The sequence below is a fragment of the Anastrepha obliqua genome, chromosome 5 (genome assembly GCF_027943255.1).
Source record: "Anastrepha obliqua isolate idAnaObli1 chromosome 5, idAnaObli1_1.0, whole genome shotgun sequence".
NCBI classification, from domain to species: Eukaryota; Metazoa; Arthropoda; class Insecta; order Diptera; family Tephritidae; genus Anastrepha; species Anastrepha obliqua.
The window spans coordinates 39015020-39145065 of record NC_072896.1 but is presented as its reverse complement, the minus strand read 5'-3'; the positions used below and the strand labels follow the sequence as shown (position 1 = coordinate 39145065).

The 130046-nt window shown below is 38.8% G+C and overlaps 1 long non-coding RNA gene across 1 annotated transcript; it reads left to right on the top strand.

Moving 5' to 3' along the window:
• The first annotated feature begins 8694 nt into the window (after positions 1 to 8694).
• Positions 8695 to 113178, top strand: LOC129249438 (uncharacterized). Its single transcript, XR_008582653.1, has 3 exons — positions 8695 to 9693; positions 28367 to 29924; positions 113145 to 113178. It is a non-coding gene; the product is annotated as an uncharacterized LOC129249438 (long non-coding RNA).
• Positions 113179 to 130046: the final 16868 nt, after the last annotated feature.

Below are 130046 nucleotides of genomic sequence, written 5' to 3'. Positions count from 1 at the left end.
TGGACCCGCAACATTGGCTCAACTTACTTGTGTACTATGCGTATTCGGGTATATCTTGGCATGTTGTTGTTGTACAAGTTTACATTCCCATTGCAGCCGGTTCTAAAGGGTTGTTGAGTTTCAAGGGCCGGTGTTGATTTTGAATGAAATAAAAATTTTTTAAGGAATCATTTCTCTTAATTATGATCATATTGGTATGACTCAATTACGTATGGAATAAAATATCGGGCAAATGACCGCCGTGGCCTCGACGGCACACCCCCATCTGATGGTCCAAATTTTCGATGACGCTGAGGCATAATTGAGGTTCTATGCCGTGCCGAATTATCTCATCCTTTAGCTCTTGAATCGTTACCGGCTTATCGACGTACACCTTTTCTTTCAAATAACCCCAAAGAAAGAAGTCCAACGGTTGTCGTTGACGTTTAGGTGTGGTTCACATTCAACATCGGCCCTTGAAGTTTAAACACCCTCGTAACGTTACCGGAATGACTCGGGTTTTCCCGGCCAAGGGCTACCGCCCCAATAAACTAACCTTGTCTAGTGTACCATACCTATATCTTAGCTTCTCACAAAATGGTTAAAGCAGGAAGACCCCGACTCGGTCAAAACAGCTCGTTTCTTTGACCTTCTATTGACCGGCATTAACGCCGGTAACTGCTAGGTTAATCTTCCTAGGCCGAGTTTGTAAAGCTGTTACAACTCTCGACTCCTGAATGTCGTTATCGGAGTACAATCACCAAATATTTATGCTGTTACAACAACAACAACAATAACCCCGTACGAGACCAACTACGTAAGTTCACATGGCCCCTTGAACCCACTCACCTAACACACCTCTTCCTTATACCCAATCCGTCGAAACTGCATGTTTCCTGGGCCTGCCGTTAAATGAGATAGACATAGACGATGACGATAGGTGACTACACCGTACTGGCAGGACTTGATTAACTGCTTCAACAATTAATTGCGATCAGCTCAGTTTGAAGAGCTTTGGGGTAGCCGACAACTGAAAACTACGGTACATAAAGGAGATCCACTTCTTTCATTTTGATGTAGTTTTAAGCCCTCTTAGTGGAGTGTCTGGAGCGATAAAAACGTTAAAACCTAGGATGTCTCAGGGACTAGATGAAATTAAATTATCTTTGCGAAAATGTGTTGTGAATAACATAAATAATAATCTCTACCTATTTAAAAGTTGTGCATTTGATTTTTAAATAGCAAAAATTTATGATTGCAATAACTTATGTGCTATAATGCAAATAACGTTGTAGAATTTGTTGTTTTTGTAACAGAAGTGGAAGCAAATGAAAAAATAAATAGATTATGGATAAATAAATGTTAAAAAAAAAATATTATGTAAACTATTCGTTTATTTAAATAATTAGCATACAAAAAAAAAATAAATAATTGTTTTCTGTTATTATAGCATAAAAGTAAAATCGAATTAATTATTGAAAACAAAAAAATTATGACTATTTAAAAGAAAAAAATGAATTAACAAAAAAATTTGTCTATTGAAAAATTTACATTTTTTCAAATATCATCTTCAATTCCACTGATGTTAATCATAGGCGCTACATTTAGACAGCTGTCGTCGTTGCACTGTAGGCATGCTACACTGCAGTATAATCCACTTTTTCGGCATCCGCATGCAGCTCCACATCCTTTTTTGCAATTGCAAAATAACATTTATAATAATAAATTTTCCGGAGCAGGTAATTGATTCGTAAATATTGGATGATAGGTATTATTGGAATAGTTCCATCCCCAATTTTCGATGATGAAATCATTCCCTAACCACATCTGAATTTGTAGGTAAACCCTTTTAAAGTGTTCAAATGCTGCATCAGATGTGGGAGGTAACGAAGATAAAAGAACACTTGTGTCTTTGGCAGTTGCTTTGATGAAATAATTGAACCTGAATGTATTCAAATCTGTAATTTTTGCCGAACCACCATACAGTCCCAAAATACATGTAATACCAGCTTGAAATATATTATTTGCATCTTCATGTACATTTTTAAATACTGCTGCTGAGTCATGTAGATCATTCCGCTTCTCAAAATTTTTGATAAACTTAATTTTTCCTTTATTGTAAAACGCAGAAGTAGTATCACAGCCCGTGAAAGCATGTAAAAATAGAACATGTTCTTTAGATGCTGGTAGAGATTTTTCTAAACTTTTCAATGAAAATATTTGTTGGTTAACTTTGCCTCGGGATGGTTTTAAAAAATATATTTCACGATCAGTAGGCGCCAATAACGTTAACACAACCAAGACGTCAATGTCTTCAGAAATTACAACAATATTTTGAGATTCTAAACTAATTGCTGTATCAACATTTATTTTATCTGCATCGCTTTCCGCTTGGCATGTAAAAATATTGTTATCAGCTAATTTTATACTTAACATTTCGATTAAGCGAGATTTATGTTTTTTATTCGTTAGAAATTTATCTTGAGCGATTTTTAACGGCATATTTTCATCAAATTCAATATCTGTACTTATATTTTTTAGTGCGCGACGATTCCTTTCAGCAGATTTAATACCGTGCTTCTTATATCCATCAAATACTACGTATGCGTTATTATAATTATTCCTCAAATATCTTACGTAATGTTCGCATATCATTTTGAATGTTTCATTTAATTGCCATTTGCAACGATATAACAACATGCCTCCATCAATAACATAATGAACATTTTCTAAGCTTTTCAAATTAATCTGAATTTCTGGGAATAATTCGTAGAAAGTTGATTTTTTTGTTTTTCGCAGTTGGCCATCTTCAAACAGAGCAAGTGGATATGGTGCCAGTTCATAATTCATATAAGTTTTTAGTTCATAATCTGTTTTTTTCAACACACAAATACGTTGAAACAGCAACAATGGATCAACGGGAATAACATTGTAATGAATTTTTATTTTATTATTTTTAGCCAATAGAGAATTTATTTTATCTTTCCTTAATAACTTCAATTCGCGTACATTTTTCCCTTCGATTTTCTTCATAACTTTTAAACCTTCTTCAAAAGCATTGTAACAATTTATACTTTTATTACCGGTAATTCCAGTGGCAATTGACATAATTGCATCTGTATCAGGAAAAGGACTGTGTTCTTTGAAAAAGTCTACCAATCTTTTTACATCGATACCATCCCTTTCAATTCTAGCATCTGTAGAATCACTGCGTTGATGACTTTTATTGAAAGATATGTCACAAAAATTTACTATGCTTTCAATAATATCTTTTCTATAAATAACTCCTCTGATCCATTTATAAACTACACTTTCAGTGGCACCTCGTTCAAAAGGACCCCCTTCGACGCTTATTCCTTTCATTAAAGTCTGATCACTTGCAATACCAGAAAAAAAATATCTGATCGCCTAGATGTGAAATATCCTGTTGTATATTTTTCGAACTCTGCTGGATCCATTTTACACTGTCTTGCAGATAAATTTGTGCAGCCTTCGCATAGGGAAAATGTCCTGATGCGTCGAATAGTGGAATCATCAGCTCAGTACTATGTAGGTGTAAATTCCAATCCCCCATAAGGTCGGCAGCAATGAAGTCTTTCAATATTGTTACCATTCGAAAATACGTAATCCATAGTTTTGATGTTTTATCTTTATTTTCAAGCTCAACTAACTTATCTTCAAAAATTCTACTCAGCATTTGAAATCCTTGATTTTCTGTAATTTCATTGTAATTGAACATTTCAAAAATCATCGATATTTATTCGTCATTCAATACATTTAAAAAATCCGCATTATTTTCCTTAAGATCTTCAAAAATTAATTGTGATAAAGCCTGCTGCAATAAGGTATGAGCACGTATTGCTCTAGCATAGGCACGTCCTGACGTTATGTGATCAATCGTATTTTCTGCATAAATGGTAGAAAGAACTTCTTTTATCCCACTTCCAGCCATAATATAACCAATAATATATAACGTTGGGAAGATGTATTTCTTTATCTATTTAAGTAAAATTTAACGTAGAACTAAAAAAAAATTATTTCCAACTAAATATTATATTATGCTCCAATATATTAATTTTTCATATTTTTTTGTTTAAACAATGAAAAAATTAATTGCACAATATAATATTGGTAGAAGTTACAATTTAGAGCATACAAAAGAAAATCCTGATGGTTACATGGCAATTCATTCAGTCCCTCAGAGATCCGAGGTCAAAACCCCCGGGCACTCCACTATCTGTTTTTTCTTCCTTTCCTTTTCGGAGCAAGGCTTATTTGGCTGGAATATTTGGAGGGACGGAATCTTGTCAAATATAAATGTTCTTATTAAGAAAACAAGCTGTTACAACAACAACGATATAAACAATCGTTTTGCTCTCCGAGCATCCCATAACATTATTTTTACTCCAACATTTGTGTAATTAAGAGAGATTATATAAGTTTAGAGTTGTATCATTCATGTTAAGGGCAAAAGCTTGAGACCATGGAAACTACTTGAGAAATGGTAAAAAAAAATTTTGTTTTACAAAAGTGTTCTTTTATATTGTATTTTGCCCCATTAAGGAAAACACAGTAAAATAGTAGCGAAAATGATTTTATTTTTTTTTTTCAAAATATTCACCTTGCAAGACAATACACTTCTGCATTCACTTGAACGAATTTTCCAATCACTTTTGTCACACAGAAGTGGATACCTTCAAAACGAGCTGTTCGTACGTTTCAACAGCTTCGTGAGATGTTAAAAAACGTTGACCTGGCATTTTATTTTTGATGTTTGCGAACAAAAAGAAATCATTAGGTGCCAAATTAGGGCTGTAAGGTGGGTGATCCATTAATTCGATCTTTTGACTCTCTTGAATGAGTCGATACGAGAGCAATCGCATTGTTTTGGTGAAGTACGATTCATCTTCGGCCTGCGCACCACCCGTGAGTGGACAACTGACTACGTTGCCCCCTGCTGCAGAGCTCTGCACCCGCAACCGCTCCCTGCGGCGCGGCCGTAAGGGGAGGGGTGGACACCCATACTGTCGATTGCTGTTGTGTTTCCGGCTCGTATGCATAGTTTAAGGGGGAAGTCTACTGTGAATTTTTCAAAAAATCGATTTTTTTTTATTAGCTTAAAAAATACTTTGAACCCTCTTAAATAAGGTACAATATGTGTTACAGCTGGCTAAATTTTTCTTCGTTAAAATTTCGACCTTTTCCCGAAGCGCTCCAAAGCGCGTACCTGCGGCACATGAAACTTTAAACGCATTTTTCTCGAAACTAAGTTTTTGTATACGGTGTACACGATATCTCGAGTTCTGATAAATGAATCAGCTTAAAAATTTAATTATATATTCTCTGTAATAGTGTCTCTCGTCTGACATAGGATTTTTTTGATATCATTATTTGTTAAATTGTTATAAACAATAGTAATATCAATTTTAGGCAAAAAAAAAAGAAAAAAATTTCAAGAATTTTTTTTTCAACGCCAAAATTTTTTATCGACATAATCCTACGTCAGACGAGAGTCAATACTATGTATATGATAACAATATTTTGTTTTTTTGTTTTAGATCACCGAAACGTAAGATTTCATGTACACCGTTTAGGCACCTAAGAAAAGCGGACCTGCGCTTGCAGAAGTGCCACAGCGGCCATTTTGAATATTTTGACTTAAAATTTTTTTTTCAAAAACTTAAATATATAATAAAGATAAGAGTTTAAATAGATTTTATGTACGAGCAATATTTTGTTAGAAATAAAATCCGGAAAATAAGCCTGTTTTTTCCCTTGTCACAGTAGACTTCCCCCTTAAGGAATCGATATTACGATGTCATAAGTGTGGTTTGAACTACCACGGCTGCATTTCTGCACCATTTCTTTACACCAATCGACACGAGTCCTTTTTTGGGCAATTCTCAAAATATGCGGTATCCAACGAGACAAAATCTTGACGACCAAATGTTCATGCAATATTGATTGCATGCTGGTCGCACCAATATCCAATGATAATAATTCTATTATATGCACTGTGTCCAATGGCCAACATTTCGACCTAAAAGATCTTTTCTGTCTAATGCACAAGGATAACTCTATTTTGCGTTTTGTTATAAGACGATTTTGCATTATCAATTGACGCATAGTATCAATTGTTTCTAGAAAAAAAAACGTTTTTGGGCGGTCTTCACGAAATTCATCTTGGAGGGATCAACGGCCACATCAGAACTCGTTATACCAGCGCTTCCCCATCTTTTAGGATGATTTTTCCAATTCACTGAAAAAAAAACAAATGAAGCGCATAAGAAAAAATACTACAAGTAAGTTTATTATAAAAAATACCAAATTTTTCAATGAAAATATCGCCTTACAGCTGTTGTTGCAGCAGCATAAGCATTCCCCATACATATACGGGGAATGCTGCTTAAGTGACAGTCTTTCGCCGAACATAAATCCGGGCTTGTTTGTTTAACAGTAATAGAAGCCCCGTCAGTGTAGGGCATATCACCGGTCGTCTTCGTCTAGCTCATCTAAAGGTAGGTACAGGAAACATGCTGTTTCGACGGGTTGGGTCCAGAGGGAGAAGGGTGTTAGATGAGTCGGTTTTAGAGGGCATGTGAAAAGGTGGTTAGTGTCGTGCGGGGTGCCTTCACATGCCGGACATATATATGTTTGGTATGTCGGGGTCGATTCTGGATAAGTAGGAGTTTAACCTGCTACAGTATCCAGAACGTAAATGTGCCAAGGTTACGCGGGACTCTCGGGGAAAACAGAGCTCTTCGTCTGCAATAGGTGGTGGTTGGGCTCCGATTACGGCATTCACAGGGCGGTAGCTTCAGAAGTTGGTAACGGTCTCCCGGCGAATGTCGTTTATTGACTGTCTAAACACTGTCTGGTCCAGTAAATTTCTGTCAGTTTTGTCCTGGATTTCGTCGTTTAAGAGGTAGTTTAAGAGGTCTGTCCTGACGTGCCTAGGAGGCGGCTCTGGCTCAAGCAGGTGTCTGCAAGGGTGAAACCTACGATAGCACCCTAGCAGGAACTGCTTGCTGAGCAGTTTGTTATGCTCCATTACAGGGAGCATTTGTGCCTCACTGTGAAGATGTTGAATAGGGGACATCAGGGGGCAACCGGTCGCTGTCCGAATGGCAGTATTTTTGCATGTTTGTAGCTTTATCCACTGCGTGTCACTAGTTCCAGGCGACCAGACAGGCGCTGCATAGTTCAGAACCGGCCGACCAATTGCCTTAAATGTCGTTAGCAACAGTTCTTTGTCTTGGTCCAAGGGCTGCCGGTAAGCGACTTGAGGACCTTGTTGCGATTTTGAACTTTAGTGGCAATTGCGGTTGTGTGCGCTGAGAAGGAGGGCAAACTGACGAAGTTTACACCCAAAATTTTGGGATTGTTTACCGCCGGGTCATTCTGGTTACGCAGAACCGATCGTCGTGGGAACGAAGTCATACAGTTCGGCACATTTAGTGCTGGAAAGGCGCAAAATATAAAAGGAAATTCTCGTAATTCGACGGAAGATTAAAAAGAGTATAAGAATACTGAAATAATATTTTTAATACCTAGCCATTTAAACATATTTCAATTCTCTAATGGAGCGTTTTAATCTATGATTCTTTTGAAAAGTCTCAAAGTTTAAAAATCTCAAATTGAAAGCAATTGTTAATCCATCAGAAAATATTTTCCTTCAAATTTAAATACGTTTTGGCATTATAATACCTTACAATAGAGCTGCACAGAGTTGTTGTTGTTGTCATGTACACCCTATTTAATACACCTTGATTAGACCTAGTATTAAACACCTAATACCACAGTGGGACCGAGTTTCAGCCACAAAACTTCAGTTCGGTTCGGCTTCGGTCAAAAAAGACTCCAACATCTCATATTTTTGTTTAAAATTCTATGAAGTTTTAGTTTTTGCAACTATAATAATATAAAATAACGGTATGAAACTAATTTTTTTTTTGCTTTGAAATAGTATCTGCCCCTCCATCGAGTGTGGCTAGTGGCAATTATTCAGTGCCGCAGGTCAGCTCTCTACCTATAAACGGTGTGCTAGGAAGATGAAAATACCGATAAGCTTTGGCTTTTACATGAATCTATAAAATTATTGAATTATAAGTATTAAACCATTAATGCATGCATTTTTTTGTTATTTTTACACGCCTAAGTAAATGTTATGAGTTGAGATTGAGACATTTTTGTTAATAAAAATATGGGGTTTTTTTTTAATATTGATTCTTTATTGCTTGTGCTATTTAAAACGTTCGGTTCGGTTTCGATTCGGCTTCGGCTGATATTGGCTCGGTGTGGTTCTGTCTTAAAAATCGATTTCCGTCGTTTTCCACTTAATACTGTTATTTGATATTTATACATAAATATATTTATGGCACGTAAAGAAGTTTAATTTCTTCTCAATAACAACTATAGATATTTTGAATAAATTCCACTCTCGCACATTTGGCGCACAACGTGTTAACATATGTATCTCTCAGATACTTTACCAAAGCAATTCGAACAAGCACAACTGAGATAGCACTACAGAAAAAAATTGGCTAATTCCAGCACGCAGCAATAGCTATCTTTTTCACACCAACGCCATGGTTATGAGATTAATTCATTGTTATCTCATACTGGAGGACTGTCGTCGCCTTCCAGAAAGAAGAGTGTATCCACAAGTGTGCAAACTTTTGTTGATTGAAAAAGTTTTGTGAGCAGCAAGACGGTGGAAAACTGAACCGGAGTGCTACGAAGCCGTTCTGAACTGGCGCTGAACTGAGCAGAGGCAAGAAAATCTCAGTTGTATCGGGAAATTGAAAGCGTTCGCTTGTGTTCAGTCGCAAAGTGTGCGGTTTTTTGTGCGAAAGAAAGGTTTTGGTACGACGACGAAGCCGAGTTTTAACGGGGACGCAGACGAAGACGACGTCGACGGTGGTGGTAAACTGAGGGCAAACTGTGTACGCCAGTGTATGTGAGAAGCGAGATGTTAAAGGAGAATAAAAAATAACAATAAAAAAAGAAAAGAAAGCAAAGAAGTGGAGGAAGCAAGAGCTGTAGCGGACGGACGCAGCTTCTTTAAACGCACGCGTGTGTATGTGTTTTCTGACGGTCGCGACGCTTTGTGTGCGTCCAAACACTTTTCTTTAGTTTTGGTTTTTATGTTCAATATCGCTGCTTATACATACATATGTATGTGAATTTTTGTTGGAGATTTCTCTGCCGAGATAATAATTAAATGGAAATTGTCATTATTGGATTGGTATACGGACAGTTTGGAAAGAAAATAACATAATGTGTGTATGTAGTTCTTAGGATATACTTGTTGTTTTTGCACTCACTCGGTTGTGGGGCCAGAGCATCACACCAACTCCAACAGCTGGAGGAGCATTTTTTGTGTATAATTGAATGAGTGTGTTAAAGCAGGATTGTGTGAAAACCATAATTGTGCACAACAAAGAAACCAAAATAAGAATTTGTGTCAAAAGTGCAAGAAAAAAATATGAAAACGCAAGCAATTCATAGTAGTTGAAATGGCAAAAATGCGATAAGTGAAGTATGTCCGAAGTAAAGGTGCGCGTATAAGTTGAGAAGTGGAAATATCGCAAAAGATAAATTTTATTTCACAAGAAATGTTTTAGTTCAAAAAATACACAGAAAAAATATGGGTTTTATCATGAGGTTCTGACTATGAACAACACGAAAAAGTTCATGGCAGACTGTGAAAAAGTGAGTGCTCAACCGTTATAAATTTTCTCAACTGTCTTGCTTTTTATTTTTGTTGTGTTGTTTCTGTTCTATGCAGTTGAGTTGGTTGGTTTTAAAAGCATTGCTGAAACTTCCACTGAAATATTATACAAAAAAAAAAAAGTGAGGAAAATCATACAAACGCGGCGGTGAGCAATAATTAGCACAACAAAGTGTAGCGAAACAAATCTAAAAACGAGAAATTTTCGCATAAATTCGCGTTTATTTACAAACTTAATTTACCTGCTTCACATTTCATGCAAACAAATCACGCCTTTCATTTATTTTCGATGCCTAAATTCCTGAAACTTTTCGTTTATTTTCTCTCAAAATCAATTGCCACCGTGAATGTTTTTTCTGTTATTTATCATGTAAAACAGCTATTGCATGCGCTCATCGTCGTGTATACTTCGGGCTCACTCAACAGCAGCGGTTGTGTTGGAGTCAACATTGTTGCTCTGTGTATGCGCTATGCTGCGATGTGCTCTGCTCATGCAATTATGCACTTTCGCTCTGCATGCACTACCAGTGCGGCGCCGTCGACTACGAGTTTGACGCTGGCAGCGCTGGTACTGCAGTAGGATATGCCCAATTGTGATTAGTCATGAAAGAAGCAAAATACTTTAGAAATAGGCGGCTATTTTATGTAATGCGTGATTTAATATACGTGCACATTGTTTGTAATTCTCACAAAATTCAAATTGCAATTTTCTTCTTCATGTACATTGTTTTCCAATTTGCATTCGCATGCATAACTTCCTTTCTTCGTAGGTTGTATTTAGATTTTCTCAGCTCTGCTTAACTGCGCTGCTTTTCTGCATGTTGCGCTGCTGCTGCTATCAGCTTCGCTGCGTTTTGTAAATATTAGCTCTTATTATTAACAAATCTAATATGGCATTTGTGCTGTCAATAATGCCGCTCTCCATACCTTCCACTCGTACTCTATCTTTCTCCTTCTCACCTTCATTCCTTTACTTGTTTCCAGTGCATCTGAATGCGATAACTGTTGTCTCGTGTGTTTATATTTATTAAATGCTGTATTGTTGTGAATTAGCATGGAGAATTGGAAATAAAATATTTACGCTGAGTTTTTCAGTTCTGCTATTATTTATTTATTTTTCTCGCAATCGATTGGCAACTCTTTTCATTCAAATAAGTTGATTAGCCTCATACGGCAGTCTATCCGGAAGCATTAGCTGCTGATTAAACCAGATGTATACTATTTTGCATTTGTGAGGCACTGGATGGATAAATTGTTGAGTACAGTATTTCTCGCTTATAAGAACTAAAAAAACTAAGAAAGTTTCACCTATTTAAATATACACGAAAAAACCCACATAAGCGACCCGCTTACCAGCACCATAAAATTGGTTATCTGCTCGCATTTAGCATTGAAATTTTATTTTGCAGTTATTCCTACAAACTAACTTATGCTAGAGATTGTTGATGTTGAGCAATACTATTTTCGTTACAATGCAGTTGAAAATAACATACTTTTTTAAAACTACAAACAAACGAATTCGTTCATGGTATAAATTAGTGTTAATTTTTCACTTTACGATTTGCTATATATGTATGAAATGCTATAATTTAGGTCTTAAGGCCTTAAAAACAGTGATGTCAAATAATGCAATCAGCGCGACTTAAAATCCTTGTATATTATTTGAGTAAAAATTTTTAACTGCAGCCTTTAAGTCAATTTTTGATGAAAAGCTGCAGAATTATAGTCACTAGTACTTCTTTTGTTCACGATTAAGTCATTTTGCAGACATAGGTGATAAGTATCGAGTATCTTGCATTTTACACGGTACCTAAATCCGGGAAATACTGTATATCGGTTGTTTATATGTCAAAGGTTCTGTGTTCATCATCATCTTTTGGCTCTACAGCTCTTTGTGAGCTTTGGCCTGCTGCACGCGGGACCTCCATACGTCTCGAACGCTTGCGCCTTTTTTTCAGTTCGTTATCCTAAGTTTCTTAATGTCGTCCTCTAGTTCGTCGGTCCATCTTGTTCTCGGCCTTCCTCTTGCTCTAGTGTTGAACGCTCTGGCTTCTACAATTTTCTTCTGCGCCCTCGTACCGTCCATTTTTGTAATGTGACCCAGCCAACTTAACCGCTGATGAAACGTATAACATTTTCGCCCTTTATCAGTTGATCTAGCTCGTCGTTTCATCTTATCCGCCACTCGCCGTGATCTTTGATTGCTCCGAAAATTCTTTTGATTACTTTTCGTTCGAAGGCATTCAGTTTTGATTTATCTGCTTCAATTATCTGCTTGGAGTAGTGAAGCGATTATAAAGCCTCTCCTATTCAACAGTCAACCTCTCCTACACGCTGGTACATCCTGTCGATAACAGATGAGGCACTGACGACCGAATATGGGCGGTATAACCCTATAACCACTTGGCTGAACTTAGTTATTGTGAATGCTGCTATGCTACTTTTTTGGAGAATTTAGCATCTTATTTTCTCCAAGCGCTTCAACGAAGATTTTATACAAAGCCTTCAATCGTTCCCACGATAGTCGGATTTACGTAACTGGAACGACCCGGACTTTTATTATGGCAAAGAATTGCCACTTCAGCAGCTTTCCCCGTATATGTATGGGGAATCTTTATGCTGCTACAACAACAATAATATCTTCAACAAATTTTCACATTACATAAACCCGCGACTTCAAAAAGCCCCACAAAAAGAAGTCTGGAGCGGTCAAATCAGGCGATCTTGCTGGCCAGTGCAAATCGCCAAAACGGGAGATTAGGCGCCCGGGAAATGCATCCTTCAGCATATCGGTTGTGGCACGTGCAGTGTGTGACGTTGCACCGTCCTGTTGGAACCACATGTTTTCCAATCCCAATTCATAAAGTTGCGGCAAAAAGAACTGGTTGATCATTGCTCTGTAGCGCTCACCATTCACAGTAACCGTTTGGCTCCCGTCTTCTTCGAAGAAAAAAGGTCCGATGACTCCTCCAGCGAAAACAGCACACCATACAGTGACTTTGAGCGGGTGTAATGGCTCTTCGTGGGTTACACGCGGATTTTCAGTGCCCCAGAAGCGTAAATTTTGCTTATTTACGTATCCGCTAAGATGGAAATGGGCCTCATCACTCATGATTATTTTTGATGAAAAATCATCTTCCTCTTGGTGGTGATTAAGGATGGCTTGAGCGTATGTTAGACGCGATTGGCGATCAGCTGCTAACAGCTGATGCACCGTCTGGACTTTGTACGGAAACATCTTCAAATATTGTACCAAAATTCGCTGTTAAGACTGTCGACTGATACCCATTTGCGTGGCACGTCATCTGGTCGATGTCGGTGGCGCTTCCATGACATCCTCGGCTACAGCAGCAATATTCTCTGCAGAACGGCTACTCCGGGGTCTGCCACGCCTGGCAGTATCTCGTGTTGTGTCGAGGCGAGCGGCTAAACGTCGCAGTGTTTCACCAGTAGGCGTTGGAAAGCAAATCTGCGACGAAATTCACGTTGTGCCAAAGTCACCGACCGATTATTGGTCAAATAAATAATCAGCAATATTCCGCGTTCTGGAGCAGTGTAGCGTAACATTGTTTGCATGTGTTTACTACACAAATGTCAAAAAAGAACTGACATTAGGGGCCAATCGCAAAATTTATAGCATTTTCTGATAGGAGGATTACTTTAGCGCCACCTGTTACTATGGGAGTAATTTTACATTTATGGATTTCGATTTTATTTACAAAACTAATCAGCTGGCCTACTGATATCACCTTTAATAAAGATTTCCATCCCTCAAAATTAGTAAAAGAAGTTACTAAAAAAATTGTATGATAAATTTTGTGCCACCTTGTACAAAACTTCTTACATACTTCTTATTAAGACTAAGAGTAAGGAAGGCAACAATCGCCTTGTATGGATGCAAGGGCGCAATTGGCAAAAAAAGGGGGCTCTGGCCTAGAGTTGTATTTCGGCTCTGTAATACCATAATAAAGCCAATCCTGTTATATGGAGTCGTGGTCTAGTTGAACTCGCTGGAGAGGACGACATCAGTTAAAAAGCTATAGAGAGTTCAGAGGTCTGCACTCATTGGAATCAGTGGGGCGCTTTGAACTACACCTACCCTGGCGCTTAATGTAATGTTAAATGTGGTACCTATAGACATCGCAGGCAGAGTTGCCGCTGCACGTACCGCAATCGGACTGAGGGGTTTCGGCTATAAGCTCAATCTCACATATGGGCACTCAAGCATCCTCAGAAACTTTGAGTTCATCCCCTCGTCGACGGATCAGTGTGTGCCCTCTTAGTCCAAGCGGAACTTTTTCCACCAAGGGAGGAGGGAACCGGCAACACTTGGGGACAGGGCCTAGTTAACCTGTTCACGGATGGCTCGAAGCTAGATGGTAGGGTTGGAGGAGGAGTATTCTGCAAAGAGCTCCCTATCAAACTCAAATTCAGGCTACCGGATCACTGCAGTATGTTCCAAGCAGAGGTGCCCGCAATTAAAGAAACAGCTGACTGGCTACTTATTTGTGTAATAATTGTTAAGAAGGTAAATATTTACTCCGATAGCCAAGCGGCAATTAGGGCCTTTTATGGGCTCTATTATGGTGCATGCGAAACTGGTCAGGGAATGCCTGGTCTCTCTCTCGATTGCATCAGAATTCTTCGATATAAAGATAATTTGGGTACCTGGTCACAGTGACATTACTGGAAACTGCGAAGCCGACGAACTGGCCAGACAAGGGACCTGTGAGGTAGTGTTAGCGTGAAAGGAGAGGATCGGGATCCGCTTGACAACCTGCGCTCTACTCCTGGAAGGATGGGCTTTGCACCAACTCAGCAAGCGCTGGGCAAGTACACGAACGTGTAGGGTCGCGAAGTCCTTCTGGCCACGTTTGGATTGGAGGTGTTCGAGGGATATTCTGAGGATGACAAAATCTCATTTCCCAAATTTCGAGGGGCACTGTTCGCGGGGTATACATGCCGTGAGACTCGGAATTATTTCGAGTCCTTTTTGCGTCAGCTGTAAGGAGGACGAGGTGGAATAATCTCAGCACCTGCTCCTCAGCTGCTTCATCAGCAACATAAAGAGGTTAACACAACCGCAGACTAGTCACCGTTCGTAGTCCACAAACACTTAACCCTCCCCACCCCTTTCCCTTTCGTCCTCTTTCCTTCACCTCTTTTCCCCCTCTTGCAGTGGTATCACAAAGGATGAACCAAACTTCTTTCGTCCAAGTGGGCCCACTCTCTGGGCAACCATCACTACCTAAACTTATTAAGACTAATTGAGTCTATGCTTTGAAATCCCCTTAGTTCAATATTTTTATTATACTATTAATAAAATTAATCAAAAAATAAAAAAAAAACCTTTTTATTTATTATATCCCGAGTGCAATAAGCTAAAAATAGCATTTTACAATAAAAAATGTTTAAGAGGTAATTCCAAAAACAATAATTGACGCGAATGGCGATTGCAGTCAGTAACATTTTATAGGTTCACCTTAACTTTTCATTTTTTATATAAATTTATACACACCAACTATTCTATTCACTAATTTTTTTTGCATATTTTGCTTTGCATTGACGCTAATAAAAGATATGAAATTAGAAATTTATATAGGGAATCGTCTGCAGTGCAATTGTTGTTATTAAAGAAAATAAACTCAAGATAACGAAATTCATTTAGTTCGAAAAATACAGAGTGATACAAATGATTCTTTTTCTGTTTCATCATATTTTTTTAGTCTATGATATTTATGTTCAGGGTGTGGGGTGGTAGAGTTAGAAATTAAAAGCTAAATTAAAAAAAAAATTAATACTGATATACATAAGTTTATTTTAATACCTATTACAAAGAAGACATGTGAGGATTTAATTTTTTTTTTAATTATTTCCTCTAAATGTTGACTGTTATGTCAGATGCACTCTCGGAATCTGACCTCCGCACACCCTCCAATCACTGGGGAAGTAATGTCGGAATGCCATTAAATTTGTGAACGATATATTTTTTTAGTGCTGAAACGCTCGCTAGATTTCTTTCATAGGCTTTACTTTTGAGGTAACCGCACAGAAAACATCCATAGGGCTAAGATCGGGTGACCGGGTGGGACAGAATATGTCGCCGAAATAGTTTACAAGTTTGCTAGGGAAGCAAGCACGCAGTAGCACCTTGGTCTCTAGTTGTCTGCGGCGTGGCGTCATCTTTCTGGAACCATGTGTGGTGGAAGGCTGTTTTCTTTGCTATTGGCATAAAATAATAGTTCAGCATGCGCCGGTATGACACACCGTCCACAGAAATTGCTTGCCCTCGACAAGTGGATTTACCAAACCATCACTTTGGGATGACGTTGTTTAAATATATAGTAAGTTGTGTTCTTTGGCGGCCGCCGTAGCCGAATGGGTTGGTGCGTGATTACCATTCGGAATTCACAGAGAGGTCGTTGGTTCGAATCTCGGTGAAAGCAAAATTAATAAAAACATTTTTCTAATAGCGGTCGCCCCTCGGCAGGCAATGGCAAACCTCAGAGTGTATTTCTGTCATGAAAAAGCTCCTCATAAAAATATCTGCCGTTCGGAGTCGGCTTGAAACTGTAGGTCCCTCCATTTGTGGGACAACATCAAGACACAAATAAGAGGAGGAGCTCGGCCAAACACCTAACAGAAGTGTACGCGCCAATTATTATTATTATTTTTTTAAGTTGTGTTCTTTAGGTGGCCAATAACGGCACGTAAACGTCGAACATTGAAATGCGAACAAATTCTACGACGAGCACTTGCATACGAATCATTGGCCTTGAAATACGATTCGATTGCGTACGCACGTTGCTCACCGGTCCACTGCCAAACCACAAAAAAAAAATCAAGAAAAATCATCGACTGTATTGAAAACATACTAATTACCCATCGTAGTAGCATCAAAATTATGTGGATACCTGGGCACTCCGGCATCCAGGGTAACATATTGGCAGATACAATTGCCAACGACATTTCCATTACACGAACAGTCACATCAGAAGTCATCCTACCCAGCGACATGTACCGACTTATTCATGAACAGACTAAACTAAGTTACTTCGTGAATGTTCGTATTATAAACACCGTTATTCGAATACTAACCCCAAACGTACAAAACCTGCTTATCCATCATAGGTACCCACCAACCACATTACCCCATACACACGACTCCGTATTGGGCACACCATAATAACTAGCGTACACTTATTACAGGTTAATACATCCAACACCTGTCTCTTCTGCCAAGGCACAGTCAGTGTGCATCATCTACTGGTATCCTGCCCAGAACTTGCTTCTCAAAGGCATCACTACTTCAGCAACACAGATCATCTTCTACTTTTAAAAGATGCCACTTAGGATAACATTAAAAAAATTTAAAAATTTCTGAAGGACAACGACCTACTCCGTCGTATCTGATCCAATCAGCCAGCCGAAAGCCTCTGCTGCTGGCGCTGCGTTTGCTTGAGCTTACTTATAATTTTATTATCATGTAAGCTTTTAAAAATAAAATACAATAAAAAAATAAAAATAAAAAATAAAAAATAAAAAATAAGAAAACCTGTACCAGTAACGAAGTTAACACGGTCCACTTCCCGCTCACAGGGGTTAGAAAGAAGCTTTAAACCTGATTCTGACAATATTCGCTAAATGTCTACCACGACCCAACTGGCAATACATTTTCATGCGCTATGTGGCAAGTGGCACCGTCCTGTTGAAACCACATTTTCCTTTTTTTATTACGTAAACAGGCAATATTCGTTTTATTTCGCGCTTCCCTAAGTAATGTTTTTTAAAATAATTTCAATTTCTTCAGAACCTAGTGAAGATTTTCCACACATATTGCCCAAGTTCATGTAATCTAATTCAAGCCTTAAAAAATTTGTTATCATGTCACAATAACTGCGTTCATTGCAACAGCGTTACCGGTATCATTTTCAAAGAAGTACGGTCCGATGACCCCTCTAGTCTAAAAGTCACATCAAACAATGCCTCGTTGAGGATGTGTAGCTTTTTTCGTTAATGACATGTGGATTTTCAGTACCTCGGCAATTTTGCTCATGCGCAATTTGCGAAGTACACTTCTTGCACGACCATTTTCATAAAACTTTCGGATCACTTTTACTCGTTGTTCCACTGAGTATCGCTCTATTACTAAGTTTACATGTGAAGGCACCCCGCACGACACTAACCACCTTTTCACATGCCCTCTAAAACCGACTCATCTAACACCACTCTCCCTCTGGACCCAACCCGTCGAAGCAGCATCAGTTTCCTGGGCGTACCTTTAGATGAGCTAGACGAAGATGACCGGTGATATGCCCTACACTGGCGGGGCTTCTATTACTGTTAATAAACAAAACAAACAAACTAAGTTTACTAAAGTCTGTAGTACCAATTCGCGAAAAAAAATTGGCATTTCATAAATAAGTGCTGTCTAAGATCTCCATTGCTCTTGAATCACCCTATGTTACATTGATACTGATTGAAGTAGTTAGAGTAGGAAGCTTTGCCTTACGGAATAATTCGAAAAACTTTGCAGTCAATCAGACCTCTCAGAAAAATATACTGCCAGCTAATACAAAAACGCCATCTGCTACGTGATTTTTTGTCCTGAGAATAATGCATTACCTACACGATTTCCCACAATTTATACGAATTTGGCGCCAATTTATTTAATTTAATGAATCATTTCCAGCCACTTTTCGTGCAAAGTAAATAAATATTAACACGAAGTCACGTAGTGATATTTATTTCATAAATAAAATGTTTCTTAGTACCTATTTAGTATAATACTTAGGTAAACGCTCTGATTTGCGTTAAATTGTTCAAACAAATGTTTCAAACTGAATTGCAACGGTGAAATATACACGACAAATAGCTAACTTTTATGCGAGGGTTGCCTTTTATATTTTGCGCCTAATAATGCAACCAGAGTTCAATAATATTAGGTGCGCAATTAAGTTCCCGCTGTTTGTCAATAGATGCCGCCAGCAGTGTGTGCTAGTCGATTCTAATATAACCTAAACGTCATAAACCAAGCTTAGACATATCGTAAACAAACTGCTTCGACACATTAGTGATTTTGTTGTGGTATCTTAAACTTTTGGTTTTCTGAAAATGTCTGATTTTGTGCCGAATAATCGTCATTTGCGGGAAGTGTTGATTTTCCTCTTTCATTCGAAAAAAACGGCAGCTGCAGCGCATCGAGAGCTACAAAAAGTTTATGGAGATGCTTCTTTAAGCGAAACAACGTGCCGAGATTGGTTCCGTCGCTTCAAAGACGGTGATTTTAATGTTACCGTCCGCGTGAAGGAAGGCCAAAAACCTTCGAAGACGCTGAATTGGAGGCATTGCTCAATGAGGATCCGTGTCAAACGCAAGAACAATATTAGGAGTTACCCGTCAATCCATTTCCAAGCGATTGCATGCTTTGGGAATGATTCAGAAACAGAGGCCTTGGGTTCCTTATGAGTTAAAACCAAGGGATGTTGAACGTCGTTTTTTCGCCTGTGACAACTGGGTGATGAAAAATGGATTCATTACAGCAATCCAAAGAAAAGAAAGTCATGTCCGGGCAGTCCCGGCTATGCTTCTTCGTCGTCGCCTCGGCCGAATATTCACGCTGCGAAGGTTAAGCTATGTATTTGGTGGGACCAAGTTGGCGTTATTTATTATGAACTGTTAAAACCAAGCGAAACCATCACTGGGGATCGGTATCGACTTCAATTGATGCGATTGAGCCGAGCACTGCGCGAGAAACGGCCGCAATACGCGGAGAGGCATGAAAAAGTGATTCTACAGCATGACAACGCTCGGCCTCATGTTGCCAAACCCGCTAAAACGTACCTGGAAACACTGAAATGGGAAATCCTACCCCACCCGCCATATTCTCCAGATATTCCGCCGTCCGATTATCATCTGTTCCGATCGGTGGCACATGGTCTAGCTGATGAAGCGGATGGTGACTGGCGATAAAAAGTGGATCACGTACGACAACGCCAAGCAAAAAAGATAGTGGTCGAGAAGCGACGAGCCGGCCCAAACCATCGCCAAGCCCAGATTGACCGCCAGGAAGGTTTTGTTGTGTGTTTGGTGGAATTGGTAGGGAATTATCCACTATGAGCTGCTCAACTATGGTCAAACCCTTAATTCGGTCCTCTACTGTGAGCAACTTGACCGTTTGAAGCAGGCGATTGACCAGAAGCGGCCAGAATTGGTCAATAGGAATGGTGTTGTGTTCCACCAGGACAACGCTCGTCCTCATACATCTTTGATGACCCGCCAGAAGCAACGGGCGCTCGGATGGGATGTCCTATCGCACCCACCATATAGTCCGGACCTGGAACCAAGTGACTATCATTTCTTCCGGTCCATGCAAAACGCCCTTGGTGATACCAAGTTGGCCTCAAAAGAGGCTTGCGAAAACTGGTTGTCTGAGTTTTTTTGCAAATAAGGATGGGGGGTTTTATAAAGGGGGGATAATGAAGTTGCCTTCTAAATGGCAACAAGTTTGCGAACAAAACGGGGCATATTTGACCTGAATCGGATAATTCTAAGTACGTTAAATAAAGCGTGAAATTTCGATCACAAATACGACATTTCTTTTTCCCCAACCCAATATGAAGACATCAAAAAATGGCTTGATCCGTGGATAGGTATACGACGGTATACGAGATCTACCAGAAAGATGGGAAAAAGTATATTAGTAGGTAGCGATGGGTAATACTCTCAATGATTCACTTGTAATTAGTTGTGCATAAAAAGTATAATAGTTTAATTGTTTTGTAAAATATTCCCCTTGGTAGTGAATATATGTAACTACTACACTCGTTTGAACCAATTCTCAAAAAACTTTTACCACTAATAAGTCGATACCTACAAAACCAGCTGCAACTTCAACATCTTCTTCAGGCGTGGGTAAACGTTGAAGAAGTGGTCATTGCCGCATGCCATTATTGAACAATCGTCAGCGTAGGAGACCAGTGAAACTCTCTCTGGTGTTTAGAGGAGCTTCGAGATGTAGAAGTTGAAAAGCAAGGGTAAAAGGACCCCACCCTGCGGCACACCTTACTTTATCTTCTTCTGTTTTAAGTTTTGGTCTCGAAAAATGGCAGACGAATGCTGACGGCTTAGATAGTTCGCGAGAGAGTAGACAGTTGAATACCACATCTAGTAGCGTAGAGTGGCTGACTGTATCGAAAGCATTCGACAGGTCCAACGCTACTAGGACAGTCCTCTCGCAGGGGCGGTTTTGTTTAAGTCAGAGGTGAATCTAGGTTTTTATAGCGGCGAATACTGTGGTGGTACTATCCACTCTACGAAAGCCATACTGATGGGGAGCTGGAGTCGAGTGTTTCGTGTAGAGTGGTAGAAGGAGGACCTCAAGTGTCTTCAAAACTGAGAAAAAGAGAGTTATCGGACGATAAGACGCCACTTGGTTAGCGGGTTTCCCAGGTTTCAATAGTGAGACTACCCTACCTGCTTTCCACTTGTCAGGAACTATGATAGTGTCCATAGACAGAAGAAGGGGTGAGGTTCAGCATACTAGACAGGGCTAGGTTGTTATAGCTGCAGCCCTTGGTCGGGAAAACTCTAGCCATTCCGGCTGTTATGGGAATGGATGGAAAGGATGATTCGTCTGCGGCGGTTGGCTTTCTTTAATTCTCCGAAAACTTTTCGTTTCTTTTGAGACCATGTCATAGTAATTCTATTAATCACATCGAGCGTGCTCAGAAGGTTAGATTAGATTTGTGGGGGTTTGGACAAGTCCAAGCACTCAGTCAGTAGACCATTGTACTACACCCGTAAGAAGGTATTTCTTAAATTCTTTGAATTTTCCTGAGCCTACGCGTTCTTGTAATTGTAGCTTGCTTCTAATAAGCCTTAAGACCATAGAAGCTAGGAGAACTGTACTATCACTGTCCTTTTAATTTTGCGAGTGGCTCTTCAGATTGTACTTCTTTATTAGATCTTATCAATTTAAATATTCCCCATAAAAGTCTTGGGATGGACGTACTGCCAAGGACGAGGTTTCAAGGTTTGCTTGATAGGTATGGTGAAAAAAAAAATGTTGGGGAGAACTTTAGATTCCACGTCACTTGAGTTGTAAGTTTAGCTTGTGAAACTGAGGTACGATAAAAATCAACACAGCCGGTGCTCGTACGTTTACGGTCTTTGAAAATGAATTAAAATATCAATTTTAATTAAACAAAACCATTTGCAGCTTTGCACTTCTGTATTCACCGTATTCGTATTTTTCGCTTTCAGCATTCGCTGGGGACAAAAGAGTAAGTGCTCACTTGCTAGTTCGAACCGACGATTTCCGTGAATTTATATTTGGTCGCCTGCTCTCCACTTGTTCAACTGATAACATATGCCAACTTGATCAAAAAGTTCGCGGGATACATTTAGAAAATTCAAACTACAAGCTTATAGGTACTTTAAAAGTGATATTATCGCCTTCAAAGTACTTCTCGTTAACTGCAACGCTTTTATGCCAGCTTTTGATCTAGCTCCCGAAACGTTTCTGGAAATCTTTTTTCGACATATGAGATTTCAGAGATAAAGAGATTTTTCCATTACTTCCTTTTGGCTGTTAAATCTCGTTGTTGTTATTATTGTTGTTGTTGTAGCAGCATAAATAGCTCCTGGTGACGCTCAAGCATGCATGTTCTGCAGCTTATATGCGTGCGTGTCGCTAATATCTAAAATTTTTGATTTCCATCATGCAAAAGCCGACAACAACATGCATGCTTGAGCGTCACTAGGAGCTAAAACATTCCCCACAAATGTACGGGGAATGCTGCTGGAGTGACAGTCCTTGACAGTCCTATAAATCCGGATCGTTTCAGAAACGTAGAACCGACTGTCGTGGGAACGTGTTAAATCTCTTTACCGATAGTGGTTTTTTGATTCGATTAACCAGAACAAAATCGCAGGAAGCCATGTCAGATGAATTCGAAGACTGTTGGGTGGTATTGTTTTCGTTCTTCGCTAAGAATTTTTTCGGCGAATTGCTTCTCGTAAACGTCTCATAACGCCCAAATAATAGTCTTTATTAACAATCTGATTGGGACTTCTCCGAGCCGTTTGATACCAAACGAGGTTTCAGACAGGGTGACTCGCTGTCATGTGACTTCTTTGACCTGATGTTAATATGACTTCTTTAACCCTCAGGCACAGTATTTTATAAGAGCGTACAATTGTTGGAGGATGCCGATGATATTGACATCATCGGCCTTAACAATCGCGCTGTTAGTTCTGCCTGAAAACTGCTTCCAAACTGAATAAAGAGGCAAAGCGAATGAGTCTGGTGATGAACGACGACAAAACGAAGTACCTCCTGTCTTCAAACAAACAGTCGGCGCACTCGCGTATCGGCACCCACGTCACGTAGACAGTGATAATTTCGAGGTTGTAAAAGACTTCGTTTATTTAGGAACCAGCAACGTTTATTTAGGAAATCCAACGTAGAATCTCTCTTGTCAAGTAGTGCTACTTTGGACTAAGTAGGCAGCTGAGCAGTAAAGTCCTCTCTGGACGAACAAAACTAACACTCTACAAGACTCTCATCATGCCCGTCCTAACGTATGGCTGGACGATGACAACATCCGATGAAGCGACGCTTGGAGTGTATGAGAAAAAGATTCTGCGTAAGATTTTTGGACCTTTGCACGTTGGCAACGGCGAATATCGCAGGCGATGGAACGATGAGCTGTATGAGCTTTACGTCGACATAGACATAGCGCAGCGAATAAAGTTCCAGCGGCTACGTTGGCTGGGTCATGTCGTCCGAATGGATACAAACGCTCCGGCTTTGAAAGTATTCGATGCGGCACCAGCTGGTGGTAGCAGAGGAAGGTCTCCTCTGCGTTGGAAAGGTCAGGTGGAGAAGGACTTGGCTTCACTTGGTGTAACCAATTGGCACCGGTTAGCACGAAAAAGAAACCACTGGCGCGCTTTGCTAAACTCGGCCAAAATCGCGTAAGCGGTTATCGCGCCAATTAAGAAAAAGAGCAATCTGACCTTCTGTCATAAATTTTTACAACACTGGAATCCATGAAAACCGTGAGCATCGCTTTCTTGTTTGACTGAAAACGACGAGGTTTTGTTTGGTCTTGGTTCATTCGTAGCTCTCCACTCACTCGCCTGATGTCTGGATTGCGTGTCGCACTTATAAACCCACGTCTCGCCTGACGTAATGATGCATTTGATGAATGTTCGGTCGAATTCAGAATTAAAAAAATTTACAAATGCTAAGCAATGATGATACAATTTTGGTAGAAAATTTAATCACAGATGTGGCAACCTAACAAAAAATATTGAACTCAAATCAGGCAACTCTCGTAGATTGAGTAGCTTTCTATCTGAGTAATATGGATTCTCTAATAAAAAAATGTTTTTTTACCCTACCAAAAGTAATAAATTGATGTGGTGTGCAATGTTTTGCAACATTGAAGTATTTTCACATTTCATCCAACTTAAAATCGAAAGCTCAAATGATTATAATTCTTTGGCAAGGTACTGTATATTTACACAGTACTTATATACTATTGGAAACTGCCATGTGGTACACACTCTGCTTCTGCTGCACATTCTTTCTTATCCACTTTTTCAACATTGACAACATCGACGCTGTTGCTTTTTGTTTTCATCTACACACACATCCAACAAAGATACGCACACACATGCATACATAGAGGTACGTGAACTGCTTGCAATGATGGTTTGCTTTCTCATTAATTCTTTGACATTGCGCACTAATCAACATAGAATAGTCAATATATGCACTTATTTTGTTCTCTATGCGGCGCTCTGAGCGTGTCTTACATTTTAAAAACCCTCACAGTCGAATTGGACCTCGGTTGTCACAAATGATGAAAGATAATAGTAACATCGGAGAGTGAAACATAAGGACGGCAGGCAATATGGAGATAAAGAGTGCCTGTATAGAGTTAGAGCGAGAGAGCTGAGACGCACGAAATGCTGGAAAGGACATACGAGTTATTTTGACACGTATAAAATAGCGGATTTAATTTGTTTTTCTTTTTCGTTTTTGTCTTTCTAAATAAATTAATGAGGCTAATACTTTGAGGAAGCCTGGAATGATGAGCGTGACAAGGGAGTAAAAGCAACAATAAACAAGAACCAAGGGATACACACAGCTGCTGCAAGAAATAAGTACACAAAGTAAACTATTGTGTAAAAAAAGTTTTTAGATTTTTAAAATTATCACATTTCCGCCTATGGTTAATTAAAATTGATTTAAAAGTTCATAAATTGCGAACGTTCAAATAGGAGGAGGAGCTCGGCCAAACAGCCAAAAAGGGTGTACGCGCCAATTATATGTAAAGGTTTTTCCAATAACGAGTGTTACAGGTGAATGGATTGCGCTATCGAGAGATGATTAACGATTTTTTATGGCCGGAATTGGATGGTATTGATCTGGACAACGTTTATTTTCAACAAGACGGCGCTACGTGCCACACAAGCAACGAAACCATTGATCTTTTACGGAAAAAGTTTCCGGACCGTGTTATCTCTCGAAGAGGTGATCACAATTGGCCACCGAGATCTTTTGATTTAACGCCTTGTGACTTTTTTCTTTGAGGCCACGTGAAAGAAAAGGTCTACGCCAACATCCCAGGGTCAATTCAAGACCTCAAAGATGGAATTCGTGAGGCTATCGAGGACATAGGGCAGCCACTTTGCAATTCAGTTATGGAAAATTTCATGAAAAGGATATTGTCCTGTAAGCGTGGTCGTGGTGGTCATTTGCCTGATGTTATTTTCCACTATTAACGGCATACCTTCCATTTTATAATAAAATAAACATCCGATCATTTATATTAAAAAATTGCATTTTTTCTTTGAATATCGAAATAACACGTCTTATTAAAAAACGCTTTACCTATATAAAGACTATCCATTGCAAAAGTTCTGCTAGATGTTTTGGCAGTTTTGGCAGACCTGGCAGTTTCCGTATTATCTTCGAAGTAATTTTGCGTTGTCGTATTCTTTACTCCATTATATCTCATAGGTGCTCTATCGGGTTTAGGCCTGTGGACTGTGGCGGTGTTCGAAGCTGTTTGGGAATATCATAAAGCAACCAAAGCTTTACAATGTCAGCAGTATGGTTTACTAAACCCAATTCTCCAGCTCTTTGCTTCAAATTAGACTTTAAAATGGTAAGGTAAACATATTTGTCCATAATCGGTTCAATACATTCCATTCATGCCGTGCTTCACCGTAGGCATCAAATTCTTTCTATCGAGTGCCGTACTTTTCTTTCGATTCGCTGTTCAGATCAATACCATCTAATTCCGGCCATACAAAATCGTTATTCATCTCTCGATAGCGCAATCCATTCACCATAACTGTTGCTCCAGCTTCATTTTCGAAAAAGTAAGGTCCAATGACCTCCGCCCGACCATAAACCGCACCAAACAGTCACACGTTGAGGATAGAGAGGCTTCTCAACAATAACTCTTGGATTTTCTGAGCTCCAGATCCGACAATTTTGCTTTTTGACGAAGCCACCGAGGTGGAAATGGGCCTCATCACTCAATATGATTTTTCGACGGAATTCCGGATCATTTTCATGCATTTCAACGACCCAATCAGCAAAGACACGACGTTGTTGATGATCGACGGGCTTGAGTTCTTGTGTTAATTGGACTTTATAAGCCTTTCGAGCTATTCACCTTTTTATTGGAAAACCCTTTATGATTCTTTGCAAAAGCAATGCGCGTTTGCCTATTAATGAGATATGAACGGCTTACTATGCGCGATATGACCGCGTAAGCTTCTCTTTTCAAAATTATCCGAATGCAGCGTTAGTGCCGTTACTTATTACAATTCCCTCTTACATTTTTGGCTACCTTTTTCAGATTTTGATGAACAATCTGTAAAACGTTACGCATTTCCCCGACTTCTTAATATGGAGGGTCGTTCTGAACGCCGCCTGGAGACAAAATCACCTGAGGATTGGAAGTTCTTTACCACCCTTTGAATAGAAAAAAATAGCTTTACTTTACCTAAGCCACCACCTCGACTAGCGCTGTTTTTTAGAACTGGGCAGTTCACAAAAAACTCTTACTTTTCATGTCCCGGCATCAAAGCAAAGTTTACCTGTACGTCATGAGGGCTGCGCTCATGATGCGGGTTAGTTAGGCCGTGGCGCGTAACCGTTGCAATTTGAAAAAATCTGTTTAAGTGGCTTTAGTTTAAAAATTACATTCAAATCTATTGGTAGCGAGTGTGCTAAGCTCTACTTTATTTTATATTGTGGATTTGAAATTGAAATTTGAAAAGGTCGAGCCAAGAAGCACCAGGAGATTTGGTGGCTCCTAAAACACTCAGGCTAAAAAAGCCCATTGTATTTAAAACTCTGGAAAGGGGGTAGATAGTCAAGGAGGGAAGGAGAAAAGTATCAGAGAAAGAGATAGGAAAGAATAGAGACCGAGATAGAGATAGTAAGTCCTTTGAGAATTTTCCAGAGTCTTTGACAAATCTGTAAATATCCTCCAGTTTTAGAGATCGAATATTACTCGTACTCACGACATCGGAACGCAAAACTCGTAGCCGTGCTCTAGCAAAAGCAGGACACTCACAGAGAAAGTGCTCAGTGCTATCCGCCTGCTCCAAGCATTACAGGCACATTGGGTCCTCAATGATTCCAATGGTGGTCATATGCTGACCCCATAGGTTGTGTCCTGTAATGATACCGACCATTAACCGAACGTCTTTCCTTCTAAGTTTTAGTTGAAAGTTTGTCAGTTTTCTGTTTGGAGTTGTCACAAAATACTTTGCAGTTCTGCAGCGTTCTATGTAGACCGGATCATCGCTCTTTATGTAGATTGCCTACATAATCGCTGATCCAATTCATGATTCCTGCGGAACTGATTCCGATTATTGGCTCTGGCCCTTGTGGGGGCACCGCTGATCCACGGTTGGCCAATTCGTAGGCAATTTCGTTTCTTTGAACATCAGAGTGTCCCGGCACCCATATAAGTACAAGCCTGTTTTACCTTGCGATAGAATTAAGCCTCTTCTTACATTCTTAAACAATCTTTGAGCTTTGCTTCAAGTTCTCCAGGGCCTTCAGTGCAGCCTGATTGTCACTGAAAACTCAAATCTGTTTCCCCCTCCATCTCCTCTCGATTATCCATTCGGCTACTTTCAGGATGGCAAAAACTTCCGTTTGGAAAACAGTTGCCATTTCCCCCATAGCATAGTGATACTTATTACTATCGTTTAAGTACCATCCGGCTCCAGACCCTATTTCATTCTTGGACCCATCGGTAAAGAAAATATCCGTCAAACCTCCCTGCATGCATTCTGGATTGCTCCATTGCTCACGCAATGGAAATCTGACATCAAATTTACTTCCAAATATAACTGTGGGTATCAGTGGGTATCATCACAGTGGATACTGCTCATATAGCAACTTAAAGATTTTTTTGTGTCCCGAAGTTCCATCTTCGTGCCAGAAACCATATTTATTGTGGATTTACTTTTCGGTCAATAGTCTATGAAGTAAATGCCTCGATATGTAATATTTTGATAGAATTGCCTTCAAAGTTTTAGGGATAGTCATAACTATTTCCATTTAAATTTTCTGGTAATGACTTTTAATTCTGTGTTTTTTTTTTTCAGATCAAAAACAATAGTTTCATCACGCCATACCCATGTAAGTTGACTTTTTGGCTTGAAAATCGAGAATAGAAAGGATTAACAAAGAAATAACAACCAAAATATTGAAATCAAATGCAAATAGTGAATTCTACGAAAAAAAAATATAAAAGCAAACAAAAAATGTGGGAAAAATCCTGAATAAATCAGCGCCAATCAACGAGAAAAAATAAGGAATACATTGAAAAAATATCTAAATCGAAGCAATCTCCAACGGAAAATACGCAAATATAAAGTGAGAATCCGGTTAAAAGCATACAAATCATATTGAATTGAGTGAAGTTAAAGCAAAATGTGGAAAAAATAATTGGCAGTGAATAAAAAAGTGTCGGAGTCGAAGCCAAAAAAGAGTGTGTCGACAAAACGCCGCGCTACGATAAAGGCAAACTGAAGCGCCAAAACGAAAGTTACGCATTGAGGACGTTTTTGGTGGTGGACTTGTGTGTTGTGTCTGTTGACGGTTCATCGGGCTGATTCGGTGCGGAAAATCCTTTGTTTTCATTTAGGTTTTCCAGCTAAAGCTGAAATGTGCGGGTAAAAACAAAAAAAAAAAAACAAAGCATCATTTGAAGCGAAAAGCGTCAAATTTAAATACCGTTACACTTGCTCTACCGGTACCCGTTTGCAACGTACACGCAACGCGCACAAGGACTAAATCGAAATATTGACGTGCTTCTTGCAGAAATACCCACCGAATACTCTAAAAGCAACAAAACTAACGCAAACAACTACAATAGTAAGCTCGTGCTAGGAAAAGAGCGGAAATTTTGCTGCTTTCGTTTCTGTACACTGCCAAATAGCCAAATTAAAGGAAGAGGAGAAAAAACCCACTGAAAAGGCGGCCAACTACTGCCAGCACCGCCGCGCCAGTACCAATACCAAAGCGAAATTCGCCGTACAATCCTATTTCACGATATGCCGCAACCTGCTACGAATTAGGTTTTCCACGGCTAGTCCTTTGTAGAACGCCATAGTGTCATTGTGTTTGTGTGGTTTGGGGAATTTTTGGTGCGTAGTCGTTCCACGTTTGTTGTGGAAATTTGAAAATTTTTCAGTCACAACGATACGCTCTTTAGCCTTGAAACCGCAACATAGCATCCACACATCCACACATCTACACATCCTGGTGCTTGGTATTTCACATATAAACAACAGTTGAATTGAATTGAATTTGTGCAGTCGGTTACGGGTCGCTTAGCAGTTCTGTGGTCTAACGTGAGTTTACCTGCAAGCGAACATACATACATCGCTTGGGCCTGATCTCTCGGTAACCAACTGAAAGTCAACAATTCCTATCGGCATCAACCGTCAGCGCCAATCAATTTAAACCCTCGTCGAACTAAGTAAATACTAAAGTGTGTTTCTGTGTTTTTCGCTTTCTCGCGGTTAAAACGTGTTGATGAACTGCAATTTAGTATTATCGCGTGAATACTTTTTTGTTGTTGCTGTTGTTAAACAATGTCATCAAAATGTGGATTAAACCTGATTTTCGTGTCGATCATTTTCATTATCATCGTAAATGGTAAGTTGGAAATCACATTTTCACATTTTAAATAAAATGAAAATTAGTATTTATATTATTTAGTACAGTAGCGTGGAGCAAAATATTTGCAGCCGGAACATAGCGTTAGACATTTTTTCTTTTAGGCATAGTTCTAAGTTTGCGTTTCACTTGAAATGACTGTCAAAATCCATAAAAAAATGCATTGTCGTGGAATATGCGTGAAATTTCATATGTATCTCACGGCAAAGTAGTACTCAGTGCACGCTATGAAAACACCTCGCAAAATGACAGAAACGTTAGTCATTGGCTGCAAGTTCCACAGTTTACATAACTCATCGTTGCTGATGACGTTTGGCTACAAAACCTTGAGAATACGTCGGAGATATCTGTTTACAAAACTTTGATTTTTTTCGGTTAGATGGTCGGTTAGAAGCCAGGTCTCGCATTCATAGAGCAGTACTGAGGAGACGTTTGATTTAAATAGCCTCATTTTTGTATTTGTGATGAGTTCCGGATTTGGCGCAGATGAGCATATGCGCCAGTTGCTTTATTTATTCTGACCATCCTTTTCCGGACTATTCTCAGCAGATATTACACCGCTTAGGTAGGTAAAATCTTCGACTTGTTCAATTTCATTGCCACGAAGCGTACAATTGTCGTAATTTCTTCTCATCAACTTATTCTTTCTTGAAATAACTTTTTTATTAAATAACAAAAAATTAACTTGAGTGAGCAAATCTTTATTTTGACCTCCACGCGCTCCATTGCTTGTATGTTTTTATGCTGCAACTGTCTTATTCACAAGTGTCAAATTTGTTTGATGCCCGACGCTATTTGCAAAAATTATACATCTTTCGATGCGCTACCTTGTATAATATACAGAAGCCCTCTATTTAAGAATTATGTTCAAATGTATTTAAGTGGAAACCGACAAAACCAATAGTACATCCCAGAGGCCGAACAAAAATAAAAAATGCGAAAAAGTGGCCGTACGATTGGAAGAAATATAAGAAAATATCACTTTAAAAGTGATCCACAATTGGTAAAAGGGCTGACGTTGCGTTTCTGCTCAAGAAATGTCACCGATCGTCTGGCTACTGCTGATTTGCGTAGCTACCGACCTAAAAGGAAACCGCTGATAAGTAAGCGAAAAGGTCTTTCCGATGAAGTTAAATATCTAGGAGTAATCTTGGATAAGAAGCCGACTTGGGAGACACACGTTTCACTGAAGGTGAATCGCGCATTGAGGATTTTTCAGCAATGCCGCAGAGCCTTTGGTAAAACCTGGGGTCTGAAACCTGCTGTGGTCCTAGGGATATACCCAGCACACTTCTGTGATCTGGTGACGACGGAGCATGGTTAAGTCCACAATCCGGGAACTATACAGGATGCAAAGAAGTGTATGTATATGCATCACCGGTGCCATGAGTACAACCTCTGGTGATGCCCTAAATGCTATGCTTGATTTGCTCCCCCTGAATCTTAAGATACAACGGGAAGCAATAAAAGCAATGTGTAGACTCCATAAATATGGTTTCTGGAACGAAGACGGAACTTCGGGGCACAGAAAAATCTTTAAGTTGCTATCTTAGCAGTATCCACTGTTTTTGGCACCCAAAGACGACCTGACACCCACAGTTTCATTTGGAAGGAAATTTGTTGCTCCCGCAATGGAGCAATCCAGAATGCATTCAAGCAGGTTTGACTGATATTTTCTTTACCGATGAGTCCAAGAATGAAATAGGGTATGGAGCCGGATGGTACTTAAACGATAGTAATAAGTATCACTATGTTATGGGAGAAATGGCAAATGTTTTCCAAACAGAAGTTTTTGCCATCCTGAAAGTAGCCGAATGGATAATCGAGAGGAGATGGAGCGGGAAACAGATTGGAGTTTTCAGTGACAATCAGGCTGCACTGAAGGCCGTGGAGAACTTGAAGCAAACCTCAAAGAATGTTCAAGAATGTAAGAAGAGGCTTAATTCTGTCGCAAGACAAAACAGGCTTGTACTTATATGGGTTCCGGAGTGTCGGTGTTCAAGGAAACGAAATTGCCAACGAATTGGCCAACCGTGGATCAGCGGTGGGGGCAAGGGCCAGAGCCAATAATCGGAATCAGTTCCGCAGGAATCATGAATTGGATCAGCGATTATGTAGGCAATCTACATACAGAGCGATGGTCCGGTTTACATAGAACGCTGCAGAACTGCAAAGTGTTTTGTGACAACTCCGAACAGAAAACTGTCAAACTTACTACTAAAACTTAGAAGGAAAGACGTTCGGTTGATGGTTGGTATCATTACAGGACACAACCCATGGGGTCATCATATGAAATGGGGTCAACATTGGAATCATTGAGGACCCAATGTGCCTGTAATGCTTGGAGCAGGCGGATAGCACTGAGCACTTTCTCTGTGAGTGTCCTGCCTTTGCTAGAGCACGGCTACGAGTTTTGAGTTCCGATGTCATAAGAATGAGTAATATTCGTTCTCTAAAACTGGAGGATATTTACAGATTTGTCAAAGACTCTGGAAAATTCTCACAGAACTAACTATCTCTATCTCGGTCTCTATTCTTTCCTATATCTTTCTCTGATACTTTTCTCCTTCCCTCCTTGACTATCTACCCCCTTTCCAGAGTTTTAAATACAATGGACTTTTTAGCCTGAGTGTTTTAGGAGCCGTATATCCTGGCAAACGTATTCAAAAACCGTCCTGTTTTACGGCAGTCAAGTATAGACTCCATGCTATGGTCTGGGGATGTTCTTCCGCTGCTGGTCTGGGACCTGTTCATACTATCAATGACACAATGGATAAATAGTATGTTTACGAAAACTATAATAGAGTTCATAATGTTGCCATGTGTCCAGTGTGAAATTCCACTAAAAAGGGCCTTGGCTCCTACAATCTCCAGATTTTAACCCCATAAAAAACTTATGGCAAATTGGAAAACAGAGGATTGATCACAATGATTTAGCAACCTGAGCCCGCAGATTACTTTTCACAACAAGTCCAGTAAGCGTGCAGAAATATACCCCAGATTATCGTTGACAATTCATAGTGTCGATGTCGCGGCGGTGCAAGGCTTAGTACTGATCAGCTAAAATCAGGCATTTTTGATTGACAACCAATACGGCGACTCGTTAAGGACGCCACAAATTTTGAGTTATCAAAGACTCAAGTCGAAATTTCTTGTGACGCTTAATCAAAATTGCCATGGGCATAAGAAGACTAATAATTACGTGGATTTGGAGAATGAGCAATAAGATGCAGACGTACTAAGGATTTGAGTCACTCGATAATCTTGAAACGACTGAGTAGTCCACAACAACAAGCACACAATGTTTAATTGGAACATAACAATGAAGGGTAGACACATTTTTGTTTCTGACATTGGAGATTGTAGATTTTGCACCCAATAAGGAAAACACAGTAAGATAATAATGAAAATAGCTTTATTGTTTTTCAAATATTCTCCTTGGAGGATGTAAGGAGGAAGACGTATTAATTCGATCTTTTGAGTGTTAAAAACTCTTTTGTGTGAACCCCTATTTGAGATTACGCATTGTCTTGGTGAATAACTCGTGGCTGATTTGTCTTCGGCGGCTGGTTTTCATGGCAAGAAAATGGTTGTGTACCACTCAGAATTGAATGATTCAAGTTGATTTAGTGTACAGTTGCGAGATGATCAGATTTTCCGCAAAAGTAGATGACGATTTGCTTTGAGATGCTTTTCCACAAACAACTTTGGTTAGGTTAAGCTCATTTTGGAACATCCATACCGTCGATGGCTCTTTTGTTTCCGGCTCATATGCATAGGAGCAAGATTCGTCACTTATTACGATATTTTAGACTCCAGCGAGAACAAATCTTCTTGACGACCAAATATTCAAGCAATATTGAATGTATGCTGGTCCACTAATGCCCAACGATGTCGATTACTCTATCTCGCGATCGTTATGCGACATTTTTGTGCTTTCAATGACGCACAGCATTGATTATTTTGGACACATCAGCCGTTATCGGACCTTTACGGCCTTCACGATATTAATCGTGCAAAGGATGGATGACCGTGTCCGAACTCGTTATACCCAGTAAGTGTGGTGCTTCAACACCAAGAGCCCTGCCTCGATAATCTTCATTGAAATTCGCAATAAATCATTTCAAGAAAATTTCCACGAGTTAATTCCATCTTTTGGACAAGATTAATTTTTAAACTCATTGAAAAGAGAACAAATACAGTTCGTAAGCGGAAATATTATATGTAAGTGTATGCTAAAAATGACTAAATTTTTGAATAAAAATATCGCATTACAGCTCATCACGCGCAGTCTTGCAAAGGCGAATCTGTTAAAAGTCAACCTTGGGACTAATATGTGGAAATCGTGTGTTTTTCAAGCAGACTTATTCGATTTTAAAACAGCTAGCAGAGAGAAGTTCAGTTTCTGATCAATGCTTTCCCTCAGTGTAATGAATGCAGATTTGGATTGCCTGGTCACATGGCAATCAAATGCAGACAGCGTCGCGATAACTCCATATGTAATGTTCAATTACACAACAGCAATAAAAAGAAGATATTTTCGCTGCAATTGCAAGAGAGAGGTATAGACAGCTAATTGACGATTGGAAAATGTACAAACATCACTATTTTTATATCAATCTATCCAGAACAAAACTCAATCTTCCCGCTGACATCCATATTCCAAATATTTATAAAGCCTTTCATCCGCCTACGCCTCGGACACACCATTTCAACACATGGACATATTTTTCTACGTGCCCTCCTAGCAAATCCCCATTTTGCGATGAATATGCATCGATAATACAGTACCAAAAAACATTGACACATTTCCACAGGAATCCACTATAAACCTACTTTTAATTTAGAGGCAGGCGAAGGCCTTTGTTGCTAGCGCTGCTAAGCAATTATTTGTTAAATAATTCATTATTGTACAAAAGTTTAAAAAAAAAAAAACATGGAATGTTCAATATTACTGAAATCCAATTGTCCTATTCGTTTTTAGTTCCCATACATTTTAAATAATTTCTTTGATTAGCATAATTTCTGTTAACGCGCTTTGTTTCAATATTTACAGTACAGTCACTGTAATGTAAGGAAATGATTATACAGTTGGTTCTGTTTTTATGCGGTAGATACGTTCCGCAAGAAACAGCATAAAAAAACAGCATAAAAAAAGCTACTAGTTCTATAGTAAAACTATAGATACGTTTCAAAAGTGCTAAAACCGCATAAATCTGAAATAATTAAATAAAATCGCGCAAACAAAATATTGTATTTTTGAAAATTATATCTTTATTTAAGAAACGTCAGAATCGAAAAATAAATTTAAGTCAGAAATAAAATCAGACAATACCCACATGTTGCGCGTTCGTTTAGGATTTGGCGTAAAATCACTTTCGTCACTTGAGGAAATGTACACGTCTGATCTAGATAGTTATGCAGGCGGTTCCATACTTGTAGGGTTAGCATTTCTGATGTAATATGTGATGAGTTTTTGCTTAGCTGGCTTAGAATCTTGTTTATATGTATAATTCCCGATAGGTCGACATGCATTTTGTAATTTAAAAAAAAAACCGCACTATTTCAAAACCGCATAAAAAAAAGCCGCATAAAAACAGAACCTACTGTATTATAATACCCTACAAGACAGTGCTGAGCACTTTCGACAAAAATTCCAACACATTTACAAGTATTTTATTAGTCTCTAATACATGCGCATTATCAGAATAGCATATACAACATTTTTTAATGGAGAAATCAAATATTTCATTTCATATTCCTTTCCTATGTTCGGTGTGAATTCTATCTCTCTTTACCAATTTCATATAAGTGAAAAATATATCTACTTCACTTTAAACGCCAAGGCAACTCATTTGACTGCTTATAATGTGGCTAGTGTGAAATTTGGCTGTTGTTGTTTTAAGGTTGCCATAGCCGAATGAGTAGATGCTTGGCTAAAACTTGAAAATTCGTGAGTTCGAAGCTCCGTGGATGAAACACCGAATTGGTGAGTAAAAGTTTTTAATGAAAACAAAAAAATATAAATTTTATAATTTCTAAATAAAACATTTTAACGCAACTCCTCAGTCTGATTACTTTTTAACGAAAATGAGGAGTTTGTGCTGATTACTTTTTGATGACGAAAATGAGTAGTTTGGCCCATCAGTGCTGATTACTTGTTGAGAACAAAAATGAGAAGTTGCATTGCCTTTAGAACATAGTAGATATATTTTTCAGTTATAAGAAATCGCTATTGGTAAAAGAGCGATAGAATATCACACCGACAAGGCGAAACTACCAGAACTTTCCCATGGCTAGAACAAAAATGTGTAGTTCGATGAGGATAGTGATGATGACAATATGAGTGCTTATATGATAGTCAGATGTCTTGTAGGGTATGTACGGTGTGCATATGTTGATGAAAATATATATGCATGTATGAACAATCAACGGAAAGTTCTTATCTTTCAAGTTCCTGAGAAATACGTTTTGATTGTGATTTTTCCATGTTAATTTGCTTACTCATTACAAATGTGGTGAAATATTTAAGTAAGTATGTATGTTGATATGATAAAAATAAGCAGCATATTTCAAAAATAAAATTAAAACGAACAAATACAACTTTTTTATTGTAGAGTGCAGACATAGTTGACGTTATTTGACTTGATTTCTGCTTTTCAAGGCACCAAATAAAAGTCTTATCAATCATAAAAAGTCAAGTCGCAATGCAGAAGGTCGCCCAAGCTCATGATACCAATTTTTATAAACAAAGGACCGACACTGGCCTAGTGCTCATCGTTAGGTTAAATTTCCCATTACAGTTCGATTAAGGGGACAGTCCTTTCTAACGTTACATTCCCTGAAGTTCGAATAACTACTTATGGAAGTATCAGTGGCACATCTTTGCTATATCTGGGCGCTGACTGAAGTAGCGTACTACACACTCTACTACCTCCATATCACTGGTTGGAAAGTACTCGATAAAGATTCCCTGTCGGACCATCGCTATATAGAGTTCAGGCTCGCGGCCGAGACAACCTCGACCTCAGCAGGCCGGAATCTTCGAAAAGCGGACACGATATGAGGATCTCACTAAAGAGGAAATCCGTGATGTTCAAAAAATCCGGACAATAACTGCACAACTGAAGAAACCACAAACTCATTGGGACGATCTTTGATCGAGTGTTATAACAAGGTGTGCCCGGAGAAGAGAGGGTAAGACAGTCCATTGGTGGAACGCCGAACTCTCGAAACTCCGGAAAACTTCCAGGAGATTGGACTGCCTACCAAAAGCTGAGGAAGGAATATAAAAAGAAAATTAGATCATCTAAATTGGACTCTTATAGAACCTTCTGCAGCGAACTGGAGGAACAGAAGAGTTCAGCGAGGTTATGCAAAGCCCTCCAAAGAGATTGGATGGCTCGGCTATACTCACTGCTCAAACCAGATGGTACTTATACGGACTCAAAATCAGAAGTGTACGATGTTCTCTTTTCAACACATTTCCCTGTCTCCAGGAATGTTGTTGGTCACAGCTCTATCGTTCAATCTGATCATGTCAATATAATTACCAGCAGACGTGATTGATTTATTGCATCCAGGATAGTTCATACTCTTCCTCTTCCGGATTTCTTAAAATTCATCAATGAATCCAAGAGATTTGTAGAAGAGTGACCTCAAACTAATTTATCCGTTTTTACCATCCACCTTTTATCTTTTCTATCTCCATTCTTTCTACTGATATCTATCCGGGTGTAGTACAATGGTCTACTGACTGAGTGCTGGGACAATCACACCACGCTGCGGAGCATTTTTTGTGCTACTTCTTTTTGTCGGTTGAAATTTTATGAAACAAAGTAGCCCATATATCATTTTTCATATTTTGCAACGAGTTGGGATTCCGGCGTATGGCAAGTCCATAATAAATGGTTAATTTGTCAATCAACTTAGCCGTCAATTTTCCTTTGCCTCCTAAACCTTTCACCCCTTTTTTTAAATTCCGTAAACGTGTTCCCATTCTTTTTTGTACGTGGTCTATACATTCTTTTGTTTTACTTCGAAATTCCCATAGGGGTTACTGTCAATGACGCCTTTGAAAGTTTTACTATCTCCATCACCTATGTAGTTCACGTATTTGGTGTTGTGCAAGCTTTCAGAGCGACACTGTCCACTTTTACCGGATGAGCCTAAGTGATTTGCCTGGCATTCATCACCAGCACATCAACTATCTCGCCACTGATCCAAACGATGAGTGACGGAACTCCAAAAAGAGACGAAAATCCTCTTTTTCTCCATGACCCGTCTGCAGACACAGTGATGCCTTGTGATTCACCTTTTTCAGAACTGAATTTTGTTTCGTCTTCAGCAGCTTTGTTCATTGAAGCATTTCGTAGACTCGCGGCCGCATTCGATAACATTTCAATAATGCGGTCGTAGAAAGCGTGAAAAATAGACCGCGGTAATTCCATGATTGCGCAAAATTTGAAAATGCCACTCAGACCCACTCCTAATAATAGCATAGCTAGAACTATGCGGCGATTAATTTCGTAAGCATTGCCAATATATGAACTGTTCGGTATCTGAACTTCACGGCAGTTTTTGCAAGAAATCACTAGTTTGAAGCCTAAACCACGTGGACTTCTCTCGTGAAGGGTTATGTCCGACCCGCATGTTTTGCAACAGACGTACTGAGAAATAGCAGAGAAAACTAACAAAAAATTTAACATGCCGTAGCCGAACTGATAAAAATTATCATCGTCAATTTTTAAATCGGTTCGGCGGCTGTTTCGACGCTTGCTTTCGATGCCGCGTTGGATAATTTGATTTCGTGCCTTTTCTACCACTGTACACTTTCTTTCCACGCATATGACTATGAATAAGTTCGTGCGGTTTTACAACAGATGGCGTAACTTGATTATTATTCCATCGATTCACATTTCCAAACATTCATTGGAGAGCTACTGTCGTAAGGCACAAACGTCAGTATACGTTTTTTATTTGAAGCGTAAACAACAATATTTTTACCACACTTGAAAATGTCGAATTTCGTGCCAAATAATGTGTTTTTGCGGGGAATTCTTCTTCATTATTTTAATATGAAGAAAAAAGCAGCCGAAAGTCATCGTATCTTGGTGGAAGTTTATGGTGAGCATGCTCTAGCTGAGCGAACGTGCCAGAAGTGGTTTGCACGCTTTAAAAGTGGTGATTTTGGCTTGGAAGACGAAGAACGCGAGGGTGCGCCGCCAAAGTTCATGGATACCGAATTGGAGGAATTGCTCGATCAAGATCCGGCTCAAACGCAAGAAGAGGTTGCAAAAACTTTGGGAGTTGATCAATCAACCATTTCCAAACGTTTAAAAGCCATGGGAATGATCCGAAAGGTAGGCCATTGGGTGCCGTATGAATTGAAGCCAAGAGACGTTGAACGCCGTTTTATGGCATGCGAACAACTGCTTCAACGGCACAAAAGAAAGGGTTTTTTGCATCGAATTGTGACTGGCGATGAAAAGTGGGTCCATTACGACAATCCAAAACGTCGGACAACGTATGGATACCCTGGCCATGCTTCAACATCGACGTCGGCGCAGAATATTCATGGCCTGAAGGTTATGCTGTGTATCTGGTGGAACCAGCTGGGTGTTGTGTATTATGAGCTACTGAAACCGAATGAAACGATTACGGGGGATGTCTACCGACGACAATTGATGCGTTTGAGCCGAGCACTGCGAGAAAAACGGCCGCAATACGCCGATAGACACGACAAAGTTATTTTGCAACATGACAATGCTCGGCCACATGTTGCACAAGTGGTCAAAACATACTTAGAAACGCTCAAATGGGATGTCCTACCCCACCCGCCGTATAGTCCAGACCTTGCGCCATCCGATTACTATCTCTTCCGATCGATGCAACATGGCCTGGCTGACCAGCACTTCCGTAATTACGATGAAGTCAAAAAATGGATCGATTCGTGGATTGCGGCAAAACCGACCGAATTTTTCACAAAGGGAATCCGTGAATTGCCAGAAAGATGGGAAAAAGTAGTAGCAAGCGATGGACAATACTTTGAATATTAAATTTGTAACCATTTTACGTCAATAAAGTTTCAAATTTCGAAAAAAACCGCACGAACTTATTCATAGTCCTATTATTGATACTTTTACTTATTTTTATTCAGCGATCCAAAACAATTTCTTGAAAAACAAATATAATTTTTTCATAAACAAAACACGATCGTCAAAACAAAACTCTTGTTGACATTTTACGACATCTAGTGGGCAAAAAGTAAGGTGAACTTATTTGTCAAACTTCGCGGGATTAAAATTTCGCTCTAGTTATTTTTTTCATGAGTTGGCAGCACTGTTAATAACATCTGGGCCAACTTTCATGTGAATGTCATTATCAGTAATATATTTACGCTTGTGTTTACCAAACGACCAAGAGTGCACTTTTCGATTTTTACAATGTCTGATTTGATTGAGCAGAGAAGTGCCACCAAATTTTGTTTGCGGAATGAAATTTCGGCTGCGGAAAAGTTTAGCATGTTGCAGAAGCCATTTGGTGATTCGACCATGTCGCAGAAAAATGTTTATAAGTGGTACAAAGACTTCAAAGAGGGTCGAGAACGTGTTGATGACTTGGAGCACTCCAGACGACCATCGACGTCAACTTATGACCAACACGTCAATAAAGTGAAGGAGTTAGTGCTCAAAAATCGTCAGTTGACTGTTAAAGACCTTACTTATATGATTGGAATATCAGAAGGATCTGTGAAAACAATTTTGAAAGACCATTTGGGCCTACGAAAAGTCAAATCTCGTTTGGTACCGAAAACTCTCAATTTCTTGGAAAAAAGTCGTCGCGTTGATGTGTGTGAAACAATGCTTTCAGACTATCAGGACAAGCTCAAATGCATCATTACGGGAGATGAGACTTGGATTTATGCTTACGACCCTGAAACAACCGACCAATCAAGCGAATATCGTGCTAAAGGCGAGGCCAGACCGAAAAGAGCACGTCAAAGTCGTTCAAAAATAAAGGTCATGATAACAGTTTTTTTCGATTTTCGTGGTGTGGTGCACTATGAACTCCTTTCATCTGGCCAAACTGTTAATAAGGAATATTATTTGAGCGTTATGCGTCGTTTACGTGAAGCAATTCGTCTAAAAAGACCAGAATTATGGGCCAACAACTCTTGGTTTTTGCATCACGATAATGCACCGTCTCACACTGCACTCGTTCTTCGTAACCATTTCGCCAAAAATTCCACGCATATCGTTCCGCAACCACCGTATTCGCCTGATTTGGCTCCGTGTGACTTCTGGCTATTCCCAAAACTCAAGAGACCACTCCGGGGAACGCGTTTCGAGTCGATTGAGGAGATAAAAGCTGAATCGAAGAAGGTGCTGATGGCTATACCGGAAATGGACTATTTGGCATGTTTCGGGGATTGGAAAAATCGTTGGCATAAGTGTATTTCATCGAGAGGGGACTATTTTGAAGGGGATGAAATTGATTTACAAGAATAAATAAAGATTTTTCATTTTACAACCAAATTCACCTTACTTTTTGCCCACAGTACATTAGAAACGTGAAAAATCGATCGGTTAGCAGTTGGCGGCCGCCTTAGCCGAATGGGTTGGTGCGTGATTACCATTCGGTATTCACAGAGAGAACGTTGGTTGGAATCTCGGTGAAGCACCAAAATTAAGAAAAACATTTTTCTAATAGCGGTCGCCCCTCGGCAGGCAATGGCAAACCTCCGAGTGTATTTGTGCCATGAAAAAGCTCCTCATAAAAATATCTGCCGTTCGGAGTCGGCTTGAAACTGTAGGTCCCTCCATTTGTGGAACAACATCAAGACGCACACCACAAATAGGAGGAGGAGCTCGGCCAAACACCCAAAAAGGTTTAATTCTGTTTGTATCATATTCTAGAAGCTCCGACGTAACAATTTCAATAAAAAAAGATCGATTTTTTCGAAATTCTACAGCGACCTAACCCCTTAAATTTCCTAGAATACATTTTTATCATTTGCACATGTTGCTCAATCAATCCATCAACATAGCAACCGCAATAGCCTATCCAATCAACTGCGGTCCGCCCATATTAGGCAAGGCACCAAAAACTGTCTAAAATCTCAATCACTAACCGGTTTTTAAGCGGTAACTGGCGTAATGACAGTAATATACACATTGCAGTCTTCTCGTTCTCTTCCAAGCGAGCAAACTCCTCATAAAGAATAACAATGAATCATTCAAGTTTAGAAGAAGTGAAAATGAAAAAAAACCCCCCAAGAAAAAAATATTCAGAGAAAAGTCATGAGTAAAAGATTGTGCAAACAACACCGAAGAAGAAAGAAAGCGCACACAGATGACTGATGACATGGGCTCATGTTTACTATATATTAAATGTATATGCAGATGGATACATCCATTTATTGGTATGTACATGAGTGCAATGTGCTTGTATGTCTCATTAAAGTGTAAAGTGGAAAACAAAGAAACTTCGCAAAGCAAGAAAAAGCAAGAGTTTTTGAGGCTAACTTGAGTGCTATTCTTTATGTGAAAAATGGTAAGATATTGGTTTTATGTGTATGTGTTTGTTTATCTCTTTACTTGTTTCGACACATTGGCACAATTATTGGGAACACCAGAAACAGGCTAAGAGCGCTTCAGCAGTTGAGCGGAGGGAAGTGCTTTGCGGTGTTGTTGCTCGTAAGACGCTGCAGTTATATTAGTTTTGCCAATCAATAGTTGGCTCGATAGCAATTTCTTCACTCTAAGGCTCAAGTTAGATATAATGATGAAAAAAGTAATCTGAAATATATGCCAAGTATGCTGAGTCATGTAAAGCGGCAGATTTCTGCTTTTGGAAGTGCTAAAATTGTGCTTAGAGGTTTATTGTTTACATACATACTTACACAACTTTACTAAATGTTAAATAAATATTAATACAAGGTGGGGCAAAATTGATCACCCTATCGATTTATAATTTTTGCAAATGGCGTCGTACGTCAATCATATTTGACATCTGTGAACCAGACAGCTGCGGTATTGCATACAAGCAGGGCAGCGCTTAAAGGTCAAAATAAAGATTTCCATCGCTCAAAATATTTTTATTTAGTAAAAAAAGCAAAATTCGATAACTAATTTTGTGCCATCTTGTACGAAAGTAACTTTTCGAAAAAGACTTTCGGTATGCAAAACATAGCCTCTATTCAAAAAGAAAGTAAAATTTTCCAAATTGAAATGACCGGTGTATAAAAATATTTGTTATGCCTGCAAACGCAGAATAACTCTTGCCAACAGGTGTTACTTAGGGCTCCGTAGGCAATCGAGAAGTAGAGCTCTCTCTCTCTCGAAGGACCAAACTGACACTCTGGAAAAGTTCATCATTCCCGCCCAGTTATATGGCGCAGAACCATGGACGATGTCAGCTGCAGATGAGAAAGTTTTGGGAGTTTTCGAGAGAAAAATTCTACGTAAGATCTTTGGTCGCGTTATTAAGGAGTACCGTGTTCGGTGGAACAGCGAACTGTATGAGCTACTGACATGGACTTGGATAAGTGTGTAAAAATTCAGCGGCTTCGCTGGCTGGGCATGTCATCCGTATGAAAAAAACGCTGCAGCTAGGCGAATTTTCAACACGGTATCCCAAAAAGGAAAACGTGAAAGACCACATCTCAGCTGAAAGAACCAAGTGCTGCAGCACCTGTCATCCAACTGGCACTAACCAGCGGGCAGGACACAAACAGCTGAAGCGCTATTTTGGATTTGGCCAAAACCGACACACGGGACACACATAAGAAAAAGAATTATTCCTGCAGGCTCAGTAATCCACTTCTGAGTAAATTTCATTGGAATGGCCAGAAAATGTCAATTAAATTCACTCGAAAATAAATTGCTGATCTTTCAATATAATGGCCTTATGTTTCGATACACAATTTTGCACGCTTTTCCAAGTTATCAAACAAATTATGCCTTTTTTTGGGGAAAGTTCTTTGTGATGAGGGTTACAGCGGTTTGAATAGCTCCTTTCCTTTCATTGCCCAATGAAGTTTCGGGAATGGTGATAGACCCAAGTTTTATCCATAGTCGCAACGCAAAAATATGCCTAAGAAAGTAAGTACTATCGACAACGTATAGTCTGTTACATAAGAGCGTGGCCACTGTTAAATAATAATAACAATTGATTTTTCGAAAATTCGCAAATTTATTGATAATTTGGTCGTCAATACTCAATGGAAATACCTCAGTAGCAAGTCCAATCTCCAGCTTTGTCAATTATGGCCTGGCACCGTCGGGGCATACTTTCGACTATTTTGTCTGCATATTCCATTGGAGAATATCTCCAAATTTTTCGAATTTGTCGAGAAAGTTGATCTAAATTAGATGGCTTGCGTCTGCGAAGCTGCATTTTCATCAGATCCCACACAGTTTCTATGGAATTTGCATCCGATGACTGAGATGGCCAATCTAAAGTGAGATGACCACTCGCTACACGCTCGACTCCGATGTTTCGGATCGTTGTCCTCTTGAAGGATCCAGCTTTCATTTTTCTTGATATACCATTGCTTAGCAGATGGTTACAAAACCTTTCGATATATTTTATTAATTTTTTCGGTATTTAAATTCTCGGTAAATAAGAACAAAGTACCGAAACAAAGTACTGCGATATTTCAGTTTATTGGCAAGCAAGTGCCTGCGAATTGTTACTTAAGATATGTCAGCTTTTGCTTTCAATTTCACAGCAGCTCCACGTACAGTCAAAGTTGGATCTTTCGAGAACAATGCGAGAATCCTTTTTTCGTCTTTTTTTGAGACTTTGCTTGCACTTCTACGATCAGGAAAATCATCAACGTTATCGACCTTTTTTATAGCGATTTATCCATCTTCTGCAAACAGAAAAATTGCCTCAAAGCGAGAGGCGTAAACAGCACTAATTTCGAAAACCCACTCAATTGAAGACTAAATTTGACAGACAGCTGACTTTTTATCTACGTGTAAGAGTGGATACAAACGCTCCGGCTTTGAAAGTATTCGATGCGGTACCAGCCGGTGGTAGCAGAGGAAGAGGAAGGCCTCCTCTGCGTTGGAAAGATCAGGTGGAGAAGGACTTGGCGTCACTTGGTGTGTCCAACTGGCGCCGGTTAGCACGAGAAAGAAATGACTGGCGCGCTTTGTTAAGCTCGGCCAAAATCGCGTAAGCGGTTATCGCGCCAATTAAGAAGAAGAGAAGAGTGGCCACGTTCTTATGTAACAGACTGTATATCTTATCCATTAACTGTTTTTAAGCAAATTTGTTTTCAAAAAGCATGCAACTCTTCGCTCATACGAGGGGTGCCTTTTATATGTCGGGATTAGAGAATAACAAATTTTAATCATCGAAAATCACTTTATTGTTTTCCAAAATATTCTCCATGAAGATCTATACACTTTTGCATGCGTTTGAACCAATTGTCGAAGCACTTTTGCCACTCTGAATGAGGAACCTCCAAAACATGCATTCTGCATGCCGCAACCTCTTCTTCAGGTATCGAAAAACGTTGACCCCTCAGTTTGTGTTTTACGTACGGGAATAAAAAGAAGTCATTCGGTGCCAAGTCAGGACTATACGACGGATGACCCATTAATTCGATGTTTTGGGTGCTCAAAAATGCAGCTGTTTGAGCCGATGTGTGAGAGCTCGCATTGTCCTGGTGAAAAGTGATCCGTCTTTGGCGATTGGTTTTCCTAATTTCTTGGAAGACAACTGGCAAACAAATAATTGTGTACCACTCGGAATTTACTGTTCTGCGTTGTTCTAGTGGTACGGTTGCGACATGTCCAGTTTTTCCGAAAAAACAGGCGACCATTTGCTTGGAAGTGCTTCGTGCGCGAACAACTTTTGTTGGATTTGGCTCATCTTGAAACACCCATACAGTCGACTGCTGTTTACTTTCGGGCTCATACGTGTAAATCCATGATTCATCACCTGTCACGATGTCATAGACGTGTTTCGAAGCCCCGCGATCGTATTTTTTGAGCATTTCCTTCGACCAATCGACACGAGCCGTTTTTTGAGCGATTGACAAATTGTGTGGGATCCAACGCGAACAAATTTTTTTGACAGTCAAATGTTTATGCAATATTGAATGTATGCTGGCCCCACTAATCCCTAAGATTGTCTCAATCTCACGATAGGTCACATGACGATCTTGCAATATCAATTCGCGCACAGCATCAATGGTTTTCGGAACAACAACTGATTTTGGACGACCTTCACAAAATTCGTCTCGGAGTGAACTACGACCTCGATTGAATTCACCATACCATCGATAAACACTGGTCCTTGATGGAGCTTCATCGCAAAAAAATGAATTAAGTTCATCCATGCAATGTTGCTGAGTTAATCCACGTCGAAAGTTGTAAAAAATAATCGCACGAAAATGTTCACGATTTAATTCCATTTTTGGACCGAGATGAATCTTTTAAGTTACTGTAAACAACACAAATAGCGCTGGTATTTCAAAACGTTCTGAGTACGTAAAAGCCAAAAAATGTCAAACTTTGCGATGCAGTTGCCAGATTGCAACACCAAGGGTGCCAAATCCCGACATATAAAAGGCACCCCTCGTATTAACATATGTATTGTAAGCCGTTATTTGACTTCTTTGATGGTTTTTTTTCTGCTTTTGTTTTAACCATTCCAAAACTAAGCCGATTCTGCACAAATAAGCAACGTACATAATTAGCAGTTTCCCCATAACATTTCGCAACCCATTGTTTCCATTATGTCCGTCGTCACTTTTCCAAAAGTGCCAAATTTACATAAGACCTTTATTCATTTTGTTCAAGCTTCAGTTAATTGCTGCCGAGGTCACATAGTAAAAAACGCAATTTCTACAATATACCAAATTTTATACTCATACATTTAGCAGAATTTTGCGAACCAACTAAAATTTCATATAACCGGTTTTGAAGCGCTGCGTTCGCCCAGCTGTTTAACCTATCACTTTACGGCCAAGTGCTTTTTCGGCCAATAAATCGAGAACAGACATTTGCACCAGTACTTCAAATTACAAAACTAACAATTCATATCATGTTTACAAATGCACGTGCCTGTATGGGTATATAATTTGCACAGTTGTATGTACAAATGTCTATGTGTATGTATCTATGTATGTACGTGGCTGCTCAGAGAGCACCACAAGATCGAGACATTGACCTCGGTGTATTGTTTGCTGCCGAGTTGGGCTACTTGCCGGTTGTCGGTTGTGCAAATGAATCTGTTGCCGGCCAAGTGAACAGGCAACCAGGCAACCAGCCAAGCATACAAACACAAGCAACCTGTCTGACGCTTTGACAGTTCGCGGAATATCAACAAGCTTACAAATGTTTATATATCTATGCACATATATACATGCATACAAATACTTGTAATGTCTATAATTTGTCAGTGGTGGGGCTGTGTCTGCTCACTGGAGTGTATGAGATAGCCAACCACCAAGCTGATCTGATTACGAGTATTGCATATTCATACATACGATACATACCTACAAACATGTGTGTACACTTGTGTGAAGATATTTGCATATACTGTATATGGAAAAATAGAAAACGTGCATAATAATAGTAATAACATATAGAACCAGAGACAAGTTTGTTCATATGTGCGCTGTCATACATTTCTATTAGGCGCTTCCGCCGTTGGTCTGTTGCGATTTATTGTTGGAGATCAGTGGTCATGATTTTCTAGAAATTATTAATATATGTAAGTACGTAAATGATGTATACATGTCACTAGTCATAGAAATAATCAGTTAATAATTATTGTTTGGAAACTATCCCTAACTAGAGTTGCAGGCAGAAGTGCCGTTAAATTACAACACCTGTGTATATATGTACATAAAGGGTTTTCCAATAACGGATGTTACAAGTGAAAGGGATGAATTTTCACTATAAAAAACTTTAGGACCAGAACTGTGATAACTGTGATTGGGAGAGAGCATGTCCTTTGACAAATCGAAGCGTTTCAAATTAAAAGCTAAAAGAAGTTTTGATTTCCCCTAAAGTTCTCATGCACTGTCATTTATTAGTATCAGAGAAATTATTATATAGAGTATTTGAAAAGACGTGCGGCCGCTATGCCGAATGGGTTGGTGCGTGACTACCATTCGGAAGTGCGTAGTTTCGAGTCTTTGAGCACGAAACACCAAATTGATAGAAAAAGTTTTTTCAAATAGCTGCCGCTCCTTGGCAGGCAATTGCAAACCTCCGAGTGTATTTCTGCCATGAAAAAGCTCCTCATAAAAATATCTGCCGTTCGGAGTCGGTTTGAAACTGTCGGTTTGTGGCACAAAATCAAGACGCACCCACAAATATGAGGAGAAGATCGGCCAAACACCCAAAAACGGTGTAACTGCCCACTAAAAAAAAAACAAAGACGCGCTTAGATGTTGTTTCGAAATAAAACGTGCAACATTGTTTTGTGAATACTTAATTGTTGTTGTCGTCGAGATATCGATGTTGAAGGTTGTTCAACAACACTTTGCACTACAGCAGCAATACAACATCCTGGTTTTGGTCTTCCAGTCCTCTTTCTATCCTCGGCAGAACCACTTTCTTGACATTTTTGACCAACCCTTGATTTGTTGACTTATTCGTATGATTATTTCTATACAAAATATCACGAATTTTGCGATAAACTTCACTTAAAAAAACTACAACTAAAAAAAAAGTATATTTATATAAAGATAATAATAGAATGAACTGAAAACATAACAAAAATAATAATTCAAAAACACAAACTAACTACAACAATATAATAAAAGAATATAAAAAAATTTAAAAAATAATAATTGAAAAAGTATAATTTAAAAAAAAAAAATAAAAAATAAATAAATGAAATATTAAAACAAAAACTTGAAAAACTAATTAAACAAATATAAAAAAATAGCTACAAATAAGAATTTAAAAAAACAACTAAAAAGAATAGTTAAAAAAAAACAATAAGTAAAAATATAATAATTAATAAAATATTAAAAGCCAATAAATAACTACAATTAAAAATAAATAATTACAAAAAATAATTAAAAAATTAATAAAAAATTTATTAAAAAAATATAAAAAAGTTAAAAAATAATAATTAAAAAAAGGGTTTAATGCAATTTTTTTGCAAGTTAATAAAAAAAAATAAAAAATAACTAAACAGAATAATTAAAAAATTAAAAGATGTAATTAAAAACACAATAATTAAAAAAAAAAAATATTAAAAAATAAAATAATCTAAAAAATGTCAATAAACAACTAGAATTAAAAATAAAGATTTACAAAAAAATAATTAAAAAATTAATAAAAAATTAATTTAAAAAATTAAAAAAAAACCAGAATAAAATAATAAAAAAATAATAATTAAAAAAATAGATAAATTATGTAATACAAAAAAATTAGTTAAACCAATAACTGAAAATAATAATTAAAAAATAACTAATCAGACAAATTAAAAAAGCAGTTACTAAAAAAATAATTAAAAGTAATTAGTAAAACAATATTAAGAAAATAATATTAACAAAATTAACTTAAATTATCAAAAAAATGAATAAAAACATATTGTTAACAAAAAAAATTGTTTAAAAATAAAACTATTAAAAAAATTAAAATAATAATTGAAATAATAATAATTAATAAATAAAAATATTAAATAATTAAAAAAATGAAGAAATAATTCAAACAAAATAATTTAAAAATTGTGTAAAAACAATAACAAAAGATCTTGTTAAAAACCATTATTAAAATAAAAATAATAATGTAAAAAATGAAATAAAAAAAAAAGAAAAAAATGGTTGAAGAAAAAAAATAAAAAATAATAATTTAAAAACAAAATAAAAAATAAGTGTTAATAAAAAATTAAACTAAAAATATAATAATAATAGAAAAATAACTATATGTATATATGTATATATATATACATACATATTTTATATTTTAAATACTTAAAAAACCATAACAGAAGAACTTGTTAATAAAACATTATTAAAAAAAATATATTAAAAAAAATATATTAAAAAAAATATATTAAAAAAAAATATATTAAAAAAATTTAGTATAAAAAATTTAAAAAAATATATTAAAAAATGTATATTAAAAAATATATATTAAAAAAATGTATTAAAAAAAATATATTAAAAAAAATATAGTAAAAAAAATTAAAAAAAGATATTAAAAAAATATAATAAAAAAAATTAAAAAAAATATATTAAAAAATGTATATTAAAAAATATATATTAAAAAAATATATTAAAAAAGTATATTAAAAAAATATATATTAAAAAAAATATATTACAAAAATATATTAAAAAACAAAATATTAAAAAAATTTTTTTTTAAATATATAAAAAAATGTATATTAAAAAGAAATATATTAAAAACAATATATTAAAAAAATATATTAAAAAAAATTGATTAAAAAAAATTTATTAAAAAATATAGTAAAAAAAAATAAAAAAAAAAATATTTAAAAATAATTTAAAAAATATGTAAAAAGCAAACGAGCTTATGGTTTTGTAAGAAAATTAACAAAAAAGATAATTAAAAATAGTTTAAAAAATATCTAAAAGGCAATAAAAAATAGCTTATTAAAAAACATGAACAAAAACAAATATTTCAGAAAATAATGTAAAAAAATATTAAAAAAATGATTAAAAAGTAATAATTAAAAAAGAGCGTTTCCCAATCGCAAAAAGGCCAACTTGCATCGCAAAACGCTATTTTATATATTATAAAAACATAATGTTTGAAATGTTTTTGTTTTTCCCTTTGAATTCATGTATCATACATACATACATACATATGTATGAATGTATTTCCCGTTGACGAGCATGCATCCTGCAGCTTCTAGTTACCATAGAGTTTTCTGAATACTTGATTGCGTGTAGAAGAAATGATTGCGTGTCGTCATGCCCTTTAATCTCCTTGTTGAGCGACCATTTTGTAAGCTCCGCTATTGCAACAACTATTGTTTTGCCAATTTCCGCTGGCAAACTCGCCAAAGCGGAACTTTATATATAGAATGTACAAACATTTTTGCTCATCATGGCATCTAAATCGACTAACATTCTTTTTCCTGCTATTTTCTGCTTATTTCTCTTATCGCACACTTCCTCTCATTGTTATTCTCGCCATTGCCTGCTATGCTGCTGTATTTGCAAGTAAATAAATAAAATAAATTCAATTTCAATCAAGCGTGCGCGCAGTAAATATTGAAGTGTATAGTTTATTGGTATGTGTGTATCGAACACATACACACACACATACACATGCCTATGCATACATCAAAACAAATCAATCAGCAACACATGCGACATTCGTGCAACAATCCACCAACATCCAGCCATTCCTCGTTCAACAACTCTCCCACAAAATACGCATTCAATGCAATACTTTGGCTGCAATCGTTATAAAATACAAACACACATACTTACATACATGCATATGTATGTATTATATGTACAATATTATAACTTCACGCTTTTCTTCTTGCTACATATGCTGCCAGTGCCATTGATGTTTTTGTTGCGTGCAACATGCTAGCGAATGAGTGCGCATCTTTTGAGCATTATTCGCTGTACGTGACAAGTGCAGTCATTGCCACATTTCCTGTCCCTGACAGCCAACAGCTAACTAAAAGCGACGAGTATTCATTCAGCACAGACTATCAGCAATGACAGCATCAACAGAATTCTGTTGCCATGATGATGGACAGTTGCAGTAGATGAAGCATTAACTCACACATACACATGCATGTATTTGTTCCTTGTGGAATAGTAGTTGTGGCGCCGGAAATACAGAGAAGCAAATCCGTTGTAAAAATTGATATCATAACGATTTCCTTTAGCGCCAGATATGTATGTGAATGGTCTGCGGGATGGCATAGAAATTGTGGAAAATAGCTATTATAATAAGAGAGACAATGGTATCAGGCCACTATAGACGGGTAGGTTTGTGCGTGACTCCTATTCCTTGGTGCGATGCCTGCTGCACATTTAGAACGTACAAAGTTTTTTGACAAAGCCTTCGTCATCAACAAGTAAAGGCAAATCTTTAACTCCATCTATGGTAATGTGGCAACACAGCGGTCGATCGGCCGAAAATATCACAACTGTAAATACCACCGTAGCCAAATGGGTTGGTGCGTGACTACCAGGAGTGCGTGGGCACGAAAAAGCAAAACTATAGAAAATTTTTTCCAATAGCGGTCGCCTTCGGCAGGCAATACAAGCCTTCGAGTGTATTTCTGGCATGAAAAAGTTTCTAATAAAATCTAGTCCCCGTTCGGAGTCGGCTTAAAATTGTAGATCCCTCCACTTCCAAATAAGAGGAGGAGCTCGGCCAAACACCTAACAGCAGTGTATGCGCCAATTATTTATTGATTATGTTTTAAGTGCAAAAAATTAGTCAATTCCACATCGTTCACTGTAATTCGGATTCCCAATCTCAGTCCACATTTTTATATGAAGATGTTGGCTCTCATTGCTTGAATATCAAATTGACTCAAAAAGTGGAGTTTTTTGATCATTTGAACCGCCTGTAAAAGTTATGTTGTGCGCCTATTGAAAAATCGTATAGACTAATATATACATATAACGTGGCGCAAAATTAATCATACACCTGTGTATGGTTCAATACATACATTTTTCTGCTTCTATTGCAGTTAAGATTTCGTCTGACTCGCCATCTTCAAATTTTTGTATAAAAAGTGTACTTGCTTAGTTGATCTATCCGGATCTATATGATTTTCAAAGCCTGTTCGGCTTATGAAAATTGCATACCTTTGCTGATCGTAGCCTCAATTACACTGCTAATCAGTAAACATTCTACACTGGCTGAGAGCGCCTGCTCTTTAGGATTAAGTCTGCACTCGAATGTAGGGTCTAGGCACCCCTTCCGGCACCAGGGGAGATTTAGAAGTATTTCAGCTTTCGCTTCGTAAAATATGTATGTATGTATATTTAGAAAAGTACCCTACAAGACAGTGCTGAGCACTTTCGACAAAAATTCCAACACATTTACAAGTATTTTATTAGTTTCTAATACATGCGCATTATCATACGAGTATACAACATATTTTAATGGGGAAATCAAATATTTCATTTGATATTTTTCCCCCTGTTTCGGTGTGAATTCTATCTCTCTTTGCCAATAGCAATTTCATATAAGTGAAAAATATATCTACTGTACTGTAAACGCCAAGCCAACTCAATTGTATGCTCATAATGTAGCTGCTCTGAAAAAAGTTCTAGTGTGAAATTTGGCTGTTGTTGTAAGGTCGCCATTGGCTAAAAGATGAAAATTCGTGAGTTCGGATCTCCGTAAAATATAAATTTTATAATTCCTAAATAAAACATTTTAACGAAACTCCTCAGTGAGATTACTTTTGAACGAAAATGAGGAGTTATTGTCATCAGTGTCGATTAATTTTAATGAAATAACGTGGTGCTCTGAAAAAAGTACTAGTGTGAAACTTAGCTGTAACTTACAACAAGGTAAGGTCGCCATAGCCGAATGAGTAGATGCTTGGCTAAAAGTTGAAAATTGTTGAGTTCGGATCTCCGTGGATGAAACACTGAATTGGTGTGTAAAAGTTTTTTAATGAAAACAGAAAATATAAATTTTATGATTTCTAAATAAAACATTTTAACGAAACTCCTCAGTCTGATTACTTTTGAACGAAAATGAGGAGTTTGTGCTGATTACTTTTTGATGATGAAAATGAGTAGTTTGGCCCATCAGTGCTGCTTACTTGTTCAGAACAAGTTGCCTTGCCTTCAGAGCATAGTAGATATATTTTTCAGTTATAGGAAATTCCTATTGGTAAAAGAGAGATAGAATATCACACCGACAAGGGGAAACTATCAGAACATTCCCATGGCTAGAACAAAAATTTGTAGTTGGATGAGGATAGTGATGATGATAATATGAGTGCTTATATGATAGTCAGCTGTCTTGTAGGGTATCCGAACAAATAGGGGAGTCTCATTTGAACTGCGTTATTATGGCTTCAAGTAATTCATGGAAAAATACTCTGACACAACATAAAATTCATTGAATCGTAGATTCGGCGTGCGCCACTAAAAAAAAAATAGTTTAGTTTTTGAAGGTGCTTGGGGCTACTAAATGTATATACATATGTATACAAACATATCTGTATCTATCCCCTATCCATACCGTTTACTTTTCTACACGGGATTGTATGTGTGTATATATGTATGCATCTATTTCCAATACCTTTTTTCTTTATCTCGCGCCACAGTACTTTCAAAAACATCCATAAAACTGTCATAGACGCCAAAATCTTTGCATTTAGCTGCGTTGCTTCTCTATTATTTTAGTTCCTGTCGTTTATGTGCAGAGTCGCAAATGTTGCTGTTGTTATTGATATTGTGCGTTGCGCCACATTTGTTGCAACGTGCAACATTTGTTATCTACCAGCGTCAGCAGTGAAACAATAGAAAATTGCGCAAAATCGTCAAATGTCTGCAATATGTAAGTGCTTTTATATATATGTACGTACGTATGTATGTATATATGCTTGTCTGTATGTATACTCTTCTCTACTCTAACAATGACTCATAGCGCTGGCAAATGTTTTTATCAGTAACATTCATACAATGATGCTCTCTCACTACAGAAAATAAAGAAATGCTGAAAGAATAAAAAAACACAAACAATTTATGCTGCTATAACAACAGCAATTCTACAAATCGAACATGGTTCGTTGGCTTGCAATGGAATTTCCAAAATCAAAATTTCTACAAAAAAGAAAAAAACAAAGTCGTTGCCCTCACCAACGCATGTTCGTTTCGTGTACGCATACGATGTTTAACGCTTGTGCCGGGACTCTCACAATCTAAGGGGAATGGCGGCGACAAGCTTTGCGCTGTCAGTGAGTGAGAAATTTATGTACCGAAATTCCAGTTGAGCAACAACGCTTATTGCCTGCAATTTGATTAAATTGAATTCGACAATCACAAAGCCAGAGTTTGAGGTTTAAACTTCTGTGCGTAGGAGGTGATTTTCTTTATCACATGAACTATAGGAGAAAAAAAGTATAAAGGAAATACAATTTAAAGCACAGAGTTCCTATGCTTGGTGAAGGCGGCATTTTTGATGCTCGAAAAGCCCCGATAAAATTACTTCTGAATTGCTAAATTACTGCTCTCAATTTGTTAGGAATTCAAAAATTACATATCAGAATTCTTCTTAAACCTAGCCTTGCCCTATTTCGAGTCGGCTCACTTTGTGCGCAATTTCCAGCTCACGCAGGCGTGAGTCGTTTCTTCACTGACGTTTCTTCATTGCATGTCGTCTTCAATGGTGTTCTACAAAATTTTTGGTGATCCGTCTGAAACTCTGCGCTACCTCCGTCTGCAACACTTGCATCACTGCGTGATACTCTGGTCTTCTTATGACATGACCGTACCAGCGTAGGCGGGTTTCCTGGAGCTTGGTGCTGATTGGAGCAACTTTACTGCTATCCAGAATAAAAGTAATTCAATCTTGTCTAGCAGTGTAACGTCGTTGGTCCATCTCAGCATCCGCATTTCTGCCGCGTGCAGTTTCAGCTCTACTTTACTTGCTGCAGCCCCCTACTCACATGTAAGTACATATGTGTCATTTTCGGACTGATCATGCTTTTGTAGATTTTACCTTTTAATTTATGTGGCATATTCTTCTCGCACAGGACACCGGAAGCTGCCCTCTAGCTTTGCCATCCACATTGAAATTTCTCGTTCGAAGGTGTCAACTTCACTGACATGCGCGCACAGGTATTTAAAGCTGTCAACAATTTTCAGGGGGGCGTTATTTGCTGTCTCGATTGCTTCGGTCTTTGTGCGGCTCACTCGTAGCCCATTCCTTTCAAGGGCGGTAACTCACCGGCTCCGATTTTCTTTGAGGATGGCTTTGTCGCGTGCGAGAAGGGCTACATCGTCAGCATACAGCAGGATGTTCACCACCACATTAAAGGGAAGAGGGCTTAAATCTGAGCCTTGATGTTCACCTACATTAACGTTGAAGCTGTGGGTTAGCCCACTCGCACATTTCATCTGGGTAGTTTCTTGATGGCATAACGCATTTAATGATGGTTTCCAAGACAAGGTGCTTTCTTAATGCCGTCCAAACGAGATCTCTTGGCACGCGGTCGAACGCCTTTTCAAGGTGAGGTAGGTAGGTAGGTAAGATGGCAACAGTACCCCAGGTACACTTCAAGTAGCACTTACGTGCCGTTTTGATACCATAATGTGGAACACTACTTGTGAAAAGATTTAGGGAAGAGAAAAACCCGTCTACAGCCATCCAGTGCTGTTAATGTAGTGGAGGAGGGAAAAGCTCATCTCATCGGCAATTTCATTTCCCTCTATATTCCTGTGCCCAAGAACCCAGATAAGGGAAATGTTTTCTGCCCGTTCGAGACGTTTCCTCCTTACAGGAGTTCACCAGAAGAGAGCTGCCTTGATCACAGCTTGACTATCGGAAAAAATATTAATGTCTCCCTCCCAACAGCGAAGTCGAAGCATTTTGCATGCCTGCAGGATCGCGAAGACCTCTGCTTGAAAAACGTTGCTTGTTTCCGATAGTTTAAAGGAGACCGAAATGCTGGCTGATTTAGAGTAAACCCCCGCTTCCACTCCAGACTCCATTTTGGATCCGTCAGTGAAAACAGAGGTACCTATATCCGCACCGACTCTCCCCTCTTTCCAATCTTGCCTGCTCGGAAACATAGTCGTAGCACAACCCTCAAAGCACAGTTTGCGGATGGAGAGGTCAGTGCGAATAACAGAGAAGGAATTTCCCTCAACCTAATAGCACTCTGAGCAGCAATGGATTTAACCTGCAGATCCACAGGAAGTAAGTGCAGAATAACGTTTAGCGCATCAGTGGGACGTGTTCTCTGCACTCTCTCTAGTTTAATGGTGTAGTAGCCTTTCTGAAGAGCTACCCATCAAACTAGGCAACCGTATGTCAAAATTGGCAGAACCACTAAGTTGTACATCCAAAGAACGACACGTGGCTAGAGACCCCATATTTTGCCGAACATATGTAGATTTACAGGCTTAGAAGGCTACATTGGCCTTCTTAACTCAAAATTTCAGCCATTACTGATGGTAAGGGACCTGAGACGATTAGGACCAAGTCATTGGCATATGCTACCACCTTTGTTTAAGCGAGTTAAAGCTTCATCCACAGCTACTAGCCAAAGGAGAGGCGAGAGGACGCCGCCCTGCGGTTTACCCCTATGTACGAATCTAGTGATTCTAGCCTCTCCTGCCACAGCATTTATTTCCCTACCGCCAAGCAGGGACGAGATCCAGTGGTAGATAGGACGAGGTCAACTTTGAAAAAAAAAAAAATTAGTAACTTTGATATTTATTCAATATTGGAAATTTTGCTATATTTTGTTTTATTTTTTATATTTTCTGCTCTTTAAAATATTTTTTATAATTTTCGTTATTTTTCAGTACAAAGTATGCTTTTTTAATGAGATGCGTATCACAAAGAAATACAAATTTTCCTAAAAATTTTGAATAAAAAAATTAAGTTTTTCCCATTCATTATTCATTTCATTATTTTAGAATCTCCATTATCGTACCCGCATTTTTACAAATAGTTATTAAAATTTTTGATGAAATTCAATAGCAATAAAAGTATCCAGGCAGTGATACAACGCAACGCAATTTCTTACATAAGGCGAGACAAAGGAAAATCACTAAGCTAACAATCGAGTATGAAAGATTCAAAAGCCAGCAAACTTAGAAACACGCTATAATTTATTGACAACAACAAACATTAGATAATTACATGTAAATACCTCGACGTAGTGTGAACATTGGCAAAACAAATTATGTATGAAGTTAAGCAACGTGACAAGACAAAGATTCAAATGCAATGATAAAATAGAATGAAGCAACAAAAAAGGCAAGCACCAGACGGTTAGCAAATTAAAATAATGAAAACAAAAAACTGTCTGCCATCGTTGCTCGCCATGCATACATAGCAAAAGGAATATGTACTTGCATAAGTAACTTAATGTACATATTCTAATATTTATTTATTGAAAACATTATCAACCAGACAGCCGTAATGTCCATTAGTGCAGCGTAGGTCACAATAGAAAGGAGGAAAGGCAGGAAAAGACTGACGGCAACTTTAAACAAAGCACTCACATCCATAGAAACCAAAGTTAAACAAACCTAAACAAATGAGAATACAAAATTTTAATAGAATAGAAAAGGAAAAAAGTTTGTTTTCAATATTGCACGAATCGGTGCATACACCGCACGAAAAAATTATAAGACCAAAATGATTATGATGATATCTACTAAAGTAATAATAGAAAAATGTGCCAATATCGTTACGTTGATTGTGTAAGTATGCTTAAAACGGTATTTTATAACGGTTTTTGCCGCATTTTAGTAACGCGCAAATTCTTGTACTGTGCAAAACGAAATAATTAAAAGACCAAAAGTGTTTGCTTTTAACTTAATCCTTAGAGTACGGAGTCTATTTTATAACATAAAGGACGGTGTGCGGTAACTTGGGTCCCCCAAACGAAAAACTTACATTAAGGGTTAAAAGGGTACAATGTGAGTTATTGCGTTAAAATTATTTATCAGGTCAGTCCATAAGTGGTTTTAAAATTAATAAGGAAGATGTTTAAAGTATTTATTAATCAATAATATATTTTCCTTCATTATTTAAAATGTCTTCCCAACGTTTAGGCAAATTTTTAATTCCCTGCAAAAAATTGTTTGTCCTTGGAGCCAAAATATGCTTCGATATCCCTTTTTATAGCTTCTTTTGAGGAGTAGTTCTTGTTACTCATATGGGATTGAAGTCCACGGAAAAGGTGATAATCACAAGGTGCAATATCCGGAGAGTATGGTGGATGCGGCATTAGCTCCCATCCGAGCTCATTCAGCTTGCCTAATGTTTGCCTTGCGGTATGAGATCTTGCGTTGTGGTGGTGAAACAAAACATTGCGTCTATTCACTAAAGACGGTCGATTTTTGCTAAGTGCCTCATTCAGGTTTGAAAGCCGATGGGAATAATAATCAGCAGTTATCGTCTGGTTTGGTTCCAGAAGTTCATAATAAACAATACCGGCCATATCCCACCAAATAGAAATAGACAGGAGAATCTTCTTGAGGTGAAGGCCATCTCTAGAGGTCGGTTCTGGTGTTTCATCTTTACCTAACCATTGGCGTTTGCGAACAGAATTATTGTAAAGGACCCCATTTTCATCACCAGTAACGATACGGTTCAAAAAAACTTTCATTTTCAAGCCGTTGCAGCAGCTGAGAACACACATTCACTCTCTGCTGAAGTTTGGCGACGGAAAGTCTATGCGGAACCCATTTTCCCAGCTTTGAAACCTTTCCCAATTGAACCAGGTGCCTGTGAACTATTCCATGCGATGAATTTAACCTCTGAGCTATCATATCGACTGTCAAATTTGGCTCAGCTTCCACGAGTTCGAACAAGGCGCCGGAGTTAAAGACTTCAGGACGACCAGCGCGCGGGGCATCCTCCAACTCGCAGTTACCACTTCGGAATTTTGAAAACCACTTTTGCGCAGTCCTTACACTCACGGTATCCTCTCCGTGAACAGTGTTTATTTCTGCAGCAGCAGTTCTTGCATTTTTACCACTTTTATATTATAAAAAATACAAAATATGCCTCTTATACGCGTTCGAAGATTGCATTTTATTTCTTAACAACACGTGCTTCTATCCGCGAAAACAATCACTTGTTGAATGCACAATATATCAAAGGAAATATAAATAGTTCCGTTATATTCCGCGAATAATTTTGTGTATGCAAAAATCGTACAAAAGTGAAATTATGGGTAAAATACGCTCCTCCAAGCAAGTGTTTTGCTTCTTTTCGTCCGCAGGGGATACTTTATTTTTCACCAACCCTGTATATTTGCCGCGTCTTCCCCAATCCACCGCCTCGTGCCGCATCCGATGGGAGACAAGCAACTCCGCGCAGAAGCTTTTATGGTGAAAATATATCATGAAATTTTTAACCTTATCGCGATATAGACAACGGTAGCGAAAAAAGATACAGCGGCTACGTTGGCTGGGTCAGGTCGTTCGAATAGATATAAACTTCCTGCTCTGAAAGTGTTCGATGCGGTACCAGCTGATGGTAGCAAAGGATGAGGAAGGCCTCCTCTGCGGATGAAAGATCAGGTGGAGAAGGACTTGGCTTCACTTGGTGTGTCCAACTGGCACCGGTAGGCACGAGAAAGAAACGACTGGCGCGCTTTGTTAAAGTCGGCCAAAATCGTGTAAGCGGTTATCGTGTCAATCAAAAAGAAGAATAATATTTGTTACTTAATAGTCACTTTAACTTCATTAAATGAAGTGCTTTATATTTTGTGTGACGAAATAACTGATCCATATCGGCTTAAATAAAACGAGAGATCCTCTTAATCTCAAGATCTGCAGTGACCTGTGAGAATGCCCGTGAGCATTCTCAGAGTGTCCTTAGCGAGGGTTGTGAGTTGTCTGAAGCTCCTTTGAGGAGCTGAAATATGTAACTTTTATTAAGAGATCCCATTATAAATTTGCTTAAACGAGTACAAAAAATCTTTTTTAGATTTTCACTCAATTACTTAAAATTTACTGACCCTCTCCCTTCCTATCTCTTTCGGGCGCTCCTTACAAAGTTAAAGTCGTAGCAAAGTAGAACTAAAACTCTAAATTAAGCGTGAACTTGATTGGCTTCATTACTGCATTAACGTTCGTAATCCTTCTAGAATTTTTGCATTTGCTATCCCTCTCCCGTTAAGAACCTCAATACGAATTATGGTCGAAATGCTCCAATGGTTCGGTCACTTCATGAGTTTAATCACATTTCGAATTCATTTATAATTGTTTTTGATTTTCAAAGTGAGTTTACTACTTTTTTGAAGCCATTTTATTTTTAGAACTCATAAATTTAAGAATAAATCGCTTTTTTTATCAGTGAGAACCGTTGTTTGTTGACATTTTCTTCTCAAATCAGAACATTATGCATGTTTTTTACCACTTTCTGCCTTTTTTCAATTGTGTGCACGGAAATTTTTCAATCGTAAACAAAAAGTATTTTATATCTTTGGGCCATTCCCAAACATTAATATGCTCTACTACAATTATATGCCCGCAGCTGTACTTGTATATACTCCGTACATACTTATGATATCTAAATGCACACATCTGTGTCCACATAAATATGCGCGTCATTTGAGCCAACGCATGTCTTCAATTTCAAATTCTATGAAAACGGCGTCTGCCGGTTGCTTCCGCTAAATATAGAGTTTGTAGGTATGTTGCTATGGACTTGTACAAATAAATTTCCTCATCGATACTTTATTTTCGCTTTAGTTTAGAGTGAGCTTACCTGCCGTCCCATACGTTTACCATTTTCTATGTCTAAATTTGCCCTTCATTTTAAACACCAGCATTTTTTATTTCACAATGTTTGTGATAGACGATTTGGTGGCCTGAATGTGTGTACATACATACATACATACATATGTGGCCTTGGAAACGATTCATGCAGCAAAATTAATCTTGAGCAACCTTTTCTTCCGACTCTTAGTGTATTCTTATACATTTATTAATGCAAACCATAAAATAGAAAATTAGTTCCGTACAAAAGTCCTTAGCTTCTCTTATAGCAAGCAGTCGTTTACGGCTCAAACTATGGCGCAAGTACTTTATTAGCTGCATGCGCATATTTAATGGTTTAGACTGAATCAAGTGAGGCACTGGACCATTTTGACACGCACAATTAAAAAAACAAAATAAACGAAATTGCTACCTAACCAATGATGACGATACTGGCACAAAATAGGCGTCACCTACTCAATTGGGCAACAGTTTGAAAGAGGGTAAGGGAGTGGTTTACGATGTACATATACAGGGTTGGCCATATTAAACTGACCCATGTGATTATTAAAAAAATATGGAAAAAGAAACATTTTTTTGTGTTTCATTGTGAAAAACATTTAATTTAGTTCAAGGAGATTCGTTTACATCACTTTTTGAATATGATATCGCGCAAGTGGTCGCCCTTAGCTCGTATAGCGTAATGTGCCCGTTTTTCGGCGTTTTCCATAGTTTTGGCCAGCGTCTCGGCCGATATGGCGGCTATTTCCCGTCGGATATTGGCCTTAAGTGCGCCTAGTGTCTTTGGCTTGTTGACGTAAACCTTAGATTTCAAATTACAGTAAAAAGTTATAGGGTTACTCAATGGGTCAGTTTAATATGGCCAACCCTGTACATTCATACAGGGTTTGATTGAAAAGTAATGCGCCTTCCCGCGCGGAGCGTCTGCCAAGCGATTAACCGAATCGGCTGGTGGGGGAAAATGATCGTTGGACCTTCCCCATCTACTAGAAATCTGTCCCAGTTCGCTGGCAACAGCGGTGCAGTCAACATCGCTCCACGCGTGAAAGCTGTTTTAAAAGTGTGTTAGGATTTTTCAGTGGCGAAAATGCAGCGATGTCGAAATCCAAGGTCAAAACCATGCTGATCATCTTTTTCGACTCTCGAATCATCGTCCACAAGGAGTCTGTACCTCCAGGAAGCACTGTAAATGCGGCATTTTACAAAGAAGTGCTCCTTCGGCTGAGAAACCGCGTCGCTCGGGTTCGGCCCGACCTCGTCAACAATTGGACCCTTCATTACGACAATGCGCCGGCGTACACCGCCTTCGTCTGCACCTCTGCATTGGCCAAGATGGGGGTTCCGGTGCTTCCCCACCCTCCCTACAGCCCAGACCTGTCCCCTCCGGACTTCTTCTTTTTCCCGCGCCTGAAAAGAAAGCTGAAGGGGAGGTGTTTCGACTCCATCGAGGCGATCCAAAAAACTGTGAAAGCCGAATTGAACGCGATTTCGGCGGATGAGTTTAAAAAATGCTTCCTGCAGTGGAAGGACCGCTACCAGCGGTGTATTGACGCTCAAGGGTTCTATTTTGAAGAATATTAGTTGTATAAGCCAAAAGGTTTAATAAAACTGCTTAAAAAAATAAGGCCCATTACTTTTCAATCAAACCCTGTATACTCCATCTATTTATGCTTATCTATGTACTCGTATATGTTCGTATTAAAAATTTTACTTGCGAAAATAATACTTTTTAAGCTTGGCTACCATTTTGGGTCACTACGATGTTCCCCCTAATGCACCAGGTAACTTTCGAAAACTAAATAAGTAAATAATAAAAATTTAAATGAAAGCAAACAAGCAAACGTAATAATAGCAATGAAAATAAATAGCGTGACACGCACTTTCCATACACATACATTTATACAGGCATTCATACGTATCGTACGGAAATTGAAAGGAAAAATAAAAAACTCGTTCAATAAAATGACCAAAATACTCGCACAAATGCAAAGATGTGCACATACATAGATACATACGTACATACTTATGTACTTATTTCCCTCGTGCGCTGACACACTTGAATGCGAGCAACTCTGCATGATTTTTTCATATTTTTTATTTAATATTCATTGCGAATTTCTTGCTCTGACCTCACAATTGAGGTTGTGCTACAATGCCCTAATTCCAAGTATGAAAACTTATACGCAAAAAAATTCGTTCACAGCAATGTTGATGAATTTCCCCAGTTGCCAGTGGAGCCTATGAAAAATACTTAAGACTATCGAAAGTTGTTAGACCTGAGGCTGATAGATTACTGGGTTTGGCCTTCAACTATGGTGAAAAACGTATTTGAGCAAGTAATTTCGGCTGCTACGTCACCGGGCACTCGCCCAGTAAAATTCGGCAGGCTCATTTCATACGTATTCACACACTCTTTCGTTGTTCAGACGGCAACGAAGTGCTGCCATTGGTTGATTTTTTCGTGTATCACACCACAATTGATGTCAGCCCATCAGCTGATTCTGTCGAATTCGCTGAGAGCCGAATAACGGTCTGCTAAATAGTAGACCTCTAAAAATCTTTTCACTATTGTTTGGACCCATGATGGAAAGAATAATGAGATGGCGCCTATTGTGGTCCCGTTACTTTGCGCTCAGCGAATTTTACAACGAGTTACGTGATTTTAGCTCCAGTATGGCCAGATTACCATTTTCGTAACTTGATTTAGCATTCTTTTTGTTATTTAGTCTCGGAGTTTTAGGTCTTTCTTCATGCCATTTTTCTAGCCTGTTCTAATTAAAATGTAATGTTTATAATTTTGTAAAATATACATTTTTTAGTAGTTAGTTAAATAATTCACTCAGTTTTATTTAGCTTTACTTTTTTTAACATCTGGTCGCATTGCCCGCGATTGTAGTTATTGTTGGTCTTCTTCTGCTTTCAGCAGTCAAATCTCTCTCTCGCTACTGCAGTGTTGCCTAGCTTTGGATATAAAAACGCACTAAAATGCTCATTTAAAGAAAATAAAACACCAAATTTTTATTGAATCACTTAAAGACCTTTGTAAGCGTGACAAATTGTCTTAAAAATGTGCGTTTTTTCTATATTTGAAGTTATGTAACTAGATAAGGTACTCTTTTTGTAAAAATGTCAGTATGGTTTCTTTAGTATTTTCTGGTATTTTTTTGCTTATTTTTACTATGAACACACCTCTTGATGCCCTATGTCCCACTATGGATTGAGGAACGGAAGAAACGATTACACCTCTATGGTTTTAATTCGCATTCAGTAAATTCAAACGGCCTTTTAAAATGTGTAAAAAGGTTGAGAGAGGGACATTTTATATTCTTGCATAACCTTAAAAGGAGAAAAAAATTAAATTCATACTTTCAAAATATCAAATTTTATAAGAACCAACTAATTTTCATTACCACTAAAATCTTCTCAGAGTGGCTTATTTTTAACCTTCTGTTGTATAATAATACAATTTTTTTTTAACTTAAAGTTTCGCTAGCTTTAAATTAAAAAATAAAAACAAACACGAAACTTCAAAATTTTCGCATTTTCGGTATAAAAAAGCACTAAATTTATTGCGAAGAGCAAATGGTTGGCAATACTGCACAACTCAGCAAACGTGACGTCACGTACGCTCTGATGGGCACAAATCTTCTTTCTATCATTCTTGGGCTGGATCTATTTTGCTTTGTTGTTGATTCTCAGAGAGAGAGTTTCCGCAATGTATTTTCTACATTTTATGAATTGAGTTTCTTCAATTTTGCTACCTGTGAGGCAGCTCTCATTAATTCGTTGAGTAAACCCTATAATTCTATCGCTTCTACATGCGTTTAACTATTTTGATCGGTATTACTGATGAGGATGAATAATGAAGATGAATTCCAATTCGTTGTTCAATTCAATAAAATTGGATAGTCACATTATTAAAAATAGAATAAATAAATAATTTGTGCGTATACTTCTGTTAGGTGTTTGGTCGAACTCCTTCTCCTATTTTGACGATGTTCCACAAATGGAGGGACCTACAGTTTCAAGCCGAGTCCGCACGGCAAATGGTTTTTATGAGGAGCTTTTTTCATGGCAGAAATACATTACAGGTTTGCCATTTACTGCTGAGGGGCGACTGCTATAAGAAAAAAACTTGTTGTGTTATTTGTTGTTCTTGTACGGATATTCGAACCTACGAATTCCCGAAGGGTGGTCTCGCCCCAACCATCCACATTATTAGTATTGTATAAATATTGAATATGTCTGACTGAAAAACTATATAAAAGTTTGAGAAGTATCGCAGATAATTTTTTTGTTTTTTATAAAACTGCTTTTTGAAAGTTGGGACTAATATTTGTAGATATAAGAGCTTACAGAAATATAAGAAAATCAGAAAATAAATTTTGTTTACTTTAATGGCGAAATACCGAATACTTAACCAATCCATTGAACCTTATCATCCCAAATTTTTTGAAAAAAAGTCATATACCTTTTTAAGATTTATTTCTTAATTAACCGGTTCAAATCTGAACTAAATTTTCATTAATTTAAAGTAATGTGGAAATAATTAGATAACCATGTATCCATTTGGAAATTCATCTAGCTATAACCTGGTTAACGCTCATTACTCACTCACTCATAGTGCCAGCATTTTCTGTTCATTGTTTCATTTCAGTTTTCAACTACAAAAACAAAACTGTATTATAAGACTTTAATTGCATATTCAATATTAATGTTTTGTTAATTTAGAAAAATTAATAAATTAAAATCGAATTATCGCATGTTTTTATTGTATTAAAAGCAGATCGAATTATTTACTTCCGCACGTAACTCAAATGAGAAAACAAGTTTTGAAAGTTTTTGTCGGGGCAGCTGCAGACGTATTGTGGTCAAATTTCATTAGAAAATATTAAATAGTTCATTTATAAAAACCACGAAACGGATACTTTTTTAACTTAATTGCGCATTGGCGATAATTGCATAATTTTACTCGTTGACTCTGGGCGTGCAACAAAGCGCACTATACTGTATTTCCTGTGCTCATTCACTTGCCTTGCAAGTAGTCACCGCATTGATGCCATTACTATTTGTAATGGTGACCGTAGAATATTCTGTTCGAACACCAACAGCAATGGCGTGCTGTGGAGATCAACGAATGAGAAAATCAAACGCAGAAAGTGACGATGGATAGGTCACACGCTTAGAAAAGCAGCAGATAGCATCACGAGAATGGCACTGGGCGGGAATCCGCAAGGGAGCAGAGGTCGCGGTCGGCCAAAGATTGTTTGGAGAAGGTTGATGTTGCTCGACCTTGCAGATGGCGACATCACCTGGGACGGCGCAAAACCAACAACTCAGAATCGTGTACGATTGAAGAGTCTGCTCCCGAGCGGAGTGAAGAAAGATTAAAAAAACAATGGCCACTGATGCAATGCGACTGCAAAAACAAAAAAAAAAAAACCCGCGGTACCAGCCTGTCTTTAAAGCTATTTCTAGTCATACACACATTGCTTAAAAAATCGGTTAGTCAAAATGAGTTTAACTGATATTTTTTATTGGATCTGATGTTCTCATCTACATAAAGTTCAGTTTTCGATTTCCTCTGTATTAGTAAAATTGCGAAATTCATGCTTCGTATCGTAAAAATCGTACAGGGAGATTTTCTAGGGAAGTTAAAGCCGAATATTGAAATTTTATAACTATAGATTTGATGTTGCATTTGTTTTTTTTTATGAAAAATGAGTGGCGAATTGCCAGGCACTTAAATTTTATAATAAATATTTGAACTAATTTCTAAAACGGAAGGCGTCGAATTTCGGCTCGTTGAAAAATTTTCTCGATGCATATGAATCGTATAGATGGCGGGAGATATTTAGATACGAGTGTCGAGTAAAATATGTCAACATTGTCTGCTATTTTGAGAAGCTGCAATATTAACTTATTTTAGGCTTCGCGTTGTCTTAACATCAATAAAGGGCTTGGACTTTTTAGCAGCGTAATCTTAACTTAAAGTGACAGAAAACTGCCTTATTAAAAGTTTATAAGTATTAAACTGCATATTTAAAAGCTATTTCGGAAATGTAGGTCGCGGTTCATCGCGAACATGGCGAAAGAAAATAATTTGTTTTCCTTTGGTTGTCACGAGACATCTTCAATTGAGACCTTTTACAAAGGGGAACTCTAACTAGGCGAACGAATTTGGTGATCTGTTTACGTCGTAGCGCTTGTGATTGTGCTTTGTTAACGAACAAAAATCAACCCAGTCTTCGCCCTTATGACGTCGTGGTTGTCTGAACAACGACGGATTGTACGAGTGAAGCAAGCGGGCAGATATCAGCTGCCGAGTGCCCTGTGACGTGGCAGCTGAAGATGTTCGCACAATTTTGTTTATCACCGTAGCTAATGGTCAAACTTAATAAATCTATTATCCTTGGCAAAAATAGGTAAATTCTACTCTGATTGCAGAAATACAAGGTGAAGTCCAAAATAAACAAGACTGAGCTAAAATAGAAACGACAGGAGCTTTGTTCTGATAACTAATTATTCAAAATAGCCTCCTCTGGCATGTTTTGCGCGATCTAAAAGCTTTTCGAAAGAGTGTTTCAGGTCATTGACCGGCTGTCCTTCAGGAGGTCGGTACAAGCCTTTTGGATGGCCTCTACGGAAGCAAAACATTTTCTTTTTCATGGGCAAATGCAATTTTCCGAATAGGTTGTGCCATATCAGGCGAATACGATGAGTGATTGATGGTTCAAATGTGATTGCTATTCAAAAAATCAGTCACAAGAGTGGATCGATGAGACGGTGCTTTACCATGCAATAAGCGCCAGCTTCCTCCCTCGCGGTATTCAGGGAGAATTCGATGAATGCGGTGCAACAAACGCTTCAAAACGCCAAGATAGAAAACTGCATTGACGGTTCGGCCCATTGGCACGAACTCCTTGTGGACAATTCCAATGGAATCGTAAAAACAAATGACCATCGACTTGATTTTTGACTTCTCCAAACGCGAATTTTTGGGTGGTGGCTCGTCTGGAGTCTTCCTTTCGGCACTTTAACGCTTAGTTTCAGGTTCATGTTGGAAACACCACGTTTCATCATCAATTGCAATGTTGTAAAGAAAGTTCTCGTCTTTTCTCGCCTCTTTAATGAGGTCTTTGGACTGTTGAGTTCTGAGCAATTTTTGGTCTTCAGTTAATTTGTGCGGAATGAAACGTGCACAGACCTTTCGTAAGCCTAAATGATCAGTTAAAATGCGATAAATCGATGTTTTGGAGATATTAAACTCCGATTCCATGAATTTCAAGGATGATTTCGGTTCATTTTTCATAAATTTACAAACAATTTCGATGGAGTTTTCGGTGATTACTGATTTTGGGGCCGTACTGTTCGTTGTCATTTATGTCCTCACAACCATCTCTGAAACGTGTAAACCAGTCATGAACTCTGGCACGAGATAGACAATCATCGCCATAAGCTTTTTTCTCCAATTCAAATGTTTCGGTAAACGTTTTACCGATTTGAGAACAAAATTTGATATTAGTTCTTTGTTCGAAACTCATTTTTGTACCGATTACACAAACATACTGACACTTTAGACGCAATAACTTCTCTTCCACGGAACCGAATGTCACCAAACTTTCACTGGAATACGCGATAAATCGGCCCATCCTGACTAATGGCGCTTGTTGATATTCTGACGATATTTTCGATGAGATTATGGAGTAATGGAATTTCATATTCGAACCTCGCCTTTCATTTCAAGAATTAATTTCGGATTATTGATTTACTTATTTTCTTACTATGTGGTAGGTTACAAATCTAGCAATTTACGGTCAGATCGAAGTGATCGGTAATGGAATGTACACCAAATAGTGGCTGGTGATGAATACAAGGGACAATCAGCGTCACAATTAGATAATCAGTTTTTACTGTTCCTCAGTGGAGAACATGAATTTCTGCGAAAATTCCCATTTAATTGTTGTTGCTGAAAAATATATTATGTCAAAATGCATTTTGTGCACTTGCAACTACAATACCATGGTTTGGCAACTGAAACTTATTCACGCCTCCCTGTAAATGCCTGCTTAATGATCTGAATTGCTGTGCACGAGGGTGAATCGTGGTGAAACTCCACTGGGTCGACACTGACCAACTGTTTCATGTCTTCATTAGACGGAGTTGCAAGGATATGAACACATTTTTTCTGGGTGTGAACCAACTCAAGCTCCACAAATTTTTATCACTATATGACGATAAGATGCGTTATGGTGAACCAAATATCCATTAAATGTTTGCACACTCTTTATAAAATGCTCACACTTTCGTTAGTGGATTGCCAGAATATATCTCCATCCATGGAATTTTCTATGAATTAACCTCAATTTTTACACATTAGAACTATCAAACACCTTCGCTGAGCGACCTATACAAAATGGGCCTGAATTCAAAATAAAATATCTTAACGAATCTTTAGCGGCATGAAATCTGTCTCTAATATGCTTCATATATTTACTGACGGCTGGAAAATGTTGAACAGAGTAGATGCAACTATGTATTGCGCTGAGCGGCCATTTAAGTTCCCTGACCACTGCAGTATCTTTCAAGCAGAAGTCTTTGCGGTAGAAAAGGCAGCAGGAATAGCATTCGCAAGGACATCGAGTAACTCCAACATAAATATATTCGTTGGCAATGAAGCATCGATAAACTCATATGAAATTTCATCTCAAAGTTCTCAAGAGCAGGGAAGCCATAGAGAGACTAGTTGCAGACAGACGGCTGCATATCTAGTGGGTACCCCCCGGGTATAAAGGTATTGCAGGAAACGAAATTGTAGATCAGACTGCCAAAAGTGCTGTTTACATACCATTTGAACATGAAAATTATATGCTGAAGCCCTTATAGACGATATACAATGGCAATGAATATATGGATAGACAGGAGGTGGAAGAAAATAGCCACTTGCAAAACCACGAAAATCAAATGCAGATAAATACGCCAGATTCGTACTAACCCTGTCTAGAAAGGGAAGCAGAACTATCGTAGGTATACTGATAGGCCACAATTTGCTAGCGACACACGCATACAACATAAAAATCGCGAAACAGCGATAACTACAGGTTTTGCAATGAACTGGAAGAAAGGGAAACTCTAGAACACCTTCTACGTTTTTGCCCTGCATTAGATAGAAGACGAATAAAATGTTTAGGAGCTTTACAACATGAGCAGCTGAAATCTATCTCGGGATTTTAGCTCAGGGCTTACTTAGATTCGCAAAGGACGCAGGCGTATTACAAGAAGTCTACAACAAAGAAACATAAAGGCCAAGCTCCATCTGGCACCATTAAGAACTAATAGGTCTATGTGATAGCTTTCAGTCAGCCAGGTCAACCTAACACTCCGTGTATGAATTGAGTAAATGTCCCTCAGTTCTCATCACGATTTAGTTTTATTCACCAGAACGATCCGAGTTTACATGCGACCATGAACACACAGCGGCATTCAGCAAAATTTTCAGTAGAATGGAATTTCGCGTTTACGTACTTTTCATATAAATTAAAAATTAGTTTTCAAAAATCGCGTATCAGCTTTCTATGTAGATATGTATATATAGGAATGTGTGCATGTTTATTATATCGCCAACCAAAAAATAATGCGAAACCACAGCCTTTCACATTATCCGTTCCAAATGAACTTATTTTCCTGCTATTGGCGTAGCTAGAATTGCCATACCATTGTAGTAATTGCTGTTGTTGCAGCGATAGGGCGAAACGTAGTCAGCGAAGCGGCCAAAGCAGCGCGCGCTCCCTCCTTTTGTATATTAAACAACCCGTTGCGAACGGCTGTACGGCAGGCGTCCAACCACCTTTCAATGTCCATTCACTTATAGAAATTCAAATGATTGACTAGCCGACCGACTGGCTGATAGGCTGGTGGCATATTCGATATACATACATATGTATATACATACGAGTATTTATGCACTATCGACATTTTCATCCATCGCCAGCAGTTGCAGTTTTAATTATGTGCTAGTGCGTGTGTGCGACGAAGCTTGGAAAATGCTGCTCAGAGCAGCATTGTGAAGTTGTGGCAACATTAAATGAAAATGAAAAAATGTAAAAATTATTGCTGATAACATCAACCACTCATAACAACTGCTGCAAACACTGCGGCCAGTTTGGCGGCTAACCGCGCATGAGCGCATTCAACTATCACCGCAACTGCAATAATTTTAGCCATACCGAACTGTGCGCCATACCCGTGTGCGTGCGCTCTTTCTGTCTCTCTTTCCTTCTCTCTCTTGGCTGCTCATCTGCGCGACCAAATGTTATTCCCACATAAATTAGTCATGAAATGCACTGCTTCAGCATTTTTTTGCTGCAAAAGTGGTGTTCGACTCGTGCATTCATACATGAATACATATACGCATGCACGCGCCATAGTTGTTCGATGACTCGTTCCGCCAACTACTCGCTATTCATTGGAGTCGAACGAGTCGGCGAGTGCACGATTACTGCAATTGGGCAATTAGTGAAATTGCCTATTTATTGTTGTAGTTGTAGCATAACGTATTTACTGCACTCGCCATGCACTATGGATTGAATGTGTATAAATATTATATGATGCAGTGAACATATGAAGGCAAGACCCTCTCAATGATCCCAATGTATTACACAGTTCGACCCACTGTATAAACTGGCATTCACTGAATTGGGTGTTTCGACAGATGGTGATAATTTGCCGCTTGTCACTGAGGCCCTTGTAGAGACAGAGTGGCTTCATTACTTCAAATAATAAAAATAGATGACCTTTCAAGAATGATTTCAGAGAGAAAAGATAACCGCAAAATCTCTGGGGCTGTGTATGTTGGACACCACGGGCAGACTATACAAACCAATCTTCCTATCTGTCGACCAATCTGTTGATGCCTTTCCCTCAAAAATCGCCTGGGCTGGTGTCGAAGAAGTTGTTGAGCCAGTTTTTAACGTCCTCTTTGTTATCGAAGGTAAGATGCTTCATTTGATTTGACAGGGAGCGGGTGTCGGATGGTAATCGGTCGGAGCAAGGTCTGGAGAATACGACGGATGCTGAAGGACCTCCGGTGCCTCATGGTGCCTGTCGTTGTTGCGAAGCACTATGGTTTGACCATGCCAATCAGGTATTTTCAGTCGAATAGCCTTATTCACGCGGTGTATCTGGCCAATGTAGAGTTCCTTGTTGACCGTGGTATTCCTTTCAAGCATTTCCCAGTGCACCATGTCCTCCCGGGCCCACCAAACACATATCATGATCTTCTTTGGATGAAGATCCGATTTGACTCTCTGCTTTGGCGTATCTCCTGAAGCCACCTACTCCTTTCTTTGCTTCTTATTGATCTATAGGCACCATTTCTCAGCTCTCGTGACGATTCGGTACAAAAAGCTCTGTTTATTATGACCGTGTGATACTCAATGGGCGAGAAGCTGAGAAGCAATTTGAAGGTGACTTTGTTTGTTTTTTGCGATAAATCCCATTGACTGAAGGTGATTGAGAATCGTTTTATGATTGCAGTTAATTTTTTACGGAAATTCACGACGGCGACCGTTCTCCTTCGAAAGTGATTTGAGGCGTTCTTTATCGAATTCAGAAGGCCTTCCGCTGCGGGACGTGTCATCGACGTCAAACGACGACGACGGCCTGTAAACTCGCCTATGACACCTTCTCCTTACACTAAAACTGAAAACAGAGTTTTGTAGACCGGAAAGAGTTCTATCAAATAAAAAAAGTAAAGAAAACGATATGAACTTATTCCTCAACCCAGTATATGAGTATATAGAGCTTGGATTTTGGACAGGCAGGTTCTCCCATTCAGTTACTAAAGCAACGAATGCACATAAAAAGGAAATGACTGCTTTAGAAATGGTGATTAGGTATTAGGTGATTAGCTTGCCACTACCAGTCCTAAGTAGTGTGAACGCCCAGCTGTCGTTGCTTAGGAACAACGCCTTCTTGCTCCTTGGAGCGCCATCTGCGTCTCACATTTTTCTGGCAGAAGGATCGCACAGATGGTTGACGACTTCGCTAAATTTGGTGTGTCTGCGCTATTACCGCGATTGCCCGCTTCCTCTTGCTGGCGCCACTGATGCATTGTATAACTGTGCTTTTTTTAGCAGCCACAATGCAAATGATTCGCATATAATTGTGCGGGGGTAAGGATGAAAAGAATACGTTTTTGGGGTTGAGGAATGGAATTGGAGAATTTTTTGTTTTTTTTTTTTGTGTTTTTTAGAAACAGGGAAAGTAGGTAAATTTGCAAAAGTGCGAGGACCGTGCTTTACTTGGGATTCGAACTCGTAACCGCTGGGATGGCAGGTTAGTGCACTTACGCTAGACTACCGAGGCCGCTGCGCACAGGACCGAAGATCTTACGAAGAACTTTTCTCTCGAACACCCCAAGAGCGGCTGCATTTCTTTGTGACACTACCCATGCCTCTGCGCCATAAAGCAACACGGGTATGATGAGTGTCTTGTAAAGTGTCAGTTTGGTCATGCGAGAGAGGGCGCGACTACTCAATTGCTTACTTAGCCCATAGTAACACCTATTGGCAAGAGTGATTATCCGTTTGATCTCCAGGCTGGTATCGTTGTTGCTGTTAACGGCGGTGCCAAGATAAATAAATTCTGGTACAACTTCGAAAGTATAGTTGTCCGCAATGACATGCGTTCCTACACGCCGTGTGTTCCGCGTTGTAGACAGCATATACTTCGTTTTACCCTTGTTCACCGCCAGACCCACTCGTGATGATTCCTTTTCGATAGCAGAAAACGCAGTGGTCGTGGCGTACGCAAGGAGCTGGACACATTTGTAGAAAATAGTGCCATTACGATGAACACCTGCTTTTCGGAGCACCCGTTCCATTACGAAGTTGAAGAGATTGCATGACAGTGGATCGCCTTGTCTGAAACCTCGAACGGTATTGAATGGAGAGGTTATTTCCTACCTTGACGGAGCTGGTTGTGTTGCTCAACGTCATTCCGCAAAGCCGTATGAGCTTCGCTGGTATACCGAACTCAGACATGGTGGCGTGCAGGCGATCCCTTATCAGGCTATTGAACGCAGCTTTATAGTCGACAAAGGAGTGATGGGTGTCGACTTGCTTTTCATGGGTCTTTTCCAGGATTTGGCGTAATGTGAAGATCTGGTCGATGTTGGACTTACCACGTCTGAAGCTGCACTGATAAGGCCCGATCAGTGTATTGGCAAACGGCTTAAGTCTTCCACATAGGACGCTAGACAGGACCTTGTAAGCGATGGTTAGAAGACTGAAGCCCCGGTTGTTGGTGCAGATCATTGGGTCACCCTTCTTCAGTACAGGACAAAGAACACTGAGATTCCAATCGTCGGGCATTCTTTCTGTTAGCCATATTTTGCAGATGAGCTGATGCATGCTCCCTATCAGCACATCGCATCTCCGAAGGGAACTATTTTTGGTCACAACTTTCTTTCTAGTAATACAACTTTGCAAGTTTCTAGCCCATATATAAAGAAAACGTTTTTGAGCAATTGATGCTCAGATTGTTCCCTTCAATGAGTGTTTTGGTAGTCTTGCAGAGCATAAAAAGACATTGCCCGAAAGATCTGCCGAATACCCTTAAAGCTTTACTAGGCCGCTACAGACGCCGATTGCGGTGCATAGAAAAGAAATACACTAACAAATCGGTGGAAAATAATTCATAAGCTACAACATAGATGTGATCTTTATATATTACTCTATTTCTTCTTTATAAAACTTACTAAAATGTCGATTGGGATATGTGCGCTTTCAGTCATATAGTGCGGTTTGTTTTATGTACATAACTGTATGAGTGCATAAAGCGTACAAATGGCCACTCACATTTGTTGTGAAAAAATAATTATTCGTTTTTGTGTTTGCTCCAATTTGGATTATTAAACTGTAACTGTCTCCCATATAATCTAGTATTTATTACCAATTTAGTTTAATTTCAAATAAAAACACCAGCTGTAAAATCCAATCCGAAGCGGTCAGTGAACTTGGGTTATTTGGTTTTTATATACAAAAAATTTTTAACTGCCTACTTTTTATAGCAATTTTTGTCATTAAAAACAGCACTTCCTAAATAAATTATCTCAATGCGCTGTCATTAAAAGTTTATTACAATTTTTGGGGATAATAATTACAATTAAAAACGTAGGCAAAGCTTTTCAACTCACTAATTTTTTGTTTGTATTATTTCATATTCTTCTCTGACAGTTTTTTTCAGAAAATGATTTGCGTAAAGAGAATTCTTTAACAATTTGGTTGTGAATAGAATTATTTGACAGTGAATTTGGGGAAATAGCGTTTGAGCCTCTATTCGAAAAAAAAGGTGAAAGCTTTTGAGATGGGAAGGCCCGAAATATGATATGAAAACTTTCAACGACATTTTGCTGATTTTCTCTTAATTAATTTTATGTACTCAGTAAGTGATTTCATCACAAATTGCTTTAAAAGAATTCGTCTATTTCAATTTATTGAGCTTTATTCCATATAAAAAATGAATTATAAAATTTTATATTTCTTTAACCAAATCGGTAAATCACTCTATAATACAGTACATAACGACTAAGTGATATTTGTGTTTGCGGCAGATGCTGTAAACTTTAATTACAAATTAACGCATATTTTATTGTTTAAGCAATGTGTGTTGTAATCGTGTAATTACCACACGAATGCATTACTAATTACACACGTTCGACAATTTACTAACGGACATGAAAATTAACTAAGTGAGGGCACACGCTCGAAGCATATAATGTACTTAAAGTATAAAAATATTATAAATACATACAGACTACATATATCTGTATATGCACAAATATGTGAAAAATATTTACGAGTAATTATAAATAGCGCAAATTGCTAGCCGTTATGTAAGGTCAGAGGGGCAGAAGGGGAATACAACCAATGCTTGATATAGTAAATATAAGGTTGCCAAAAAAGTCTTGCGGTATTTTTATTGAATTTTCAATTGTTCATAAAATTGGTTATAATAATGCGATTTAAGTCAAATATGCGCCGTTTTGTTCGATGACGAGTTCCCAACGAGATGCTAACTTCATAATGCCCCTCTTATAAAAGCTCGCTTCCCTATTGCCAAAAAACTCGGAGAGCCAATTTTCACAGGACTCTCTTGAGGACAACTTCCGACTACCAAGCTCGTTCGCCATGGACAGAAATAGGTGGTAATCACTTGGTGCGAGATCCGGACTATACGGTGGATGCAAAAAAACCTCCAATCCGAGCTCCCGGAGCTTCTGGCGCGTCACTAAAGATGTGTGTGGCCTGGCGTTGACCTGATGGAAGACAATTTGGCCTCTGTTGATCAAAGATGGCCTCTTCTACATGAGTGCTGCATTCAAGCGGTCCAGTTGTTGGCAGTACAGGTCCGAATTGAGCGTTTGGCCATAGGGGGGCAGCTCATAGTGAATGATTCCCTGCCAATCCCACCAAACACACAGAAGAACCTTCCTGGCCGTCAATCCGGGCTTGGCCACCGTCTGGGCAGCTTCACCGCTTTTCGACCACGACCGTTTGCGCTTCACGTTGTCGTAAGTGACCCACTTTTCATCGCCAGTCACCATCCGCTTCAAAAACGGGTCGATTTTGTTGCGATTCAGAAGCGATTCGCATGCATCCATACGGGCAAAAATGTTTTTTTGCGTCAAGTCGTGTGGCACCCATACATCGAGCTTCTTTTTGAATCCATCTTCTTCAAATGGTTTATAACGGTTTGATGAGTCATGCCCAGCTCTTGGCCGATGCTACGGCTGCGACTATGCCGGTCTCTTTCGATCAATTCAGCGATTTTATCGCGATTTTCGACGACAGGCCTTCCGGACCGTGGCGCATCTTCGATCACCTCTGCACCAGAACGAAAACGTTGAAACCATCGTTGTGCGGTGGAAATGGAAACTGTATCGGGTCCATAAACTGCACACATTTTATTGGCAGCATGAGATGCATTTTTGCCTTTATCGTAGTAGTACTGTAAAATATGCCGTATTTTCTCTTTATTTTGCTCCATATTTGCGACGCTATAACTCACGAACGACTAAAAGCAAACAGCAATTAATCAAACACGTGTTAGCACGTGAAAAGAGCTTTCCAAAAAGCTCTAGCGTGAACCGATGCGACGAATACAACCAGAACTACGCGCTTGCAAAGACAAGCTTGCGGAAATACCGCAAGACTTCTTTGCCAACCTTATATTAGAATCATTCTATTGGCAACTACCTATGTACAGAGGGTTATGAAAGTGAAGCAAAATGCATCCCACGCTTTTAACTCTAATTTGAATTACTCTATTTGTATCTTAATTTTTGTTAAAATTCTGTTCTGAGGTAGTTGACTATGACTGATCGTTCGATTTGCTATTACTTCATTATAGGTCCCTTTGTCATTAAAATTTATTTTCTACTTTTTAGTTCGATTAGCAATAAGAGCGTGTTTTTTAGTTTTTTTTTAACTATTTTTTATTATGAATGAAAATTATTGATATCATTGCAGTCAGTGAATAAATGATTCGATATATTCGTGCTATATTTAATTCCTTTCTTATCGACTGTGAGTCTAAAGCTATGCAGTTATCGGCCGTGATAAAGAAGTAATCGGGATGAAGAACTTATTTCGTGAAGGGAGCCTGAGAAACTGATTTACAAGAATAAATAAAGATTTTTCATTTTACAACCAAATTCACTTTACTTTTTGCCCACAGTAAAAAAAAGAAAATATTAATCCTGGCAATCCTAATATGGATAATGGAAAACTTTTATCAAATTATTGCATTGTCATCGGTCCTTGATAGGTGTGCAAAATTTCAAGTCGATCAGATTTTTAGAAGCCAGTGAAAATTAAGCTCAAAGATTCCGTTACATACTTACATACAACCCGAGCTAATAAAAGTGTGTTAAAAACTTGAGAATCTACTTAATAAATTTCACAAAAACCTCATAAAAACCAAGAACCAAATTTTGCATTCAATATCAAAATTTTTTGAAATAATTCAACGATAAATTCCTTTTTCACAATTATATTCTTCGGAAAAGTATTACTGGTGTATACCTATGAAATGAGACTTTCAGCTATTAGTCCATAGATGTCGCCAGGAGTATTTTTAAACCTTCCCAAATGTCTTGTTTTTTTCGTCTGTCATCTGTCAACAATATTCAATTCATTGTTTGTTACGTTTCATACACAATGCATTTTTGTCGCTCTTAAAAATGTCGAATTTCGTACCTTCAAACTACGATTTGCGGGCATCGTTGATTTTTTGTTATCAATTGAAGAAAAAAGCGAAAGGCGAAAGCGTTTTGGCGCTTCATAAAATCAAATAAGTCCTGTGTGAGTGTACCAACTGCCGTTCATTTGGTTGATAAAGTAGCGAAATCTCTGCCAATTTATTTGCCCAGTTGTTTCAATCAAATTTTGTCCGTGACAATGGTGACTCTTTTGCTGTTCCCCAATCTGGTAAGTTTTCCTCTTTAAATTTTAGTGATTGGGGACATCTCAGATGGAATATTAGCTTTGAAGTCCTCATCCCCTGATGTGGACGGTCTTTCGGTAATTGTCTTTGCAATTACACTAAAAATGATCTTTAATTTATCACATTCAGCCGGAAACTTCCTTGATGATTGGGAAGTATCAGGAGTTAATTCAATCTTTTGAAGTGTGGTGATGAATGATGCGCGCAACTATAGACCAATTTCAAAGCTGGCCACTACTTCCAAATTATTCGAGGCTATTACTAGAGGAAAATTATACTTTACTACGAAGAGATAATAGATACGCCAACTACTATCAATCTGGCCATTTTGAGTGAATATTGTAAGGAATCACTTTCGTCTGGAATTCATAATTTGATTTCATTTACACTGATTTATCCAAGGTTTTTGTCACGGTGTCACATAAAACTATTTTGTGTAAATTGGGCTCTCTCCGCTTTCATTCGGTTTTCCTTTTATCATTAAAATCTTATCTAAGTGAATGATTTGTCTTAATATAATTGCGAGTGAATCTACTGCTCCTTTCATTGAGTACCTCAAGGTAGTATTTTGGACCTCCCACTTCTCCTCTATACTTCTTTTTTATAAAAGATATTAGCAGTTGCGGTGTAATAACGAATTTTTAACTGTAGTACGCCCAATGGCACAATTCGACTTAAAAGATCTTTTGTATCCTCCTACATGTTTTAGAAACAGTTTATACTAGTCCAATGGGCTGGCACTACTGTCATTAAATATAGGACATCAGGTTCTATTTAACCCAAATGTACCCTGCTTAGGCTGGGTATTGGCTTGAAGCCAAATTCTTTCTGTGAATTTTCCGGCATGCGGAAAAATGTCAAAATATCGCCAACAGGAGCATTCTTTTTTTCATTCGGATCCATTTGATCTCGTTGAAAGATGATCAATCTTGTCCCTGTCAAGGCAATGCAGTTGCATAAGATATACTCTGTGGTTTCACCATTCTTCAGGTAGAGTCTACACTTTGTTTCATTCCCAATGTGAATTTGTAAGAGATGATCATTTAGGTAATGGTGACCTGTCAGAAAACCGGATATCTAGTTTACGCATGTTGTACAATTCTCTATTGTAGGTGAAGGGTCTTATAAGCTTCTGGGCAGGACGAAGTTCTGGAGCCTGAAGCAAGTTCATCAGCAATTTCATTGCCTTTTATTCCAGAGTGACCCGGAATCTAGCAAAGTACAATTTGAATTGTGGCTAAGCAACTAAGTTGTTTTAAGTTGTTAAAGCATTCGTACACTAGTTTCGTTTCCAAAGGGTGCAAAGCTAGTACTTTTAATCCTTTCGCGACGGTATATACGGCGGCCACTTGGTGCAACACAGCGTCTGACGCTGCCTATATACAGCAGCCGCTTTTTGATCCACAGAGGCTGAAATCGTGAAAAGTGCGAAACTATAGTACAGGTGCGCCGTCGCGAAGGAGATAATGCAGCTTGACTGTCCGAGTATACATACAAGGTGGCGCAGAAGTAACCTTGCGATGTTTTTTGGCTGTAATTAAAAAAAAAAAAATGAAAAACTTTGATTCTTCTTGTGGATTATTTTTATTTGGTCTTTTAATTTTTTTTACATCAAGTCGAGAATATGATGTCATGTAAATGGCCGCTGCCACAGTTGATTGCCATTTGAGCCCTTTTTATGGCATTTTCCATCACTTTGGCCAAAACTTCCGGCGATAGGTTCTCACACTCTTGACGGATATTGTCTTTAAGAGCTACAAGAGTCTGAGGCTTGTTGACATAAGCCCGCGACTTCAAAAAGCCCCACAAAAAGAAGTGTGGAGCGGTCAAATCAGGCGATCTTGCTGGCCAGTGCAAATCGCCAAAACGGGAGATTAGGCGCCCGGGAAATGCATCCTTCAGCATATCGGTTGTGGCAAATGCAGTGTGTGCAGTTGCACCGTCCTTTTGGAACCACATGTTTTCCAATCCCAATTCATCAAGTTGCGGCAAAAAGAACTCGTTGATCATTGCTCTGTAGCGCTCACCATTCACAGTAACGGTTTGGCCCGCGACGTCTTCGAAGAAAAAAGGTCCGATGACTCCTCCAGCGAAAACAGCACACCATACAGTGACTTTGAGCGGGTGTAATGGCTCTTCGTGGGTTATACGAGTGCCCCAGAAGCGTAAATTTTGCTTATTTACGTACCCGCTAAGATGGAAATGGGCCTCATCACTCATGATTATTTTTGATGAAAAATCATCTTCCTCTTGGTGGTGATTAAGGATGGCTTGAGCGTATGTTAGACGCGATTGGCGGTCAGCAGCTAACAGCTGATGCACCGTCTGGACTTTGTACGGAAACATCTTCAAATCTTGTACCAAAATTCGCTGTAAAGACCGTCGACTGATACCCATTTGCGTGGCACGTCGTCTGGGCAATGTCGACGGCGCTTCCATGACATCCTCGGCTACAGCAGCAATATTCTCTGTAGAACGGCTACTCCGGGGTCTGACACGCCTGGCAGTATCTCGTGTTGTGCCAGTCTCTTCGAGGCGAGCGGCTAAACGTCGCAGTGTTTCACCAGTAGGTGTTGGACGGCGAGAAATCTGCGACGAACTTCACGTTTTGCCAAAGTCACCGACCGATTATTGGTCAAATAAATAGTCAGCAATAATCCGCGTTCTGGAGCAGTGTAGCGTAACATTGTTTATTAACGTGTATTTTGCATGTGTTTACTACACAAATGTCAAAACAGAACTGACATTAGGGGCCAATCGCAAAGTTTATAGCATTTTCTGATAGGAGGATTACTTTTGCGCCACCTTGTACATGTAGCTATGTGTGCACCCTTGTTGTCCTTCATATGATTTGTTCTCCCACAGATTGAAATTGCTGGAATATCCGCCTGGAAGACGATAGGTCATTTGTCCAATGGTTCGGAAATTAAACGGGATACTGGATGCATAATTTGCGGAATTGTTTTCTCATATGAAAAGTGCTACACTTTCACAAGGTCTATGCCAATATTTTCGAATATTGGCGTATATTTTTTTTGAGAAGATTAAACACTAGAAGTAAGCTTTTTTCTATAGGACAGCCTAGACCTGATTTCTAATAACTACATACACATGTACATGTTTGTATTAAAATATTGTGATACCCCATAATTTATATGCGAATCGTAATTATTGTAGTCTATCTCAGGCAAAATCGTAATTACATGACGCATAAGAAAACTGGTTTCAATAGGCAGCTTTGCTTTGCTTGCGCAAAAAGCTACGCGCAACAAACTGCAGCTCAATGTAGATACTTAAATGAATCACCTGAAATATTGGTATATACGTTATGTATGAATGTATATATGTATGTATGTGTGTATATATGTATATATGTATATATGTATATATGTATATCTCTGTGTACTAAAATAAAACTAAGCCACGGAATCGTTCGACTGTATCGTTGGTTTTTAATAATGTTTGCTTTACATCCGTTCGCAATAACGGTGAAATCCTTATACATTTTCAATATACGTGTATATCCGTGATACCAATAAAACCCCTGATTAATGTGTTTTTCAATAATTAACAAAAATGTATGCACTTACACAGTAGTGAAAATAATGTGAAACCAATTAGCTATGGTCAAGTTGGATTGTAGTGGTTGCCGTCCTTTATGGTTCAGCAGCGAAGCATTTTTTCTTTATTGTTAAAACTAATTTGCAGCCGTCTGTTTTTTAGAATTTAAACATTTTGTTGACGAAGCATGAAAGATTTGTGGAAATTTGCTTTGAAAAAATAAATTTGTTCGCGAAACTCATAGAGCACTGGCGGCATCATCGGTGCCTATTTCTCTCGAGCTGCCATTATGGTGAATGGCAAACGCCATCGAGCAATGCTGACTGAATTTTAGTTTCGAAAAATTTATCAGCTAAATAGCGACTATATTTTGCTTCAACAAGATGGCACAACCTGTCCTACAGCGCGCTTAACAATCAATGAAATTTCCTACCAGATTATAACAAAAAAAAAAAAAAAAATCATTCCAACAATATTTTTGTTTTGTACTATCATTTGAAGTTCTTAAACTCTTAAAAAAACACCCGATAATTACGTACATATTTCAATATTATCACTCTAACGCTGCATTGCATTCAATCTTGTTAACTGTTAACTGACTTCATGCCTTGGCAATTAAAATTTTAATTCGTTTTCATTTCGCAGTTGCGACTACTTTACTCAGAGGTGCCTGCAGTTAATTACTAATACGAGATTAGTATTGAAATATATACCCTCTCATTAACAATTATGAGCGGCATGTAAGCGTAACTTCTTGTTGCAAGTATTAACGATACATATTACAAAAGCTGGTTCGAACGCTGGCAATGTTAGAATTAGTTTTATATTATAAATGCATAAGAATAAACTAAACTGATGTTACCTGTCATGTCCGGTCGACTGTAGCAAACTCTTCTGTCATTAAGCAGAGGGGAGTGCAGACGGCTGGTTGGACTGAGGACGGGCCACTTTCTGTGGGCGAAGCACATGGAAAGGTTGGGCATCTCAGACAGTGTACTCTACCCAGTTTTTGTCTGCCCCGCCTTCGCTCGAATCAGATTTGAGGTCTTTGGCACTAATGTGTTAAGAAGCGACCATCTTGGCTCCTTGGCACCACAAGATCTACTCAGATTTCTTTGGAGATCGGGTAGATTTAAAGAAAATTAAAAGCGAATCCAAGTGTAGTACAATGGACTTAATTAATGTCTGAGTGCTGCACTTGCTAGTTTTCCCGGCGAAAGAAAAAAAAAAAAAGAATAAAAAAACACATTTTGTGGCGGAAACCAATGTGCCCTGAGTTAGCTGTGCGAATATTTTTATAGAATGTTTTTCTAAGCATCTTTTCTGGGACCTTAAACTTAAACTCTTGTACGAAGAGTTTTACGAAACGCTACTTATTACTTTTTGTTCACATTATTTTGCAATTATTTATGAAAAACTAACAGATACGATGCCTAGTTCGGCTAGTTTGAAGGTAATACATCTTGTGAATCCATTTATTTTTGAGTATCGTTATCTATCCCACAATTTGTTGAGACAATAGTCGATCTTGAAGCGCGATTATTTCTGTCGGCACCCTACGTAAAAGTACATCGACTAAAGTCTGGCATCACCAATCACCCAATTGAAAGATTATGACTGCGCGTGGAATCCTGCTGAAATCAAATAACGGCCAAGTTTGGATCTTCAATTTCTGTCTACCAAAATTTGTGACTTTTTCATCAAAATTGTCGAAAAAATCCGCATTCTGTGGGTGCATTAGTTTAGTATATACATAAATACTTATGCTTATATGTATATTAGGGCGGGTCGATTTAAAAATCGCTCATTGCTCTGTGAAAATCGTATTCTAGGGATCAAAATAAGAAACTTTGCCGAATGAACCATACCTCTAAAACGAATTCTGATGTCCCCCAATTTGGGTCGAACGAAAAATCCCACTTTGACCCATTTAGAGTGATCCAATCGAGTCCAAATGTATGACCGACCCCCACTAACTTTGGACGGCCGATCCACCCATGCCAGTGGCACACCCCCTGGAACTCCCCTAGGGGGTTCCCCATACAATCATTTCAAAATATCACCATTTTTGGCCTTTACATGAGAAAAGAAACTAAAAAGGTCGACCCAAATTGGGAGACATCAGAATTCGTTTTAGAGGCATGGTTCCTTCGGCAAAGTTTCTTATTTTGATCCCTAGAATATGATTTTCACAGAGCAGTCTGCGATTTTTTTGCCTCCCCACAAAAGACACTAAAAGTTCGACCCAAATTGGGGTACATCAGAATTCGTTTTAGAGGTATGGTTCCTTCGGCAAAGTTTCTTATTTTGATCTCTAGAATATGATTTTCACAGAGCAATGGGCGATTTTCTTGCCTCCCCACAAATCGACCCGGCCTAATGTATATACATATGTACGTGATAACCACATTTATTACCTTACATGGCAGAAGAGTTGAATCTAATCATTGTACTAAAATAAACTAAAGTATTGAGCGACATTTTTTCCCCAATAATTGTTCTGTTAGTTTTAAATAGGTTCTACAATATTAAAAAATTACAATGGTTTTTTAATTGCTCCCTTTCGTGCTAGAAAATGTGCTTAAAATTTGAAATCGGTGAGGAAAATACCCTAAGAGCAGGTATAAAATTTCACTTAACAGTTTCACTCTTTACCAGTGTCGTATATACTGTTAATGTGCACATACATACATACATAGTATGTATAAAATAAAAATGCACTTGTACTTAAAGTTTTCATTTACTGCGATGTGACTCACTTTATTGCAGATTTCTTAATGACTTCCTATCACTCGAATTCATTTCAAGAGGGCGCTGTAATAAAGCTTTATCAAGTATGTACATAGTATGTTGTAATAAGCGGTAGATTTTGATGTTCATCAACGTTGTTTTTGCACGCCATATATTTTGGCGCCAATATCCAGCGTTACTGAGTAGATGTAAGATGTTGTTCCCCTTTCTCACGCAATGATGGCTGCAGATGTTAGAGCTGCTGTTAAGTAGCTGTAGTGTTACTGTAGTGCTGAGTATTCGCACACAAATATGTGATAGATAGTAACAGTATTGAGTGCAATGAGTGCTCGTAACAGAGCGATGTTGGATTACGAACATTAACTCTGCCTTAAGGGAGACATTAATTGTAGTGATAAAAAGCGGCTTTAACATTAGGTCCTAACTTGTATGAAAATAAATGGATAACTATGTGGAAGAGATGCAAGGAAATAAAAAAGTTTCAAATTAGATGTAAAAAGTAGATAAACTGGCCTTGCCATATTGCTCTGCTCAAGAGTGGGTTGTCTTTCCCCATTTTTCCTTTTAAATCACTACAAAACGGCAAATGTTTGCTCCAATACATGCTATGTATGTATGGTACTTGTGTGTAGTACATTTTTAACTATTTAATGAGGCAACGATATCGCTTTTGTGAGTTATTGAATTGATCATTAAAGTTTTATGCTCAGCAATAAAACTTGCTCCAGCTTGTGATTTTGCCAATGCATTAAATTAGTTTCAAAACAAGTGAGCTTCCACTACTGCACTCGCCATTCAGATAATCAAATAAAATTTAATATGAGCCCTGGGTTATACAATTTTCAGATTTTAGCATACATATAAATATGCGTATTTTTATTTAATTGCTTGTACAACCAGAGCTCACTAAACATTTCAAAAAAAATGATGGCCTTAAACAGGGTGCTCCCAGTCAAGCATATCTTGGAACCATACGCATGTACATCTTAATATGCATGTGTGTATGTGTGTATGTATGCTTGTTACTTCGCCATTGATAGCTTTTTCTCGCTCAAAATCTCGATTGTCAGCCAGTATCACATCTCTGCGGAGCGAAGAAGACTCCTTAGATTTCCAAACTTATTTCCGAAATTAATGCTATATTACCTAAACTGCGTGTTTATTCCAAATAATAGTTTTTAACCAGGCGAACTTTCGTCTCGTTGGCTAGGCTGATAAAAAAATTATTTCCTCTAGCGATTAAGCGGGATTACATCATGCGCTATAAATAACTTTTTTAAACTATACTGCGTTAAACTATAGCTTTTATATGGTAATGCTGTATACTCAGTTTTTCATTTCATACGAAAACTTTTTAAAGGGCTTTAAAGTTTCAAACAGAGGTAGCCATTGCGTATACTTCATTTCATTGGAGGATAGTTCAATTATTTTTTTTCCGTTTTTGTATAACGGCAAAATGAACGAAGTTGAGGTTGCTGCACATGTATACATACATATTTATATACCTTTAGCATATATTTTTTCAAAATTATTCGGTAGTGAATTTCAAGGCTATTTAAGGATACATTTGTCAAAGGACGTTATTGCACTATTTTTGTCGAAGCGAAAAGTAAAAAAAAATGTTTTTTTTTGATAGCTGGATATTGCCTCTTTCGCTTCATATGCATATTAAAATCTTAAAATGAGTGTAAATATTTACAACCATTTTTTGAAAATTTAATATTCACAAACACTAGTCGACGAAATATCATAGCTATATGAGACACTGATAACAAATTTTTTTAAATAAAATAATCAGAGGTCAAATCGGCATAAGGGAAGAAAACAAACATAAAAATAATGCAGTTTAAAGAATTTATTTCACCTTTTTTTTTTGTAAAAATCTAATAATTTTGAAGGCCGTCAAAGGAAATTTATATATTGGACAAGACTAATATTACACCTAAGAAATTAATAAATCTTAAGGGGGGAGCCTGCTTTAGAGGCTTCAAAAAATCAATTTTTTCGTGGTCTTTTTGGGAAGGAAAGAAATATTCGATTAAAACGAAACTTTCAGGTTTTATTGTTACATATTTCAGGAGTTTTCTCAAATTTTTTCATTAAAATATATGTAATGTTATGCCTGGTACAAGCATTTTGCCGAGGCGTCTCGAGTGTGCATGTGTCTTGCGGCGGGAAAGATGCATGTCGCAATTTTCATCTGAAACCAAAAATGCAAACAAATTTTTATTTTAGTATAGTATAGCTTCTAGTTAAACCAAGAAAATTAAACAAAAAGTAAGAAATTCAAAAATTTTGCGCTAATTAAAAAAAGAGTCATTTTTTTGCAAAAACAAATTTAAACAAACAAACAAATTTAATTCCGAATACAATCAATGTAATCTCGTTTCGATAGCACGTTTAACTTTTTCCCTATCTTTCCCGCCAATTAGGAAATATCGTAAAAATAAAAAACCGAGAAATCGCACTGCGAGCGATCTGGCCGCTTGTATACCTGACATTTATGCAAAAAAAAAGTCGATTTTTTGAAGCCTCTAAAGCAGGCTCCCCCTTAAAAAAACAATGTAAAATAATAACTAATTGCTTGTATGTCCTCCGTTATTTATTATAACTGATACTAGTCGTCGTGACAGCGAATTTACGGGTGACTGTAAGACCTTAAGAACGATTTTTGCGCATTCCTATTGCATAGCTTTTTTACGGTTCACCTATAAACTTGCTGCCAAAGAATACTCCAGATGATCTCCATTAGATTTAGGTCTAGGCTAACTGCGTGCCACTTCCAAGGCTCACTGGAAATTCTTCGTAAAAATTCAATAAAATAAGACCTCTACGTAATATTTGTATTCTTTTCTTCGTAACATTGGGAGAAAGTTCACATCTAATTTGGTTAGGGTTGGTGTTTTAATTGAGCGCCAACCGTTTTATCTCTCTGTTACAGCTGTCGTCAGTCTTAGGCTTCGGACCAGTTTTTTTTTTTGCAATTTTTCCATATCCATCAGGATTTTTCAAAAAGTTGTATGTCATCCACAATTTATTTCCATTTATTGTAGTTTTCAGCGCAATTTTGTGAACTGAGACTCTCGATTCGCTATAAGCTAGAATACTAGCGCGCTCCTCGCTGTATAGCTGCGTTCCCCTTGGCATTGTGTGTTGAAAAGTTATTTTGCACGCAGGAAAATTATTTCTTTGCTAATGGAAACTACTCAATTTACCTTATGGAAGCTTTTAAATTGTGAAAGATCCATGACTGCTGACTGCTAGTTAATACAAAATGAGATACAGAGAATGATTTTTTTGTTTCTACATTAAGTTCAGTAATCGCCTTGGCTGTCTGTGATTCGTGATTTTACACCAATGTACTATTTTATTAACATGTTTGCTATTGTAACGCCCTGTATCGATATGCATGTTGTTATGAATACCATGCTGTACTACGAAAGAGCGATAGAATAATTGCTTTTTCCACAAAATTAATAAATATTAAAGGCACTCGCGTACAAGCATATACGAATACCACTAACAAATACACATATGTATATGTATGTCTGTACCCTGAGGTACACAAGTTAAAAAAGAAAAATAATGCTAGAAGCTGTGCAGACCATGTCTTGATTAAAAGCTATTTTTAATAATATTTATCGCAGTAGTTTGATTTGTTTTAACCTACAATACCAAAGCCCCTTGTAATACAATAGATTTTACCATTTGGGTGTAGATACAGAAGGTTATTTTAGGGTTCAGACCCCAGAATTTGCCCAAGAGTTGTTTTGTTGTTTAAAGGCTTTTCGTTGCCTTTTATATATAAAGGGTGGTTAAAGTTCAAGGGCCGGTGTTGAATGTAAACCACAGCTAAACGTCAAGTTTTTTCTGCATTTCATTTGACATTTTTCAATTTCAGACTAACTCAATTTGGACGCGTTAAAGTTATTCAGGCTTATTATGAAAACGGGCGTTCAAATCAAAATGCATATCGCGCACTTCATCTTCAGTGATGAGACACATTTTCACCTCGGTGGATTTGTCAATTAGCTGAATTGCCGCATTTGGACGAATGATAATCCAAGAGTGATTGCCGAAAAACCAATGCACCCACAAAGAATGACTGTTTGGTGCGGTTTATGGGCCGGCGGCATCATTGGGCCGTATTTTTTCCAAAATGAGGCCGGTCAGGCAGTTACTGTGAATAGTGTTCGCTATCGTGAGATGATAACGAACTTTTTATGCCCCAAATTTGATATGGATGTGGACGATATGTGGTTTCAACAGGATGGTTCCACTTGTCACACAGCTAACGAAACAATGGCTCTTTTGCGCGAGAAATTTGATGGCCGAATAACCTCACGTCGCGGCGATGTCAATTGGCCGCCAAGATCATGTGATATAACACCGTTGGACTTCTTTCTTTGGGGTTCTTTGAAAGAAAAGGTCTACGTCGATAAACCAGCAACAATTAAAGAGCTAAAGGATGAGATAATTCGGCACATTAACGGCATAGAACCTCCATTATGCCTCAGCGTCATCGAAAATGTGGACCATCGGATGGAGGTGTGCCGCCGAGACCGCGCGGCCATTTGGCCGATATTTTATTCCATGCGTAATTGAGCCATACCAATATTATCATAATAAAGAGAAATGACAATAATTTCCTAAAAACATTGTATTTTATTCAAAATCAACACCGGCTCTTGAAATTTAACCGTTCTTTATTATTGAGTTGTGGATCTGCCAAGTGAGTTTTTTTATCCAACGTAATTCCTAGATACTTAACCTCTTCCTATTCCATTTATGTTTTTTCAGGGTGGGTATATCTAGGACCGTTTTCCTAGTAAATGGGACAATACTGGTTTTGGAAGGGTTCATTGATAATCCCTCTTTTCTACACCACTCCCAGGTTATATTTAAGGCATCTTGAATTAAGTTCTTTATGGTCCTTTCTTGGTTACCTTTAATTATTACAGAAATGTCATCTGTATTGGGTTATGTTTTATGCCCTCTATTGTTAAGTACTATCCGGTGGCTTTGGTGTGCCAATTGGATTTGTCACTTCTCTGGTCAATGATTTTTGTATTCTTGCCGACATCGTTTGGTTCCTTACAGAACTTTCTCCACGAGGTCATTTTTGCTTTCCTCAATTCTTTGTTGTTCAATGTTGGGTCTTTCATACGTATATTCATCCCATGTTTGATATTTCATTGCATCGTTGAATTTTGATCTTGCTAGTTGACGCAAATTCGCAAGTTCTTTGTTCCACCAAGGAACTCTCTTTGTTGAGATTTTTGTCTTGAGTGGACTATTTTCTTGATATGAGGATATGATGGAGTCAGTCAGGTTTACAACTGATGCATCCACTTCCTCTGTCGATTTTATAGGAAGCATGATTTTGGTTAGTTTGGATTCAAGTTACTCTGAGTATTTGCTCCAGTTGGAAGCCTTGGGACTTCTGTACAGCGTTACGCTCTTAACTGATCCTTTGATTTTAAAAATAATATGTTTATGATTTTGAGTCCTCATCGCAAAATCTCTTCAGTTGTTAAGAGTATCAAGTGAGTGGTTAGTTGTGAGTGTCAAGTCAAGAAACTTTGGTCGTACAGCGTTTGCAAGGGTCGGGTTTTCGCCCTAGATTTGCTAATTAGTTAGTTAAGTGAATGTTAATGGCTCTCCTTGTGCTTCTCAGTTGCTTTGAAGGCGAATTTTCGAGTTTTGTTTTTATCCCAATGAAAAAAGTAAACTGTCTATAAAAGTCTTAAAAAATATTTTGTTCAATGTGCAATTCAACTCAATTTCAGAGGCTTTCCTCTCACTAAACGGCGCTTTTTTAAAAAAATGTGTTTCTATAAATTTTCTTATTTTTATTTTTTTTATTTCTTATTTTTTAATAATTTCTTGGCGATTTCTTTCTTTTGCTTCTTACGCAATCAAAAAATAAAACCGCCGACTGCGTATTCTGGTATGTTGCAGCTGGCACGAGCATACCGTCGCGAACAGGCAGCTCTTGATCTGGTTACTTACTGCTGTGTCTAGCTGCTTTTGTGTCTATGCTACGGTTGCGTAATCCATTTTGTCGCACACCTGTCTGTTCTACGTTGTCTGACAATCGAATAAAAATCCGTTGTCGAGACCCGCTTCTAGCCACTTAATTTAGCTGATTTTTTTTCTTGTGTTCTCACCACATCATTTTGTTATTCTTTGCTTTTGTTTTGTTTTTTTTCTCCTGTCAATGCAAACACGTTTTGAGTTTACAATTCGCTTACTAGTGACTTTAATGTCGCCTAGCTGTTGTTTATTTATCCATCTGAAAACATTTGTACACACTCGCTAATGCACACGGTTATCGGATTATTTAGACCACTACGAAGTCACATACATATACATATGCACACACGGTGTGACATAAAAATAAATACAGCTATGAGTTGCAGATTGCATATTTGCTATATGATACGGCTGGAAGAGATAAAAATAACCGCTAAAAATAAAGAAAATAAATTCTAAAAAATGCCATTGTTTGTATAATTCAGATAGCGGCAGTGAGCGAATGTTTGAGTAACCGGTTGTTTGTTTTATTTATTTAATTATCTCTTTTTGCTCATTCAGTGCTCGTGGCGGGAGAATAGCCAAAGTAAATAAATATCTACTTACACATCTGCATACTCGTGCAATCCAGCTTTGCTTGCATGGGAAAAAATAGTGATTCGTGTTTCGCGGGCGCCGCGATCTACAAAATTTCACACGATCACTCACACCCAGCGAATAAGTCTGATTGTGCTAAATCATTGAACTGGTTTTAGTTGCAAATGAGCATCAATTATATGTGTGCCTGTAAGTGGGGGTTATAAATTCATACATATGCACATACATACATACTTAAATATACTTAAATATCAGACATCGGTAGTGAACGGAAGTGCAATGAAATAAATCATAAAATTGTGGGCATTGTTCACCATTCAAGTTTGAGTATCAGCATCGGTAAAAGAGTTTTGTGCTGAATTTAGTAATAGTATCAGAAGAGCACATACGTATGTATAGTACATTACATGTAGTACAGTCACAAAAAAAGGTACTGGAATGCATTATTTGCGAACGACTTCAGGAGCATCTGGAAAGCTCGACAGATCTCTCAGACAACCAATTCGGCCTCCGGAAAGCTAGATCTACGGCGAATGCAATAAGAACGGTAGTGGAAATAGCACACAGGGCTATAAGTGCGGGAAGATCGGCAAGAAAGTTCTGGGCTGTGATCACCTTAGATGTTAGAAATGCTTTTAACTCGGAAAACTGGCCTAGTAGCATCATCACGGCCCTCAAAGGTTTCAATGTACTAGCCTACCTTGTCCGCATTATCAGCAGTTATCTAAGTGACCGCATTTTGCGATATGAAACTGAAAATGGACAAAAAACGTACAAGGTCTTGGGTGGCGTACCACAAGGATCAGTGCTGGGACCAACTTTGTGGAACATCATGTACGATGCAGTCCTGAAGGTGAAGCTCCCGCCAAACGCCGAAATTGTGGGATACGCCGATGATATTGCCCTGGTGGTAGTTTATAGGAAACTCGACCACTTAAAAGAAAAGTGCAATGATGCTACAGCGAGAGTGCAACGATGGCTTAACGAGGCTAAGTTAGATTTAGCCGGTCACAAAACCGATGCAGTTGTAATAAGTGCTGGAGGGCGAAAGTCCTTTGAGCTGAACATAGGTACATACCGTATAGTCTCGAAAAAGACGATCAAATATCTTGGGGTCTCGATTGACACAAGACTTTGTTTCAGGCAGCATTTAATAAATGTAAGTTCCAAGGCGGCATCCATCAATAGTGCCCTAACGCGACTTCTCCCTAATATAGGAGGGTCCCGGGGAAATCGCAGACGACTACTGTCATTGGTTGCTGACTCTATACTTCTGTATGCAGCACCTATCTGGGCGGGGACCAAAAAGACTAATCTACGAGAAGTCACCCAGACATACAGGCAAGGCGCGCTGCGTATACCTTGGGCGTATAGAACGGTGTCTGATGATGCAATCTGCGTAATAGCTAGGAAGATACCCCTAAACCTCTTGGCAGATGAAATGTTTCGGCTCTATAACAGACAAGGAGCGCAGCCCACACCAGGAGAAAAAGCAGCGGACCGACTGCTGACAATAGGTCGGTGGCAGCAGCGGTGGGATGAGTTACAAAGCGGACGTTGGACTTACAAACTCATACCACATATTGATGAGTGGTTAATAAGAAAACATGGAGGCACCGATTATCACCTTTCGCAGTTGCTCAGCGGACATGGCTGTTTTCAGGAATACCTGCACTGTTTTAAGCTGTCAGACAGCCCTTTCTGTCCAAACTGCCCGAATACTGACGAAAACGCAGAACACGTCATGTTTTATTGTGACCGCTTTAGAGAGGAACGAGCTATACTGGAGGAGCAAGCACTGGGTCATCAACATCATTATCATCATCCAGCACCCTCATACAAGATATGTGCGCAATCAGCGGTAAGTAGGAGGCAGCGCAAACGTTCGCAGTTAAGATTATGATGCGACTTCGCCATATTGATTGGAAACGCAAAGCGTTTCAGCAACAGAGAAGGCGGACAGTTTCTGACGAACCGACAACAAGCACAGACGTTTGAGTGAAACACTCACTACAGTATCGCACAGAAGACAAGACGGTAGTGAGTTAAGATAGGACTACTGCAAGTTTTCCGATGTCTCCTTTACTTTGGAACCACTTAAAAACATAGTGGGAGTAATTGGCGGTGTATAGCCTTCATACGCCTACAGGAGAGGAACCTGGACGCAGGTACCTGTTATGTCTTCGGACATAAACGCGGCTTTACCAAGAAGTTATACTTTTGTAGTCCCAGGGTGAAATTAGCCGAGGTGTAGGATTGTTATAGTATTAATGGGAGCGTGCCCCACATACCATTGGTGTGACGGCACCTTTGAGATGTTTCTGACATTTTGATTTCAACCTCCTTAAAAAAAAAAGTCACCAAAGAAACTTTACGATACTACATATAAACCACTGTTTAGCACCTTGATCGAAAAGTTCCAGGAAAAACCGCCAGGTGACGGTCTAAGTCAAGTCATTTCCGTTCTGTCTTTGTTTTTTTTTAGGTTGCCACATCTGTGATTAACATTCCTTCCAAAAAATTATCGCCATTGCTTGACATTTGCAAAAGTTACGCCGCCTTCAGTAAATCTAACGCTGCCGTGTTTACGATTTTTTATAATTTCAAAACTGGATTTGAATTGGCAACAACGAAATTGTGTTAAGTTTGGCGTTAAAAATGGATTGAATGGTGCGAAAACCTTAGAAATGTTGGAAAACAGTTTTAGTAATGAAACTCTAAAGAAAACAGTCGACTGCCGTTTACGAGTGGCTGAGCGCTTCAGAAGAAATCGTGAGTCCGTTGTGGATGACGAACGTAGTGGTAGGCCGTCGACGTCGAAAACTGATGAAAACATAAATAAAGTGGAAATAAAAGGAAAGATGATCAATAGCCGCAAATAAACCATAAGAAAGTTGGTCCCAAAAGACCTGAATTTCATGCAAAAAAGGGACCGCATTGATGTTGCTAAAAACATGATTTCCCAGGCCGACTTCGCGCAACATTTATCAAACGCATCATTACTGGAAACGAGATGTGAGTTTATGTGTACGACACGCAAGCCATACATCATGAGTGAGTGGAAGTGAGTGAGTGGAGAACTCTGAACGAGCCAAAACCAAACAAACCATGTCGTTTTCAGTCAAAAAAGAAAGCGATGTTGAGGATTTTTGGATATTACAACGGTATTGTACACCACAAATTCTTGTCAGAAGGTCAGGCAGTTAAAAAGTACTGTTGTTTGAGCGTTATGAGACGTTTACGTGAAGCAATTCGCCAAAACAGAAAGGATTTGTGGGAAAACAAATCGTGGAGTTGCTTTTTCTTCTTCTTAATTGGCGAGATAACCGCTAACCGACGCCAGTTGGACACATCCAGTGAAGTCAAGTCCTTCTCTCTGATCTTTTCAACGTAGAGGGGGGCTTCCTCTTCCTCTACTACCTTCATGCTGGACAGGCATCGAATACTTGCAAAGCTCATACAGCTCATCGTTCCTTCGCCTGATATATTCGCCGTCGCAAACGTGGAAAGCTCCAAATATCTTTCACAGAATCTTTCTCTCCACTCCAAGCTACGCTTCATCGGATATTGTCATTGCCCAATCTTCTGCGCGACATGACAATTCACCATTGCCACCGTGGCACAGTACTATCAATATACGTAATTGCTTACCAAAAACGAAATAAATGCCATCCCAATGCTAAACAGATATCGAATTCACCTGGTATGGCTCATAGTGATTTCTCTTTTTTTCTGTTTGATCGAGTCAAAAAACCAATACGGGGAATGCGCTGTAACAGCCGAAAGCAAGTAATGGAAAAATCGAAGACAACTCCAATGGCTATACCGAAAATAGAGTTCCAGAAATTTTGCGAGAGCTGGATCAAACGTTCACATAGGTACGTTGCAGTCGATGAGGACTACTTTGAAGGCGCTAATATCAATTTTGTGGAATAAACTTCTATTTTGAATTTTATGAATATATTCCGTGAAAATTGTGATCAAAATAGTTATAAAGGGTGGTTAAGCTTCAGGGGCGGTTGTTGATTTTGAATAAAATAGAATATTTTTAGGAAATTATGGTGATTTCTCTTTATTATGATAATATTGGTATGGCTCAATTACGTATGGAACAAAATATTGGTCAAATAGGAGATTCTATGCCGTTAATGTGCCGAATTATCTCATCCCTTAGCTCTTGAATTGTTGCTGGCTTATCAACGTACACCTTTTCTTTCAAATAACCCCAAAGAAAGAAGTCCAACGGTGTCAAATCACATGATCTTGGCGGCCAATTGACATCGCCGCGACGTGAGATTATTCGGCCATCAAATTTTTCGCGCAAAAGAGCCATTGTTTCGTTAGCTGTCTGACAAATGGCACCCTCCTGTTGAAACCACATATTGTCCACATCCATATCTTCCAATTCGAGCCATAAAAAGTTCGTTATCATCTCACGATAGCGAACAGTTTTCACAGTAACTGCCTGACCGGCCTTATTTTGGAAAAAATACGGTCCAATGATGCCGCCGGCCCATAAACCGCACCAAACAGTCACTCTTTGTGGGTGCATTGGTTTCTCGGCAATCACTCTTGGATTATCATTCGCCCAAATGCGGCAATTCTGCTTATTGACGAATCCACTGAGGTGAAAATGTGCCTCATCACTGAAGATGATTTTCTTCGAAAATTGGTCATTCACTGTTGTTCACTTTCCTGCCACCATTCTGACCATTGACGACGCTTGAAATGGTCAAGAGGCTTTAGTTCTTGAGTCAATTGCTCCTTGTAAGCGTGTAAATGCAAGTCTTTATGCATAATGTTCATCAACGACGAGCGTGAGAGGTGCAATTGTTGGGCACGACGACGAGTTGAGGTGGACGGCTCTTCAACCACACTATCGCGAACAGCAGCAATATTTTCTGCAGTACGAGCTGTACGAGCATGCACTGGTGTTTTCACATCTCCTACAGACACGGCTTGCTTAAACTTTTGCACAATTTTTCCCATTGTACGCACATTTGGACGATTAAATTGACCGAAAAAATTACGAAGTGCGCGATATGCATTTTGATTTGAACGCCCGTTTTCATAATAAGCCTGAATAACTTTAACGCGTTGCTCGATTGTATATATTTCCATGGTTGAAATTGAGTTAATCTGAAATTGAAAAATGTCAAATGAAATGCAGAAAAAAATTTGACGTTTAGGTGTGGTTCACATTCAACACCGGCCCTTGAAATTTAACCACCTTTTGTAATAACCTAAGATACAGCCGTAAGCTGCCTATAGTTATTTCACGTCGAATGTTTTTCCTGTACTCGATCGTTTTTCTGGCATTTCGTACATATATTTTGTTAGTTTTTTCATTCATTGTCTAGCGTTTCTGATACATTTTCACTTTCGTCACATTTTTGTAATGTTTTGCTTGGAATTTCATAATTTTCTTTAATTTTTGCCAGCACTTTACTACGAGTATTACGAGCATTTTGCTGTTTGCGAAATGTGTATTTGCCTCATAGTTTCACACAATTTTTGATGTTTTTATTTATGTTTTATCATATTTTCTGTTTGCCAATTCTTCGTGCTACAAAGGTGTGTTGTTTTAACCGCTTTACCTTCTTTCGTTGTGTGCTGAGTGCGCGGCGCCTTTGTGGCACGCGTTCGCAAGCCGCGGCTGCCTCGTTGTTGTAAGTCTCATTAACTGGAATGGCATTGAAAAATGCTAACAATCATATTTGCAACAAAAACAACAACAAGTGGTATTATTACGCGAAAATCGTACACGAAACACGCACTCAGTCAGTTTTTTAATATTTTATTATTTTAATTGTTTTTCAGGTTTTTTATTTTTCTTATTATGACTTAACAATTTTTCACTATTTTTGCAGACCTGTTTCTTTCTACGTACATTAATATGTATGTGCCTGTATGTATGTATATAAATACTATAGTCGGTAGGTATTATCGCACTTTGCCTTTCTACTTCACTTCCCGTTTGCTTATCGCCATCCGATTTTAACCGACACAGTTTCTTTATTGGCGTTGATTACTCATACATACCCTTGTTGTTTGTTTGTTGTTGTTGTTGCAATATTGTATATTACATTATGAAATTTGCTGATGCGATAATTAACTAACTGGGTATAACTACTGGTGTATGTATGTATATAAGTGTAATAAATTTGATGCAGCGGCAGCCAAGTCAGAAAGATAAATGTGCATTTGTTGTGGGCTGAAATCTGTAATTACTTGCACGAGCACTTTTGTATCGTGTGTACTTAAGCATTTAAGTAGCAATTGCATGTAATTATGTTATATTGTATTTGAAAAGGAATATAAGTAAATTAGCTTGTTGGCTTTATGTTTAAACTTATTTTGCAGCTAAGTTTCCTTACGGCGCTCACGATTGTGTTGATCCACATTTTAATGAACCTTTCTCAGGTATTTGCTTTCGGATCTTTACACGTATGTAGGCATTAGCTGCTACTTAGCTAGATCAATTTAATAGAAATAATACTTATTGACATCGCCTTTGTAAGGTCACAATTTAGGTAGAATTACCGCCTGCCCAAAAAGGACCCGCTACTTGCCAAGAAAATGAAAACGGTTAATTCCTTCACTGATTTTTACTTTATTCTATTAAAAATAATCTCCATGGTAACCAATACACATATTCGAATGCTTCTTTCAATCTTCAAAACATTCCCCATATTCCCGTATTGCAGTCGCTTTCCGCTTCTTCTATGAATACTCTTTTGCAGCTTTAAGCCTTTCAAAGCACTCCGTGCTGTAGTAGCTCGAGCCGTAGGAACAGAAAAAAGTGACAGAGGGCACTCCTCGAGTTCATCCCTCTGTCAACGGATCAGTTTATACCCTCGCTTAGTCAAACCGTAATTTTCTTCATTCATATCCTGTCAAGGGAAGAGTGGACGGGAGGCTGCACTTGGGGGCAGGGCCTGGTGAACTTGTTCACGGATGGATCGAAGTTGGAAAGAAAGTTTGGCGGAGGAGTCTTTTGAGAGGAGCTCCCCGTCAGACGAAAATTCAGATTACCGAATCACTGCAGTGCGTTCCAGGCAGAGGTAGCTGCAATCAAGGTGGCAGCTGATTGGCTGCTCACATGCGTACTAACAGTCAAGAAAGTAAATATTTACTCCGACAACCAAGCGGCAATAAGGGCCCTCGGGTCAGTGACGGTGTAATGCTTGGACCTCACTTTCGACTGCGTCCGAATTCTTTGACATAAGCCTCATCTGGGTTCCTGGCCACAGTGACATTGCGGGGAAACTGTGAGACGGATGAGCTGACCAGACAAGGGACATGTGAGGTGATTTACCCGCGAAGGGAGAGAATTGGGATCCCCCTGACTACCTGCGGTCTGCTCCTGCGCCAACTCAACGAGCGTTGGGCAAGTACACAAACTTGTAAGGTCGCGAAATCCTTCTGGCCACGTATGGACCGGGGGCGCTCGGGCGAGCTTCTGAGGTTGACAAAATATCAGCTCTCGAATCTCGTGGGTTTTCTCACAGGTGACTATGCGCGAGGAATGCATGCTGTGAGACTTGGAATCACCTCGAGTCCTTTTTGCGCTAGATGTATGGAGGATGATCTTAGCACCTTCTCCTTAGCTGCCCTGCTCTGACGGGGCTAAGATCCGCATCTTGGCTCTTACTTCTTTGCTGCGCCTGCTGATATAGTTGGCGCTGACATTAAACATCTGATGAATTTCATCAGCAGCACAAAAGCGGTTGACGCAAACGCAGCATAGTCATCGACTCTAAACCCACCCTCCTAACCATCCCACCACCACCTCTCCCCGCCCTCTCCCTGTATCCCATCGGTCTTTCTCTTTCACCTCACCTGATTCATAATGGTATCACAAAGGACGAATTTTGGTGCCCTTTTGGATATAGCTTAATTAACATTCAGGCTCGTAGCTCTTTGTGATGCCGCGTGGTGGAACTTGTCCCTATCTCTCCTAAAATCCTGATTCCTACGGTACTAAGGTCTGCTAAGCCATTAAAAAATTGTCTACCTAAAGTGGTAAATCTTCGTCTGAATAGAGCAGGACAATGGCACAGAAGGTGCGAGATCATCTCTTCCTCATTTAGACAGCTTCTCTAGAAATCTTGGTGTGCAAGATCGTCTTTTTCTCTTCCTGATTTAAGCAGCTTCTGTAGAAGCCATGTGTCAGCAATCTCAGCCCCTGAGTGTGCCTGCCATTAGACAGTGCCCCATTATAACAGAAACCACTGTGTTAAGACTACCTTATTTTGGCTCAGTAAAGATTCTGTGGGTTTAACATTGAGACTCGGTTACAATTGTCGGGCTATTGTACAGGTGGTTTCATTAAGCCATCTATAGTTCGCTGCTCTTAAAATTCACTGAAATTCACTATGTTAATGTCTACACACTCATCATTCAACTTGATGCCAAGTCTCGCTTGTTTATTGACTTTGCATTTCACTTCAATGTCGCAACGGCCAGGAACCTATGTTACCTTAAAGTGAAATGACTCACTCATCTCGTTAAGAGATACGCGGCTAACTTGGAGGTTTTTGACCGCCTTGTGAAGGATTTTATCGCCGTCTGGCTATACGTGATAATGTAGATGTCATCTCTCGGTACCGAATCACAGAGTTACAGCTTTTATTATTGCCATCATTTCAGTCGGAAAGACACTGTAGTAGTCGGAAAGCCCAAAACTGAAGCAGATTTCCAGATGCTCGAAATATACACATTTACCTACCTTACCGTCGAGATTTTAGCCATCTGTGTGCACATCGTTCCGTTCTCATTCTTTCCGGTTAGGAGGGCGGACAACGTTGTAATGGCAATTACAAGCAGTAATCCATATTCCACCAGTCCGGGAAGCTCCGAAATGCCAGATATAATCTTAGCGCGGCCGTAGCCCATGTTTGACCACATATTCAAGGTGTTCAATCTTATTGCTGCACTGCTAGCGATATATTTTGCCTGCGGATCTATTGGAAAGAAGTTTAATGCTTTCGATTTAGCTTCCTATCTTGTACAAGACCTAAATGTTTAGCCATTTCCGTTACTAAAAGTGTTTTTTTCTAGGGATATTTGCGTAAGAACAACATCGGTTTTTCGGATGTACTCATAGTCCTTGACTACTACACCAAAATAATGGTTTGTTAAGAGTTAGATTTATTTACTGGAAGATAAATTGGCACCCTGATTAACCAGTTTTATGGCAGAAATATTTAACTCTGATTCATACAAGGTAAGATTTTTCATTTCTCATGATAAAACAGTTTGCATTCTATTCAATTATGCCTGATTTGAGAAGTTTGGCTAGGCTGAGTTGACAATCATGTCACATAGACCACAGAATTGGTTCAATGTACTGCCAAGAAATTGTATGTAGACGTAGGCTTTAAACGTTAATCCTACTTCGACACTTCTTCAGGGATTCTCATCCATTAACCAGTGACTAGTGGCTGCCGCTGATCTCGAAGTCGTCTGCGTGCTTTACTGCAATCGCTGATTACTGACAAAATTTTATCCGCCGTATACTTTGAGCTCATCATAATGTCGCCTAGGCTTTCTGGAATTATCGGATTTTCTGATAGTGCGCCTGATAGGGCTGCTAATCGCAAATCGTGGGTATACAAAAAAACACATGGTTGCGTATTCCTCTTCATGACATTTTTTGTTTTTTTTTGTTTTTGATTTTTTTTGGTGGGTGAGGTAGGGTTCAAAAGGCCTTCGCACTTACAGCGACCGTCGTCACTGCGACGTGTGGTGTGGCCACTAAAACGATCCCTCCTCTCCTTCTGGGGAGACGGCATCCATAAAGGGCCAATTCTATTCACCCACATCTGCGTTCACCATATTTGTAGCCAGCTTTTATGTTAAAGGCTCGTCTTCTTGTGTCTCTATTTGTGCGGTGAGCCATCTATTACAACTAAAAAATGTGTGTTCAGCGTCATCGTCATCAGCTCTTCGCAGTATATGCACAAGGAATCGGTTACCTTTCCCATGCGGCATAGGTATCTCCGGAAGTATCCGTGGCCCGAGAGGAACTGAGTTAAGAAGTAGTTCACTTCCCGAAGTTTCTTTGGACCCATTTGTCAATTGATGGAATAAGTTTCGCCGTCCATCTGCCACTCGGTTCAGTGTCCCATCGGCTTTGCCACCGCAGCATGGTTTGGCATCGCCGTTCTGAGAAGATAGTAATGACGTGTTTTGCTTTGCAGTTTAGTGCAATTCCCCATACTTCTCTGCCATATAGGAGAATTGAGCTTGTGGCCGCCATAATAAGCTTTCTTTTGCTCTGTGTTGGGCCACCGATATTTGCCATTACTCTTAGCATACTCGTGACCTTTGCTTTTTGGTAGACGCGTGCCGTATCCGGGCCCAGAAAGTAAACCTGTAGTCAAGCTGAATACCTAAGTGTTTTACTACTTTTTGGGTCACTAACGACATGTCATTTATTTGCAGTGGACGCCAAGCTGACGGTTGCGCTGGGTCACCCCTATTACCCTTACTGATCAGCATCAGTTTCTGTATTTTCCACAGCTTAGCAATGCATGCATTTTAAACATCGATCATCACATCTGGTCGGCTTTCAGTCACAAGTTTGAGAGCTTCAGTTGGGATGCCATCTGGACCTGGAGCTTTGTTTTTTTTTTGAGGCTTCTTGCCGCGGCTTTAAGCTCTTCCTCGGTGAAGGGTGGAAGCATCTCGTTACCTTGGGGGTTTCGGTCCCCACACAGCGTAGGGTACGTGGGGAACAGTCTGTCCACTATTTTGCTGTTAGCATCACTGTCTAGATGTACGGCTGTGGAGTTGGCGTTTAGCTTCCCCGTTACAATTTTATAGCCCAGACCCCAAGGGTTGCTATTTAGATCCCTTCGACATACTGGACATAAAGGCGACTCATGTTGCCTAAAGCGATGTAGGTACTTGTGGTAGCTGTCAGGAATTATATTAACTTCAAGATAAGCCACCATAACTATCGATTTAACTATCTTTCGATTTTTAGGATTAGGGTACTGATTCACCTCTCTTTTGCCGAGTTTTCTGAATGCTCCTGCCATTTTCGTAAGTATGCGGCTTTCTCTTTTTCTATAATCGCTGATATGTTAGTGTGCTACTCCTTTTTCATGTACACTCTCGGTCGCTCTTCGCCAATATATCGATGGGCGTAATGCCCGCGATGACTTCTTTCGAAGTGGTTTTGTATACGCTTACCACTCTCAGTGTGCCAAGTCTGTACCTGCAATGCCTGGTATGGTCTTCATACCCTTAAATAACGACCTACGACTTATCTGATAATTCTGTTTTGGTTATTTCACACAGAGTTAAGTTGGTGGGTCCTGTGTTGGCACGAAGGCATTTAAACAACTCATAAGAGGGTTGATATTTATATTTATTTATATGGGAAATTTGACACATTTTATCATAAATACAGTCAGGACGTTTTATGTGAGCCATATAGTTTTGTTTACAGTGGCTTTAAAAATTCATCTCGGTAAACAAATTTAATTAAACCGTGAACATTTTCTTGCGATTATTTGTCACAATTTTTGACGTGAATTAACAAGGCAAGCACCGCAAAATTGTTTGCTTAAATATCGCCAGCTCCACAGCCTCTAATCTTTATTTGTCTGTTTGCTGTTAGTATTTCTTGCTTTTTTACAAAAATAATAGGAGCCAGATATCTTCAAGACATATTTATCTATTCATTTTATTAAAAAAGTGTAAAGAATTAGGTTTATTTAAGTTTAATAAACGTTGTTTATTACGCCTTTCACGTTGATTTATTCTTCCATATTTACCTGCTTTTAGTTGATATCCGACATTGACACTTCGCCTCTTTCTTTTTCCCATTCGTGCGCCTATGACGCTGACGTGCGCAATGCTCTTTTTTAATGTTGTGTCACAGTTTTGGGTCTTTGACATAATATAATATATTTTGCATTGAATTTTACTCGTCAAGTCATTTTTTAACTTAACGTTCGTCCATAAAACTTTTTTGTCTATCTGGATTTTGTAACTGGGGCAATGCGTCACTGCCCCACTTTATTCGGAAATTTTTCACTTGAGTCAATATAGAACTACAAATTATTTATATTAAATAATGGTGTTACTACATTTTTTCACTTTAAATGCTGCTGAGGCAAATAGCATAGCCGTGTTCAGAAAATTTTATAAAAAAACAACATTGAGGCAGGCGGACTTTATTCATGGTGACGATTCGATGAGGCCTCGGCTAAGTTCATAATTCGTAAGAAAATTCATATAAAAATATTTAAAAATTAGTAATAAGCAAACCGGCGTGTGGGTGTACTCATAATTCTGTAGAAATTTTATTATTATTATCTATTATTTATAGGGGATATATACAATATAACTTACTAAGCAAACTGGCTACTAGGGCCTTTACGTTGGAAGTAAAGGAACAAATCTTGGATCGTCTTTTGAAAGGAGAAAAAGCATCTCATATTGGAAAAAGTCGTAATTTAAATGAAGCAAGATTTCGGATTGCCAAGAAAAATAGAAAAGAAATAAGAAGTGCATTTGCTCTAAGATCATTCACATCCGCAAAACGAGCAGCTCGCCCTCGGGCGTCAATAATTGAAAAAATGGAAAAGGCACACAGCATTTGGATTGATGATTGCTGGGGGAAAAAAATTCCATTAGGTGGCAATATCATCAAACAAAAAGCTGTAAATGAAGTCTATTCTGAGGGCTCTAGCACTGATGAAGATTGTGCAGTTAATAATTTACTAATAAAGAATTAAAAGAAGGCCTACGCCTAAGCTTAGCTCAAAATCTCGTGTCATATTTCTTGAATGCAAACCCTTCTACTGAGAGAAGCCGAAAATTCAAAAGGAGCTGGAAAACTGGCTGGCTCCAAACCGAGAATTTAACAATGAACCAGCCACGAAAGTACAATTACAGGAGATTCAAGAACCTTAAATGAAGAAAAAATATGTGAAAGTGAAGACGATATCATTCCACCGAAAAAACGTTCTCGGTTAATTATACTGAGCAGTGACGACGAAGAAATTTATTAAATTAGAGTTGTGCTAAATTGAAATATTTTTTTTATTTTTAATTTTTTTGCTTTGTGTTGAACGAACATTTATATTTTTAATTCAAAATAAGTTATTTATGTAAAATTAAAAAAAAAGCGTTTTAATAAGTTTTCGGAGCATAACCCCCGTTGTTGCACTAGCTCTGGGTTTCACACAACATAGCATTTTCTAAGAACCTATCTACCGTGTTATAGGAGGGTTAACTTTTTTTTATGGAGATTAAAATCAAAATGTCAGAAACATTATCAAAGGTGCCATCGCACCAGTGGTATGTGGGGCATGCTTCCACTAACACTATAACAACCCTCCTTATCGGCTGAGTTCCACCCTGGGACCGTGGTAACATTTCGTGAAGATGGAGCCGGTTTTATATCTATTGACAGGTTCCGCTTACATGGGCGTATGGAGGTTTTACGCCATGGATAGTATCCATTGTTTCCACTTCATGAGTGGTTCTGCAGCAAATGAAACATCGGAAAAGGTGTCGTAAGTATTACCGACATGTCGTAGTCTGATACCGTCTTGAGCACTAAGCTCAGGCGTCTGTGATTTGTCGTCAGTTCGTAGGCAGTCTACCTCCAGTCAAAAGCTGCTGCTGAATTCTTCGCTGCGTGTTGCGTTGCCACTCTGCGCGTTGAAGATATAGCCCTATCATTGTTGCAAAATTTGTTGCTGTATTCCAGCAAGTATTTGATGCGATCATATGGGTGATTAGATTTTCCGGGAACAGCTGACCACCCAGAAGTGCTTCAAGCGTTAGGCGCTCCTCTCTGAAACGATCGCAGTAGAAGTATACGTGTTCCTCACTTTCTATCGCGTTGCTGCAGTTTGGGCAGAATGGGGTGTCCTCCGGTTTAAATCGATGGAGGTACTCCAAAAAACAACCGTGGCCACTAATTATTGGAGTGAGATAGTAGTCGACGTCTCCGTGTTTCCTAGTCACCCATTGGCTAATATTTGAAAAAAGCCTATGAGTCCATCATCCGTTAGTTGACGAATCCCATCTGCTTTGCCATTCTTCTATCGAATGCAGTCTCTCTTCAGCTTTTTCTTCTAATGACGGCTTAGCCCGTCGCCTGCCATAGAGACGGTTCAATTCCTGAATATGCCTGAATGTCGGCTGGTAGTTTGCCCGCAATAACGCCTATTGCGTCTCTCGAGACCGTTCTGTAGCCACAAGCTACCCTTATTGCACTTCGGCGTGGTACCTGTGCTGCGTATTGTAGGCTGCACGTTTTAGCTCCGGCCCATATCGGGGCAGCGTAAAAGACTACGGAGTCTACAACCGTCGAGAAGACACGTTTTCTGCTGCCTTGCGGGCCGCCAATTTTAGGCAACATTCGTGTAAGCGCTCCATTGATAGCATCAGCTTTTGCGCTTGCTGCAGATAAGTGCTGCTGTAGCTAAGTCGACTCCTTAGAGAGTATTTCATGGGTGCCTATACGTAGTTTTATTCTCTCCTTTTTTCTTCGCCCACTGATGAGTACCGCCTCGGTTTTTTGGGATGCCAATTTCAATCCGGATTTTGCCAACCATATCCTAACCCTTGCTGCTGCGTCATTGCTTTTTGCTTCCAGCTGGTCTATGTGTCTATCCGTGACTACAATAGTAGCACCGTCTGGTAGTTTTAGTTTGAGGACCCCATTGTACATGACATTCCAAAGTATTGGACCAAGGACAGATCCTTGGGGAACCCCGCCAGTTATTTGGTATGTTTTCTGGCCACACTCTGTATCGTATTGCAGAATTTTGTTGGTGAAGTAACTACGAATTATGCGCAGTAGGTAACCCGGTACACTTAGTTCTCTAAGAGACATTAAAATGTTGCCCCACTTTGTAGAGTTGAATGCATTTTTGATGTCCTGTACTTAAAGAGGGTTAGCCATTACCAGCCAAGAGCCGACCGCTATTAGAAGACACCTTCAATATATCAATGCACTTGGTTTTTAACCTTTTTGTGCTTCGATGATTGGTTTGGACCAACCCTTTCACTACGGTGGCCGCTAAATATCTCCACATAAATAAAGTCTGTGTGTTCTTTTATTTTAATTTTGCTCAGTTGCAGACGAAATTTTCATGGAAATGCCCACAATTGTTAACTTGTACCGTGGCAAGCAGTTGATGTAGTTAGTTGAACTAACTAGTCTTATAGCTATTTGCTTACCCGCCAACTTTTGCAAATGAAAAAAAAAAAAAATAAGAAAATTACGTTAAGTTGCCAAATGAAACCAAAAACTGTCAACTTTGTCACGTTTTTATGCCCCGCGTGTGAACGTGCTGTGTCAGAAAGCTTATCTAATTTCCTTAAACAATCACTTTTATATTTAATGATCGCAAGCTTTATTAAGTCAACAGCAGGGATGAGAGACATTAAGCGCAACGACGCGTAGCAGTACAGAAAAAGCAAATGCAAATGCGGAAAATCACTTTAATTTCATTTGAATACCAATTTATTCGTTTGGCAGATCATTTAATGGAAAGTGCATATAAGTACATAAATACACATAAATATGTTGAGGCAAGAAAAAATAGTGCTACAGAGCAGATTTCTACATCATTTTTCTCATTGAAAGTAAATGGATTTTCACATTCACATAAATATGTACCTATGGATGATCACAATTATTGTTTATGTTGTTTGTGTATATCCATGCATACATACATACAAACAAACAGGTAGTACATACTTATGTGTCTGCATGCGTCCAAATGCATCAGCCATAGAGTCAAGCAAACTTATGAATATGCAAATGCATGCATACGAGCAGATAAATGTTTATAGCCCCATCCCCACCTCTAACCTGCGCCACACAATACATACCTACTGCACGTATGTACATACCGAGTATGCAAAACGGAAATGGAAAAATTAATTTAGCAACTGCTTATGTCGAGCAAAATCATGGAAGGGGAAAACAAATAGCGTAAGCTGGTAAAAAACGTAAAAGGGGAAAGCGACGAGGGTTAAAATCAAACAAATTCAAAACGCCAGAGTATGGATAAATGCGCAGCTGAGCTTGAATAGCAACGCCAAGAGGGGAGAGAGTAGGTAGTTGCAGGTGGACAGCATGAAAGGAAAAATTGTAATAGATATCACGCTGCAACAACAACAACCACCACAAGAGTCGGCAGTCGGAGAAGTCAAAGCAAAGCAAGGCAAAGTAAATCACTCGCGGAGTAAGCCAGGCGTACAAGTTGTAGCTCTCCAAACCAGTTATAGTTGGCATTCGTTATCGTACCTTTGTTTTTGCCCACCCCCTGCACTCTCTGTTATACCTTTTTGTTGCACTGTTCTGTTCGTTACAGCTGTTACGACTGATTTGCTTCCTTGTTGTGCTACCAGTAGTCAGTAGTAACAAATACTTGTGAAACTCCAAACTAGAGTTTCTTTTAACATTCTGCCAGTCAGTCAGGCAGTCAGTCAGTGTATTCGACGAGTTCTTTGAAATGTAAATTGCAGAAAGATATGCTTTTTAAAGTGAAAGCTTCGTCAGAATTGAGCTTCTGGGTGGCAGTCCAATTAATGAGTTAAATGCTCAGATTTCGTTCAAGCGAAATGCATGATTCAATTTAATATTGGTGAAAAACAAATTTAGACGATTGATCAGAAATGTATTGAACTAACGAGCCACTGAATTTTACAACCTAAACATCTACTATTGCCTATTCATTGGTTGAAATCTATCTCTTGTGGTGGGCACAAACTTTTCCCGTCTCCTCGATATTTCGGCGTATTCAAGCAGAAAGTGGTTGTGTCATTCGATCCATTGTCCAATTGACTTCCCAACTCACAGTGTCCAGCTAGAATACCTAGCAACAAACTTTATCTGTTTTTATGTCTGTGAATAGAATGAGTAGCTTGCATTTTGCATTTTCCTTCCTGCTGATTGCTTGACTTTCCTAGTCCCGTTGGCTGGCAAGTCATTATGAAGCATTTAACGCCAGAACAACGCTTCCAAATTGTGCAATTTAGCTTTCAAAAAAAAAAAAAAAAAATCTATTCGCATCGGGCACTGGGCGAGGTGTTGATTCATCGTAGTTCTCAACTTGCTGACGTTTGTCTTTCGACTACGTGGAAAATATAACGTAGGGATCTTGGCACGTGCCTATAAAATGCAGGCATCGTTTGGGTTTCATTTTTGCTGATCGGGGTCATTTAGATTTATTATTCAGATACATTAGAAAAATTAGTCAAAATTGGAGTGATCGAATGGACCATGTAACTCGTAGCCATGGCGGACATATGTCGGATATCATATACAAAAAAAAAAATGCCGTGAAATAATCCACCGGATCTAAAGTAGAAGCAAGTTGATTGATGCAATCCTGTGAAAATTTATATCTTTTGAGGGAGATGAATTTTCTAACTCATTGCAACAGCTAAAATATTTTCCAATATATTGCAAAACAGCGGAAGTCGTTATGTTCAATAAGCCAGGTAAAGATACTCACGATGTAACATCATACAGGCCTATCTCCCTTATTCCAATACTATCGAAATTGGTGGAAAAATTGTTTATCAAAAGGATCAACATAATAATAGAAAACAAAAAAATTATACCGACGCACCAATTTGGATTCCGAACGAAGCATTCGACTATCGATCAAGTACATAGGATAGTGCGAATAATACCATAGAAAATGCTTTTGAAGAAAGAAAAACCTGCTCTGCGGTATTCCTTGATATATCCAAGGCGTTTGACAAAGTATGCCACTATGGGCTACAGAAGAAAATAAATGCGTTGCTACCCAAGCAGTACTCCACCATCCTACATTCGTATTTATCCGACCGTTACTTCAGAGTAAAACAAGAAGATTCATATTCATGTCTCAAACCAATCAAAGCAGGGGTTCCCCAGGGAAGCGTACTGGGCCTTTTATTGTATTTGCTCTTTACATGCGATCTGTCATGCAATTCAAACTGCGTAACAGCTACTTTTGCCGACGATACAGCTATTCTTTCGATAGGAAACACGGAAAACACATCGACATCACAACTACAATTAGCCATAAATGAAATATATGACTGGACCAATAGATGGCATATTAAATTAAATGAAAGCAAGTCTGTGCATATAAATTTCACCCAACACAAAATCAAATATGTTCCAATATATTTAAATGGTAGACAGGTTCCATACTCAAATACTGCAAAGTATCTGGGCATGACTCTAGACGCCAAGCTAAGATGGAAAGCCCATGTAAAGAAAAAGAAAGAAGAAATGGAATTAAAATACAGAAGTATGTATTGGCTTATGGGAAAGGAATCAGCACTATCCACCAATAATAAAATGATTGTATACAAACAAATTATAAAGCCTGTATGGTCCTACGGCGCACAGTTATGGGGCTGCTCCAGCCAAAGTAACATTCAATCTATACAAAGGCTCCAAAATAAAATTATTAAATAAAAAAGATGGCTAAGCCCATGATGAAAGGTTAAAAAACCACGTCAATACGGAGGCCACTATTCTCGCTAATCCAGCTAATTGGAGAAGAAGACTGAAACGCAGAAATCCCAAAGACTTAATGTACTAACCACACCTTAGCGTTAATTGTTGTATATATCTTATTTTCTAAATTCTAAACAAATTGCTCGTTAGTTAATAAAATTTTTCTTTGTAACTAGTCACAATGTAAAATAATAAAAAAAAAAAAAAATTGAAAATGGAACAAATACCAGTAAAATGTAATATGAAAGTTTAGGTAAAAAAATATAAAACTTATTGATAAAAATATCCAGATCTAAAAATTAACATTGCCAAAACGAAGAATTTGTACATCAACAACACAGGAGCTCAACCTTCGCGAATATGCATAGAAGAAGTAGGCTCGGCAGCCGAATATCAAAAGGCCGTGCAGTTTCTGGTATGTTGGGCAAGGTATGTAGGACATCATATACTATATTTAGGCGCACGAATCTCAGAATATTCAAGTCCAGTGTCAAGTCAGTTGTATTATATGGATGCGAAACTTGGATCGCGCGTGTGCGTGGCATACATGACCTACAACTTTTTACCAACCGCAACCTTCGTAGGATCATTTGCATTTTTTAACCCAACACTATTTCCAACAACAATCTCTGGGCTATGACAAACAAACGCCCGTCCACCTTGAAATTCGGAGTCGGAAGTGGAAATTGATTGGCCATATTTTACGAAAACCCAACGGAGACATCACCAAAGTAGCTTTAGACTGGAACCCGCAAGGAAGTCGCAGATTTGGCAGACCATCGACCACGTGGAGGCGACTAGTCGAAGCAGAAGCACTGCAAGCAGGTCGCTCTTGGCGGCAAGTAAAATTCCCAGAATTAAAAAAAATGTAAATTAAATTTTTGTTTTGTTTACCAAAAAATAAAAAAAAAAAACAACAGCGGGGCATAAACTGCCGGATGACTATTTTCAAGCACAAGGTGGCTCAAAATTAATCACCCTATCGGAAATTTTTTCATTTTTTGTAAATAGCTTCGAACTTGTCAACTAACCACCTGTGGCATACAAACAGACAAGCAATGAAGCGCAGCGCCGATATGGACTGAGACCAATTATAGTCACATGCAAGGTAGTGAGCTTATAGAGCGATATCAAACGACGACGCAATATGCGTTAATACCAGTTTACATCCATGCAATGGAGCTGTATCATTTATATGAAGTAAAAGCAGTGAGACCGACGGTAGCAAAAAACGCTGCAGAAAGAACGCGATGGATGGCCGAAAGGCAAAAAAGATGGGATGAGTCAACCAAAGGCCGGTGCACTTACAAACTCATACCAAATCATGAAGAGTGGATGAGTAGGAAGCATGGCGATATCGACCTCTATCTAACCGTTTCCGTCTGCCTGACAGCCTTTTTTGCCCCAGAACATGGCGCCTTTCACCGCAAACGTTTCAGTGAAGAACGAGCAGTGCTGGAGAAGGCATTCGAACTTCCGCCATCTCACACAAGATTAGCCCGGGTTATGTTCTCGACCATCGCTAAATAGGACGCCGTAAAAACGTTCGCGGCTACGGTCGTGATGAGGACCAACCCTATTGACTGAGAGAGGAAAGCCCAGAAACGACAGGAGTCGTTGCAACTACAACAACAACAGCGGCAGCAGCAGTAGAAGCGGAAAGATAGATTAAGTATTAAATGCTATTAGAATATTTAATTAATTACGTGGCAAGGCCAGCCAGATTATCTTTTATTGAAGTGCTTCCGGACATAATTTGCCTGAACTAAGTACAAAATTCACTTAAGTCATAATTCGACAGTTTTGAGAAGAAAAGAAAAAAATCCTTATATATTATATTTCGTTTGTGTTTTTAAGTTTTGTAAGCATCTCTGCTAGCAGCTTGGCAGTGGACAGATGGACAGACGCTTGAGTCAAACACTCACAACAGTGCCAAACAGAAGACAAACCACTATTACATATAGTTTGAGAGTATCGGTATATTGTACATTCTCCGATGCTGCATTCCACCAACAACCGCTTTTGAACTGTGGAGGAAAGGATTCAATCGATGGCATAGAGACTTCATGCGCTTACAGGAGCAGGAACCTGCTGTGCCAATAGACATAAACGCAACTATAGCTTGAAAAATGCCTACGCGGTTACAGAGTGAAAATCAACTTCCGTACCAAAAAAAAAAAAAACATAAAAATAAATAAGACGCGGAAAGATGAAAACAAAGATTTCTATCACTCAAAATTATTTCGTTTATTCAGTAAAACAGATTTTCCAAAAACAAATTGGATGATTAATTTTGCGCCACCATATACATGCTGATAACAGATCATTGAGAAAAGGAAAATACCTTTACAGAGCAGATTAGTTTTAACAGGCAGTTGAGAAATGGCGCTTTGGGGGGACTTACAGTGCAGTGAGAGCTCTCAACGTACAGGAAAAAGGAATAGAAAATATTGATTCCTTTCCTTAATGACAAATACACAAATGCTTTTTATACATACCTGCTTTTCCCACATAATTTATTTTAATTTTATACATAATTTATTTCAATGCACTTCTCTCTGGATTATTCCGACCCATTCCGCTGTGCTGCTTTTTTTCGAGCGTGCGGCAAACTGTACTATCACAGATTTAATTAATTGAAAAGAGTACTTGTTAGCTCACACCCTTATCACGTTTTACCTCTCTATCATATACTATGTATGTATATGTATGTATGTTTTATAATTAATGATTTGTTAGAGGTGTGGCGCAAATATCCGCCACCGCCAACCCGAAACGTAACTAAAACATTAATTTTCCTAATTCTTCTTTCTAATTTCAGGCTACGCAAAAGACATTTCCGGAATTGAAAGAGGTAAGTTTTGTCAAATGAATGAATGAGTGAATGAATGGAGGGGTGAATGAATGAATGATGGAATGAATGAAATGCGCTTGAGGCGTTTTAGCGCAGCGAAAAGAAAATCAAAACAAAAAAAATGCGAAATGAAATCAAATAGTAGAAATGAATAGGAAAAATAAAGTAGGCACACTCTTTTACACAAATACATACACATACATACACACCTACACATATATACATACGAACATAGTTACTGAGCAACCACAACTCATTCAAAGAAAATAAAATAAAAATTAAAGAAATTTTCTCTGGGGGAAACATAGTTGAAGAAACAACAACATTAAAACATAAAAATGCAATGTGAAAAGCAAAAGTAAATGAGAAAATATGAAAAACTTAATAGTGGTTTGAAAACTACGAAATGAAAAAAAGTATTAAAAATCTAAATGCAGGCACTCAGACAGATATACCGTTTATGGCTTGTATGTGTGTGTATTTATACATATTCCATACTCGAGCGCATATGCGCCCTAGCAGCGTTGCACGCAAATGTACAATTGACAAAAAAGGATAAAGAGCATTTCGATGGCGGCAGCGGCAGCAGCAGAGGCAGCGGTAGTGGCAGCAGCAGCAACAACGCCAACATCGCACAGTGGTCAGGCGGCCGGACAAAATTCAATTTTTCAACATTTTTGAAATAAAATTTGATAATGCGGATGTTTTCTTAAATATTCAAGGCAGATTTCCTGAAAATATTACTTAATTTAAAAAATTTTTCATTGTAGTTTTTTGACTTTAAACATGAAATTGTATGCAAATCGTACTTCATGCAAGAGTTTCATTTTCATGTCTGCGAATAAATATTACCATTTGATTGTTAATCAAATATTGAAAAAAAAAGATAATTGAATATAATAACGGAAACAGTAATAATTCTCTTAAGTTGTGGTACAAAATTCAATTTTTTTTTTGAAATTTTAAAATTTTTCGAAAATTTTTTTTTTTAAGATCATTTTTTCGAGTGGTCCACACCGGTCCACTTGAACTCAACATGAGTGATGTAGCCACATATTCCAGCTATGATCTCAAACAGAAACCTGTTGCGCAAAGTTGCGCAAATTAAAAATAATGTAGCTTTTGTGCATTTACCCACAGGCAAAACGTTACATATGGCTTATGCAATTTTGTGTAAAAGACAGAAAAGACATTATCAGATGTAGTTATAATATCAAAAACTAAGGTTCGGAAAAACAAGCTAAAACCGTTTTCAAAAAAGGTTCTTGGTCTTTTAAATTTGAAAAATGATCCAGCCTCAGAAAACAGCTCATCAGAAACCGAGGATTCTGAATCATAAAAAAAATTAAAAATGAAAAACAAAAAAACCAACTAAAAAATTTGAAAACTAAAACAAATAAAAATTTAAAAATAAAAAATAAAAACAAAATTAAAAATTAAATTAAAAAAAATTTAAAAATTAAAAAAAAAATTAAAAAGAAAAAAGTAAAAAATAAAAAAATCTAAAAAAAATGAGGAGAGAATAACCTTACCGTAAACCTCCACGTGGTACTCTCTGGGGTCGAGAAAAATGTAAAAATGAACTCACCAGCTAATTACGGAAGTAAAAATGTATTTATTGTATTCAATGAATTTAAAATTTGCTAATTTGCTAACTAAGGTCAGATTCGTCATCACTGATCCTTAAAACCCCTAAATATATATTTTCAGCTTAATTAAATGAGTTTTTGAATTTTGTCCACCAACGCCTTCTGGTCGGACCACTGTGCATCGGCGTACTACTTCAGCTTGCTGCTGGCTGTGTGTTCGGTTACCAGCGCTGCTTAGTCGTTCGCCTATTTGTGTTTCCTTTTTTGCCACTCTTCGTTGCCTGCAACTCAAACTCAACGCTTCATGGCCTTTTTTCTATTACAAATTTTAGCCTCTTCACATTTTCTCAGCTCGTTTGGTTTTTCATTTATGCTCGTATACCATACATACATATGTATATATGTATATATGTATATTTTCATCCATCCTAGTTTTGCCTGCCGGCTAGCATGCAGAGCAGTTAGCGTTGGTAAAACTTTTACTATTTACTCGTTCACTCGTTCACAGCCAGTTTTTCTACTAGGCGCCCCGTCACGTCATCGCCTGCCCGGAAAGTGAGCGCACGCAAAAAGCAGTCCAATTTATAATAAGCACTCTGCTTCTCTGCTCCTCGGCTCTTCTACCCCATCCACTTTTACCAAGCAGCTGCAGTCGCCTCAGGCAATCACGTGACATGCATACTACTCCTGAAATATAGTTCTTCGTCCGTTGCCAGGTCCTTCCGTTAGTTGGCGGTCTGCTGATGCATTTTTATTTTGTCTCATAGCTTTCCTCCTGTTTACCATTTCGGTTGCGGGTTTAACTACATCATGTTGGTGCGGTCTCTTGCTGCATTTCAGTGCATTGCCACTTTGGGACATCGGACTCTTTGTGCCGTTTGCATTTGTTCTGCGGTTGCCGTTCTGTGTTTTTCCAACACAACTTCACCTACAGCGATTTATAATTTGCTCTAGCGTCAGTTGGGATATTTAAGAACAGCCAGCCAGCCAGCAGGTATGATTGTAAAAGCGTCGATGATGCAATGGATGTGGTTTGCATTTTGCCGCGCTAATTTTCGCTAGAGTGCGGGCTTTCTACATATTTTTTTTTACCGGGCATCGAAGTTATTTAGTTTTTGATTTGCCCACTCCCAGCCTGTTCCTGTTAATTCTTTCCGCCACTTGCTTTTTTTTATACTTGCTGCTATCCTTCATCACATTTCTGTTCATCCACCTGTCTAACTCTCTTCTCCGATTTGCACATTATCGTGTGCTTTTCCGCTATTGCTTGAGCACTTGGTCCAGGCTGTTATAAAAAAAAACTAGCTGCATTGTTATTGCGTTTTATATGCCTGCTGACATGTTTGATATTCGTGCCGCCGGCTGACGTCTACGGGGGCTGTTGTGCCTACTTGTCTCCAAACTTATTTGAAATGAGCGCGAAAAAGGAATGGATGTAAGATGTGAAAATCGATTTTTCAATGCTTAGTTTGTAAACAAGTGCCAATAAACTTGGGATTTAAAAAATAAGTTTTTTCCGTTTGTATTTTTTTGGAAAGTTCATGGCCATACAGAATGTGCTTCTTCGGAATAAGAGTATATTTTGCACTACACATGTCTACAAATATTCATAAGGGAATAGATAAATGCTCTTTGAGGAACTTCCTTTTATACAAATATGAATGAATGAGTGAATGAATGAAATTGATGTTTGCACTTCGACCTCCAAATATAGTTCCTTTAATAAACTTAAGATAGAGATGGGTTGGCCTGAGATTACATACATTTCTTCTGGCTGCATCTGGCTGAGATGTTTGAATATTCTACGCGCCATAGCGTCACATTCGAGAAGAAGGTGTATTGGAGTCTCCATGGACTGGTCGCGGACCATATCCCAATCCTGTGCAAATGACTGCGCAATCTAAAACGCTCTGTTAGAATGTCCGTGAGCATTCTTGTTTTTTGTTTTTTTCGTTTTTTTGTTTTGTGGAGGAGAGGAAGTATCAAAAGCCTATTACCGAAGCCGTGGTGTGGGACTTTAACCCAACTAAACCCTCCCCTCATGTCCTACGGTATGTCCTCCTGGAACTTCACCGTTAAGTAGTACGTCAGAAGGCCGTTGTCAGTATATTATTACTCAATCCTCTGTTATTGTCATTCTGTTCTGTACATTGTGATAAGGAGCTCTTTCTAGGGACCTACGTGCATATCCCGCGTATTGAAGGTTCTTCATGATTTTGCAGCCACTACACATGTAGTTTTTCAGTTTTCTTCGTTTTCCCACATATGTGGGATACGATTTGTCTCACTTATGTTTTCACCAAACGGTCCCTCAAGCATTTTGCGCTCATTAATAAACCGCGGGCATTGGAACAAGATATGCCTCGCCGTTTCTTGTTCTTCGGCGCACTGCGGGCAGTACGGGTCGTTATCAAGATGGAACCTGTGTAGATATACTTTGAAGCAACCGTGTCCAGTCAGCAACTGTGTGGTACAAAAATCAATTTCTCCGTGCTTTTGCTCAATCCACTTCGCAATGTTTGGAATCAGTTCAAAGATCTACCTACCTTTCTCGGATTGCTCCCATTGTATCTTCCATTCTTCAATTGTTCGCAGCCTTTCTTCTTTTTTAGCCACGTTTGACGGTTTCTGCCCAATGGTGCTACGTAATCTATACAACTCAACCGCGAGAAGGTCTATAGGCACTATCCCCGTTATCTCATGGATTGCGTCATCTGAGACCGTGCGATAGGCACTGGATACTCGCAGAGCACCAAGACCCATGTATGTGGCTCGTATGTGTTGGAGGTACTATGACTTCGTGTTTGCCCAGATTGGTGCTGGGTACAGAATAACTGAGCTTGTGACTGTTAACAGGAGTCTGCGTATACTTGCGCGAGGGCTGCCTATATTACGCATTAGTCTAGCCAACGCGTTATTTATTCTTACGGCTTTTTCACTCACTGACTGTAAATTATGCTTAAAGGTCATTTTCGAGTCAATGAGTACTCCCAGATATTTGATATATGGCTGCGACCTTATGTCATGGTCAGCTACCTTTAATCACTAACTCGTCACATACCCGTCGTGTTGTCAGTAATACGACTTCAGTTTTTTTGAGCTGCAAGTTCTAGCTTCACATTTTTAAGCCATTTTCTAATTCTTACAATTGCATCGTTGCATAACGCTTGCAACACGTCCAGATGCTTTCCCATTACCACCAACGCAATATCGTCTGCGTATCCAATGAGGGTAGCATCTTCAGGAAGCTCAAGCTCATACATAGCATTCCAAAGTGTTGGGCCAAGTACCGAACCTTGCGGGACACCGCGAGTTACTTTATATGTGCCTATTTCGTTGTTAGTATCATAAAGCAAGAGCCTGTTTGAAGCTTGATATTATTTTTTGCAGGCATTTCGGCACTGCCAATCCTCTCAGTGCACTCATAATCTGGGGCCAGCTTGCGGAGTTGAACGCATTTTTTATGTCTAAGGTAACAACAGCGCAGTATTTCTTCATGCCACCTTTCCATTTCCTGCCGCTAGTGGCTTGACGAGCAATACTCATTACAGCTTGTATTGCATCCTATGGTTGAACGGCCTTTTCTAAAGCCGTATTGGTTTGGGGAAAGCCCTGTTGGTTTCTCTAGAAACTCTTGCATTCTGTTACATATGATGCGTTCTAGTATTTTGCCGAGTGTAGCATACCGAGTGGACGATATGACGATGGATGGTCCGGCGGCTTTCCTGGTTTGAGTAGCAGTACCAACCTCTGTTTCTTCCACACTTTTGGAAAAACGCCTTCGTTGAGACATGGTTTGTACAATTTAGCAAAACCTTCAGGTGTTGATTTAATTGCTGCTTTCACAGCTACTTTTGGCAAGCCATCTAAGCCCGGAGCTTTGTTATCAGCAATGCGCTGTACTGTGGAAAGTACTTCTTGTCTGGTGACTTCTGGGATGTCAACCGCCATCACCCGTTGTGTCTGTCGTGTATTTGAGTCCGCCTGATATGGAAATAATGTGGAAACCACTACTCGAAATAGTGCCGGGCACGTTGGCTGTGGTCCTCTAGGATTCTTAATAGTTCTCATTACCACCTTATATCCCATTTTTTGGAAAAATTATTTATTTTTAACTAAAAAATTTAAAAATTATCTTCTTCTTCTGTTATAGGCACACGGAAATTTTTACTATGCATTGAAATTTTTTCAACATCTGAGTAATTGCGTTTATTTTCGATATAAAAAGTTGATAAATATTTTAGTAAATGCCCTAAATGCAATTGAACCGCCTTTGGTGGCAATAACTGCTTGGACTCGGGCAGGCATTGAAACAACTTCAAGAATTTCGTTTGGAAATTTCTGCTCTCCTACCTTGTGAAACACTTTTCAGTTCAGCTGTAGAGTTTGTGGTCTGTGTTGAGCTACTTTCTTTTTCATCGCGTGCCTTAGATGCTCAATCGGGTTGAAGAGAGGATAGTTTTCTGGCCGCACCATATGCGATATTCTGAAATCTGCTCCTGTACGAAATAAAATGGCTACACATGACACTTTTCTTAACCATAAATATGGCAATATATCTTTGATTAAATACCATATAAAAACTTACCGATTTAGCCCGATGATATAGTGCATAGTCGTCCCAAATGATGTTCTTAGAAGTATGTCCATATTTTTCTTCTACGACGAGAACGATACAATTGCATACAACTTCTCCATACTTTTGGGCGTTCATTATTCCATCAACAAAGAGTAAAGGAGCCCATATAGCGAAAGAAAAGCATGTCCGGACCATTTGGTTTTCAGGATATGTAACCTTTATCGTCACACGATTATATCTACTTTCATCCGACCATACTACGATTTTTCACTGCTTCAAAAACCAGTTAGGGTACGTTTTTTGTTCATTCCCACCGAGCAATTCTCAATATTTTAGACCAAAGTAGTTTTTACGCGGGCTTTCTTGTATTCAAGCCGTAGTCCTGCAGCCTCTTGCATACTATTCTTACTTTTCTCCTTCTTTACTTTTGGCTACATTATGTTGTTCTTCTAGGTCCATTCTAACTTTTAAGGAATTTTTAAAGCGATTCTTTAAACAAATTCTACCTTAACACCATCTGTTCGAGGAGATGTCTGCGTCCTAGTTCTAACTGTGCTTTGACGATCCAAACGACCATTTTTTTGTTTTGAGTAAATTTATTACTGTTCGATGGCTACATTCAGGCCTCGATATTTTTCTAAAGTAAATGTAATCAATTTTCGATCAGGTGTTAATTGCTTATATTTAGCTCACATTTTTAAGTCGTCATGCTTAATCCCCGATTTCTTACAAATTCCTAAAACACATTTGCCAATATTTTGAACTCCAATTTCCAATAAAAGCATTTGCGTATATCAAAATAAAAATGTAAGTCATTAAATCAACCGGTAGAACCGTTATAACTACAGTTGAACTGCATATTTGTACTACAGAAATTACTGGCAAGGATCGCGTGGCCACGAGCTTTTATATTTCATATATATTTTGAAAACACCATTTCGAAAACTCCTCTGTTGCTTGTAACTGTGCTGGAAATCTTCTTCTGTCGGCCATCTCAAGATGCGCGTCGACTTCTCTTACACAGCTACAATGCACTTACTTGTTTCGGTTCCTATAAAGGCAGATTTCCTCTTACGGAATAAAATTGGATGCGTCAGATGTTGTATTTATTTAGAAATAGTTTGAGAGGCAATTCCTGTGTTTTAAAGTGCAAAAATCGGGGTCCGGAATGTGATCAACCTATGGAGATCCAGCAAAATTGATGATCCTTTCTGTGCATTTTGTTGTTCGTTCGCTTGGCAGCATAGCCTTTTCTAATTGGTATGACTGACAAGTGAATGAACATGAACTGATTTAAAGTAAATTAAAGAAGCTTTTATTTTAGATATAAATTTTGTGTCGAATGAGATTTTTTGCAGAAACTTCTAATGCTACGCCATTGCAATGGTCGGCTCTACGTAATAGGAACGACACGGATGTATATCCTGCCAAGATATGTGACTTAAGCGGGGTCCCCAAGAATTAATGGCGAATTTTTATGCTGCTATAACCACAAAAATACCGGAAACTGCTAACATTTGCGTTTACAGTGGAAGGGACAGGATAGATATTCTGTGAGTGGTAAGCCTGAAAATTGGTTTGAGGTCACTCTTCCGCGAATAGTTTGGACTAATTGATGAATCTTAAAAGTTGCGGAAAAGGAAGAGTTTAAACTTTATCGATACGCGGAACATCGCACCCCAATAGCCTAAGTCTGATTTTAAAGGGTGGTTAAGTTTCAAGGACCGGTGTTGATTTTGAATAAAATACAATTTTATTAGGAAATTATTGTCATTGCTCTTTGTTATGATAATATTGGTATGATTTAATTACGTATGGAACAAAATATCGGCCAAATGACCGCTGCAGGCTCGGCGACACATCTCCATCCAAATTTTCGAGGACGCTGAGGAATAATTGAGGTTCTATGCCGTTAATGTGCCGAATTATCTCATCCTTTAGGTCTTGAATTGTTGCTGGCTTATCGACGTACACCTTTTCTTTCAAATAACCCCAAAGAAAGAAGTCCAACGGTGTCAGATCACATGATCTTGGCGGCCAATTGACATCGCCGCGACGTGAGATTATTCGGCCAACAATTCGCGCAAAAGAAAATGTGCTTCATCACTGAAGATGATTTTCTTCACGAAGTGCGTGATATGCATTTTGATTTGAACGCCCGTTTCATAATAAGCCTGAATAACTTTAACGGTTGCTCGATTGTGTATCTTTCCATGGTTCAAATTGAGTTAGTCTGAAATTGAAAAATGTCAAATGAAATGCAGAAGAAAACAGTGTCCTCATTCTCACGACAGGATGGGCATATTGGGTCGTCCATGATCCCTATCGTAGCCATATGTTGACCATAGGGCTTGTGCCTTGTGATTATACCCACCAGTACTCGCAGGCCTCACTAAGTTTTAGGAGAAATGCCGCTAGTTTTCTGTTTGGTTCTTTCACAAAGCACTTGGCTACTCTGCATAGTTGACACCTATAAAGGGGTCAGGCCTAGCTTGTAGAACGTTCGTTTACCAGTTTATCAGCAAATTCTTTCCCTGCAATAACACAATGTCCAGGCACCCAAGTAAGACAAACTTTGTTTTGCAACACTGTTTAGTTTTGTCTTACATGCACCGACTAAGCTCGAAGAGCAGCGTGGGTTGGCAAGGGCTCTTAGTACAGCTTGACTGTCATTGCTAATTCCCATACTACTACCCCGCCACTTTTTATCAATTAGCCAGTATGCCACATTCAAGTTGGCATAGACTTTTGTTAATAATACCGTAGACATCTGTCCTGTAGCGTAACATTTATTATTACTACCAAAACAAAAGTTTCATATCAGCGTTGTCAATATCCATAAAAATAAATCGGATAATTTTCGCGAAAATTGGTCCTGATACTTAGCTGAATATCCCATGGAAAATTGGTTAATGCAGAAAAAGCTGGTTTGTCCTCCTTTCGTATTTTCTTTAATCTTTCACGGAGTTCGGGTAGAAGGTAAAGATGGTAAAGCTGATTAATAGTTTGATTGGTTGCATGTTTATGCTTCGGTAATCTGGCTAATAAGTTTGAATTATTCTCATAAACATAAAACATTCGAAAAACAATCAACTGTACTGATTTGTTTACTGTATCGCGAGCAACTTGAAGGCACTCTAAACCGTTGGCAGTCGCTGGTGCTTGGCGAATGTAAACTTCTTCAATAGCAGCATTATTTTTGTTAATTAATGCCATATTTCGTTTTTGTTGTAGATTTAACAGCATGAACATTCCTAATGCGTGCACGGGGAATGCTGCTGGAGTGACAGTCCTTGAACGGATGTAAATTTAAGTCATTCCAGTAACGTTCTTGACGCTATTTTACTTGAACCATTTGTAAACAGTTGAAAGCGTAGCGAATCTGCGCTCAACGAATGTTCACAATTTGTGTAGCTTCCTTACTGAATGTAAAGAAAAGTTCTGCTCTCGTACTCCCTTACGCGGTAGCTTCTCATGTGCGTCGGCAGCCGCTTTAGACTGAACTTAACCAAGCTTCATTATGCCGGCTATTGAGTGTCGGCTTGAACCCTCTGTTGAAAGGGTATATAAATCTTTCTGTCTTTGGGTATTCAATTCCAGACGCCTCTTACTAAAAGTCCGCGTACAAGCTTCGAAGCGTCCAAGTTGACTGACATTTCTAAGAAGCAGACACTGTAGTGATCGAGTAACTGAGAGGGAAGGTTGGGAGTTGTATTTTGTGAGAAACCTGTTTGCAAGTTTAAATCCATCGATGTCAAAGATTGTACTATGAGGAGGCGTGTGTTAATTATTACACCTCTCTTTCCATTTTGGAGTTTTTGCGCTAAAATTGACTTAACGAACTAAGCGATCTCAAACGAAATATTTTTAGTATGCACGAGTAGCTTAGAATTTCATGATCCCACTGGAATATCTTTTTCACATGCAAGGCCTCAAGAGCTGCCGACTGATATCCTGTCCCCTGTTCTAAGGGAGGGTGATTCAAATGGCGTTTACAGCTTCTTTTAGTGTATCCCTCAGCTTCCCGCTAATGCAAATATTCACAAATCTTTGCGCTCTTGGCCGGAGATCGAGATTAATCGAGGTCTAACGACTGCTGTGTAGATTTGACGGCAAGTGGGGATGATTGGGATGAAGATATCACTGTAGAAGTGGCCGTTGTAGCCGAAAATTTAACGAGACGTATGCCATAAATAGGAAGAGGACCTCGGCCAAACACCAGAAAAGTGTGTAAGCGCCGATTATTAAAATATTTAGCTTAAGGTCACTTAAGTCGTTAGGCTCTGGAGCTCTTAAAAAGCTCCTCATAAAAAACCATTTCCCATTTTGAGGCTGCATAAAACTGTAAGTCGGTCCCTCTATTTGTGGAAAACCAACCAGGCGTACACAAATCAAATAGTTTAGCTGGGTTTTTATGAACTTCGAAAAATCGTCATCGAAATGAATTGGATGGAGACAACTAAAACGGATATTAGCTCAATGTTCTGATAAAGAACTCGCATTGTAAAAAAATTATATTCATTAGTTTATATTTATCTGGAAAGCTGTTGAAGGGATTCTTTCGGCCAGTGGGTGAGAAAAAACTTTACCCACTAAAATGCAGGATTTTTTTTACCTAAAATAAAAAAGCTAAGTATTAAAGGTATCGCTTGCACGACTGTGGATGTAAAACAATAATAGCCAACTAAAAATGTGTATATATTTCAACTCACTGCTTTTGTTTCATCGCCCAGCAACTTCGACCGCAAATGAATCTGAGTATTTTTTGCCCTTACAAAAATGAAAAGAAAAGAAGAAACTGCACAATTACTGCTATTTGAATGATTTTTTGCGCGGTATGTAATTTTACTTTGCAACGTTGGCTTGTACATACAAGCACAAAGTTCCACAGTTAGAGATTGTACTACACTGCGTATACGTAAAATTTTACTACAAACAGCGCTCCACTGTGTACAATCGTCGTATTTTTCCAGCACATTTTCATGCTGCATACCTTTCTCCTTTGTTTTGTTTCACTGTGCTGTCCAGCCATATCCGCCGTTGTCGTTCTATTCCTTTTTCATTCATTTCAGTTGCAGTGCTCATTTTGCAATTTTCATCTCAATAACTATACGCTCATTTGCGCTGTCTGATGGCTTCAAGGGATATTCATATCCGTTGTCTTTGCCGGATGCGCGCTGCCATGTTATTGTATATTTTTGCCGATATCACCGTCAAGCACATACAAATATACCGTTTTATCGTTGAATGAGCGCGCTGGCAACAGCACCATTGCCTCAATTGATATCGGTTGCTGCCTGGGCTTATCCAGTAGTACATACTTGTGGCATGAACTCTGGTTGCACTGCCTGCGCGTACTGCTACGCTGCTTATCTTGTACGTTGCCTTGAAGTTTGAATCCGCCTGAATGTCGGACTGCCTATCTGATGCGGGGAATGGGAAGGGTAGAAAAAGTTTCTTTTGTTATTGTTTTTTTTTTTTTTTGTGGCTGCTTTCCTTTATTTATTCGCCATTTCATACTTTGTTTGCTTGCAATGCAACCGCTGCTTTATCCTTTCTTGGATCTTCCATCACTCCTGCGAGCGTGACTGGAAACAATGACTCGAGCAATGAGATTTGGGGATTTTTCGCAATCTTATTTATTTTTTACTTCGTGCTTGGCGTTTTGTTTTTTTTTTTTTCGTCTTTTGACGCTATTTGCCTTTGCACGTTCTTCAACTGCCTCCCACTGCAAAAGTACTTACTAGCGGAGGACGAAAGAGCCATCGTGCATCCGACTGTACCGACAAATCAACCGACCGACGATCCAACAGATGAATGAACGTATGCAACAATGAGTCGGTTGTGATAGTTTTAATATAAATTTCTGTTTTAAAGTAAACCCCTTGATGTAGTTTATACTTTTGGGCAAAGGGATCTGCTTTTCACATTCTGGCGGTGGGGACGGCGCTGTCGCAAATATGTATAGCTCGAACGCTTGCAAGCTAAAGATGAAGATGAAAATGGCGCCAGTGAATGGGTGAAGCATGTGCAAGGGTTTAAGTAGTAAATTTTCTGGCGGATTTAATTATTCTTCTGGATTACAACATATCTTACACACAGCTGTAGTGGAGTTGTATGAAAATGTTTGTGTGATCACAAGATTGTTGCATGACAGCTCAAATAATTGCTTATTGCATGCGATACTTGACAGTTGGGAAACCCGAAAACTGAAAATGCCTATTATACGAAGTGTGCGATTCTTTGTTGCAAGAATATTACAGTGGCTTTTATTATCAATGCGAACATTTTTAAGTTGCATACAAAGGTAAAATTTAAGTGGTGTAAGTGCCATACCGGCGCGCATTTAAGCCAGCAAGTTTGATTGGACAATCGATGTATGTACATACAATGTGGCGCAAAATTAATCATCCCATCAGAAGATATTATTCTGTCTTGTATTGTGCCGGAACTACTGTTGTCATAAATTAATATTTTATTAATAATAATAAATAATTATTAATTAAAAATGACAACAGTAGTTACGACACAATAAAAGACAAAATAATGGCAGCAAACAAATCATATTAGGTCCACGCAAAATTGCTGAAGTCCAAACTGCTAACGCGTGAATGTAAACTCTGCCTCTACTAGTCAAAAATACTGCCGGTGCTGTCCTACGGCTGCGAGTGTTGGACATTGACAAGCAATGACAAAAGGACTTTAAAAGAGTCTTCGTACGAAAAGAGCTCCGAAGGGTGTTCAGTCGCTAAATTTATGCCAGGGAAAAGATGTAGTGAAACACATTAAACCCCAGAGGCTCCGCTGGTTAGGGCATACTGTGTGCATGGAAGACAGCCGCCCCAAAAAAATTTTCTTTAACAACAAATTGTCTAACGACAACAGCCCGAGGACGTCCAAAGTCAACCTGGCTTGACCAAGTCTTAGCCGACCTGAAAAAGCTACGAGTTAGGAGCTGGAGATCTATTGCGATGAACCCCGCAGATTGGAAGAGGACTGTGAAGGAAGCTAAAGCTCACCCTTAGCTGTAATCGCTACTTGATGCTGATGATGGTGATGATGATCAGGTTAGGTTAGGTTTTGTTATGTTAGTCGGTCCCTATGACCAACTCGCTTAGGCCTTACAGGTCCGTTGTGATAGTACTGTGCGAGACGGCTGACCTTGAATACGACGCTAATAGCATTTAGGGCTGCTCGGCATTCCTGTGCAACCTTTGATCTTAGTATAGCCGCATTCATTGATTTAATGGCCACTTGGCTATCCGAGAATATATTTATAGTCGTTTTTGTTACGGCGTGCGTATTTAGATATGTAGCCACTTCTTTTATGGGTAGAACCTCTGCCTGATATGCTCTGCAGTAGTCTGGTAGTCGAACGGATAGTTCCAGTCCTAATTCTTTCGAAAATACTCCATAGCCAACTTTATCGGCTAGCTTGGAACCATCTGTATACAAATTTAATTCCCCCCTTCCCCATGGCCTTGGTTTCTGCCACTCCCTTCTTGACGGTATACTTGTCTTGAAGAGCTTGTCGAAGGTAAGTCTAGGAATAGAATAATCTATTTCTTGTTTGTGACTGTTCAGAGTGTGCAAATAACAGGCGTGGCCAAACCAACGGTCTTTCCATAGCGCCATACTTTTGAGTCTGAGCGCCGAGGCGGCGGCCACGTGTTTCCCTGCGAGATTTAGTGCAGACAAGTTGATTAGCACCTCCAGCGCTTTGTTTGGGGTAGTCCTTAGAGCGCCAGAGATGCATAAAAAAGTTGTTCTTTGGACCTTACTCATGATTTTTAGCGCAAGTCGCCTTTTGAGCAGATGACCACCATAAAAGTATTCCATATATTAAGATTGGTCTAACTACCGAAGTATAGAGCCAGTGCGTAAGACGAGGTGTAAGTCCCCATTCAATACCGACCGTTTTTTTGCAAGTATATGTTGGCCTTTTTTACTCTTTCCTCAGTATTAGGTTTCCATGTGAGTTTCCTATCTAATATGAGTCCTAAGTACTTGATATTCTCTCTCAAAGGAATCTCCACATCCTTAAAAACCTGCGGGGAGAGTGAAGAGAATTATTTCTGTTTTTGCGGGATTTATAGCGAGTCCCCTACTCTCAGTCCAGCTCCTAAGCGTGGCCATGTTAGAGCGCAGAATGTCCATAAAAGTGTTAGGATATCTGCCTTTAAAAGCAATTGCTAGCTCATCTGCGTATGCAGTGACGTGGCAACCCCCTCTCTCCAGAGTCAGCAATAACGAGTTTATCGCCAAAATCCAGAGGAGAGGGGAGGGGACACCACCTTGAGGTGTGCCTCTGCAGACCTGTCTGTCTGCTGCCTAAATTTGCCTTTACCTGCCTTCTGACGAGTAGTGGTTCTATCAGGGCAACAACGTTTGGATCAACTCCAAAGTCTTCTAAAGCATCTACTAAAGCGCTGGCCTTTATATTGTTGAAGGCACCTTCTATATCTACGAAGGCAACCATGGCAAACTCTTTATCTGATAACCATATTTTCATCAACCCGACAAGCGAGTGTAAAGCGGTTTCGAGGAGAACTTATTTATTGGTATAACGCCCCGGTTCCTGAAGCAATGCTCAAGTCCTCTGCAAGCTCTCTGACGGTTATTGATCAACTTTGCTTTCACTTTATTGATGTTTTCATCAGTTTTCGATGTCGATGGCCTGTACGTTCTCTCATCCTCTATGCACTCAAGAAGGCGTTCATGCCACATGTAAACGGCTGACGGTGGTTTTCTTACAATATTATTACCGAAACAGCTTCCCAACATTTCTAAAGTTTCCACCTCATTGAATCGATGTTTAATGCCAAATTTAATAGAAACTCGTTATTGCAATGGCGATACAATTTTGGTAGGAATGTTAATTGCAGTTGTGACATGTGGATGTAGCTGAAGCGTGACATTCTTGTACTAAAATGATTATACGAGTTTGTAAAATTTTATTTTTTAAATTTTCAACCGAGATCTGGTGAGCGCCAAAGTTGGGTCTGTGCTTCATTTGCATATCAAAGTGGCCAGTTTTCAGCTTAAAGCTTCTAGTCATACCAACTTATCAATCTGCGACGATTAAATTATTGAAACCTGGCGTGAATGTTGCCCTCCCTTTGATTGCTGCGAAAGTCAATTTTTTCAGACTCGGTTGTTTACAAACTCAAAATGTGGCTGCGTAATATTAATTTTTGAATAATGATATTCGTATATCTTTATCCGGAAACTCCAAGAAGACTTTAGAGAATATACTCGTATTTTCTCGAAAATCAGTTGGGCACCTTCTCAAACGTTACTGTTTCAGCTATTCGAATCGAATGCGCTTATAAAGGATGGTTAAATTTCAAGGGCCGGTGTTGATTTTGAATAAAATACAATTTTTTTAGGAAATTATTATCATTTCTCTTTATTATGATAATTTTGGTATGACTCAATTACGTATGGAAATGGCCGTCGCGGCTTCAGCGGCACACCTCCATCCGATGGTCCAAATTTTCGATGACGCTGAGGCATAATTGAAGTTCTATACCGTTAATGTGCCGAATTATCTCATCCTTAAGCTCTTGAATTGTTGCTGTCTTATAAACGTACACCTTTTCTTTCAAATAACACCAAAGAAAGAAGTCCAACGGAGTCAAATCACATGATCTTGGCGGCCAATTGACATCGCCGCGACGTGAGATTATTCGGCCATCAAACTTTTCGCGCAAAAGAGCCATTGTTTCGTTAGCTGTGTGACAGGTGGCATAAAAAGTTCGTTATCATCTCACGATAGCGAACACTATTCACAGTAACTGCCTGACCGGTCTCATTTTGGAAAACATACGGCCAAATGATGCCGCCGGCCCATAAACTGCACCAAACAGTCACTCTTTGCGGGTGCATTAGTTTTTCGGCAAACACTCTTGGATTATCATTCGCCCAAATGCGGCAATTCTGTTTATTGACGAATCTACTGAGGTGAAAATGTGGCTCATCACTGAAGATGATTTTCTTCGAAATTCGAACGCCCGTTTTCATAATAAGCCTGAATAACTTTAACGCATTGCTCGATTGTGTATTTTTCCATGGTTCGAATTGAGTTAGTCTGAAATTGAAAAATGTCAAATGAAATGCAGAAAAAAATTGACGTTTAGGTGTGGTTCACATTCAACATCGGCCCTTGAAATTTAACCACCCTTTAGATGCTACTGAACGAGAAGCAATTTAACTTCCTACTCTTTTTTAATAAGAAATAGTTAGGCATTATTTACGAGCATTTATATTAGGAAAGGGAATATTTTGTACTGGGTTGACTTGACAACTTCGGTTGTTTGAAAATGTTCTATACCTAAAACAATATTTGCAAGATATGCAAGTGTCATTTGTCAGTGCCATATTTGAATTCTGTATACAAAAGTAGTGAATGTTCTAAACTATAATAAAACAACAAAGATTTTAGCTGCAGTGCAGTCTATCTAACTTTTGAATAACTGTACGACAGTTGAAGTTAGGAGGTAAAGTTGTTGACAACAGCTTACAAAGTTTCATATGAGTTCACAAAGTGAATGGGACGGAGAGCGGAGGGCGCTGCATTTCTTATAAGCAATAGGTCTGTTGTTGGCGCCTTGATAGTGTAGTACTAAGTATTATTGTTGCAAACATCATTGTCTTGCACATTCTGTTGTTGGCTTGTTCGCTCATATTGCTGATTAAGTT